At 41.9% G+C, this 144179-nt stretch overlaps 1 protein-coding gene across 2 annotated transcripts; it reads right to left on the minus strand.

Annotated features, from left to right (window-relative positions):
- Positions 1-28461: 28461 nt before the first annotated feature.
- Positions 28462-104787, minus strand: LOC147896484 (flowering locus K homology domain-like). Of its 2 annotated transcripts, none has more exons than XM_087381366.1 (7): positions 104445-104584; positions 103933-104235; positions 94898-95144; positions 58626-58774; positions 58236-58505; positions 31037-31231; positions 28462-29141 (listed from the first exon to the last, which is right to left on the minus strand). In XM_087381366.1, the coding sequence occupies exons 2-7, from the start codon at positions 104218-104220 to the stop codon at positions 28977-28979; spliced, it is 1314 nt and encodes a 437-aa protein (XP_087237492.1). In that variant the 5' UTR covers positions 104221-104235; positions 104445-104584; the 3' UTR covers positions 28462-28976. The 2 variants fall into 2 exon arrangements, with proteins under 2 accessions (XP_087237492.1, XP_087237491.1); XM_087381365.1 differs by having other exon boundaries at positions 28463-29141; positions 104580-104787.
- Between the last annotated feature and the right edge of the window lie 39392 nt (positions 104788-144179).

Below are 144179 nucleotides of genomic sequence, written 5' to 3' on the forward strand. Positions count from 1 at the left end.
TAAATATGGGGATTCGGCCATTGTTATGGCATTCATTCGGGTAGTTCATTAGAGCCTCTCCTCAGCCACTTGGGTAATTCATTGGCTGCAGACATGAGGTAGCTCCTATGGTTTTGTTTGTATTTGATATTGTCCAATCTTGTGGAGCTTTATATACATCTCTGTTTGTTGCCCACATGCTGTGTCTCTGTCTCCATATCTGAGTGCTTATGCTTGAGTTATTCTTGTGCACACGGCTTCAAAAGTGAATGCTGAGTGGAAATCTAGTCTGGGAAGAGTCATTTCCGCTACAAGAGTCAGGCTCTTAGAAATCTATACCTGTTTCTCTAACAGGCTGCTGCTCCAGAATGGACGAGTGGAGTAGCCAAAGGCGCCTTGAAAGGGCTATAGGGGAAGGCAGACCTAAACATTCACATACAAGGCTTGCCAAAACATTTGATTGACAAGTTTTGAAGATGAACATTCATAATTGCATTTGCATATGCATCGATCTGGGGGGAGGGAGGAGGGGGAGAGAGAGAGAGAAGCCTCCCTATTATTCTCTCTCTTGGACCAAAAGAATGCACCTTTTAAATGTTAAAAGCAGCCCAATGGATGTTTAACTAGCTAAGCAAGGACAATTGGAAAGGAGTGGCTGCCATGCCTGCGGTGTTCCAACAAGTGGAACCATGACCTCTGGAAGAACGGTAATATTCCGGTTGGCCATGTTAACAGCCGCCTCAAAGATAGCCCGTGCTTGCATGTGAGTGAGTTCTGGGTATGAAATTCCAAGCCTTCATCACCCAATAATAAACGTCAAATGATTATTGTCAGTCCTCAAATTGCTAAGCAAACCGCCATAAGCAAAAAAGAACAGAACATCAAATTTAAAATAAAATTGCCATTTCAAAGGTAAGCTTCAACCTGCACCCTCGAAATCCCAACATAGGATTCACTTCTGATAGCTTCTCTATGCGAGTGAAGACATCCTCCTCCTCTGCCCCCGTATCTTTGGCTAGCTCTGTGACTATTTCCTCTATATCACCTTCTGGTAAAAATTCATGGAGAGGTGGGTCACAGGAAGCCCCACCAAGCGTTCTTATATTTTATTGAGAGCTGACGTGTGTGTGGTTCTTCTTTCGATGCACATGTTTTGCATGGAGAATGTTGGTACTTTATTCCTCTATAGTTGCGTGTAACATAGTGAATGGACAAAAGATCCCATGCTATCTAGGTTATCGGATAGTAAACCATGTTCATGTGAAAACAATATAATTTTCAGTGATAATCTCCTTAGCTTAGACTTGAAAGTCAAGCGGTCGCAAACAACAGGCACGTGCAAGCCAGGTGTGTCATTGATTGATCAAACATACTTGGCTTGAGCTGCAGTTATTGCAAATCTTTTGCAGTTTGAAGGGCGTTTGTGCATGGGCATAGCTCCAGAACATGATGGGAGCTGTGAACAGGGTGGGGTGCCTATGCAATCAAATTGATGCCTTTTGGATTAAGAAATGCCCTAGCAACCTTCCAAAAGTTTATGGTTGATACTTTTCAAGATTACCTCACTGAGTTTATTGCTACTTACTTAGATGATTTCTATGTATATTTCTTAGATATTGATCATCTGGAATACTTGGAGAAGGTTTTTTTGAGATGCAGACAAGCATGTATCTCTTCAAATCTAGATAAGAGTGTATTTTGTGTCAGAGTTGGTATTCTACTCGGCCATGTCATTTCCAAGGATGGTATCAGAACCAAGATAAGTAAAATTGAAGCCATACAACAGATGCCCGCGCCTCAAAACTTAATTTAGTTATGTTCTTTTGTGGGGTTTATTAGTTTCTACCATATATTCGTCAAAGAGTTTGCTAGGATTATGGCGCCTTTGTATGAATCAATAAAATAGGATGCTAAGTTTGGATGGAATTCCGAGTTGACTATCATTTTCAATGATTAAAAAAATCGAGAAATAGCTACTCCAATTCTTAGACAACCAAAGTGGAATGTTATTTTTCATGTACATGTGGATGCTTTTGGTTATCCTTTGGGTATTATTCTGGCTCAACTGTATGGTCGATTGGACTATCTAGTATATTATGCTAGCCGATTGATGACACCTACCAAGTCCAATTATAGCACCATCGAGCAAGAAGATTTGGGAATAGTATTTAGTGTGCAAAAACTAAGGCACTATTTACTTGATAACCACTGTGTTTTATGTGGATCATCAAGCCTTGCTTTATCTTAACCATCATTCAAGGACGACTTAATGCTTCTGCTATTGCAAGAATTCAGCTTCAAATTTATTCATAAGCTAGGTACAAGCCATGTGGGAGCTAATTGTTTGTCCAATTTACCACCAGCACCTGAGGAAACACATGGAGTTGATATGGAATTGCCAGATGCTGGATTGTTTGCAATTGATTATCGTGAGAATGAATATGCCAAGTTGGTGGATTACTTGTCTAAAGGCACACTTCTTGAAACCATGCCTCGAGACAAATGTAGACAAGTAGCCTTAAAGGCATGGAAATACACTTTGATTGGTGGACAGCTCTATCATCAATGTGTAGATGGGATTCTATGTCGTTGGCCACATGAATGAGGTATTGTGTTGCAAGAGGCTCACTCGAGTCCATCAAGAGGACATTTCCAAGGGGAGTTAGCTACTAAAAAAGTGTTGCAAGCGGGATTCTGGTGGGAAACCTTATTCAAGGATGCTCACACTAGGTGTTTGTAAAGTGATGTTTGCGAATGAGCAATGCACTAGACAGTTATTGGCTAATCAATCTATGCCTTGCAACTAACCAGGCCATGGGAAGCCTTTCAACACTAGGGTTTGGATTTTGTTGGTCTTTTTAAACTAGCAAGGTTCACTCAAAATAAGTATATCATCATCCACTGATTATGCGACTAAGTGGACAGAAGCTAAGGCACTCGGAGACAACTCAGTTGGAGTACATCTAAGTTCGTCTATGAAAATATCATATGCAAGTATGGATGCCCTTTATAACTTGCTAGGGATCACCTCACTCAGTTAACTCAGGAGTGCTTGGTGGGCTATGATCCAAATCAGTGCTGTGTTTAGTGAAGATGCTCGCTCTTGTAGTCCTAAGGAGAGTGTGGTTGAGCACAAAACATGTGCCAACATATAAAACACTAAGAGGTCAAGGTTAGCTATCGAAGGAGAACCGTGTGATGATGGGAGAACATTGAGTTATTAACACACAGATAATGGATTTAACACAACAGTATAGAACAGAATAGAGAACCAATTGCTCGTTTACCTATATTGAGTTAAAATCTCTTTATACAACCAAGCCACCTTGGCTTGCAGTGAACACTCCCTATCTTAGCAACTCAGGTCAGAGGAAGAGGAATCGATAGACTGATCTCTTGTTCTCTTCTCTACCTGTTACAATAAAATAACTACCTAAAGAACTACCTTCTAAAAGAGTGTGTGCGCCAACCTCCACTCTCCAATTGGATGTGTTGCCATGATGAACTACACGTCTACTACAAAACAAGTGCTCGATCAACTTCACTACTTTTAATCAAGACCAATGCTTGGTGACCATGCACCTATTAGCCAAACTTGAGGCTTACATGTCCAGAGAAGTTTCCAAATTTTGTTTTCAAGGATGCATACCTTTCTTAAGGGGAAGGGAATGTTATGTTAGCCATAATCGTAGAAGCCAGAGGTGTTTTTATGGCAAGGTAGGAAGTCACAGAGCTATCACTTGCATTTAAATAGGGTTTTGAAGGTTTTCATCTAGGTTTATTCTTAGGCCTAGGCATCAAGAGATAAGTGCAAAGGGGAACCCATGAGAGGGATTTTATGGTAAGGGTCCTTATGGGACACATGACACCAAAAGGGAAAGATACTTGGCAAGTGATGGGTTCAAAGAGGCTTATATATATATATATATATATATTCATTCAAGAGTAGGAGCAAAAGAACTCTCTAGAGGTCATGGCTAGGTAGAGAATCATACGAGAGCCCTCCTTGTTTGTAAGGATGTAATAAAGCAGCACACACTAGACTCAAAACTACATCATGGAGAGGAAAATCAAGAGTGGAGAGTAGATCGATCACTACCATCCCAACGTCAATGCCAAATCCCACCTGCAATGAGAAAGAGGCCTATCATGATGACTCTTTGAGAGAGAAAAAAGTACTCAAGATTTAATGACCTACTCATTTTGAAGGCCATCTTTGCAATGGGGGTACACTAAGTGATGCAATATCTAAACAACAACAAGATGTCTAGGTGGTGTAGGCAAGGGGTTATGGAGGCCCATGGGAGTGAACATTGTTCTCTTTGTAGCAAGCAACAGAGTCATACTTGGTAGACCTTATGGATGACACCTAGCTAGCTACCATCTAGGTGAAAGCATGGTAAGGTGTCTAGCTCTTTTAACTACATATGTAAAAAATAGCACACAATATCTATCATAATAAATCAAATTCTTTGAGTTTTTGATGCATGTTATGAAATAAAGATTCTATAGAGTCTAAAAAAGCACTTTTTAGTAATGAAACATTGTATAAGGCTCTAAAGATGAGTGCTTTACTACTCAAATAGTACATGTCTGGGACACTACTATTTTGGACACCTTATCATGCTTTCACCCATCCATAGAAGTAGGGTCACTGCGGCTACCAATGACATATAGTTTGTCCTTTTCCTTAGGAAATAAAGGGAGAGTTAGGGTTGTTCACTATAATGTGACTTCGATCATGTGGGATTCCTTCTTGTATGAGGTTTTTAAGAATATAAGAACGTTACTTTTGTTGTAACATTTGACCTCTATGTATTTATCTTTCTCTGTGCTTGCGATCTCCATTTTATTCTCAAGAAACTTAAAAAAGGAAATATTATTCAAGAGAAAAGAACTTCTATTAAATCTTGAAATTAACCATACAAATCAACAATCTATAGGGTGTTGATCATGGGAAAAAAGGATAAGACATACAACTTGCTATTAGGAAAAACAAGCATATTTCTACAAAACCAAGCTCACTACCTAGGGAGTCTCTAGAACAAGGTATAACTGCCCTGGAGAAGGTTTATACAACCAATGAATACCTCTGGCGGTGATAACATAGAAGATAGTTATAGGTCAATCCTTGCAATGTCCCACTTTTTGATTATTGTTCTAGAACCTAGAGTCCGACCAAAAGCAAGAAATGACCTCCAAGGAAACCTAGTACTCCAACTAATGGCACTCTCATGAGGGAGACTAGGCTAGTGTCTCAGCTACCTACAATCTCCAACCAATACTAGTGGTGTAAGAAAAAGGCAACCAAAACCACTCCTTGGGGTCCTAATATCTCTTTGAGAGGCTGGCCCTCCCATAACCATAGGTTCCAACTCCCCCTCTCTCAGCTCGTTTAGCCTAAAGCTAGGTTGATGGCCTAGTCCTTACCTAAGAAACCTCTCTCTACTACTTAAGCAAATCTAAAATCTCATCTACCATGAGGTCCCTTGTAGTCTCTGGCTAAAGAAGTTATCCCCAAGCCCTACTCTATAGTATATGAACCATAGAAGTCAAGGACATGCCACAAAATCCAAATCCAAAGAGGCAACCTGATCCTCAAGAATTTTTTTACCACATGTTGGGGGATGAGGACCTACATGATCCCTCCCACCCAGCATCTAGGATGGCAACATTAATATTTATCGTTTGGGTGCTTGCCCCCCTCATATGATAAATTGCTTGCCCTTAAGCCTCCATCCCCTTGGGAAGGCATATCCAAGTCCCAAATGACCTAGCTATGACATTGTCCCACTATGCCTAGCCAATGTGGATGCATTGCTCTAGTATAGGTCCATCTCCTACCAAAATCCTCCATGAATGAGGGGATCGCTTGCCTAAGATTACCAGCTAGACAAATACCATCAAAACCTAAAAAGGATATGCATCATGATGGGATATCCCATCCCTAGTGGATAAAGCCTTTAAGATGATCCCATCCCTGTGAGGGAAGCCTTTGAGAATATCCATCTATGAGGCTGTTGCCATTGCCCTCTTGTGTGAAGGGTGTTCTTGAAAATCCCTCACTGAAGCAAGAGATCCAAGGGATTTAAGTCTAATGGGCTCCCAAATAGCACATAAGGTGGATGATATCCTACCAAATGGTGACCAAAGTGGCTACTAGGGGAACCTGATGTTGACCTTGAATGGTCTAGGAAAGGATTATGCACAGTTCCGGACATCCATTGCCGTCCGTGAAAAATTTCTTGATTTTGAGGAGTTGATTGCTCTTCTAATTTCTGAAGAGCAGAGAAATGGTGGTGCATCTTCTTCAGTAGGAACTTCAAAAGAAGTTGTCTTCTACTCAAATGCTGGCAGAGGTAGAGGCAAAGGTAGAGGAGGCCGATCTGCAACAAGGAAATTAATATTCACCGTCGTCTGTGCCGACTCCAAGTAATAAACCCACCACTGAAGCATGTCCTCCTTGTAGCTATTTTCCTCCTTCTTCAGGTCTATTTCTGTGAGGATTTCATCCAACATCATTTTTAAGATAGAACAAAAGCATTCCAAATTCTTTTGTGTATGCCGTAGATTTGATGTAGGTGGATCAATGTACAAAGTTTGGATCGGTGTACAGAGTTTTGGCACTAGATTCTGTAATGGGCTCTTAGTTGTGTCTACATTGCACTTAATAAGGGAGAGAGTTCATTGAGTCTGACCTTCTCATTCTTCAATCTCATGTTAGTTGTCTAATCTAAATCTTTCATCTCACATTAGTCATTCAATCAAAATCTTTCATGGTACAATAGTTCACTAATCAAAATCTTTCAGTCTCACATTATTGATCTAATCGAAATCCGCGCTCCTGCAGAGAGTGCCGCTGGTGGGGCAATGGGGACTGAACTCATTGTTGTTCCTCTGAATCGTGTTTGCCACCCATGTAGCCGACCTGCCTTGGGGAGGACTCTCTGGCCATTGCTAGATTTGAAGCATTGCCTGCTGCATCTTCTCTTCCTGGAGTAAAGCATTGGGAATACGAACCCCCTGGGAGTGCACGAAGAGGCTTCTCTACAAAGATATAGTGAGCAACCCAGATGTTCCAAGAGGTGATGCTAGACACCGTCTTCTAGCACTTACTTGTAGCAAAGGAGAGAAACTACATCATATGCCTCTATCATTATGAGAATAAGTTATCCCCAAATCTTGTAGGCTAGGGAGACTCAATCAATGGAGGAGGCATGCCCTCCCTCCATCAACCACACAAACATCCCCCAAGTGAATTAACACTGCATCCTGTCACCATAATCTAAAGGGCTACCAACCATATCCTTTGCATAGTCAAAGCAACCTAGAAGAAAATGAGGATTGTCTATAGGCCTCTGACTATGTAGCAAAGGCATATATCATCCACCTGCATCTACTCCAACCATGGGCCAAAATGGGCAATCCTCCATGTGCTGCCATCTAAAAGATGTAGGAGATCTTTTAGGGCCTGAGCGTCCACAAAAATGACCAAAATCAAGAAATCACCTCCAAAGAAACTTGCTACTCCAACTAATGGTACTCTCTAAGGGAGACTAGGCTAATATTTCCAATGAATTCTCCACCCGATCCAAGTGGTGTAAGAGAAAAAAGGCACTTCCTCAACTTTTTTTGAGCACCCTATGCAAATAGGCAAAAAGAACTCCCTAGGATCATAGTGTATCTCTTTGAGAGGCCAACCCTCCCATAACCATAGGTGCCAACTCGCCTTCTCTTGCTACTAAGCCTAAAACTATGTTGATGGTCTAGTCCTTACCTAAGCAACCTCTTTGGCCCTACTTTGTAGAATATGAACTAATAGGATCCAAGGAACTACCACAAAATCTAAACCTAGAGACACATCCCTGCCTTAAGAATTATTTGCACCACATTGTGATCTAGGTTGAGGTCCTATGCATTCCCTTCCACCATGCCTCTAGGATCATGACATCAACATCTATTATTTGGGTACCTGCCCCCCTTAGATGAGAAATTGCTTGCCCTCATGCCTTTATCCCTTCAATAAGGCATCTCCAAGTCCAAAATGACCTAGCTAGGCCATTATCCCACTGTGTCCAACCAATGTGCATCTGTTGCCCTAGCATAAGTCCCTCAAGTTCTCGAACCCTCTAGTGACCAATGAATGACACCTATTGAAATCCTCCAATCATGAGGGGCTAGACTATCCAATTTTTATTAGGAAAACACTACCAAACCTGAAGAAGGCTCTGCATCAAGGGAGATCCCACCCTTATGAGGGAAACCTCTAAGAAGACCCATCTATGAGGATGCTTCCACAATCCTCCTATGCAAGGGGTGTTCCTAAAATCCCTCATGAAGTAAGGTCTTCAAGGGCTTGGAGCTTGATATGCTCTTAGATATCGCACAGGGTGTAGATGATATCCTACCAAATGGCAACTAGAGTAGCTACCAAGAGAACGTGAGATGCTCCCAGAGCATATGGAATGCATAAAGAGCCTTAAGCTATGACAAGTGGATAAGGCAAATGAATTTTGTAGGGACTGATATTGTGGCAAGGTCACATGCACACTAATTTTCCCCTGCCCTTCTAAATAAAACATAGAAATCATCAATAAATAGTTTAATTTTTTTGTTAAATGTTGGAATAAGAGTCACTATAAATGTCAAAATTTGAAATTATTGACACTTATTTCAAGTTTATTTGGATTTTGAAGGAGTTTTTAAAAATTTTGCATCATTTTCTTATTTTTGTTTCCTTCCTTATTTTTGTTTCCATTTTCCAAGTTTCATGCCTTCCAATCTTGAGACTTGCCATCCGTCTCCCATATCACCCCAATTCCCTCTTCTCTCTCTCAATGTTCCCCTTCCATAGCACCCCCAAATCTCTCAAGAACTCTCCCACATCCTTCTTCTCCTTTTTGCACCCCCTCTCTAGCTCTTGCAAGCATTTGGAAGAGGTCCTCTCACTTTCCAAGCTTAAATGAGTATTACCATGTCACTCTCCCTCTCCCTCTCCCTCTCTCGCTCCTTTTCACTTCCCCTAGCCCCCCATCCTACTCTCCCTCCCCATGTCGCTCCCTCTCTTCCTCTCCCTCCCACTCTCCGTCTTTCCCACCCCCATCCTACACTCTCTCCACCTTTCTTCCCCCTCCTTCTTGCACTCTTCTTATTTCCCATTTGGATCTATTCTCTTCTCCCTTTCCCTCTCCCTCTCCCTCTTTCCCTCTCCCTCTTTCCCTCTCCCTTCCCTTGCTCTTTAGGAAATGTGCATTGGTATTTGGAAAATGCAGCCGTCCACCCCCCCACACACTCTCTCTCTCTCTCTCTCTTTCTCTCTCTCTCTCTCCCCCTCCCTGACCCACCTAAGTTAAGCTCCATGGCTTAGCCATGGGCAAGTAATGCCAGAGAGTAGCTCTCCAAAAATTCCCTAGTTTATCTCAAAGGTTGCCACCTAAAAACCATAGTCATTTATCTCAAAGGAAGATGTTCAAGTTGTTATTCATTTTCCACTTAACTCTATCATTTGCGACTTTGATATTGTAACAGTGGGGCAGCCTAGTAATAAGACATTATCTTTCTTTGTAGTTTCCAATCCTATGATGATACGATTGCCACAGCTAAATGTCACTTGACATTATGAAAGAGCTATCGTTAATGGCTTCAATTATGAGATTTTCAATATCCTTTTCCTACTCATCCAAGGAATATGGTATACATTGTTACTGAGAGCTTCTCAATACTTCAAATATGGGATTGATCTTTAAGCTAAGGAAAACCCTTTTAAATCAATTGAATTACCATAGTCCTTAAAAGAGAGTATGGTAGGGAGGGATTTATAGGAGTTTCTAAAGTGTTCACTATTTGTTCATATTTAGTTGATGCTGTCTAAAATGAGGGTTATAATGATAAATAAGTAAGTATATTGTATATTCCTTTGAGAAATATACTAGCATGGTTGGCGTCAAACATTATCGCTCACACTTTTCTGCTCGTATGTTTTTGCTCGAAAAATGTGCACGTCCGAATTATTGAGAACTAAAAGAATAGATGAATGGGGTACTCAAGCCCCTAGCCACATTGGGGACCCAACTAGAGAGGCAATCTAGCCAAGATTGCTTTTAAAAAGTCATACATTAGTGTGCGAGTGATCTTGTTTTGCATGTTATTACCAAGCTTGATAATTTCTATATGAGGTCAAACCAAAAATCCTAAGTCTAGGTGAGTCTGTATGGTAGGCATAGCACCCACATGCACTAGAAGCTCACAAGTCCTTGGTAACCAGTTGCATTGCAAAAATGTAAGGCTTCTGTGAGCCTTGCCCATGGAGAGGAAGAGGAGCTAGTTACAAAGGAGTGCATCGGGAATCCTGCGTGATCATTTGTTTACCCTGGACCCCACATCATTCGACCATGATTTTGAAGCCTGATTCTACCTTGTCCAACTGGTCCGATTTTGCCCAATTCTGCCTTGTCCAACTGGTCCATCATGGTCTAATGACTCCAACCAATATGCTCTTGCTTTTAGCATGTAGTTTCATTCTATGTTTCTATAGCAAAGGAGCCTCAAGTCTCTAATAATGAGGTATATGTTTAATGTCCTATAACTATTGGTTTGTGAGGAGGAGAAAAGCTAGGGAGAAACTTGCACTTAATATGTGTATTAGGGGTACCATTATCTAAGCATTAGTAAAGTGAGGATTTAAAAGTTCCCTTTCTATTAAGCAATGCCTTGATAATATATCAAATTATATGCCCATGATCACTTGCGATACTAGAATGGTAAAGTCATTCCGACACACACCACAAAGTCATGCCATCATCACATTCAAGACATGGGAGAATAGGTTAGCAACAATCATTTGCCAAACCAAAGACTTGAAAGGCACCAAGGTATGGATAGCAAAATATATCACCCGTAACAGCTTAAGATGAAGGCTAATGAACTAAGTATGGAAACTCGAAAGAATGGAAAATGGGCAGTATATTGTGAAGGCATTGTTCTCTTTAAATATTCCAAATTGGTTAAGACATCAACTTAGATATGGAGACACTTGATGTATAAATGATGTAACACATAAGTGTTATAAGACATTAGGATACTATATGTTCTTAACTGACATTTTGGTATTTAAGGCTCATTCTTATTTCTTTAGTCTCGTAGACCTATTAGCCTTTCATAGATTATATAATATAATTTCTTTCTCTCTACCACCCTTTGCCATTTCTTTTCTCATCCCCTCTCATTTCCCCTGTCATCCTCTCCTTCTTTCTCTCTCTAGCCCTTATCATCCTTGCCCTTTCCCCTCACCCATCCCTCTCACACCTCATTGTCCATCCAATCCCTCATCTCCTCTCTCTCTATCTCCTTTCCTCCCATTAAAAAAATATAGCTCTATTACTCAAGAAAGGGGAATAAAGGGAGGAAACCTTGAGTACAAGATATAAGGCCACAATGGGAAGCACTAGTTGAAGGGAGGAGAGTGTATACCCAAAAATGACTCATCTACTATAGTAGGAGCTTGACTTCTCTTTTGAAGCCCTCTTTCAAAGTAGTGGACCAATGATACACATCCATAGGTTGCTAGCTTAATATCTAGCCATCAAGATTTGGTGAACCTATATACTATTCTATTGATTGTGATGGGGGGCTCATTATGGATGCAAATAGGAATGCTCTTAAAAATGTGACGTGTGCACTCCAACTATAACACTCACTCATATATGCTCTCAAGAACTCAAAACAATTAATGCAATGCAAGAATATGGTGTCTTTAGTAGCTTTACCTTCCCAAAACTTGTATTGGCCACATGCTCCTATTTATTCCAATGACCCTCAAGGTAGAGTCAATATTACTTTATAATAATTACAAAAAGAACTCAAATTAAAGAGCTTAAAACCATCACCTTTCAAGATTCTATGGTAGATTGAAGGTTGGTGGTGCCAAAGGTTATGTCAATAGATGTATGCATCAAGAGAAATGAGGCTTACTCCATTTATAATGATTCCACCTATTTGAAGGTGTTTGCAAAGTATTGTGCCCATCGGATATGCTTTGCATTGTCGATTAAGCATAAAACATCAAAGTCACCACGGGCATATGCCTCAATTAGAATTTTATTCTAAAGTGGTCTAGCTAGGGCATCCTTCTTGTTAAACTATTCTATTGTCTGGTAAATTAGGGCCCTCATGTTAAGGTTTCATTCACATAGCTTCCAATTTTCCAAGATGTCCATAAATTTCTCCAAATTACGTAATTAAATTTCCCAAAGGTAGTAGTTCATTTGCAGGGGGATGATCCAGCTGCACCCCCAAAAATGGGTCATTTGCACACTTCAGATAAGCATTTTAAAATGATTTTAGTAGAAGTGTTCAAATGACCTACTTTTGGATGGTCTAGCCACTCCTAAAAAAGTATTCTATTCCTTGAGTAGATCAAGGCACTTAATTTAGGGTTTCATCACGTGGCTTACAATTTTCCAAATTGTCCATAAATTGATCCAATTATCTCACAAAAATTTCTAAATGTAGTGCTTCCTTTGTAGAAGAAATGCCTTGGCTAGACCCCCCAAAAATAGGTCATTTGCACACTTTTACTAAGTGTTTAAAATGCTTAGTAGAAGTTTGCAAATGAGTCATTTTTTAGGGGTCCAGCTAGGACATCCCCCTGCAAATGAACCGCCACTTTTGGAAAATCTAGTTAGGTAATGTGGACCAATTTAGATACTTTGGAAAATTTTTGGCCATGTCAATGAAACCTGGACATTAGGTCCCCAATCTACTAAATAATGGAACACTTTTGCAGGAAGGATGCCCTGGTTAGGCCCCCCAAAAATGAGCATCATTTGCACTATCCTACTAAGCATTTTATAATTCTTAGTAAAAGTTTGCAAATAACCCATTTTTGGGGGGTCCACAGCCCCCCTACAATGAAGCACCACCTTTGAAAATTCCAGGTCATGTGAATTGCCAACAGGGGTAGGCTATAATTCAGCAAACATTGGCTTGATGATGGGCTTCTTTCTAGAATATGCTTCACGGTTTGTCCTCTCTTAAAGTGTCTTCATGATAGTTTGATTCTCTAGTTCAAGGTATGTACAACTTTGTTCACTAGATCTACCCAAAAAAACCATTGCAAATTATTTCCTTTCATTTGGGACTAGCATTGCACTAATCCTATAGAGGTCTTTCTCTGCTACCCCTCTAGCAATCACCACTCCTCTTGTGGCTTTGGATTGGATGATTACATCATCATCATTCAAGACCACACTCATCCCATTTCTTGCAAAATGGCTGACAAAAAAAAGGTTCTTACATAGAACCAAGACATAAAGTATAGCTTTTAGTCCTTCTCTTCCACATTGGTGGTCCTAGTAAGGTTTTGATTCCCTTGAAGGGATATCTCTAGTTGTCACCCTAGTTGTCACCCACATTGAGGAACCCACTTTGATGAGGGTCTAGAACCATTACTAGGTCTCCATGATATTTCTTTACACATTGCTATCCACATACCAGTCACATCACGAGCCAGGGTTTTGCAAGCATGGAGCACTTTTCCAACAATCTCAACAAACTAATCCTCTTTCTGATAACATCTATTTGGATTAGTTTTGCTTTAATGGGGGTGCTCCATTGTTGATCCACTCTCTTACTCTAGTAGTATTTGGCATAGTATCTTAGTTTTCCATAGTTGAACACTATTTGTGCTTCTTGTTCAGCCCATCCTTCCCACTAGTAATTCATCATCACACTTGCTCTTTCTAGATTTGTCTTTGTTGTATTTGTTCATGAGAAAATTTTGGTCTCTAGATGCACCAAGTGCCTTCTTGTTATAGTAGCTCCATGAACCATGGTTGTTACAAGCACTTGTAGCTTTATGAGATCGCACCCACTCGTCTGGAAATTTAAAACAATTCTCTCTTTTGACAAACTGCTACTATTTGATGTTTGACATCTTCACCTTCATGATGTCATCTTGCACCACATCTCCCTCATCCATCTTCATATTGTAGAACTTGAATTTGAGGTGGAGGGTCTAGGCTTCATTATATATTAGCCTTGAGCATCCACTTGAGTACCTACTAATGTTCTAGATAATTGAGGGTGTAATAGAACAATGTCACTAGTTGATGATGATTGCTAGGGCCTTTGCAACCTACAATATGATATCCAAACCTATTTCAAAGCTCACCACACCATTTTCATTTTTGTCTATAGGTCTCAACTCTGTTTTGATTGTAAAATGGTAGACTCCTTTAATAGCAAGTTGACTTCAAAATTTTATCTTCACAAATGATATTTTGATCCATCAAACTTTTTTGTTTTCCCAAAGTTACTAAGGGAAAATTGGCTAGCCCTCTTGAAATGAACTTTGACTAAGTTAGGCAAATTAATACATACAAACTTTCCCTCAATCCAAGAGGAACTCCTTCCATTCTGCATTGACATAGACTACAAGAGCTTTCAATAACTAGGCTCTGATACCATGTCAAAAACCAATGGATATCCTCCGCTTATGCAGCAACGATTCCTTTTATTCAGGATCCTACATTTGGAGCTTCTCTCAATCCTACATCAATTGGTACCGTCAAAAAAACACAAAAACACAATGCTTGCCCATAATATACTTATGCCAGATTATTATATAGGTGATCATACCAACCATCCTTGATTATGCACATCTCATTAAAGAGCCTCAATCCTCTTGACCATTGCTTGAATATACACCAACACTATAGCTTACTACAACAATGACTTCTCTTGGGATGTGTGGACCTTATGTGCCTCCAATTGAGGGCTTCAGTGGGATCCATGCATTGGCTTCCTTCAACTATGACTTCAGCTTGTGATCTGCCCTTACTGAGCGACAATGTGGTATTGCTTTAGTGTCAAGACTCTTCCTCAACTGGCAGTACTATGCTATTACTAACTCATGTTGCTCTATTGTCTCTCTACTGCAACCTGGCCACACATAGCATGGGTGATCTTTGTGCCTTGCTATGCAACTAATTTTTTGTTGCTCTAGTGTCTCGTTTATTATCTACACTCAACCGCTCTCATCTCAAGCCCTTAACTTGGCAATCAACTTTTTTAATGCCCTTATCAAGAAATCTCCTTATATTTCACCATCTAATAAGTTTAAGAGTGATTTCATTTTGTGACTCTTGGAGCTATAATTCAACTTTGACAAATGGTGAGTAGCCCTTGATTTCCAAATAAAGAATCGTACTAGATTCCTATTTTAAATTTGTTCGAGATGCTTGTGATATTGTGTTATCATGGTTAAGACTCCTACCTTTTCGAATGAAGTTTGATTTTTTATCTCAGGTCCTAGTCTAAGTTGCTTATCCAAAATCAAGTCTGAGTTTCCAATCAAATCCTAGTTGCCTATGTAGATCCCAATGCTTATATAGCATCTAGCTTCATTGAAATTCCTTGGGATCCAACCGAGTTTCTATCACCTACCTCATTGTCCTCCTAATATGGCACTCGCATATGAGACAATGATTTCTAACATTTATCGCATCTTGTACCACATCCTCTTAATAATTTTGAGTTTTGGAGACCTATATGTATAATATACGAATAGCTATCTCACATTAACATTAATCTTTAGTCCTCAAAAGATGGAAAAAAGGGTACTCATTTTAACCATTTTGTTTCCTTAATTTAATTGAATACTTTAATTGCATCAAATTGATGGAATACATTCAATATTTAATTTAGAAGGCCCTATCTAGCTAATGAACAATTTTGAAAGAAGTACGTTAATGATCAATGGTGGAATCCGTTGAGAGCATACCAACATTTCAAGTGTGCTGAGGGGAGGCCTGGGCCTTATCACAAATGTTACCATGCAATAGACCATTTTACACCATATGAGATAAGAAAAAGACCATTTCAGGTGCTGAGGGGAAGTGTATGCCTATCATAAATGTTACCATGCAATACATCATTTTATACTTTATAAGATAAGAAAGAGAACCTTTCCAAAAATGTGAACTTGTTTATGCAATATGCTAAATCATTTTTTATGATGAGTTACTCTAGTAATAAAAAATACTTTGTAATGTTTTTTTTCCAAAAAATCCTTTTTACTCCTCCTAGAAGGACATGTAGATGGAAACTAAGACATTTTCCATCTAGGTAGTGAACACTTTTGGAATAAGTACACTAAGGATTACTTATGAGAGCACTTAAAGGTAGCACATGTCCACACATTTATGATGAATTGTGGCATCCCTTGAGAGCATGGAAACATTTCAAGTGCCAAGTGGAGGTGGAGGTGTAGGCCTTATCATATATGTTGCCATGCAATAGACCATTTACATCATATAAGATAAGAAAAAGAACCTATGGACTTGTTTTATGCAATATGCCAAATCACAAAACCATTGAAGTCAAGAGCTCAATGGTTTTGTGGGGAAAAAAAGGGAAAAAAAGATAGGGGATCCCACAAAATTGTGACAATGTCATTAGCCCTTTCCTAGACATCACATGCTTTAAATCGGCTAGAATCGATGTATTTAATGTTTCCACATATCTTAAATCATTGAGTTCATGCTCTTCTCTTCTAGTAACAAGATTCTGTTGCTCTCCATGAAATACATATCATCAAAAAATGTGTATTCAATCTTAATAATATTGTGTGAGTGCTCATTGAGAGTACTTAGCTTTTTAAAGTAACTTTATTATTGTACTTGTATAATTGAATTGATACTTCTTTGCATATCAATCTTCAACTAAGAAATCAATAGAAATCATTTTAGACATTGTTAACTTCATTCTCAGCACTTAATAAAAAGAATAGTTTGCATTACTAAAGAATATTTAGTTTGTCCTTTTTTTTCATGTATGTTAATATATTAATGCATGTTAAAATTTGATTATTCATTTATGTTAATATCTTAATGCACATTCATCTAACTATTATCTTTTAATAAGATTTTGAAAACACAGTTTTCATCTACATATCCATCTAGGATGAGTGAAAAGGTACTTCTAGAGAAAATGTTCTTTCATAGTATTTTTCATTACTAGAGCAATGCTTCAGAAAATATGAAAGACTTTGAAAAGCATTTAGGGCTGAAAATAACCTGAATTTTACAGTTTCACCAAGCATTATGAGACTTAAATTAGGGAATTGTTTTTTCCATTTTCTATTTTCCATTGGAGCTTAAATAGTATACAAACAATGGTGGGTGGATTTGGACAAATTGCAATCCGCTTTTGAATAATTTGTATTTCTACCTAAGTTGCATTAATTCATTTGAAAAAAAAAATTAATTCGTAAAAATGGGTCAAATATGTGTTTTTTTCAATTAAAAATGGAGAAACCGAATTATCCAATTTTATTTATATGAATACCTTTATTCGTACGAGTAAATTGATTCGTACAAATACAAGCAGTATAAGCAAACTAAGCCTTCATTTGCAGCCTGTATTCGGATGAATACTCCATCATTTGCTTCCTATATACCTACCTCCTAATGCCCCCACCTACCTACTAGTGCACCAGTTTTGCTCTCGGATAGGTAAACTTATCTCCCATGTTCGCGAGTGGCACTCATCTCTCTTATGAGAGTTGTATGTTGCAGTCTCGCTTTCAATATTCATGTTTGCATTTGGGGCTAGCACTCTCTTATGAGAGTTGTGTGTTGCAGTCTCGCTTTTAATATTCATGTTTGCATTCGGGGCTAGCACTCATCTCTTTTACGAGAGTTGTGTGTTGTAGTCTTTGCTTTGATTTTAATGTTTGTTTTTTGCCTAAGGCTGGCACTCATCTCTCTTGTGAGATTTGTGTGTTCAAACTCGGTTTCAGTATTCATGTTTGCATGTTTGCATTTGGGGCTAGCACTCATCTCTTTTACGAGAGTTGTGTGTTGTAGTCTCTACTTTGATTTTAATGTTTGTTGTTTATCTAAGGCTGGCACTTATCTCTCTTGTAATAGTTATGTGTTGCAGTCTCATTTTTATGATGCTTAGTCTAGCACTCATCTCTCTTATCAATCTTGAGAGTTGTGTGTTGCAGTCTAAGTTTAAAGATGTTTTCATAGACACTTTGTCTGTCTCTCATGTCTCTCTTTAGAGTTGTGTGCTACAGTCTAAGCTTGATATGATGTGATGTGTTCATAAACACTATAGGTCTAGCACTCAACTATCCCTTGATTGTTGTGGGTTAGAGTTAAAGCCTAGTATTAGATGTACGTGAATGGTTAGTCAACACATTCACAAGGTCTCATAATAAATTTGTTGTGATTTGATTGTGTTTTTAGATGAGTCAAAATGTAGCTTGAGCATCTGTGAATTTGTATGCTTTGTTATTTGTCATTGCTGGCACATTCAATTTTGAATTATGTGTTGTAGCTTCATTGTTGGAATTTGTGGCTCACTTGGGAGAGATGATAAGGCATGATCTCACTCTTAATGAATGTCGATCGGAACATCATTTGAGATCACTTTTAACGATGGCTAAGGGTGGAGTGAGGGCATTGCGTGAACAATTTCTAGATGTTTTCAAGACAGTCTTCAGTTCTTTTCATGCATCACTTTGCATTGGAGAGTCGGCAATGTCTTGGTCAAATAAATCAAGACATCCTTGCCTACAACATAAAGTGGGAGCATCCCGCCATAGAAGCTAGAGTCACGTACATAAAAAATGTGTGGTGAGCCTTCAAGGGCAAGGGAGCTACCTCATCCTTCCTTCATTCCAGCTGTGCACCCACGTCCTCAGCACCCACCACCTCAAGTACCATTGCATCCCTAAGTATCATTGCATCCCTCCCTCCATAGCCACAACTGCTACATCCCCTACATCCATTGCATCCCCCCCTCCATAGCCACAACCGCTGCATCCCCTACATCCACTGCATCTCCTGCATCCACAACCACAACCATTGCATCCCCCACAACCACCGCTTTCCTTTTTTGCACATGGTTCCTCACCCCCTATATCACCATATCCACACCCGACTTATGTTCCAGAACCCTCGAACTGGCGACATCATGATTTCACACATTTTGCACATCCCCACAAACATCTAGATAGGTTTCCCTCTCCTTTGCACTCATCCATATTTGCACCCACATCCCCCTCGCCTTCACCAGTAGGACCCATTGAAGCGAAAAACAAGATGCTCAACCCATTGAAGCGAGAATGTCGCAGCGATTAGCACACTTCTCCAATGATGGGATGTTCAATTCACATCAGTAGTAGCTATGGACACCGATGCCTCTTGCAATGTTAGCATGTGCCACATTTCCATTAGCTCGTTTGATCCCTATAAATTTATGCCTGCAAAGTGTTGAAGCACTCTAGGGGACAGCAGAGGATTTGCAGACGAAAGCATTGGCGAAAGCCATGATGTCACATGCCCTGGCATCATCTGAGCTATAGGTCTAGTATCTGATACTAATCTATTAATAATCATCCTGTTTTGGAATGGAAATAATTTGTATAGACGGATGACCTATCTTGGACATGATGGAAAGAGGCCCTCTTGAGCGGGACAAAGAGATGATGTAGAAATGCCTGTGTCCATCAGCATGTTTTTATATTCTAAGTGCACTTGTATGCACTGTTCATTACATGCACCAACATAATGTCCTACATAATGATTTGCATGCACAAAACATTATGCTTCATTTCTTAGAGTCATTTGAAGAAGTGTATCTTGGCATTTGTGATTAGGGAATGATGACATCGACGAGAACCAACAAGCACAGTCTAACATTGAAGAGTAATAGCCCACGACTATTACGACTTTTGCTCAGAGATTTTGCCATGTAGCTCTGGAGTGCCTTTCCACTAATCCCCCACCTTTAGTACTACACAAGATGTGTACGCAATGTCCCACCATATAAGATGATAGATGTTTGTGTACCACTGACTTATACTGGTCCTGCACAAGCTTTGATCACGTGGCTGCGACGACTTGCAGTCCAAGGAAGGCACATAGACCTAGACAACCATCTGCCAACAGCAAAGTTTTGTAGTGTTTTTCATATTGCAGCAAGCTGTGGTTTGCAACTCAGTCCCAACTAAGGATTTAGACTACCAAATGTGTGATACAACCTTGTACATTTTGTGACATGATGGCTCATAACATGATCATTTTTTGTATATTATTGAGTCCTCATTCCATGAAAATTACTTTCATATTGTTTGTATATAATTTGAAATTAAGTAACTGTACGATTTTAAAAAATAAGTAAATTGAAATTAACATTGCTACAATTTAAAAAGTGTCATGTTGCTATGATTTTAAAAAAATAAGCAATTTGAAATTAAGTAATTTGTTTGAATAAGTGTCATGCTACTATGATAAGTGTTATGTTGCTATTATTTGATATGGTTTAATGCAATTATCATTATTTTATACATTGCTGCACATTCTTGATGCATTAATTGTGTCATTTTTTAGTGTTCATTTTAGGATTGAAATGAGCACAGAGGGAGAGAATGTACTCGATCAGAAGCATCCCAAGGTATTTATGGACACACCTCAAGATGATGTAGGGTCTCAAGAGGCCATATGTGGATGAGCAACTGAATTGTGCTAAAGCTTAAGCAATTTTGAATGAGTAGTGAGAGATGCTTGAAAGGGAAGGATTAGGTTTGTTCGCCACAAGTCCTATGGGCCATGCAAGGTGAGCCACTATCTCTCCAACAAGTGGCCAAGCTTTGTTCAAGTGAGTTCGTAAGAAACACATCGTTTCTTCAAATTGGGTGTGCTAAAAATAAGTACTCATAGCCCAAGTTATCTGATCTATGACACAAGGCTCTTATGCACATTCTACTCTAGCGATTCATAGAAGTTGAAGGGAACATGCCAAACAATCAACAAATTCCCGTGCACTTCATCTAGCAAGTGTACATACATGATTTCTTGCATCAATGTGTAGACTAGACCGATAGACACCACTTGTCAGGCACATGAAAGGGACATCCTACTTAGCGCAAGCAAGCAAGGGTTGAGAAAGAGCCAACATCTCAGAGGCCTCCCGTACTGACTCCACAGGCACACAATGACCTTATCAACATAGCTATGTCGGCCATACCTCTTAGTCAATAGGGTGTTACCATGAAGGACTTGCAAGCTGAGATTGCAAGACAAGCCAAAGAGATTGAGGACTACGAGCACGTGTCCACACCCTAGAGGCGTAGCTCCAGCAATACATAACCAATTTTGGGACTTAGATGCAGAAGATGATGTTGATACATTTGATATTGCAGACTTGACCAATATGGATAGCCAGGATGCAGGACCTGGCACTCATGGTACTTCTGATGTGGACCCTAGCACATTTGTCCATTGAGATTTTTTTCACACAAACCTATTTTATGAGACATTCTATTGTGAACATGTGTATCTCGATTGTGGAACACAATTTTGTAAAGATGATCTTGAAATATATTTACTCTATTTAAATGCAATTTTCTGAAGATGTTACGATCCATTAACTCCAATGCACAATTCTTTCCAAGGTGACATGTTCAGAAAAAAGAAGGCAATATGGACACTCGAGCATTATAAGAATACAACAAAGCATACATGCACCTAAATTAAATGACAATAATTTCCCACAAATGCTTACGTACAAGTCAGGAAGACATCATTGAGATGGATACAGTCGTATGTGATCTTTCATCACTTGACATATTCTCATATCCATCCCCTAACATTTGTGCACAACACCCTAGATTGTAGCCAACACCGGTACGATATCATCGATCTCTTCGACTTCACTGCTGTCGCTAACTGCTGTCGCTAAGAAGCTCAAGTTCATCCTTTTCTTCACTAAATGCACCCTCAGCAACAACTTCTATAGTCAAGCATTGTTCGGCAATTCTCATTGCATTAGATCCCCTTGCTACCCTTGCCGCAACATTAACCCTTTAACAGCCATAGATTTCTAAAGCAATAAACCAAATTTGCAGCACTTGATGGCTTTAACCAATTGCATCTTTTTGAATGAATAAAATCATACACTTCAATTTTGCTCACATGCTCCTGATGATGTAGCAATAAAGAGCACAGGTGTTGCAACATGCTACAATTCCAATGTTTCTCTGCCATATTCCTTCCACCAAGTATTTGCAATGGTCATCTTAATAGCATCAAGATTCCAAGGATCACCAAAAGAACCTTCACGATTTGTATACTTCACTCGTTGTTGATAGGCCAATTTGCCTTGCTCGCCTAGAAGCAAGTTTTGACAAACCTCTCGAAAGTTACCTATGACTTCTAGATTTTGTGATTGAGCATGCATTTGGTATTGTGGATGTACCGCAAACACATCTCCGTGCAAAGGGGTGTGCATTTGCTTCCATCTCTTATCAGCTAAAAGCAAGACCTGTTGCTTTTCCTTAGCTACAAAGCGCACAGATTCTCTAACTTGGCGTATGGCTTCGGACATCTTCCAATATACGTTACCCATAACAAAGGCATCTACGTCAACTACTCTCAATACAGGCACAAATGGCTTAACACCTTCTTTGTTTTTTTTCTACATTTCTCCAAAATGCAGATGACTGTACAAGATGTGCACCTCTATTACTCGGTATTGTGTACTCACGCTTCTTCTCAAGCTAGTTCATCCATCGTCTATAGTAACAGTCTTGATTAAAGCATGGCGCACTTCCAACAATCAACAAGCACAAGAAAAGATGTGGCAAATCTAGTTTGATAAAATTGTCTTAGTGTCTTCGCTGAGTGCTCTCTGAATACTGCATGCAAGTATTGATGGCTCTTTATAAAACTAACAATCACATTAGCATCTTGTAGCATTGCAATTGTCCAATATCTTTCAACAACAAGTTTAGAGTATGAGCACCACAAGGCACCCATGTAATTGTGGGATACTTTGCTGTTACCATCTCACCCCGGTCTTGTAGTTTGATGCATTATCTGTTACTAATGCAGAAACATTCTCAATGCCACCAATTTTGGGAATTGTTCTTTTATATATTTTGAAAATATATGCTGCAACTTTTTCTTTTAGGCTTGCTTACTAGTCCATCCATCAAAAGCAAGAGTGCACCCGTATGGAGGAATAAATTCCAAGATATTTTTTTTAAAGGCAATCTTCCACAGTCTTTTTAACTCTATCAAGATGATCCGTTCTTATTTTGTTATAATATGGCATAACAATTCCTAGTCTAGCGCATGACTTCAAGGCATGATGGAACATCTCGTCTCATTGAATGGTATTCCTTTTTTTTCAAATGCTTCCGCCCATCTTAACTGCTCTTCATGCACTTGTTGTCAAAGAAAACCATCCTCCATAGATGATTGATCTCCTCTTTCTTTTGCTTACTTGGCTGGCATGTATTGCATCAAAAGTGACATGCAACCCATTTGTTTGTAAATCTACACTCCCATTACATGCTGATGTGGGGGTTAAAGGACCCTGTGCCTTAACCCCAGTTATGCACAATACTCAAACACACACATATATATGGATGACATAGAAGATTAGAGTGTTTTGCACCCACCAAAAACTTGTGGCTCTCTTCTCTCTCTCTCTCTCTCTCTCTCTCTCTCTCTCTCTCTCTCTCTTCCGTTCCGCTTCTGTTGAGAGCACTCTCAACTGGTATTAGAGCTCAAGTGGTCTATCTGATGCTTGTGGGTGGTCTAGCTGAGCCCGTATGTGTTCCTAGAGCCCAGTGCCTATGTGTGTGAGCATGGAGCTCAAAATCTGCTGTTGTAGCTCTGTGGGAGGAAGAATAAATTCTGTGGGAAGCTCTGTGGGTGACTTTACCTACTTGGTGTATAGAGACATAGAAGGAACCTTTGGAAAAGTTGCTTTGGTTATTCTGAGTGGTTTTTGCAAGCCTGCACATGGTTTTAGAGCAAAAAAGATATTTTTTTACGATTCCCCTGTTCCTCTCGACGACGATTGAGAGTTCGAAATGACTTGCTGCGCCAACCATTGCCTATTTTTGGTGTCCATTACACTTTGGGAGTTTGAAAACCCCTTCATTCTTGAATTTGGGATCATTTCATTGGATTTGTGACTCAATGTCTCTGATTCAACGTTTTTCTACTAGTGTGTTGGAACTCAAGTTTGAAGCAACCATTTGCTAATCTGTTAGTATCATGTCATTGATGCTGTGTATGCAAAGATTGTAGTGGTTTTGAGGCATCTCGGGTTTTACTTTCAGCAGCGATCATTGCCTTAAGGTCATGATTTTGAACATACCTTATGCATATCACTCTGGTTGCAGTGTCTGAGGCGTGTGCGCTTATTTGTGGTTTGCATTGGGTTGTAATGGATGCTTTATAAGCCATTGGGATGCCCTGTGATCCTTGTTCGATGCATTGATAGGCCCAAATTTCCTTGTGGGATGCTTTATTGATGAACGTTTAGCACTTAGATGCTATTTTATGCTGAGGGACAGCTTTGACACATTGCAGTTGATGCACTGACAGTGCTATGCTCTCTTGGATGAGCCATTATTGATGCTTATGCCCATAAATTTGCTCATATGAATGCATAGTATATGCACATGATTTAGTTCCATTTTTTAATGCTTTGAGCCTTTGAGTTTTCGGTGATATTACCCTCCATTGTGGCAGACATTTTTGGGTGCACCTAGTATTTGGTGTAATTCTTCCTTGCAAGCACTAGCATTTGGGCTTTTGCTTTATTTTGCATCATGGCATCCTCTTCCATGTCTAAAAAGGAGCTTTTCATCAGCATTAAAAAGTTTGATGGGACAAACTTTTCTCTATGGAAAGAACAGATAAGGGATGTGCTTATTCAAAAGAAGTAGATTAAACCTTTGGAAAGGATTGTAGCTAAGGTTGCAGCTATGTCTGAGGATGATTGGAATGAGTTGGATGCATTAGCAAAGTCTACTGTTAGACTTCATCTTGCAGAGTCAATTTATTTCACAGTAGTAAATGAGAAAACTACGAAAGATTTGTGGAAGAAATTATGTGCCACTTATGAGAAGGAAACTGCCTCTAATAAAGTTTATCTCATGAAGAGGTTGTTTGAGCTGCATGTAGGATGAAGGGGTTTCCATTTCTTCTCATGTGAATGAATTCAATATTGTTTTCAGCCAACTTTAGCCTCAGAAACTGAATTTTAATACAGAGACTAAGGCAATATTTCTCTTGCATTCATTGCCATCCTCATAGGATACCTTCCGTACAGTTGTCAGTAACTCTGCACCTGGTGGAATACTTTAAGTTTGATGATGTTGTGGATAGCTTGTTGGCCGAGATTAGACGGAAGTCTATGGATGGCAACAAGCAGGATGCAGCCTCAGAATGCAAAGGGCAAATCATAGTTCACGGGGAAGTCCCAAGAAAGAGGGAAGTCTCGTACCAAATCCAAGGCATGGAACATTGAGTGTTCTGAGGAACTCACCTATGATCTGTTTGTTTATAGATCTGCATTCCCATTATGTGCTCAAGTATCTCTAACATTTCACGTCTTCTCCATCTCTTCTCCTTCAATTGTCTCATTGACCTCAATGCTAATATGAGCACTTCCAGCATTCCTTATTAGAGTTGGATTAACCACTCTTTTCACTTTTTCTAAATATGATTTGCACAAAGGAATAACGTCAAACGGAGTGCATGTACGAGCTTTTGCAGCATTGCCAATCCCTAAAAAATGTTGCTTGATGTGAGTAGCACTTCTCGTAAACTTGTGTCCACAATGTTTACACTGCAAGAAAGAGACCGAGGCATGCACTTTTCGTATTTCCGTCACATATAACCAAATCTTGCCATGTACCATGCTTTTGAAGTTGCATGCAAAAACAAAAACGATAAATAAAATAAAACTTAAAAACAAAAAAGACAAAAAATCATTACTTGAGTATGCTAAAGGAACACAATACAATAAATATTTCATTGAAAGCAATAAATACTCACAAGTTACATCCCATTTTTGCCCTCTTCTTTTGCCTTTGGCTCTGGGTCTATGAATTGTCACCCCTTGGAGATTGACCAAGACACGAGGGCGCCTCTCCAACCCCATATTGTTCAAATCTTTTTCCAGTGTATATGGGTCACCCTGTTACTACAGTTTGTTGAACTCTTCCATTCTAAAGTTTAGAAAGCTTGGATCCTCATTTTGTGAACCGCTTGATCACTAGATTGAAATTAAGCATGCTAAATTCTAAAACCTTCGTGTCTATAGCTTCTACAATAATTAGGGGATTGTCATGGGGGAAAATGGGGGGGAATAAGTATGGCTATTTATGTTTTTTCAAAGGGGGAAAAGGGGGGAATAACTAAGGCTATTTTGGATTTTTTCCCCGTTGGAAGAGCATATTTTGAACGTGTCTCTCTTGGTGCATGACATAACAATCAAGATACAACTATAAAGAAATATCAAATCAATAGAGAAATGATATCAAATCTACGCTTGTCAAGGGTACACAAAATAGCTATTCGCCCTCTTTTTCTCCATGACATAGGGACCTAATTATATGGTGCTTAAATTCCCTGTAGTTATAGAAATATGCACAATTAACAGGGGGTAATGAGTACATGCCCCACTCCCTTTTCTTGCTTAATGAAGCACAAGAGGCAAGCAAGGTGGACACACAATAGTTAGACACAATGCAAAGGCATGCATGACAATCCAATCAACCAAAAATTCACCTAAAGCTTCAATGAATCACTAGAAAACGCTCAAGTCTTTAATGATGAAACAAATTGTTAACCAAAATGTTTGCATTACCACGGCCCTTAATGCTAGAAAAGTGTCCTATTATATTTAAAAAATGAAGAATTAAAGGTAGCATTATCAAAAGTACAATATGTACAAACTCTACAATTGAAAGATTTATGGAGATCCAATTAAGGACTCGCAATTTATTATAGGTCACATGAGGCTATCCGAGTGGCCATCACCATTATAATTCATAGCTAAAAGATCAAGAAGAAGTTTTACGAGTAGGGGAAGACTATGCCACGATCATAATACTATGTGGAGGTGCCTTTGGCAACAATTGTCCTAGATTTCAACTAAATATGGGAATATAGTATGTATCTTTGTTTCATGGATCAAATACAATCAAGTAAAACAAAACTTTTAAGTAGATAAACAAATGATTTAGGCAAGAACTTAGTTCTTTGTGCACGCTTGAAAGTTTGAAATTGGTAAGGGGCTTCAAAAGTAAAAATGGTCTAAGTAGATAAACAAACGGTTCAGGCAAGAACTCACTTCCATGTGCACCCTTGAAAGTTCAAATGGGTATATGTCCTCAAAAGTGAAAAACTTAATGTGGTCATAAAAAATTTGCTCTTATCCAATTATTTTTTGACTTTTGTTTATGAGATATATAACCAAGCACAACTAAGAATTATCTAAAACGGCTACTCACAAGTAGCAACAATATACACTAGTAGCAAGCAATCAATCATAGAAGCAAAAGTCGAATTATGATTGGATGACTATAAGCCAAGAAAGCTAATCAAAAGCGACACAAAGGTACACCATTACATGTACCAACCACCCTACCTCTCAAATATCTAAACTGTAAATCATTTCAAGAATCTTATGTAAGTTGGTTAACCTATTTGATACTTAACTTTCCAATTCAATCTTGTTTCGTTGCTATTTAAATTATATTACTTTGATGAGTCTCTTACACCTATATATATTAATCATTTTAAGAATCCTATTTCAAATGGGAAACTTACATCAAGCTTTTAGGTTTTCCATTAAATGTTGGATAATTGCTTTTTAAATCATATTATTATGGCAAGCCTTTGAACTTCCTCTTCAATTTATATTAAAATCTATCCAATAAAGTTTAAAGATTTACTCAAGAGCATCAACATTTTACTTGAGACTTTTAACTTATTTCTTATTCATAGTCAAGAATATTCAAATAAAATGTACTTGAATTACTTGGAAGCTACAAATGACTCCATCTTTTAACTATTACCACCTTCCACACCATTCCCTAATCCTAGGTTGCTTACTTAAGAGTATACCCTTGCAATCTTCTCCTTAGAACTCAATACTCAAGATTTACTCAAGAGCATCAACATTTTACTTGAGACTTTTAACTTATTTCTTATTCATAGTCAAGAATATTCAAATAAAATGTACTTGAATTACTTGGAAGCTACAAATGACTCCATCTTTTAACTATTACCACCTTCCACACCATTCCCTAATCCTAGGTTGCTTACTTAAGAGTATACCCTTGCAATCTTCTCCTTAGAACTCAATACTCAACCATATTCAATAAAATGTACTTAATTCATCAAGAAAGCTCAAAGAATATCAATTCTACTACTAACAGCATTTGGCAGCTGGCTCTAGACTTCTAGTTACCACTAATTTTCAACTTAACATTGTAAGAGAGTTCTATACAGTCCTTGATACACAATACAAAATAGTAGAAGACCTCCACTTGGGCCTTGAAAAAAAACCCCAAACATCAAAGACAATACCAATAGAGCAATGTAAGGAAATGGCATGCATAGGACATCTACTTATCCACAGCGGTGTCAACCCATTTACTCAGTTCCAACAACTATAACAATTCAGGTAAATTCATAAAACACAGGATTGTTACTTGGTGTTCACCAAAGACAATGTTTGCCATATATGACAGACTAAAAAGCCTAAATCATCCTTGGTACTTACAATGAAAAGACTTCTGGATGATACCGATTGTGTTAAGGGAACATAAGCATAAGAGAAGGGCATGCATAGGCCATCCCATAATATCCAAAATGCTGTAGACCCATACATAGTTCAGAATACTACAATCATTTGGTTAGATAAATTTAAGCACAGAAAAGAACTTGGTGTTCACAAAAGAACCCTGACAAGGACAATGCTTGCTGTACAGGAGAAAAAACTGGAAAGAGGAACGTAAAATTCATCATTTAATTCGTTCATTTCAAAATCGCTTGTGATGACACAATGATGCCAAAAAGCCCAAAATTTCCTTGGTCCTCACAATGAAGATAATTAGGGGACAGGCTTTGTGCCTCTTTACTTTCACCTCCTTTGAACTGGATTCTGAAGCACTAGTAGGCATAGCTACTACTATATGGAGATCCATAAGCACTTGCAGAGTGACCTGTCGTAGTACCTGTTGCTGAATATAAGCTCTGCGGATTGTAAGAAGTATATGATGTAGGATCCACTGAACTGTAAGAAGAGACAGGGGCAGAAGCTCCAGCCATGAAATTCTGCATTCAGGAGCCAGAAGTTAGTTGAGTGTCAGCACTGTATGCCAAGAACAACTCTTGTTAGGAAAGTAAGAAGAATTCTTGTTATGAAAGTAAATCAGCACTAATGGGTAGCTCATTGACTTGCATGATGTTTTCAGCCTAAAACGCATGTTGAAACTGGGGTTTCCAAAGATGGCATAAAAAACACAAGCAAAGCTTAATCCATAAACACTATAAAATAAAAGGGCATCTCACAACTCAAAATCACCATGTCTAGCTTGTAATAAACATGCAAGCAGGATTTGCAAAAAAAACTGGCACAAAACCCTGCAAGGAGCTGCTGTTCCTATATTCATAATGAGCTTCAAAAACGTCTGGATACTTTTCATCTCCACCACTCCACCCTAAATTATACAGCATTGCTCCAGCAAAAAGACCAGCCCTTATAGAGTATCCACATTAAAACTCTCGATTAGGGAAAAGTCATATTTGAAACCCATTAATTAAGGACAATCATGAATGTAAACGTAGGGGGTCTGCGTCTCATTGGGAACATGGAAAATTCTGTGATTCCTCAATCCTGGTTTGATGTTCCTGTTTTCAGCATAAAAGACATGTTCAAACATCAACAATAGTGTAATACAGCAATGAAAAACTGGGGTTTCCAAAAATGGCATAAAAAACACAAGCAAAAGTTCAATCTAAACCCTAAAAATAAAAGGGCATCCCACCACTCAAAATGACCATGTCTAACTTGTAATAAACAAGCAAGCAGGATTTGCAAAAAAAACTGGCACGAAACCCTGCAACAAGCTGCTGTTCCTATATTCATAATAAGCTCCGAAAACGTCTGGATAGTTTTCACTCATCTCCACCACTCCACCCTTGGTTATACAGCATTACTCCAGCGAAAAGACCAGCCCTTCCAAAGCATTAAAACTCTCGATTAGTGAAAAGTGATACTTGAAACCCATTAGTTAAGGACAATCATGAATGTTTGTATGTCCCTTAGGGGGTCTGAATCTCATTGAGAACATGGAAAATTCTGTGATTCCTCAATGCCTTGGTTTGATGTTCCTGTTCTTGATCCCAGTTTCTTAGATATTCAGAAAAGAGTCCAATTTGTGTCTCAATTTACGAAAGCAAGAGCATACTGAATGTGCACACAGATGGCCCATTTTCATTACACTGGTTCTGCACTTGGATGGCCCATCTTCATCATTCTCTACAGCAGTAATTCAGAGCTTCTTTGGGTTCAGTTAGCTTGGATGCTATGAGTAAATGAAACCAGTTGCATGAAAACTAGCAGTTTGAATCTTATTTGGGTCCAGTTAGTTTCAGTGCTATCAAGTAAACGAAACCAGTAGCACAAAAACTACATTCATAATTTTCAAGCAATTCGAATCTTCTTTGGGACCAGTAAATTTCAGTGCTATTGGTAAACGAAACCAGTAGCACAAAACTACATTCATAAGGAGGTCAGTGCAATTTACATCATCTTTGGATTCAGTTAGCTCCAGAGTAACCATATCGGTAAATAAAACCAGTATAAAACCATATTAATCAGAAATCTGATATGTTCTAACTGTCTAGGATGTTACTTGAAAAGACCGTTAATGTGACATATGAAGTAGCAAGGCAATTGTACAAAATGCAAGCATATCAACTTTTCCGTATGAACAAATAAGAATGTCCTAATATTTACTTCTTTTAACATTGAGCATTCATGATTCTTATCCGTGCATAAAGAAGCCTTGGATGTCACAGATCAACAGTGATATCCCATTTTGTGAACAGCCAAAGCAGAAAGAAATGGAAACCCGGAAAGAGCTGCTCACGTAGCACCTAGTCAAAAGTTTATACAATACAATGTCAAAGCAGCATTCAAATATATTTTAGAATTCAGAAGCCACCTGGACCAGCTGTTGTGCTGTTTGCACTTGTGTGGCACTTCCATGAATTTCTACAGTCATTTCACCATGGACACCTCTAGTTTCCTGTATTGTGATGGTGGCCCCACTGGTCCGGCGCATATAGCTTATGTTTGCACCTGCTGTACCAATAATTGCATCTGCATAGGATAACGGTATTTGCATTTGTTGTGTCACCTGTAATCAACCAATATTGGATTCAGAATGAGAACAAAATCAAATATGCAACCTCCCTCCCAAACATGCGAGTGTGCATCTCTCTCTCTCTCTCTCTCTCTCTCTCTCTTTTTGTGCCCGCGTGCGTGCGTGAGAGAGAGAGAGAGAGAGAGAGAGAGAGTTGCACCTCCGCTGTCCCAAAACTCTCTTCTATTTTATTGCGTCAGGTTTTGGGCATTGTGCACACTTTGAACACAGCGGAATCGTGCCTTCTTGGGTCATCAGCCTTTTCAGCCCTATGCTTTTTTCAATGCCTCACTCTGACAGTCTATATTTGACAGCTGTCATGAGGGTGGCATGGATCGATGTGTTTTCCCACTGTTTTTTATTTCTTTGAGATAGGCTCCGCACTAGAGCCTATCCTCCATGTACATTAATGTTTTCTTAATCTAATAGACAGAGGTTTCACCCCAAAAAAATGTGTGTGTGTGTGTGTGTGGGGGGGGGGGGGGGGGGGGGGTCGCCAGATTCATAAATCATATGAATCTTTCCGAGCCTCATTGCGGCAATCCTTATATGATGCCTGCCATGAGGGTGACATCCATGCTTCTTGCATACAGCTTTTCTTTTTATGTTTCTCATCTTTGGGATACTCTCTATTTTGGAGACTTCCCATCTTGTAAATTTATGAGAATATAAATACACGGATTTTACTAAAAAAAAAAGTGTGTGTGTGTGTGTGTGTGTGAGTGTGTGTCATGTACATTGATTTCATGTTAATTTTATAGTTACTGGTTTCACAAAAAAAAAAAAAGTGTGTGTGTGTGAGTATATGAGAGAGAGAGAGAGAGAGAGAGAGAGAGAGAGAGTTCTCAAGCACTATCTTTTTCCCATGGCGGGTAGCAATTGATAGTAGGCATGTATTGAATAAAATAAGAGGAGAGGCTTTGGGTGGGTGTGTGGGTGTTTTTTTTTTTGGGGGGGGGGGGGGGGGGGCGCGGGGCGAGAGAGAGAGAGAGAGAGAGAGAGAATCAGAACAGAATCAGGTTCCCGACTTTTATCTTGTTCTCATGGCAGGTAGCAATTGACAGTAGGCATGTATTGAATAAGTCAATAGGAGAGGCTTTGTGTGTTCCCCTATGGTCTACGATATATTGTTTTTTTGGGTCTCATAGTTCATAGCATGCACGACACGTGGATATGGGTCCAAAACTACTGGATGCATGACCGATCTTCATTGTGGTGTGCTCACAGAGTTCTCCCAGCAGGGAGACATCCTCCTGCTCGGTGATTTCATGCACGCACAGGAGATAGGCAGGTGGGCTTGCTGGATACTCTCTCATAGTACCAGAGCTAGACCCAGCAGAGCTTAGGATAGTGAGACTTTCAGCAAGCGCACCACACGTGACAGGGTATGGGCAGCATCTACTTGCTATAGGAATTGTCCACGACTTGATTATATACAATGGTCTCCAGAGATGGCCGTTATCTGGCAGTACGGTGGATTATCTGATGGGCACCTTGACCTTTGTACTACAGATACATGATTTCACTATGCATCTCCCCCCCCCCCCCCTTACTCTCGGCACTGATCACTCCTACCTGGCCTTTAGCATCTCAGCTACCATGCCAACCACAGGGGGAGCCCCACCATTGTCACCAGAAAACGTGTTTTGGGCATCCGAAACGTGTAGAAACGTTTCTTAGAGACGTGCGAAACGTGGCATTTAGGGCGAAATGCCCTAGGTACAAAATGAAGCACTCTGCTGTTTTTCTGTACCAATTCAATTCGCCCCTCCCTTGCTTTCCTTGCTGCTTGCAAAAGACTACTCTCTACCCAGCCTAAGCCCTCTTACTCTAATCCCTTGCCAAGCCCTCTTTACCCAGCCTAATCCCTTGTCACGCACATACTCAGCCGGTGGCATGCTGGCCTGCCACGTAAGCTGCCCAGTCAGCACACATGCAGCCACGTGGACTGCCACGCAGGCAGCAGGCAGCTCAGCAGCCCATACAGCATGCCACATCAGCAAGGAACCACGTCAGCATGGCACCATGTCAGCAATGACGTCAGGAAGTCGGCTGCCACATCAGCATCAGCAGCAGGTCGGTGAACAAGCAGCAGACTGGTCGGTGGGCAGCAAGCTGCCTGTTCAGTCAGTTTGAGGCCCAAGGGGGCCTATAAAAGCAGGCCCCTTGGTCCTTCACTTACGATCCCTTCTTCAAGCCTTCAAGCCTTCAGAGCAGCAGTAGCCAGGCTTCCCTGCAGCAGACCAGCAGGGTGCCTCAGCCTCTCCAGGGATCTAATGAGAATTCACCTCCTCTAGTTAGCTGAGTCTTTCCAGTTTGCATTTGAGGGTTTCAGCCCCTCCATACAATTGTATTCAGGCCTCTGGGAATTCATACCCTTCAATTATATATTCTTCTTCAAAGGTCCAGTAAATTTCTCTCCCTCCGATTCCTTTACTCACATCCACAGCCTCACTTTGTGTACTGAGTGCCTCATCTTGCGGTTTCCGTTAGTATTGAGCAGGAGAGAGAGTGAGGATAGTCCATCTCCTGCTACAGCCCTCTACTCAGGCCTGCTACCTAAGCCCTCTACCCCCTTGCTAAGCCCTCTACTCTATAATGCTAAACCCTCTACTCTACCCTACCTTGCTAAAGCCTAGCTGCAGTATTATTTCTGAAGTATATATAATATACATAAAATACACTATTTTTACGCGTTTGTAGGCAAAATGCCTACCAAAACCTAGAATCGTGTTTCTATAAATGTTTCTTGTGACACTGAGCCCCACCCACACCTAGCCATGTCTAGGTCCACTTTGACCATGTCCTTGACCCAGTCTACGTGAGTCATCTAGCATGTGAGCTTCCGGATCTACTTGGAAGATGATGTAGACCTTGCAGACCCCACAAATGCCTCACATATACTTGTCTCAGTGGTACAAGATGTCACGGCTAGATCCTTTCCCACGACACAATCCACAACACATGCCACAGTTGGAATGATGCCTCACAATTCTTGGTATGATGACAAGTGCAAACAAATGAGATCTTACCTTACACATGACCACGCCTTGGGACATCTTACGACACATGAAGCCCAGCAGACTGCATGACGACTAACACGTCATAAGAGGCGGCCTTTCCTCACGCACAGGATGGAAAAAGTGATATGATCCTTTCGAGGGGAGACCCTACCATTGAATGGGGGGCTCTTATCCAAGGGGAAGCCACCTATCCCTATCATAGGTTGAAGTTGAGCAGGGAATTACAGGGTGGGCTGGAGGGGGAGTCTGCGGGCGTTGGTTTGCATGTGATGCAGCTTCCCAGAGACCTTTGTAATCAGCTGCTTGTCTTCAAATGAATGTTAAATAAATGCCGCAAGAGGCACCAACGTTTGGGGCCAATCAGTGTCCTTGTTTCTGAGTAGGAGCGCTCTAGCTCATTGTGATCTATTTTGTGGTGCATATTTACTTGTCAATTTACTGTATATGCTGTATTAAGTGGATCCTACCACCCTTTACGTTGTTGAGGCTAGTTTTAGTGGTTCCATGCCGGGATCCACCTAACTTCTTCAAGAGGGGAACTTGTGGTTGGCTTGGTGCAAGTCCAGCAGACTAGGTGAAGAAGACAGTATACTATTCCATAAATATGTCACACACAGAGAGATCTGTGAGCCTTACTGGAGAGAGAGAGGAGGAAGAGCAGACGTCTCAAAGGTGATGACCACGGTGCAAGAGAGGAGACCCAGAATGTTGCATCAGGATGATCGGACCGATGAGGAGAATGTGGAGCTATTCAAGGCACAGATGCAGAGTTTTATGGCTTCTAGAAGATGATGAATTCTGATGTGCAGCCCAAGAAAAGGAAGCCTAATGATGGGGATAGGAATGTTGAAGCTAGCAAGCGACCACATGTCAGCTTTCAAGATCAGCCCTCTCAAATCCCCTACGGTCAGCAGCAACCTAATGCTATTCCGAGGCCGACTGAAGGTAATAATTTTCAGTCCATGGTTTCCGGACAGCAAGGAATTATGGCAAACCCGATGCAACCAGGTTCTTTTGGTGGTGGTTCGGTGTTTGAGGCCATGGTCAGCCCACAAGCCCAATTTTCGAGTATGCCTCTCAGTCAAACAGTTGGATTTCAGCCTAGTTTACAGCCCATGGGACAGAATATGATGTACTCAAATGTTGGAGCAGCCCCAGGGATGCAAACAGGTATGCCTAATGCAGCAACAGGTAACCTTGCTTTGGGAAATATGCAACATATGGGTGCTGGTTTAAATAATGCAGCTTTTCCCAATGCTGGTAGTGTGGGAGATAGAGTAAGTGCTGCTGTCCCTTTTGCCCAGGCACCTGTTTATGACAATTTAGCACCTCAAGGAAAGTTGAAGGACTTTAAAGAGGCCGGTGCAGCCGTGAAATTTGAGACATTTAGTGGGGTGCACGATAAACTTAAGGCCTTGACCTTTTTGCAGCAGTTTCATGCAACCTACACAGGAGGGAATTTCACAAAGTCAACTAAAATACGCCAAGCTGCAAGTTTCCTAAAGGGGAATGCACTTTAGTGGTGGACCACTATGCTTATGCAAAACACCGCACCAAACACGTGGGTAGGTTTCAAACAGGTGTTTTCAGCCACATGGCTTACCACGACTTTTGAGGTGGATATCATGACTGCTTGGCATGAGCTGAATTTCAAAAAATGCCGTAATTTAGAAGAGTATAACAGCAAGTTTTGGGTGGCTTTGTTACTCGTTAGCTCCTACCGGCTTGTTCTTTCACTAAGCAGGTTGAGAAATATTGTTACAGGTTGCCTAAGGAGTTGAGAGACTAATGCATGAAGACTAAAGTCTCCAATATGTCAACTTATCAAGAACGCTAGCACGGCATATGCTTTGATGCAAGGGAGGACTTATGGGATCAAAGGTGGACACAAGCAGGAATCTAAGAGAGATGACACCGATAAGAGATTTGGGTTCCAATTTTCCAAAATAGAGAAAAAGGCTAAACGTAGTCGTTTGTCTCCAGAGGAACGACGCACTTTATGTGAAGCTAGCAAATGTTTTATTTGCAAAGAGAAGGGACATCGGTCTAGAGATTGTCCCGACCGTAAGAGGACGGAGCCGACTAGTGACACGGATCAGCCACGAAATGTTCCGAAGGGCAAGAGTTCCTAATTCCACAACAGGTTGTTTACGGCTGGTTTTGTATAATGCCGTATACAAGTACTTGTAAAAAGAATTTTGTGTGGCAGAGTCTGTCACTCTTTTTGGCATCTGATTATGGATGATGTACGTTATACAGTTTGCAGGATGGTGTTTTCCCTACTACTTTTGGATGCTCTTTTGTCATGAGGTTTCGACAAAATGAGATTGCTATTTTTGTCATGAGGTTTCAACAAAAATAAGAATGCTATTTTTGCCATGAGGTTTCGGTAAAATATGCATGTTATTCTTGTCATGAGGATTCGACAAGATGGGAATGCTCTTTTTTGTCATGTTTTTTTGACAAAAAGAGAATGGATTCCCCTAGACCTTGGTTCCGGATGCACAATTCCTGAAAGTGGTCTATGTCGTGCATCGTTGGCCGCGATGTACGTGGTGTACTAGTCACATTAAGTGTACTAGTAGCTTGGTTTGCAATGCTATACGTATTTGTTAATTGCAGCTCTACAAATCGTATATACACTGCTGGTGATCTGTTGGTGGCATGGTTGGCTGTCCACTCAGATTTGGATTTGATTTCTCAGATACTTTGGATGTTCATGATGTACCCCTAGTGTGAGTCTCAATAGATGGCCATAGGTGGGTAAAGCATGCATGAACTATTCCTCGGCAGTACAGTCTGAGTATCTATGTGCGTGAACTATCCCTGGGAAGTACTGTCTGAGTATCTATGCTCATGAAGTACCACTGGCAGTGGGTCCTTAGGGATGGCCATATGTGAGGTGGATCGGACATCGTGGGGAGCATATTGTTTGTCAATGCATGTATGCTTGTATGCATGTATGTGGAATGTTTGCTTGTCTTTTGCCTAACAAACATTGTAGTGTTTCCACTTGGTTTTCTTTTGCAGGTAATTTTTGGCAATCGAGAACGTTTGCCTTCTTTCAAGAGGGGTCTGTCACGAGGACGTGAAATTATGGGACTTTTGATTTGCGACTCCCGTAATTTGTGTGCGCTTGCCTTGAGCCTCTAGGACGTGAGGGTCCGGCAATGGGGTGGGACTTGGGGAATTAAAATTCCCTAGTGGGCCCTTGGAAATAGTGAATGTGCGCCCAGTTACTAGGCAATTAATTCCTAGGGCCAAAGTGTGCAACAGAGGGGGGCCAAAAGAGTGGTGCAATTAAAAATTCCTAATTTTAGCAGAGGGTTCTAAAAAAGAGGGGGAGAGCCTTCTTTTGGACACAGAAGGCCAAATCAGTTCCGATCATCAGTTCTGAGCTACCAGAGCCTGCCAGGTGCTGCTAGAGCCAAATCAACATTTACCAGGAGCTTCCAGAGCCTGCCAGGGAAAATCGTCATCAACCAAGGCTAGTACCGGTGCATCCAGGGCCTGCCAGAGGAAATCGCACCTGAAAGTAAAAGAAGCTCATTCGATACGTACGAAAGGCAATTTGGTTAATTTACATGGTCCATGCTCTTCTAGGAGCCTCTTGCAGATTGCGATTTCAGCCAAGGTGTCCTTTGCAGATTGCAATTTCAGCCAAGGTGTCCTTTGCAGATTGTGATTTCACTTCTAGGTCCTTCGGGCTGTGCCAAGTGATTGCGCCCTATTCTAGAGCTATTTTCAGGTGTTTTCAGGCTGCTACAGGAAACTGCGATTTGTTTCAGGTGTTTCCAAGCTGCTACAGGAAACCGCGATTTGTTTCTAGGCTGCTACAAGAAACTGCCATTTGTTTCCAAGAGTTTCCAGGCTGTCCACGCTGTCCCAGGAAAATTGAGATTTGCTACCCCGCAGGAGAGATTGCGATCTGTTTTCTGGAGACTTTCGGGTGTTGCTGCTGATTTTGGTAACTTTCCAAGCATGGGCATTCGCTTCTAAGCTGCTCTTGGGACTGCCAGAGCAGAATCAGCTTTTCTCTGCAGGATCTAGGGTTTTCCAGCCCCCGTGACCTTTCTTCTATGGATACTAGGTAGAAGAAGGCTTGTCTTTGCCTGCTTTTGCCGTTCCCTGATTGGTTGCTGGCTAGTTATTGCATTTGGGTTTCTTTCCTCGCGAAGAAAGGTTGATTGCAGGTGTGGCTCCGACATTGGATGCTATTGGGGTCTCTGTTGCATGCTTTGGCTGGCTGAGGATACAGGATTGTCTAGTGATTGGATGCCATTCACCGTTTGAAGTTGAGAAGGGAATTACAAGGTGGCCTAGACGGGGAGTCTGCGGGCGTTGGTTTGCCTGTGGTGCAGCTTCCCAGAGACCTTTGTAATCAGCCGCTTCGCTTCAAATGAATATTAAATAAATACCGCAAGGAGCGCCAACGTCTGGGGCTAATCGGTGTCGTTGTTTGTGAGTAGGAGTGCTCTAGCTCCCCTGTGATTTGTTATGTGGTGCATAATTACTCGTCAATTTACTGTGTATGCTGTAATTAAGTGGATCCTACCACCCTTTACGTTGTTGAGGCTGGTTTCAGATCCTCTAACTGACTTCACGAATGTGCACTATTCCATCTGCATACTCACACAAAGAAAATCATCAACTAGCAACACTTTCATTGCTTTTTGAATCCTCCCTTTCATTTTACATTTGCCCATTTCCCTTAATGTGCACGCAAGAAATGGGCCCACTTCGCGATACATCTCAAAATTGGATTTATCGAATTCAAGGAGTATATGGTGGATGCTAAAGCTGCCATCGACTGCCCTAGCCGTCCTATTACAAAGATTCATGATAGTTTGATACGGGACCATTGGAATATCCCATAACCAGGTCTAGTAGCTAATTGACCTTGGAATATTCAACTTTGAGCGGAGTCCAAAGCACCATGGGACAGACCCACAAACAATCCATAAGGGTTTGAAGCTAGCAGCTCACGTCCTAGCCGTAGGCTCAGTATGTCGAGCCACCCCCACCCTAAGGTCTAGACAACCGCGAGAGCCATCCAATCCCATACCAAATGCCCCTTCCTCTAGCTAGTGCTCCCTGGCCATCACGTCTATGCCCAGAGCAGATTCCACTCCTAGGACCCCTGATATCAAGCCCATGACCCATGCTTATAGGCCAATCACTGGCTATATTTAAAAGCGAGTCCTAAACGCCCAAAGTAGATTTATTTTATTAAGGGTCCACGCTTTGCCTTATTTAGCTCTGCTATTCCAAGATTAGCCACGTCAGACTAGCTCTACTTAGCCAAGCCTATCATACACTAGCTCAATCCACGGCATCTAAAAATCATCCATGCTAGCTCTAAACTCAACCCTAGGTTATTCCAAATCCCAAGTTAGACCACGCTCTAACCCTACATCCCATCCAAGATCCCAGAGTGGCTTGGCCTTGACTCCAAGACAGTTGAGTCATGCCTACACCCTAGTTAGTCCAATTATGGACATAACATTCTCCCACCCTTAAATATCAAAGTGGGTCAATGATTCTCAGACTATACTTCTCAATCTAGAGTCAAATTCGAATGGCAATACCTATAAGATAGCATCCTCAAAGGAACTTGGAATCTAGGCACTTATAAGGTGGTCAGTAGAGCAAGAAGGAAAAGCAAGCGAGAATTTGTTGAAGCAGTACAAAAATCAAGCAAGAAATGAAAGAATCTAATTGTCCCATAAAATAATTGCTTGAAGTAGAAAGTATTCAAAAGGGGATTATGTGTCACATTTCTTGAAATTGAGTGATCCAACGTTAAGGACTATTTTAACGTGACCCCATTTGGGTTGCTAGCTCACACTTGCTTTATGGGTTTATGAAGAGTGACCCCCCAAGCACAATTAACTGGTAGAAGATGTTTAAATTTGGCTCCTTTTTGTGCAAAAATAGACTGTCTTCTTGCTTTCTAGTATGGGAACCTTGCGTTAAATTTGGTGCAACAAATTGGCCAAAATTCATAAAATTCATATTCTAATGCACACAATTTTTTTAGATAGTGCAAAAGGCATGATATTCATTTAAATCATACCTTGATGTTTGATTTGATATGTAACATTATGACATTTGGATTTAACAATCAAAAGATGTAGGGATGTCAAAACTCATCTTTTGGGCCAAAACAACCAAATTTTGATAACTTGCAAAGTTACAGGGATGTGAAAATGTCATCTTTTGGGCCAAAACAGGGAGCGCGTTTTTACGTCCCTATAGCTTTTGATTTACAAGTCCAAATAGGGTCATGTTACACATCAAATCAAATGGCAAGACATGAATTAGATTATTATCATGCCTTTTTGCACCATCTAGTAAAATTTCATGCACCAACACATGAATTTGTGGTCAATTTGTTGCACTGGTTGGACTAGTGGGATGTAAGAGTGAATCATTGGGGAGGAATGTTTTGCAGTAACAAAGAAACATGGGTTTTGTTCCAAGTGTAAATAGAGTTAAAAAGAACTAAACAACTACATATGCATGGAATGTAGAATAACCCATTCAAGGACTCCTTGGAAACGCCCCAACTGTGTGGAAGGTTGCATTGATGATGTTGACTAATATGGTGGAAAGCGAGAACTTGATTACAATAGGACTTTTATTTGATACTAATGATGACTTGGCAATGAAACATACCAACTTCTTATGGAGGATGTAAAATTAGTGTTAGTGGCTTTAAATTTATATGCATATTTAACCTTCTAGCATTGAGAAAACATATGGACTTTTAAATAAACCATGTTTTTTTTCTACTCAAATAAAGGATTTATAAATCTTTTATTATTTTGTATCGCTTGCTGTCGTTGGTTGTCCTTTAGCTATGGTCTAACTAATCTGGGAAGACGTTAAGCATATACCAATTACTAAAAATAAGGCCCATTGGTATTGCTTTTAGATTTGTGCCACTTGGGATAGTGTCCCATACCGCTACAAACCATCCTTCCATCATAAGTATAGACCTTAAAATCATCCAAGTTTAAAACAGAGCTTTGTGAATCCATTACTAGATTCTAGAAAATCATTCCCGCCTTCTCTTCTCCTCTTCTCTAAAATAATCATAGGGGATCCCAGACCTATATCAATATACCTTGTGTAGGCCATCTTCTGGTGGTTCTAGAGATGCCCTATAGGCCATGGTATGTGCCTTCTAGGCATAAGGGTAGGCACTTATAATGCTAGTGCCTTTTAGGCCACATAGGACACTTAGTCCTATGTGACACCTTGGACACTTAGTCCTAGGTCTAGGTACAAGTACTTTGTACTTGTGTGTTATCTTTTATCTAAGTTTTGACATGACTGCTCTATCGACTCGTCTTGTACCTGCACTCTCTCTCTTCGTTTCATACCTTCAGTGGTATCAGAGCAGAGCAGAGCTTCCTGTGCCTCTAGTTCGTACTGCCCGTACAACAGTACGGACGTCCGTACAACCAACGGATATTGTACCTTCAGTGACTGCGCGTCGTCGTACACTGCATCGCCATACTAAAATCGTGCATCGTTCGTACATCTGCATCGAGGGTCGCCGTACATCCGTCGTCACTTGTACATGCGCCGTACTCTGCGCCGTACTTTACTCCGTACTCTACGCTATTCCGTACGTGTACCGTACACTGCGCCGTACTCCATCCGTACATCGCGCTATTATGTGCGTCGTACCGTACACAAGGTCGTACTTACAGTGGTATCACCGTACAGATCAACCGTACAGCCACCGTACTTTCGTACCTTCAATCTAAAATTTCGGGCTTTTGCTGATCTGCAGGACATTGGAAAATTTTATGGGATTTGTTCTGCAATTTCTTGTTTAGATTGCAGTACATTGGGTCAAATTGCAGGACATTAAGTTACATTTGCAAGACATTGAGTCAGATTTGCATACATTGGGTCACATTTGCAAAAATTTCAGCAAATTTTGGGGCTTTTCTGAATTTGCCCTCTTTTTGGCCTATTTGCCCTCAATAAATTTAGGGCTTTAGCCAAATTTGCTGTTTTTGCAGTGAACATTGCCTATCACAGTCACATTTGGGTCAAATCTGCATTTGCCCTTTGATTTGGGTCAGAAATTTGCAGATATTTGCTGTCATTTTTGGGACAGCCAGCTTTTTGCAGTGATAACCTTGAGGCTTTTGGGTTTTCAGGTCTTTTTCAGGGTATCACAGTTGCTATAGCTGGGAACAATCAAGATTTATTTGGAGTTCTTCGTGAAGATGATAAGTTGGATGGCACCAACTATCCGATGTGGTCTTATCTCATGAAACATATTCTTGTTGCAAAGAATTTGTGGAATATTGTTTCTGGGGCTGATCTGAAGCCAGCCAATGCTACAGTGGTTGTTTCTACTACTGGTTCTTCTGCAGGGGGTGCTCCTCCTGATGCCTCTTCCTCTAGCACTCCTGCTACTGCTCTTCCAACTCAAGAACAGTCAAGATGGAATGCAAGAGATGCAAATGCACATTCATGCATTGCTTTATCATGCAAGAGAATCATTATTCCACACATCCGGTCTTGCAGGACAGCAAAGGATGCTTGGGATAAATTGGCTTCTCTCTATCAGATACGCAATGAAGCTCGTGTTGCATATTTGAGAAGGCAATTACAGGAAGTGAATATGAATGAAGGTGAGTCAATGGATGCATATTTGACAAAGGTCAAGGACCTCATGGAACAGCTTGCCAACATTGATGAGGTGGTGCCAAATTCACAGCTTGTCAGTACCACATTGAATGGACTGCCAGATACATATCACGGGTTTGCTACAACCCTTCGATTAGTGGCCATGGGTAATCCAGACCACTATTCTTTTGACCAACTAGTTACTTTACTTTTGCAGGAAGAGCAAAGTAGAGCTAACAGACAAGCCATTATTCCTGATCATGCATTTGCTTCACAGTAGACAAGAAGAGGCAAGGCTTCCAAGCCTATGGGCAAGCCAAAATCTGCGCACAGCAGCTGCAATTCCTCTACGCATAGCAGCTGCAATTCCTCCCATGCATCTAAAAATACAGCAGATAAGGGAAAGAAGAAAAGATGCAACTATTGTCGCAAGCCTGGACATGACATTTCAGAATGCAGGAAGCGCATTGCTTCGGAGAAAAAGAAAGCAGGATTGACAGTTAATGCCTCACATGCTGTTGAATCCCATGAGCCAGCAGATGCTTCACATGCACATGCTCTTCAGGATTATTGGGCATGGGCTGTCCATTGCTCATTTGATCCCTCCAAAGCTGATGCACTCTTTACTGCTAATGATGTTCAGTCCTAGTACTTTGATAGTGGTGCTTCCAAGCATGTCACATCCTGTAGACAGTTGTTTCATTCTCTAGCTGATGCACCTCGAGGGGGGACTGTTACATGTGCCAAAAATGCTTCATATGCTGTAAAAGGAGTTGGAGATGTGCAGCTCACATCCATTTCCAGCCATCCTGTCACTCTGACAAATGTTCTTTTTGTGCCTGGCATTGAAGTCAACTTGATTTCAATTTCAGCAATTACTACTTCAGGTTTCAGAGTAATTTTTTATGGCTACAGATGCCTAGTATATGATCTTCGTGATGACAATGCCATAGTTCTCACTGGCACTTTGCAAAAAGGGCTTTATCACCTTGATCATCATTCAGCTTCACTTTCTATCGAAGCATTGGCTATTTCAGATTCACAGCTTGCTGAAACTCATCTTTGGCATGAGAGAATGGGCCATCTCAATTATAGAGCTCTTGCAAAGCTACATTCACAGCAGATGACAAATGATGTACCTCAGACTCACACAGTTTCCAAACATGTGTGTGAGGGTTGTCTTTTGGGTAAGATGCATCGATTTCCTTTTCAAAAGAATTGTCCAAAACTCTCACAAAGGAAATTGCAGCTAGTACACAGTGATGTCTGTGGCCCAATGAGGACAAATGCCATTGGAGGATACAAGTATTTCATGACTCTCATTGATGATTTCACAAGGTATTGCTGGGTATATCCTTTAAAGGCCAAATCTGAAGTTTTCTTATGCTTTCAGAGATGGCTGAATATGGTTGAGAATGAATCAGGATGCAAGCTTGTCACCCTCACACAGATAGGGGGGGTGAGTATATGTCAAAGGAGTTTGATGCATTTCTATCCTCACGGGGCATTATTCACTCATGCACTACTTACACTCCTCAGCAGAATCCTGTTTCTGAAAGGAAAAACAGGTCCACAATGGAGATGGCCAGATGCATGCTTAAGGCCAAGTCTTTGCCCAATAAATTTTGGCTTGATGCAGTAATGTGTGCCAACTATGTGCTGAATAGATCACCTACACGGGCATTAAAGACTATTACACCTTATGAAGCATGGAAAGGCAGGAAGCCTTCACTTTCACACATGAAAGTTTTTGGGTCTCTTGCATATGTTCATGTACCATCTCAGCTGAGACATAAGCTTGATGACAAGGCAATCAAATGCATATTCATTGGTTACAGCCAGGAGAGCAGAGGGTATCGGTTATATCAACCAAATACTGGGAAGATTATTGTCAGTAGAGATGTGATCTTTGCTGAACATTCAGCTTCTCCTCTTGTGGACTGCAAAGCAAAGCCAGATGTTGACATGTTTGATGCCTTTGAATCTTGGTTACCTCTGCCATCATTAGAGGAGGATTTTGAGCAGCAACATGAGCCTCCTGCAGGCCCTCCACTAAGCAATAATCAGCCCCAACCTCATACTGATTTGCAGGTTTCTCTTCCGGCACAAAATGATCCCATTACTCATGATGCAGTCATTGAAGAAAGAGTTGTCAATAGACAGCAAAGACAAGTTCCCAGATGGCTTCTTGATACATTGAGGGACAGCAAACAAGATCAGCCTTTTGCTGCCCGGACAAGATCAGGGAATAGACAGCATGGTCACTTTCTTGAGTTTGCACTCCTTGCTACAGCTTGCAATGAAGAGCCTTTGTGCCATAAAGATGCTTTTGACAGCAAAGAGTGGATGGATGCTATGAAAGCCGAGTTACAATCTATTGCCAAAAATGACACATGGGAATTAGTAGATCTCCCACCTGGCAAGCATGCCATTGGAACGCCGTGGGTCTACAAATTAAAAAGAAAATCTGATGGCAGCATAGATCGATACAAAGCCCGTCTTGTTGCAAAAGGGTATGCCCAACAACAAGGCATTGACTTTGAGGAGACATTTGCTCCCACATCCAGAATTACTACCATTCGATGTGTCATTGCCCTTGCAGCCCATCATCATTGGCAAGTGCACCAACTTGACATCAAGACCGCTTTTCTTCATGGGGATCTGCAGGAAGAAGTCTATGTCACACAACCTCCTGGCTTTGAGGTTGTTAATTCTGAAAATAAGGTATGCCGGCTTAGAAAAGCCCTTTATGGTTTGAAGCAGGCACCTAGGGCATGGTATGCCAAAATTCATGCACACTTACTATCCCTTGGTTTTCACAATAGCCCCACAGAACCCACTCTTTATGTCCGTGGGAGTGGATCTGATTTTTTAGTGCTGATTTTATATGTGGATGATATGCTTATCACAGGCCCAGATACTCAGCAAATTGCAGCTTTCAAGGCTGATCTGCAGCAAATTTTTGACAGGTCAGACATGGGACGGCTCCATTATTATTTGGGCATTCAGTTTGCTCATGTTGAGGGGGGTATCATGATGTCTCAGCCCAAGTATATTGGACAGCTCCTTGATCGTTTTCAGTTTGAGGATTGCAAGCCAATCTCTACTCCAGTGGACCCTGGCTTCAAATTCTCAGCTCATGGTGGGAGCCCACCATGTGATATCACTCTTTATCAGCAGGCTGTTGGATGCCTTATTTATTTATGTCACACCAGACCTGACTTGCAGTATGCAGTATCTCAGCTCAGCAGATTCATGCACATGCCCAGTTCACAGCATTGGCAGGCAGTGAAGAGAGTCTTCAGATATCTTGGAGGCACTCATGATTTAGCCCTCTTCTATGGTGATCAGGGTTCACTTACCATGCATGCTTACACGGATAGTGATTGGGCAGGATGTTCCGACACCAGAGTGTCACATACTGGCAATTGTTTTTTCATGTATCTCTTGGCTCAGCAAGAAGCAACCAACAGTTGCCACGTCTAGTTGTGAGGCTGAGTACAAAGCAGCTTTCACCGCTACAGTAGAGTGTGTTTGGCTTCGACAGTTACTTACAGATCTTGGTATTTGCCAAACATCCTCCACTATTGTCTACACTGACAGCCAGAGTGCTTTGGCCATTGCGCATAACCCAGTGTTTCATGCGCGTACCAAGCATATTGAAGTTCACTATCATTATGTTCGAGAGCGGTTGTCAGCAGGAGACATAGAGTTGTCCTATCTTCCCACAGAGGACAACATCGCAGATATGTTTACAAAGGCACTTCCTCTTCCTCGTCCCAAGTTCGCAAGTCTTCTGACATGCTTTACACTTGGTTCCCTTTGTTACATGATCTGACATTCCTTGTACATTCATAGGTGGCTATATCCTTTTGGATGAACATGTGCCACCATGACCAGAAACTACCAAGTATTCTGAGACGTTTCCAGAGTACTTCAGTCCATCCCATGGAGGGGGGTTTGTAGGCCATCTTCAAGTGGTTCTAGTGATGCCCTATAGGCCATGGTATGTGCCTTGTAGGCATAAGTGTAGGCACTTATAGTGCTAGTGCCTTTTAGGTCACATAGGACACTTAGTCCTATGTGACACCTAGGACACTTAGTCCTAGGTCTAGGTACAAGTACTTTGTACTTGTGTGTTATCTTTTATCTAAGTTTTGACGTGACTGCTGTATCGACTCGTCTTGTACCTGCACTCTCTCTCTCTCTCTTCGTTTCGTACCTTCACCTTAGCCTTGAAAGAAAGGTACAGTGGAAGCTCACTCAAGTACACAACTTCTCCATATCCATCTTGACATGAGATCTACTCAAATCTTGTTTCTAACACGAGTGCCTTCATCCACAACGTTTACTCACCCCAATGTAACCTTTTTGCCATACTGAAGCGATCCTTTTCCAAGACTCCACTTCGTTTCACGCAATGTAACCACAAAACGCGTTACGTGTGGAAACGTTTCGCTGAAACGGGCGAAACGCCAGTGCATTGGGCGAAACGCTCTGGTGCCAACGTGTTACTATTTTTGACTCTTTTGAGTGTGCTCAATGTGTATGTGTGTATCTGAGAGCTCTTTTCACACAGAGAGAGAGAAAGAGAGAGAGAGAGAGAGAATCTGGAGATAATTATTTATGTTTGATATATAATTAATATAAAATACACTTTTTAAACCCGTTTCTAGACAAAACGCCTGGCAAAACCCAGAAACGTTTCGCGAAACACGTTTCTAGAAACGTTTCTTGTGACACTGGTTTCATGTTTATGTAAACAGCAGGACTGTAATACCCATAAGGATGTCTAACAAGACAAAAGCATACCGGCAGTGGATGTAGCAAGAACTCCATTTATAGCACCTGCCAAATCCAAGCAATGGATGTCTCTTCTAGCAAGTCCAGACCATGATAGTAAGAATTCAATACTTCAACCATGAACAAACTCCATGTTCCTTTATCTTGTGCTTAATCCAAAACACTCAGAGACTGTGTCTAAGAAGTTTCCCTCTCAATTCAATAATCGTTTAATTGAATCCTCACTCCAGAACAGCGTGTCTAATTGAGAGTGTCACCCAAGTGACATGGTCATGTCACCTTAGTGATCATCAAATTCTATGTTTTCAACTAGGGGTAACCTGAAGAATTTCTCGAGCAGTGGGTAATCCATCCTCACATTGTTCTAGTTGTCATAACCTAAGCGATACAGTTGGTGAAATCAATGGAAGATTACCCAAATACATGGCTAACCCATACTTGGCTACATTTCCCACATCCCATACCATGGGAATCCATCCATCCACGTGTTCAGCCAAAATGTGATTACTAGGGGTTATCCAAGTACTTGAATGAACTAGACTTTGATTAACAAATAAAGAAACAAACAATCACTTCTTAAACTCAGCACAAAATACAAAGTACCTTTAAAATTTTCCAAGCAAATAAATACGTTCTAATTAAAAAAAGTTAAAACTTTTACTTAGAAAACTAACAACATATTTGAAAATGAATTCATAAGGAGACATAATATGTAGCAAGCAATTTAATGGACAGCAAAAGTAATCATAATTTATATTAGTTGCCAAAATTAGATGCTTTTCTTTTTTCTCCATCCAATTAACAACGTACTGGGACAATATGTATACAGACTTACTGAAAATTACTGACATTTTGGTTTGGGTTTCCCTCCATGTTCAACCATCAGGTTAATTCAGCCATCCAGGAATAGAAGGTAAAAATATTAGAACTTCTCTTCTATTCAAATCGGAGAGTTTATGGAGCAATTTGGGTTTTGAATTCCCAAAAAACTACTGCTGGTACTTCAAATGAGCTTCCCTTCATCACCTTCTTCAATCCATGCAGGACTAAAGCTCCTATCAAAAGAATCCCGAACTTGCTAGATTGTTTCACGTTCTAGATATTCCAGGACGTGGACTCATATACCCATGAATTTTATTAAAGGCTTCCTACTCTTGTTAAAGGCTGCAATACCATTTATGTGATAGTTGGTAGTACAAAGCTAGAACACTTTATCGCTTACCAAAACTTAATACTAAGGTTCAATCAACTTATACCTAGATGAATCCAGGAACATTCCCAAACTCATCCTCTAAAAACACAACATAGTGCAGTTTCAATCTCACGAGAGTCACTCATAAGATTGAAAACCATAAACTCCATCACGCATAGCAGGGACTAGCTACTATGACATCCCCACTGACATCATCAGCGCCCAACAGTGGGTGTAGACCATAGTATAAAAGTATGCTCTCACACATACAAATCCACACACCCACACATACTTGAGCATCCATTTATACAAAGTCTTCGTACTGAGTTTCTGTCGGCACTCCGGAGGTGAAGGGCAAACTCAGCCATGACGAAGGCTAGCACTAAGGTTCAATCAACTTGTCTCAATTTATGCAAAGAGCATGTGCTCAAACTTCATAGGTTACCTCACCAAATTCTTACTAACCAGAGTTAGATAATTAAGATATTTTCGGCAATCAAGGAAGTAGTTCTACAAGAACCTACTTTCCTCAACAAAGGAAAAGCTCCCCTCCATGCTGAAGATGTATAAACCACCACATGCCTTAAGGGCAGAGCAATGCCACAAGAATCTGCTTTGCCATTACAAGGAAACCCAACTCTGATGCCTTCCCATCTCTGGTAGTGCCACAGAATCCACTTGGAACGCGACCCTTGGAACGCGACAGATGCTAGCCTTCAATAGGTATGCCTTAAGTTAACGTCACTACTCAAGGCAACTCCCATCACTATCACATCACCAATAGAACCACAAGAAGCCTAAAAAACAGGTTAATACCACAAGGACCTACAGAGTGTCAAAACCTCATGATATAGTTGAGGAAAAGCTAAATCTAGGAGAATTATAGAGTAGCCATTGTGATGGCTCTTGTTTCTTCCTACATTGAGCATTGTAATGCATATGTCTATGAGAGATAGTAGCGACCTATCAAAGCAGCCCAACCCCTCAAGAGCAACCCCAGCCACAAGACAAGGGAAAAACTATGTCTGAACCTGCACAACCCAAGTACGAGTCGAGAGCAGGCCCTGAATCCAAAGGACAACCCAAGCCAACAGAGAGAATCCTCCCTCAAAAGAAGGGGATCTTGGCCAGTATTGTGCTACCTTCGCACTCGCTATTCGGCAATCCCTGAACTTGATGTGTCACATCACAAAAGACTTCACTCCCCTCAAAGTAGCTGAATACAAAGTAAGGCGAATGGTAGAAGAGAATGAGTGGCTGTCTATGGGCCCATTTCTTACCCCTAGCACAGCTGTTGAGAGGATAGATATGTGGCTGGAATAGTACTTGAGACATTACCACCACGACACTCAGTTGCAGGGGATACAATGTTGGGGTAAAGGCACTATGGCCACCCAAGTACAGTTAGTACTTTTATTTGTTAAGTACACTAAGTACGGTGTACTTAGTGTTGTAACCTTATCCTTTCATATAAAAGGTTGACTGTGTGCTAGGGGAGGTACACACATACTTCTTATCCCCACACTCTTGAGTCCATCCTGCTTGTGTGTCGGTGTGCTCTCTCTCTCTCTCTTTTCTCACTCTCTCTCCCACACCACAAGTGGTATAAGAGCCTGCCTACCTTTCTCTCCCATCCGTCCAGCAACAGCGCCAGCAGCAGCATCGATCTGCTGCTTTCAGCAGGGCCGGCAGCATTCAGCGCTGCCAGCGCCATCAGCCATTGAGGCCAGCCGTCGCCAACAGCAACGCTACCAGCGACGCCATAAGTGGCGACGCCAACAGAGGCGACGCCAGCAGCGACGCCACCAGCAACGCCAACAGCAGCGTCGCCACCAACAGCGCCACATAGGCGACGCCTTCAGGGCCCAGCGTCGCCCATACAGGCGACGCCTTCAACGGGTCACCAATTCGTGGCATAGGTGACGCCACCAGCGGTCCGACAAGTCGCCACACAGGCGACTCCTCCAATGCACATCCAAGACAGCCCGCCAGGCCTACGAGCTCTCGTCAGAATTTCTTCAACTGCTCCGGCAGTGTTATAGGTACAGGTGCATCCTTCGAGCTCATCGTGAGCATTACTGGTATTGGGGGAAACAGATAACTGTCTATGCCTACTGTGTGAGGAAATCCTCAACATTGAATTGCAGAATCAAGGGGCTTTTGTAGCCAGTGCCAAGTATTGGCTTGTATACGCACGCATTGCATTTATCCTCCTATTTGGAGTTGATTCTTGCAAGATTCGTATGCATTTGTTGATCCACGGGACAGTAGAAGCTACATTGAGTACTACATTGTAGACTTGAGCACTGAATGTGCCAGTCAAATTGGGGGTTTTGCAATTGGATGCATATCAGTGCTGGGGGAAGCAATTTAAATGCCTTACAGTGGTCAGTGAAGCAGTAAATGCACTCAAAATTCTGAGAATTTTGCCTCCAGTCAAGGGGCTTTTGCCTAAATCCTACTCTAAACTGTGTTATACAGTTTTAATGGTATCTTGAAGCTTGAAGTTGACAGGTTTGAACAGTCAAACAGCCATTTACTGATTCTGTACTTTCTGGTACAGTCAGGTACTGTTCTATGTCAACTGTGGGGCTGATTACAGTCATTGTACAGAAGTACAGAGTGCAAAATACACTGCTGTTTTTCACTGTAATTGCAGGGCAGATGCTGCTTTAATATCAGAGTATTGCTGATTGTACAACAGTGCATTTAATGATGCAAACACAGTTGCTGTTCGGATACTGCAGCAAGCAGTAAACAGTTATAATTTTCTGTTTAATTGGGAGAAATATTTGCAGGTGCAGTTCCTGTTGTTCCGCTGCAGGAATTAAATTTTTTGAGCACAGTTCAAGTGCCTGTGTGCACTTGGTTTGCAGGGAGTCAGGCACCCAAGTGTGGGTTATATTTCTTGCTGATTGTAATGGCTTCATCCTCGGAATCTTCTCTTCTCAATATTAAAAAGTTGCAGGGTGCTGCTAACTACCCGATGTGGAAAAAGATGGTCCTGAATGTGCTAATTCTCAGGCAGTTTCATGCTCCTATTATACACAAAGGTGTGAAGCCCACTGGCACACCTGATGATGCTTGGGCACTAGCTGATCTGTCAGCAAAGTCCATAATTGAATTGTCACTCCATGAGAGTGTTGTTTGGAATGTGGATGGTGAAAAAACAGCCTGGGGTGTGTGGAAAAAGCTACAGGACACATATGAGCAGCAAAGTGTAGCCACAAAGATATATTGGTTGCGCAAGTTCTTCAATCTGAAGATGAAGGAAGGGACCTCCATGGATGCACATCTCAATGAGTTTAATTCAATTGTCACTCAACTTGCAAATCAAAAGTATGTGGTGGATGAGGAAATCAAGGGTATGGCGCTCTTGATCTCTCTTCCTGAAAGTTGGGATACATTCACCACAGCTGTAACAAATGCAAACACTTTCATAAGTTTTTCAGATATCACAGGGCTGATTTTGCAAGAAGAGCAGAAGCTGAAAGCTCAAGATGCAGTAAAGCCTAACAATGCCTTAAATGCAAGGGGGAGAAGTCAGCAAAGAGGCAAATCCCAAGAAAGGGGAAAACGGAGGAGCAAGTCCCGCTCCAACAAAGATGTTGAGTGCTACTACTGTGGCAAAAAGGGACATACCAAAAAGCAGTGCTTTAAACTGAAAAATGATAAGAGAGACAAAGCCAAAAACACTGATGCGTCAGATGCAAAGGCAATTGTACCAGTAAGCAATGGCAAGAGCAGTGTGAAGATTGAAGAGCTTCATTCTACACACGGTTATGACAGTGAGGGAGAGGTTCTATTTCTCTCTACTTTGGATGCTCATTCTCTCCATGCAGGAGATTTTGCAGACATGCACTCTTGGATCATTGACTCAGGTGCCTCATTCCATGTTACACCTTACAGAGAATTGCTTGTAAGGTATGCAGCAGGCAGTAATGGAGTCGTTTTTCTAGGGGATAATCATGCATGCAGTATTGTCGGTGTTGGAGATGTCAGGCTTGTATTTGTTGATGGTACTCAGCTTATGCTTCACAATGTCAGGCATGTACCCGAAGTCAAGAAAAATCTGATTTCTATTGGCATGTTGGATGACGAAGGTTTTGTGACCAGCTTTGGTCATGGTTTCTGGAAGGTCACCAAAGGTGCCCTGGTTGTTGCCAGAGGCTCTAAGGTTGACACAATGTATACTCTTTATGCTAAAGTATGTAATCATGCTGATATTCATGCCACCGAGCTGCCGAATATTTCTATGTGGCAGAGCCGGATGGGACATATGAGCATAAGTGGAATGGAGCAATTGGCTCGCCTTGGCTACTTACCGTCTCTTAAATTTTCTGATTTAAAGTTTTGTGAGCACTGCATATATGGTAGACAGTTACAGTGTCCTCATAAAAGGAGATTAGGACATAAAGATGCTCAACTTGAGCTTGTGCATACAGACGTGTGTGAGATGCCTAGTCCTTCACTTGGAGGTGCACGGTACTTTCACATTTATAGATGATTCCACAAGGAAGGTGTGGGTGTATCCTCTTCGATTGAAGAGTGATGTCTTTCCAGTGTTCCAGAAATGGCTTGCTATGGTTGAGAACCAAACAGGCAGAACACTGAAGGCTTTGCGGTCAGATAACGGTGGGGAGTATATGTCTAATGCATTCAATGCCTTTTGTGATGCTAGAGGTATTAAAAGAGAACTCACTGCTCCTTACAGTCCAGCGCAAAACGGCACTGCAGAGCGTATGAATAGAACCATACAGGAAAAGTCCCGCTCTATGATGTCACATGCTGCTTTACCTCATGGATTTTGGGCTGAGGCTGTAAAAACAGCAGTACACCTCATCAATAGGTCACCAAATAAAAGACTAGATGGCAGAGTACCAGAGGAGCTTTGGACAGGAAAACCTCCTTCCTATAAGCACTTGAGGGTCTTTGGCTGCACTGCGTATGTGCATATACGCAGTGCACCAAAGGAGCTTTGGACAGGAAAACCTCCTTCCTATAAGCACTTGAGGGTCTTTGGCTGCACTGCGTATGTGCATATACGCAGAGAAGATCGCAGCAAGCTTGATCCTAAGTCTCTTAAATGCATTTTTCTTGGATATGGTCACAGTGGTGAGATGGGTTACCGCCTATGGGATCCTGTGAATAAAAAGCTAATTCGCAGCAATGATGTCTTATTTGATGAGTCATGTATGTTTAAGGCAGTAGATAAGCCTTCTGATGCTACAGAGGTTGACGTTGATGACTCGAGAGAGGGAAGGAGTCTCACTTGCGGCTTTCTCACATGCACAATGGGGGAATACACACAAAGCCCTGTACAACTCAGGCAGGCTGCAAATCAGCCACAACAGCAGCGTAATCAGCCAATACATGATGCTGCAGCAGGTCCAAATGGACAGCCCGCAGTGGCAGAAGATGTACTACGGGACATGCCACCTTTGGAAGACCTCCCAGGCATAATTCTGCAGCCTGATTTACTGGAACAGCCACCTGTTTTAGGTGAGCAACAAGTTGGACAGCAAGACCAATGGGTCCGAAGGTCCACTCGACAAATGAAACCGCCAGACAGATTTGTTCCAGGAGCAGATTTTATTATGCTTACAAACTGTGGAGAACCTTTCTGTTACAAGGAAGCCGTGCAAATGCATGATAAAAGGCTATGGGAACTAGCCATGAAGTCTGAAATGGACAGTCTCCATAAAAATGGTACTTGGGAATTGGTGCAGTTGCCTAAGGGCATGAAAGTACTGCCATGCAAGTGGGTGTATAGATTGAAAGTCACACTTGGAGCTAAGCCAAGGTATAAAGCCAGGTTGGTTGCCAAGGGCTTTAAGCAGGAGTATGGCGTCGATTTTGATGAGATCTTTTCTCCAGTGGTTAAGATGACCACACTCAGGATTGTACTTGCTTTGGTTGCATGTGAGAATTTGGAATTATGCCAAATGGATGTGAAGACCGCCTTTCTTCACGGAGATCTTCATGAGGAGATCTACATGCAGCAGCCAGAAGGATTTGCAGTCAAGGGGAAGGAGTCACTTGTATGCAAGCTTAAGAAGAGCCTTTACGGGCTGAAACACGCACCAAGGGAATGGTATAAGAAATTTGATACCTTCATGAAATCCCAAGGTTTCAGGAGAAGTGATGACGATCACTGCTTATATACCAAAAGGGCTGCAAATGGCAGCTTAATCATTCTCATTTTGTATGTGGATGACATGCTTATTGCTGGTAAAGCTCGTGAGGAGCTTGATGACCTTAAGAAAAGATTGCATGAGGCCTTTGATATGAAGGACCTTGGTGATGCAAATCACATACTGGGAATGCGGATACGGAGAGACCGGGGACAGCGTTTGTTGTATTTGTCTCAGACCGAATATATTGGCAAAGTATTGCACAGGTTTCATATGGAGGGGGGGAAGACCCTTAGTTCTCCATTGCCTCCATATGTGAAACTCAGTGCAATGGACAGCCCACACTTAGATGATGATAGGGCTGAAATGGCCAAGATTCCGTATGCTTCAGCTTGTGGCAGTCTCATGTATGCCATGGTTGCTACCAGACCTGATATTGCGTTTGCAGTGGGAGTGGTTAGCAGATATATGGCAAATCCAGGCAAGAAGCATTGGAATGCAGTGAAAGGTATCATGAGATACCTGAAGGGCACACAGGAGTTGTGCATATGCTTTGGCAAGCGAGATGCAAAGGTGCATGGTTATGTGGATTCAGATTTTGCTGGTCATCCAGATAACCGGAAGTCTACTACCGGTTATGTTTATACATTCACTGGAGGTGCCGTGTCATGGATGTCAAGGATGCAGTAGTGCATAGCCTTGTCTACCACGGAAGCTGAATATATTGCAGCCACAGAGGCATGCAAGGAGGCCTTATGGTTATCTCGGCTAGTGGGAGACTTGGGCATTACAGGAGATATTCCATTGTTGCATTGTGACAGTCAGAGTGCTATTCAGTTGGCACACAATCCTGTCTTTCATGCAAAGACTAAGCTGATTGATGTGAAGTATCACTTCATCAGGGAGGTAATAGATGATAAGCTGATTCAGCTTGTCAAGATTCACACAGATGATAATCCAGCAGATTTGTTGACAAAAGGCTTGCCTGCAGAGCGGTTTGCACATTGCCGACAGTTGATGGGTATAGGTTGAGCCTCATTTATTTTTACTTGAGGGCATATTGCCTTTAAGTGGGAGGTTGTTGGGGTAAAGGCACTATGGCCACCCAAGTACAGTTAGTACACTTAAGTACAGTTAGTACTTTTATTTGTTAAGTACACTAAGTACGGTGTACTTAGTGTTGTAACCTTATCCTTTCATATAAAAGGTTGACTGTGTGCTAGGGGAGGTACACACATACTTCTTATCCCCACACTCTTGTGTCCATCCTGCTTGTGTGTCGGTGTGCTCTCTCTCTCTCTCTTTTCTCACTCTCTCCCACACCACATACAAAGCTGCATTTGGCTACTTCTTTTGCAATTATACTAGGCACACGGGTATTAGCAGGAGCCACTTGAAGCTATGTATGGCTGCTAAGTTTAAATCACTTCTACAGTACACCCTCTACAACTACCGATGAGGCACTCGAGCAGGGCACAATTTCAGAACAGTGAATGTCCAACAACAAAACGAGTGTGGTTAAATCCCAATACCGTATGCAGGAGAACTTAAGTCTTACACAAGCACAGCAGATACAAGAAAGTGCATTTCTTGAAGGGAAAGTATGTCTTTGTAAGTCCCATTGTGCTTCGTTGAAGAGAATACCTATACCAAGACAGCACACAAGTATCATGGACCATATATGCAAAGGTTCCATGTTTCAGTCTCGAAAAGGGATATTTCTGCTTTGACGGATTTATCTCCTACGGATGGAAGTGGACATACCTCAGAAGAAATTGGTCTAGACCAAGCGCTAATATGATACTACATTCAAATAAAGGGTTCTGCCTTAGCATTCTACTCGGTCAATTAACCTAATCTAAAGTATACCTATTAATTAATCAACCTAATCAAAGCCCCTCTAAGCCTCTACTCTCTGCCTGGCCGCCTCCCTCAGTCTCATCTCCCTTTGCCGCCTCTTGCCTCTCCTCTCCCTTCTCCCTCCCCTCAGAGCCCTTAGCCTCTCCCCTCCACTCAGCACTGGCGGCAACAGCAGAAAGTTCCAGAATTTGGACGTCTTGATTTCCCGCAAACCTTCTTGATTTTCCACGAACCATTGATTTTTGCACCTGGCCATCATCGCAACTCACTTAGATTAATCGCTCCTTTGATTAATTATTTCATTAACCTTATGTTAATTGGTTCATCGTGCTGCCTTTCACTAATTGAAATGCCCATTTTCCAATATCGTGGGCACCTACTGGCAGCCACCTTGCATGGCAGAGCTGTACCCCTATTTCCTGGACTGATGCAGAGCTGTGAGGATTTGCAGGCAGTAGCAGTTCCAGTTTTTTAGAGCTTTCACTTCGGCCCAGAATTGTATCTCAAGATTTGAGGATAGTTTATGAAGTAGGAAGGGTAGTAACGAATGTTTTATTGTAAGAACTTTCTTTGGGTTGGGCTTGATAGTAGGTAGGTCCAGATTGACTACTCACTTGTACAAATTGGATAAACTTGTTTAGTCAAGGCTGCACTAGAGTTGCCATGTGGCACTCTAGTCGATTTATGATTGCAACATAAACAGCATGCTGTGACGTGTCACTTTAAAGTTGGGATAATCAATATACACTGATGGTGTTTCTAACAGAGCCTAAAGACGATAACTGCATTGCATTGTAGACAACATTGATTTTGACTGAAACAAACAAGTCAATGACGCATGTTCTAACAAAACAAACAGTCGTCTCCTACCAGTGCATGTGCAGAACCAGCTACATGGAACACTTGTGCACTGTCTGCATTGTTTGGAACTGAAATCCTACTATTTAGGTTAGACTGCTCTTGTTTCAGTCTTCGGAATACCTGCAGTCAGGGCTGCCTTTGTTTCAAGTTAAAATTCTTTGTCCAGCATAATGTATGTATATGATCTACAGGAGTGCTGCAACTTAATACTATCAAAAATCATTTGCATGCCTGCTGTAAAGGTGTTTTATGCACATGTTTATAAGGATTCAAACATAATGATTCGAAAATGGGAAATATGATGATAGCAAAAAAGATTATTTTGAGCACTACAACACATGTTCCTTATGAAGCCATCTGACATTGGAATTCAGTATTGAGAAAGGCAAATAGCAATGGACAAATGGGGGCGCAAGGCCAGACGTACATCCAGAGCTAGAAAATGGCTTTCATAATATGAGAAAACTAACCTGAGTGATAACAGGAGCTGGTGGTGGAGCTGCAACTGGTGTGCTTATGCCACCCATACCCGGGTCTCTGCCATACATCGAAACTCCATGGTGTTTTTGTGAGTCAAATGCATCCGAAGGTTGATAGTAACTCTCGTGCTGAAAAGAGGGAGCACTGTATTGGGATGCACCACCTAGACCTGGTCCTGCAGAGCTGGGTAGAGAAGTACCAGAGCTTGGACCCCATGAAGTATGGGAGACTGATTGTTGACCTTGTGTTTGAACAGCCCGCTGCATGCAGTGTAGACAAACAAATCAGTCTGTTGAAGCCTGTCATCACACCCATGCCCAACTACATAATCGTTTACCACATTTCCATAAACTCCTTCCGAAAGAGAGAAAACAACTTACATTCAACTCAAATAAAGGCAAGATTGAGCGGTCTACTAAAAATTTCCGTAGATGGGACAGGACCAACTCCATCGCTTTCTGCACCTTCACTCCCTCACCCTGAATTTCCACAACTCTATCATCTTGAAGAGCACAAAGAGGCAATTCCTCTGCAATAACAAAACGTTTGCCATCTTGAGAATGTGTAACATTGCCTCAATTTTTAAAACATTGGCTCTCTAATTGTGCAATGTGCGACGATTTCCCCAAAATTCATAGATTTGCAACAAGCAATACATTAAAATCATTTTATCACACACAAGACTAAAACAAGGGTGTAGCCACTTTCAAGTGTCACGACATCACTATACCTGACGACCTTTACATATACCTAGATGAATTCACGAAAATTCCCAAACTCATCCTCTAAAACACAACATAGTGCAGTTTCAATCTCACGATAGTCACTCATAAGATTGAAAACCATAAACTCCATCATGCATAGCCAGGACTAGCTACTATGACATCCCACTGACGTCATCAGCGCCCAACAGTGGGTGTAGACCGTAGTATAAAAGTATGCTCTCACACATACAAATCCACACCCCCACACGTACTTGAGCATCCTTTTATACAAAGTCTTCGTACTGAGTTTCTGTCGGCACTTCGGAGGTGAAGGGCAAACTCAGCCATGACGAAGGCTAGCACTAAAGGAGAAGGCTAATCAAAAAGTAGTCCAAATCTCTTCATTCAAGCTACAACTGCTTGTGAAGTCTAAACGATTTCATTTTAGTCTCTCCCAAATGAGCATCTAAATCTAAATCTAGCTGATAAGGCAACGCACGATTTAAGATAGAAAGAATTATCGCAATACCAGCAGGCCGCAACTTGCTGCAACTTGGACGAAAACTTCACAAGGTGAAATTTCCATGTCCGCTAATACGGCAGAAGCATATACCTAGATGAATTCAGGAACATTCCCAAACTCATCCTCTAAAAACACAACATAGTGCAGTTTCAATCTCATGATAGTCACTCATAAGATTGAAAACCATAAACTCCATCACGCATAGCAAGGACCAGCTACTATGACATCCCACTGACGCCATCAGCGCCCAACAGTGGGTGTAGACCGTAGTATAAAAGTATGCTCTCACACATACAAAAACACACACCCACACATACTCACGACCTTTACATAGACTATACCTACAAATGCTAACAAGGTTATTACAAGCAAGCTGCACAGATGGGAGTTTCAGCCTCAGCATTTATGGCATTGGCACTTTGAGCATAAGCTTACGCAATTAGTATGCATTCTTCAAATGGCTAGCTGAATCAAGACAGCACAAGAAAAGGTATGATAGCCACCATCAATAGTGTTACGGTTTGGATAAAATAGCGCAAACAAGAAAACAGTAGACAAATGTGCCTGTCAAAACATCGCACATTTAGCAAGACTGTAAGCTAGGGACATAAGAAAGAACAATGCAAAATCCCTAGAGGACTAGTAAATGATGCAAACTTGCCAAGTAGTAGTAATCCTAAAACACATATCTAGGGCAATTGGCAATTCCAACTTTTATTATAAGAAAAAGCAGAACATGTACCACTTAAGATACCCTCCATCAAGGCACCCAAAAACCAAACAATTCTATTGATCACACTGTCTACCAAACACCCATGATATTGACCAAAGAAGGCGGTCATGTTTCCAACAAGAGATTATATATAAAATTATTTGGCTTTCCAGCACATGATTATACTTTGGTGCTCATGGACATCCTTGACACCCCTAACGTACAGGTAGACATATACAAACTGTTAGCCCAAGTCTTCTATGCTTGGTCACCAGCTTAACAATACCACTGGCTTAATCCACAGTGATGTTTGTGATATCATTGAAGCATGTTCTAGGCTCATATCGAGGGCAAACACCTCATCTTCTTTAGGATGCTTCCTGTCACGGGGGCGTGAAATTTTAAGTACTTTAATGTACTACAAGACCGTGACAACTTTGGTTTTAAAAGTCCAAGCATGGGCTTAATAATGTGTAATTAAATGCGGCATGGTGCCTAGCAGCAGTGTGATTGCATCTGGACAGCCAATGGAATTGCACTCGGAAAAGAGAATGCCTTTGGATTGAGCCTATGAGTTAAGTGCACTTATGTGATGGTGTTCTATGCTTGAAAGCCTTGCGAAGGCTCAGTGAATTGGGGCTGCGTGCTCAGTTGCAGGGAAGGTCTCCTAGATGCAACTTGTAATCATTTCACTGTGAAATATAAAGAAATACCGAAAGGGGCGCCACGCTGTTTGGGGCCAATCGGGTGCACTTGTCTATGTCTGTTGAGCAGGGGCATTCTAGCCTCCATCCCTTTTTTAGTGGTTTTGTTTGTGGACAAATGGGTAAATGCCAAATGGAGATCATGCAAGGGTTAATGGTTATGATATATGCTTTGTGAGCTGTAAATAAGTGCTGAAGTGATTAAAGGTTTAGTTCCACTGCCCTCTGAGTGATTAGAGGCCGTTTTCATTGGTTCCATTGCCGGGATACCACACACTCTTTCTCAAGAGGTGGGCCTCGGTAGTTTGGTGGAAGGATATCTTTGCTGCACTTTTTGACAGCTGAATATTACAACCATAAACATGGTGAGTACCTATGAGCAAGAGAGCTCCACAACTCCTCAAAGGAGAAGGCACGAAAGCCTTAATGATCCAGCTAGTGTACAGCTGCAGGGAGCACAACAAATGCCTTTTGAGCAGGCCACACATGAAGCTACAACTGAGCTCAACGGTGATACTAGTTCTAGCAGTGAGTCAAATGATGCTACTATGTTGAATGCACAGCTTACAAGTGCAGTGACTGCTTTGACTCAGCTGGCTCAAAATTTGGCTCAGATTGTGCAAACAAATGCCAAGAAGAAGAAGAAATCAAGAAAGCACAAGCACCGAAAGAGTGAGTACACACATACATCAGCTTCTCATGGCGGACCGCACACTCATGCATCAGTTTCCCATGAGGGAAAGCCACCAAAAATGACTCAAAAAGTGACTTCCAAGAGAGAGGAATCACCCAAAAGAGCACTTGAGAAAGAGGTACAAAAAGTACAGCCAGTGCAACAGTATGAGCAGCCAGCACAAGGCCTTGGTTTGGGTACTTCTACTCCTCAAAATAATAATGTGCAGTCCATAAATGTGGCTCAACTACCTCAGCCATATTTGAGGCAGCAACCTGAATATTTTGGTACAGATTCTATCTTTGATGCTATGTTGATTTCACCGCCAATTGGGCATAGAAAGCAAGCCATGTATGACAATGTGGGAATGCAGCCAGGCATGCAAGCCACAGCATATGCACCCATGCCTAATGTTCAGCCAAGCATGGCTCTCCCTAGTGAAGGGAATGCTGCAAGTATACAGGCATCTTTGGGACAGCCAATATCAAATGTATATAAAGAATTTAAGGATGGTGGTTCTCATGTCAAGTTTGATACATATAATGGAGTACAGGACAGGTACAAAGCCCTCACATTCCTTCAACAGTTTGACGCTGCATTTCTTGGGGGTTTGTTTACAGAAGCATCGAAGATGAGGAAGGTTGCCACATTTTTGAAAGGCAATGCACTTAAGTGGTACACCAACCTTATGCTTCATGGAGATGGACCTACTACTTGGCTGGAATTTAAGCAAGTGTTCTATTTACTTGGCTCACTCCAACTTTTGAAGTTGAAGTACTTTCACACTGGCATGACTTGTCATACAAACTTTGCAAGAATCTTGATGATTACACCAAGAGGTTTTGGGATGTTTTGCTGCCATTGAGCTCTTACAGGCATGTTTCTTTGAAAGAGCAAATAGAGAGGTACTGTTGTGGATTGCCTAGTGAGCTACCTGATTATTGCATCAAAACCAAGGTGGGTTCTATGACTCAATTAATTGAGATTGCAAGGACAGCATATGCATGGATGCAGGAGAAGAATTTGGGCTTTATGGACAGAATGAAAGAAGACAACAAACGGGCTGCCAAACACCAGGGTAAGGACATCAAATCTGAAAATAAAAATTATGGCAAACGACCGTTTCAAAAGGGAGGAAAAGCCCAATTCAAAGCTGGTCAAAGGCGTGGACAGCCTAATAAACAGCCCCATACCAAGTTATCTGATGAAGAGAAAAAGTCACTCATGGAGCAAAACAAATGTTTTATATGCAAAGGAGAGGGACACCACTCTTATGATTGCCCATTCAAGAAAAGAGACAGGTCAGATGATGATAAGAATGGTGATAAACAGGCTGATCGGAAGGGCAAAAAGCCTAAACCTTCCGCAGGACTTCTTCCAGATGTGATTGGGAGTTTGCCACATGCACATGATGAAAAGGAAATGAAAAAGACTGAGATGTGCAGAGCATGGGGAAAAATCAGAAATCAAAATTGTTTGTTTTTCTTTGATTCTGGGGCAAAGGCAAATTTCATAACTCCTGATATGGCAGGAAGGCTTGGCATCAAGCCTGAGGAAATGGGGCCATCCGGCATGTGTGATATGGCCAACCCTGAACTCAACACACCTGTCACTCCTATCATTGGCAAGTTGAGGATGCATATCCAAGGATATCAGGATGCAGAGGACTTCTACATTATGCCTTTGCCAGAGTGTGATGCTTTGCTTGGGATGCCTTGGATGTAGAGGGTGGGGGCTGATGTGCAGATGAGAAACAAGAAGATTTCTTTAACTCATAGAGGCAAAAATCATGTACTTGATGTAAAGTTGAAAGGGGAGTCCATCCCTATAGTTTCAGCTTCTTGTATTTCCAATGTAATAAAGCGTCATATTTCAGCGTACTTGATTTTTGTCAAAGAGGACAGCCAACCAGTTCAGGAAGGCTCTACTCTTTCTACTTTAGATAGAGAAAGGGCTGCTTTTATTTCAGATTTTCAGGATTGTTTCTCAGATGCACTTCATCAAGAATTACCTCCCAAGAGGCCCGAGGATCATCAAATTGATATAATTCCAGGAAGCTCACCACCTAATATACCTCCCTATCGTGTCAGTAAGGCACAACAGGAAGAAATAATGTCACAAGTGAAGGAACTCTTGGAAAAGGAACTAATACAGCCAAGTAATTCTCCTTACTGTTCCCCTGTGTTGCTTGTGCAAAAGAAGGATGGCAGTTGGAGAATGTGTATTGATTATAGGGCTTTGAATAAAGTCACAATTAAGAACCGTTTTCCAATTCCATGCATTGATGATATATTGGATCGGTTGGAAGGTTCCTCAATGTTCAGTCGTATTGACCTTAAAAGTGGATACCATCAGATAAGGATACGGCTTGAAGATGTCTACAAGACTGCCTTCCGCACTTCATTTGGCTTATATGAGTTTCTTGTGATGCCTTTTGGTTTGACTAATGCACCTGCCACTTTCAATAGAATGATGGACAGAATTTTTAGAGCACACAGAAAGTTTGTGGGCACTTTCTTCGATGACATCGTTGTGTTCTCTAAAAATGAGCAGGAGCACAGGGAAACACCTCACTATTGTGTTTCAAGAGTTGAAAAGACACAAGCTATTAATCAACACCAAATAAAGTGAGTTCTTTATGCATGAGATTCATTTTCTCCGTCATATAGTGTCAAAGGATGGAGTCAAGATGGATCCTGCAAAAGTTGAGACCATAAGGAGTTGGCCAATTTTGAAAAATCTGCATGAAGTCAAAAGCTTCCTTGGGTTGTGTTCATACTATCGGAGGTTTATAAAGTACTTGGCAGAAATTGCTTCTCCCTTGCATGCTTTACAAAAGAAAGCTGTACCGTTTCATTGGGGACCAAAGGAAAATGCAGCTTTTGAAGAGCTGAAGCAAAAGTTGTGTTCTGAACCCGTTATTATCTTGCTAGATCTTGCAAAACCCTTTGCTGTAACTTGTGATGCATGTGGAAATAGCATAGGAGGCACTTTGATGCAGGATGGCAGAGTGGTTGCATATGAGAGTAGAGTTCTCAAAGATGCTGAATTGTACTTGCAGACATACGAGAAGGAAATGTTAGCAGTGATACATGATTTGACCACATGGAAACATTACCTTCTTGGAGCTGATTTTTATGTGCAGACAGATCATCAGTCACTTAGATATTTTCTCACGCAGAGAAAATTATCTGAAAAGCACATGAGATGAGCTAACTTCCTCTCAATGTTTCATTTTCAAATTGTACATGTGCCGGGTAACAAAAATGGCGTGGCTGATGCACTTTCCAGGAAACCACAGCCTGAAGCAGTCTCCAAGAAACCTAGTGTTTCAGCAGTGAGCATTGCTTACAACAATGTGTTAGATATGATGAAAGACCAGTATGTTAATGATGCTGATTTTTCAACTATTTATGATCAGCTTTCTGATGGTCAAAGGCATGATCACTATATGTTGAAAGAGGGTTTCATTTTGATGCATGGACGACTCTGTGTCACTGATCAGATGCGACAGAAAGTCATAATGGAAAGTCATGCTCCTCCATATGCAGGACATAGGGGAATTACAGCAACAATTACAGCAGTGGAGCAATACTTTTATTGGCCATCTTTAAGGAAAGATGTCGAAGAATATGTGAGAACATGCATGGTTTGTCAGAAAGTAAAGTTTGACAGGCAGAAGGCACCTGGGTTGTTACACCCTTTGCCAATTCTGGATAGACCATGGCAAAGCATAGCTATGGATTTTGTGTTTGATCTTCCACGTACTCCTACTGGACATGATGGATTGTGGACAATAATTTGCACGTTTAGCAAACAAGCCCACTTTGTGCCAGTAAGAGAGAAAATTACAGCAGATCAAATGGCCAAATTGTTTTTGCAGCATGTCTTCAAGTATCATGGGATGCCTGAATCCATAATCAGTGATAGAGATCCGAGGATGACCAGCCTCTTTTGGAGAGGACTGTTTGAAAATATGGGCACTACGCTGAATTTTTCGTCATCTTTTCACCCTCAGTCTGATGGACAATCGGAGCAGGAAAACTCTACCATCTTGGATATGTTTAAATGCTATGTCTCAGAAAACAAAAGCAAATGGGAGCATTATTTGCCTTTGCTGGAATATGCTTACAATAATACGGTGCACACATCCACAGGTAAAGCACCTTTTGAAATAGTGGAAGGTGCCAAGAAGATACCTCCCATTTTGCATACAAAAGAGAAAATCTTCGAAGCTAATCGTTTTGTGGAAAGCCTTGAACAGCAGGCTTACAAGAAGATCAAATATGCCTTGCAAAGAAGTCAGGACAAGCAAAAAAGAGCAACAGATAAGCACCGCGGGGAATTGGTATTCACAGAAGGTGATTGGGTTTTGCTGCGTTTTCAGAAGGCAAGGCTGAAAAATAAGAAAGGCAAGGAAAGGTTGTACACAAAGCTGAACATGCGTTACTATGGTCCTTTCCAGGTTTATGAAAAGATAAACGAGGTAGCTTACAGGCTGAAGTTGCCTCCGCATTGAAAGATACATAATGCCTTTCATGTGAGCTTATTAAAGCAATATCATGGAGATATTCCCGAGGATTTACCTGATGAGGTGCAACCTGAAGTGGAAGAATAGGATGAACTTCTGGTCCCAGAGCAGATTCTGGCACACAGGGATAGAAAGCTCAAGGGTAAAGTTATCCGTCGCTACTTGGTAAAATTTCAATATTACCCATCACTTGATGCGAAATGGATGGAGGAAGGTGAACTGGCAGATTCACCTGGGATATTGCAGCTTTACCTTGATGCTTTCCAATTAGAGCCGACTGCGGTCCAGGCTTCGACAAGTAGTTCAGCAGAGCGAGTGTCTGGAGCATTACCTGGTGTTCAAGAGGGGGGTAGCACCTCCACGCCCTCGGTATAGACGGTCTCACTGTGATTTCATGAGGTCGCTTGATGACACTGTACGTTTCATCCGAGATACTGAGCTGACAGTATTTCTGCTATGAGACTTCATGATATTGATGCATCTTGACTATGGATAACCGAGGATGACATAGATTTTGAGCAGTGTATATGGATGGATGCATGCCTCTCCTAGCCATATTTTCACTGTCTCTGTATACTATAGCTGCGGCTTTCTTGTATACTCTCTTATGCTATATTTCATGCTCACTCCTGTGTTTTGGGGCAGCAAATTGTGGTTTGCTGTTTCAAGAGAGGGATATGTCACGGGGACGTGAAATTTTAAGTACTTTAATGTACTACAAGACCGTGACAACTTTGGTTTTAAAAGTCCAAGCGTGGGCTTAATAATGCGTAATTAAATGCGGCATGGTGCCTAGCACATAAGCGTAATTAATCCCTAGGCCCAAAGGCATTCCAAGGAATTAAAAGAGTGGTTGTTGGGAAATGATGATGTGGCATTTTTAATGGGCCCCCTAGAGGGCCATGTACCTTCAGTGGCCCCCCTAGAGTTCCAGGTGGCTCTTGTGCCTTCTACATGCTCCTTTGCCATTCCTGGACCTTCCTGGGCCTTCTAAACTTCACAGGTGTGGTTTTCTCTCTCATCTTCTCCCTTTAATGAGATTTTGGATTCGTTTTTCAGCCTCCTTCAGCTGAATTCCGTTTTTCTTCATAACTCCTCACCCGTTTAGATTCCTCGACTTCCGTTTGGCCCGATGGCTTCCCCTCTGCCTCCCCTTCGTAGTGATATGCTTTTCCCTCCGTGCGTTTAGTAGAACGGGCAGGAGCTGAGCACTTCTTTTGCTGGTCGAATTTGCAAAAGTGGCTTTTTCTGGACCTTTTTGCTTCTACCGCCTCCTGGGCCTCTCCTCTTGCAAAGCTACAGCTTTCTGTTGAATTTCGAGTGGTCCCACGCGCTGGTTGACTGGTTTTTCTCAGTTTTGGAGGACTTTCCGGCGATGAAACTTCTCCAAAACCTTCTCAATGCATTCCTCTCTGAAGCACGCTTCTTTTGAGCCCAAGAACTCCCACTTCTTCGCGACAAAAGTGCTTCTTTTCGCATTTTTCAGTGGAATTCTTGCTGGTCGGCTCTTGTAAATGCTCTTTCTTCATGCCTTTGCACTCCTCTTTGGCTGAGAATGCAATTGGGCATTGGCTACTATGTCCTCTTGAGGACTTGGTTCGAGTTTTCAGTACTTGGTGAGTTGTGATTTTGCTACTGCAATTTCTTTTTGCCATAAGCTATTGGTTGGCCTCGTGTGCCGCCCCTTTCTTGGCTCACACTTGCCCAGGCAGTGCTACATGAGTCATTCTTTGGTTGGGTACTTTGCTGATTTTATTTTGGAGCTTTGAAAAGCTTTGTGAATGCCATCTGGAAACCACTCAAAGAGAGTGCAGCTGAGGTGCAGTGTGATTGCATCTGGACAGCCAATGGAATTGCACTCGGAAAAGCGAATGCCTTTGGATTGAGCCTATGAGTTAAGTGCACTTATGTGATGGTGTTCTATGCTTGAAAGCCTTGCGAAGGCTCAGTGAATTGGGGCTGCGTGCTCAGTTGCAGGGAAGGTCTCCTAGATGCAAGTTGTAATCATTTCACTGTGAAATATAAAGAAATACCGAAAGGGGCGCCACGCTGTTTGGGGCCAATCGGGTGCACTTGTCTATGTCTGTTGAGCAGGGGCATTCTAGCCTCCATCCCTTTTTCAGTGGTTTTGTTTGTGAACAAATGGATAAATGCCAAATGGTGATCATGCAATGGTTAATGGTTGTGATATATGCTTTGTGAGCTGTACTGTCCCAAACAGTGATGTTATGAAACCAAGACCAATTGGACACTTGAAAGCACAAGCTGATGACAGTTTCTCTCAGGACCATAGCTTGCTAAAATAATCGAGGTTAGCTAAACGACAGAAACGGAATGTTCCCTAAGATCACGCAACACTCAAGATCTCACCTATAAGCTTGCGCACACAAATATACAAAAGAAGCACTCCACATGCAGCAAAACTGATAAATGTGTACAGTACCAACATTGTACAAAGGTGACCGAATGGGTACACCACACCTACAACTAGATAAACCTCGCACCAAAGGGGACCAGAAGCCCCCACTCAAGCTGTTGTTCCCCCTCCCTCTGTCGCATACCTTGCTAAGGGGATTCAGTGTCTCCTGGTTCCTCCTGCAGGTGACCCCCCTGCATCTCACTGCCATGTGGCAATCCCCCAACCTTATACATCTTGTGATGTCATGCCACTCGGTCCTCTCATTGGCGGCTCACTAGTGGGCATTGACCCTTGTATCCCAAAACTTGTCTCAATGACCCCTTGTGTGCCTGTATCCACTCATCCAAAGAGCGAGCCATCAGCTCTAGCATGAGGTCCCTCAAGAAAAAGTCCAAGGCATCCTCAAGCATGGGTCTAAGCACCCATACCTCTTTGCTTCCCAACATATTGCTCCACAACACGAACATGCGCAGCACGTGTATAAAAATCCACACTCACTTTTTTGGTGGGGACGTCTAGTAAGCTTTTGGTAACGAAGGGAGAAAATGAAATTCACAACTTCAACACAACAGTTGTTGGCATGATGCCACAAGAGGTAGCTTGCGAACTTCCACCGAGAAGTGAAAGGTGATAAAGACAGAAGACGACTGCCAAGGAATTGGTAACAGGCTAATGAAAAAGACATGATGCAATTGGAATGACCATGAGGCTGCTTTGCTTGCGTCTCAATTGTAATGAAGAAATTTGTGGAGATAGGGATAGCGTGTAGGCTGAAAAACGGTGCACGTAGAGGAAGGTCACTAATGCCTCGAATAAAAGGTGACATTGTGAAAGGCTATGAGGAAGAGGATAACAAGATGTAGGAGAGGTGTTGTAAATTGATGCAAATTGAGAGAAAGGTGAGGTGAGATCAATGAAGAAGAGGACCGATAGAACAAAGCTGACACAGGCAATTGAGGGAACAATGTTGTTAGGATGGTACCCGGCATATAGATGGCGGCTTTGATAACTGGAGGTGGTTGACAAGAAATCTTCAAGATCCATGTAGGAAGGTTGAGGGAAATAGAATCCCCTGAGAGAATCATGGGAAACAAAAAGAATATGCCTCGTGGACAATTGATGGGAGCATTACAGGTTGAAACAGAAAATACAGATAGGCTATTTTGTGTGTGTTGAGGCTTGATTTTGGAGGGTACTTCTAGGGGTTTTTGTGCACTGTGAGGCCTGATCATATGCCATGGTATGGCAACTGAACAGTCAAAGATATTAGTGGAAGTCAATATTCCGGTCAAAACTTAAGGCACAGTCAACACTTTAACGATGCACAGCATGCTGAATAAGCCAGTTTGGCCATCAAATTGAATGATTTAGAAGGGGCTTTTGGTGTAAAAGAGTGCCCCAACGTGTGCACAGTGCAATCAGCTCTTGATACATGGTGTTGGTGCGCAGCTACAATCTATTACTCAGTCAAAAACTGTCATTACACAGTCAACAGTTGACTCCGGGCAGCATTTCAAAACAGTCAATTTGACCACCAAATTGGGAGATCCAGAAGGGGCTTATGCAAGAGTGTGGTTAGTGTTGTAAGTCATAAATTGGATAGTTGTTTTATGTGAAGATGGAAGCAATACAAGTAAATTACAAGTTTTTCTTTGCAATGGGGCCCGACTATGCCGTGTACCATATGAACCCATCCACACCCTATCCGGCTTATTTAGCTTTTCAGGTGTGCTCTTTTAGGGAGTTTGAATTTGACCTTCCAGTAGCAATTGTGGTTGGGCATATGAGTACTGATGCCAGAGACAGTCAGAGCAGTGAGTAAAAGTCAATTTGCAGGTCAAAATCAGCATACAGTTGACTGTTGACAGGGTCCAGCTTGCTGGTAACAAGCAGTTTGACTGAGAAATTAGAGGGTCTGGGACATTTTTTTCATGCCAACTGCATTTTAGGGCTGTTGACTATTCATCTGGGTGTCGCCTTGTGTGGAGAGATCACTGCTGTAACGTCTTTCTTTTGATTGGGTGGCCTCTGTAAAAAGGGCGGTGTGGGTAGTTTGGGACTGCTCTTTTCTTTGTTTGCAGGTGTGATTTGACAGAGTGGTGAAGATGGTGGAGATACCAATTTTCCAAGGCAGAGAGAGGGAGGATGTTGAGGCTTATCTCAGAAATTCTGTGAGAGCCAGCCGCATGTGTTGCAGGTCAGAGGCTATATGGGCCCAATTCCTATCCCACTTCTTGGAAGGGGTAGCATTAGCCTGGCATAGGACACTTGCAGAGGCAGTAAATTGGTGGGCTGTTTAAAGAAACGTCTCACGGATGATATCTAGAAGGTGGGGCCTTAACCTCGAACGCAAGAAATTGGCTAAGATCTCGTATGCGATTTCTAGTAGTGTAATCGGCCTCCACTGTCGAATGTACAAACTGTCCCCCCTTTCCAGAGCAAGCAGATCCGCCGGCCGCGACTCAGGGACTGGGAGAGAGCCTGTGTCAAAAATTTCTGTCCAGGCCTGTAGGAGCAGAGCACGCATATGCTCCCAGAAGAAACGAAAGTCCCAGTCAAACCATCCTGCCCTGGGCACTTCTGATGGGGAAGCGCCTTGAGGGCCTCCCAGAGCTCCTCCTCCGTGAAAGGGGCCTCTAAGTGTGTGCTCAGGCTCGGAGAGACCACTACCGCAACCTGCTCCCACATTGCCTCTCTGCCCACAAGGGAAGCTAGAGTCTCCTCCTCTATCTAAAACAACTGCCTATAGAAGTCCGTGGTCATTGCTAGAATCTCTTAGGGGTCCGTACGCATTTGTCCATGTGCATCTCTCAGTCCCAGCAACTGCATACCAGCTGAGCCTGGCCCGGTGACCTGGAAGAACTGCCGAGTCATCCTATCTACCTATTGCACCCATCTGGCACAGGAAGAGTGGATACGAGAACTCGGCCCTCCCCACCTCCATATCATGCAAGTTCAATCGCGAAGCCTAATCTCTCTCGTTGAGCCACTGCGAGCCAAGCTCTGCCCACTGAGGCGCCCTATGGAGGCCAGATCCCTTCTCAGCGCTCTCTCCCTCATATACCTAGATGAATCCAGGAACATTCCCAAACTCATCCCCTAAAAACACAGCATAGTGCAGTATCAATCTCATGATAGTCACTCATAAGGTTGAAAACCATAAACTCCATCACGCATAACAGTGACTAGCTACTATGACATCCCCACTGACGTCATCATCACCCAACAGTGGGTGCAGACCGTAGTATAAAAATATGCTCTCACACATACAAATCCACACACCCACACATACTTGAGCATCCGTTTATACAAAGTCTTTGTATACTGAGTTTCTATCACCACTCGGGAGGTAAAGGACAGATTTAGTCATGACGAAGGCTAGCACTAAAGGAGAAGGCTAATCAATAAGTAGTCCAAAATCTCTTCATTCAAGCTACAACTGCTTGGAAGTCTAGAGGATTTGATTTTAGTCTCTCCCAAACGAGCATTTAAATCTAGCTGATAGGGCAACGCACCAATTAAGATAGAAAGAATTAACGCAATACCAGCACGCTGCAACATGGACAAAAACTTCACAAGGTGAAATTTGCATGTCCGCTAATATGGCAGAAGCATATATCTAGATGAATCCAGGAACATACTTGAGCATCCATTTATACAAAGTCTTTGTACTGAGTTTCTGTCGGCACTCTGGAGGTGAAGGGCAGACTCAATCATGACAAAGCACTAAAGAAGAAGGCTAATCAAAAAGTAGTCCAAAATCTCTTCATTCAAGCTACAACTTCTTGTGGAGTCTAGACAATTTCATTTTAGTCTGTCCCAAACGAGCATCTAAATCTAAATCTAGCTGCTAGGGCAATGCACCAATTAAGATAGAAAGAATTAACGCAATACCAGCAGGCCGCAACATGGATAAAATTGCACAAGGTGAAATTTGCATGTCCGCTAATGCGGCAGAAGCATACACCTAGATGAATCCAGGAAAATTCCTAAACTCATCCTCTAAAAACACAACATAGTGCGGTTTCAATCTCATGATAGTCACTCATAAGGTTGAAATCCATAAACTCCACGCATAGCAAGGACTAGCTACTATGACATCCCCATTGACGTCATCAGCACCCAACAGTGGGTGTAGACCATAGTATAAAAATATGCTCTCACACATACAAATCCACACAACCACACTCCATCACGCATGATAATCACTCATAAGGTTGAAAACCATCAACTCCATCACGCATAGCAAGGACTAGCTACTATGACATCCCAACTGACATCATCACCACCCTCTTGAATGTCTAGGAGTGAAGCTATGCGCTACTCCTCTACACCGCCTCTACTACCCAAGCTGCCCAGTCCGCCAGGGGCCCTCCCTCTCGCTGCTGCCAGATCGCAGCTATGGAGTTCCTGAAGGGAGCTGTCTAGGATATAGATCCCCTTCAGGGGGAGATCCGGAAGGGGTTGCTCTAGGTGAAGTATGGTCGAAGATTGAACGAACATCGTGGTACTTGCTACGATGAAAGTAGATACCCCCTGCATAGAGCCCAGTCCCCAACATATCTAGGCACTCCAACAACCTATCATGTCTCCTCTACCCAAAAGAGAAGTGTCGGCTGCTTGGAGTCCTAGTAAACTCTGCCTCTTGCCAAGGGTCACTTCCGCTAATCGCAAAAACAAACTGCTCCCAGGTGCCCCTCTCTACTACTAGCATCTAGGAGAAAGCGGTCCTCCCCTACTTATCGTCCACAAACTCTAGATTGCTGAAATCGCCTCCTACAATCCACGAGTCGACATCTGGGAGGCACTTTATCAAGCATCTCCAAAAGGTCAGCCGATGCTATCTACATGCTGGTGCATAGACGTTCAAAATCCCTATCCTGGCCTCCCACGTGAAGGCCCATCCACACTGCCATGTATACTATCAGCTCGTCCTAATCAAAAACCTCAGAAGCCACTACCTACGAGGCTGAGATACACATCCTTCCACTCCTACCAACTGCTAGGGAACAGACCTCGAGCCCCCTACTGAGGAGGAGGTGATTGGGAACTTGCGATATCCGCTGCTATGAACATATGTTCTTGGATCAAGAGGAGGTCATCTGACCTTGCTACCACTGCCCTCTGCAACTCCTGGAAGTGAATCGAGTACTCAAGCTGACTACGTGCACGATCATGGAGTCCATGCACGTTCAAACTCACCACTGTCCAGCTCAAGAGGAAGATGTCAAAGAGAACAAAGCTCGCCTATGGGTGGGAGCTTGTTCCAATAAGAGGGAGAGTAGTGTGTGTCCGTGCGCCTACGGACCAAAGTAGCCACCGGCTCTACTCCCACCTTTCGAGCCCACGGCATCATGAAGGAAAAGTTTGCCCGGAACGCCTCTGCCCACTTTTGTAACATCCAGTGTTGCTCTGTCGAATGAATCTTTGCTTCGGTGGCAACCGGATCACTCCTACTGCCAGTCTTGAGCCCGATCTCTCTGGCGTGAAATCAAGCTGGAAGAAAGCTGACGAGCCATAGGCAAGACACAGGTCCAACCCATATGGCCACATCCACTCGTCCATTATGCGGGACAGTTACTCCTCTATCATGTCATGAAACATCTTCGGCGTCCACTTCTTCTCTTTTGTGGAGGCAAACTTCATACCCCAGAAAGGATAGGTGTGGGATCCGATCACATTGAATGATCCCCCCTTTCAGGCCTGCAGAATCAGAGCTGTCATTTCAAGAGGAACATGATAGGAATATGGAATAGCTACGTAGTTCCATGGCCCCAAATGCCAAAACTCTCTTGGCAAGGGAAGTCTAGGTCGCAACTTCGGTTCCGAGACCTGAGAGGGGGCCCTGCTACCCTCTGACTCATGTCGTGAGGCCGAGGTCCTCTAAGGGGGAGCTCCTGCCATCAGCTCTGGGGGAGGGGCTGAGTTGAAGGCCGATCCCTTGCCCTTGCTAGGGGCCTGAAGGGCAAGAGGGGACCGGAGGAGGGGGGGGCGGACAGCTCTGCTATAGAGGGTGGAGCAGGGGGTTTAGCGAGGGGATCCAGAGGACAACGGGGAGAGGGAGGAGGAGGAGAAGGGGGAAGGGGAAGGGGAAGGGGAAGGGAAAAGGGATCCGAAGGAAGGGAAGGCTACGCCGAAGAGGAGGGTGCCTACTGCTGTGACAGGGCTTGATGGTGCTGATGCGCCTCCTCCATGTCCAAAGAGGGTCCCTTTGGGGGAGCATCTGACATCTACACATCCGGTCCATGCTCCTACGCTGGAGACTGCATGTCTGAATGCTCAGCGCTCGAAGGATCCACTGCAAAAGCGAGAACCCCCTCTCCGTTGTCTGCTCCACCTAAGGGGAGGCTGACTCTCGCCCCAACCGCCCCTTTGCCTTGCGTCTTAATATCCATCTCCGATTATTCCAAGTCCATTTACTCGGCGGCTTCTTCCCTTTTACCGGGATCCACTCGCCCTCGAAGGGCGAGGTCATGTCTACCCTCTAGGACAGTCTCAGGCTAGGTGCCCCAACTATCTGCAACGTAGGCACTGTCCAGCTAGCCTAGAGATCTCAAACCTCTATCGAAGCGTTCCCCCATCTAGGGTCTCAAGAAGAATCATCTCTGGGAGGGAGTCCGGGTTCTCCACAACTATTGGGGACCCCATCATGTGCTACTAGTGAAGCTGCTGTAACCGGAGGAGACTCCAGCACTGTGCCAAAAGCCGCCTCTATAAAAGGAAGAATGGACGGGTACTCTCTCGAAAGCCCCGAAAAGCTGAGCATCCCCTGAAAGCGAGGGGCATGATGTGTCATATCCATATCCTCCACCGTGAAACCATGGTACCATGGGAAAAGATGAACCAAGTGTGGACCCGGGAAGATCCGACTCCGCTCCACGAGGGCCTGTGTAGTCGCTGGGAAGCTCAGCAGGAGAAGAAAAAACCCACCTCCCATAGATAGTAACCTCCTAAATGTGGTCACCTTGCAGGGCTAAACTCGCCTAAAGCCACTCCCAAATCTGCCTCCTCGAGGATGTCAAACCGACAATCCGTCTTACCACTACATGCTGAACCTGTTGCTTGTCTGAGGGGGAGAGGCAAATCTTAACAGCTCTGGGAGTCGAGGATGCTGCCATGAGAGCTCTCTGGCCAAAGCAAGAGGTCATCGTCAAGACTTTGCTCCTCAAAAAACCACTAGTAACGCTCTGCTGCCGCAAGGAGGGAAGGAAGAAAAACCAAAGTAATCAGCCTGCAAGAGAGATGCAAACTAAGTGGGCTGCAAGTGCAGTCCAAATTGAAAGTCCCAAAGCATGGCTTCACAGTGAACCACTTCCCCGGTTCTTGAAATGTCCATCACCCAACATTTCTCCACTTGATATTAAAGCGCCTAAAGTGTGATTTCTCCATACAAACTCGATGTGTTGGGTCTAACCGCAGGTCAGGAGCCTCTCTCGAGGCTGCCACAATGTTGAATGACCTCAAGGGGGAGCCTCGCCTTGATCTTGCAACAGTACGAGCAGCGAAAAGGGGGCTGTGAGCCACCCTATCCTACCCACACTCTCGAAAGGCCTCAAAGGAGGGCCTCACCTTTTTCTTGCAGCAGTTCAAACAGAGGGGGGGCTGAGGGCCTCCCTCTCCTAGCTCCTCCACAACTATACGTAGTGCAAGCTAGACGGCTAGCAACCAAGGCTTCCCTCGTGCGGGACTGTATGGGCAGGACGGGCAACGCAAGTATCAATGGCGGGGGCGAGACAGCTGACGCGGGTTGCTACAACAAGCCGTCAATAGGCTAAGCGCTGAGCGAGGAAAGGGGGGAGCACCAAGGGGAAGAAGCGGAGGGGCGAAGAAGAGGAACGATGGGCGATGGCGAGGGGAAGCGAGGCGAGGATGAGGGGCAAAAGTATGATGGGGTGGGAGGGGGCAAGGCAACATGCAAGCAGGAGATCAGTCCATTATATATATTTGTCCCTGGAGAAGAATATGGAAAAGATGATGGCAGCGTTCAATGAGCTCAAGTTGCATGTGGTGCGGCCTCCGCATGTTAATGTGCCGAGGATGGAACCGAGGGTTGCGCATGATCGCAGCCAGATCATCTACAGGGGTGCGAGATTATGATTAATTACAGATCACGGGAGGTGAAGGCAAATATCACTATTCCTCATATACTTGCAGTTAGCCTTGCCCTAAGACAGCAATTTGTGAAGGGCGTAAGTCGAGGAAAAAGAGGGAGACAGTAGATGCTAAGGATGTAAGCATAGCTCTGAGTGACCAGATTCCTGTAGTGACCTCATCATTAAATGGAATGCCTAGAAAGAATGTATACATTATATTGATGGTGGGGCTGCTATCAATGGCATCAGAGAACAGACCATGCATGAAGTGGGTTTAAAGAGCAATTCTCCCTCTTTGAATAAAATAAACTTGGCAGACAACTCCAGGGCTAAAGCTTCCAATGCCATAATGGCTCCAAAGACATTAGGCATTAATATACATTGTACACATTTAATGAAAGAGAGTTACATACTTTCAACTTCAAACTTGTATTAATTTTAAAGTCATGAAACTGATTTTAAAAACGTTTCATAAAGATCTGGGAATCCCGTTTTCCCCCCCAAAAAAGGCAAGTATGATTGTACGTACCATACGCATACGGAAAATTTATTTCATACACGTATGGTTCAGCCAACCATAGGCGTAGGGACCCAACTATGATAGGAGACGTTTTCCACGAGGTGTGATGAACATGATACCAATACTGAGGAAACCAACAACTGGAGGCTTTAATTGAAGAGTTCTTTGAAGTAACTCTAGATGCGTTGAGGACACCACAGGAGAAGGAAGATGCAGCGGACTGTGCTACAAGAAGGGCAGCAAATGCAAAGATGTTAAATCCACAATTGGACAGCTCAGAGAGGGAAAAGTATCTGAATATGCTTGATAGTTCTCCTCATCTCTTTGTTACAGACTACTGGCAGATGCGCAGAGTAACCATGGTACATCATGAAATCAAGTTAAAGCCTGATGCTAAGCTGGTAGTTCAGAAATTTAGGAGGCTGCATGTAATTCAGGCAGATGCCTTGATACTGTAGATTCATAGATTGTCAGCTGTTGTGTTGCACCAAAGAAAGGGGGGAAATGGTGGATTTGTGTGGATATGTGCCCTCTAAATGCTTGCACTAAAAGAGATTATTATCCCCTCCAATCTAGGATGAGATCTTAGATCAAGTGGCAGGTCGTGAGAGAGATACAGTGTGATGGGATATTCTAGGTAAAGGACATGCTATCATCACTCTCAAGTCACGTAAACTACAAACCCTGCGCCCGTGACCCGACAGCTCAGACAGAGAGTCGACACACAGATCACACACTTGGAGACATCCCCTCCTTGTTTAGAGTTGGAGCCCGACCGACGGGGGTCACAGTAGCCCTGGTTAGACATGAAACCTGCCAAACACCACTGGTCTGGGTAGGAGAGGAAATGGGCTAAAAGCCCATAACTATCTCTGAAGAGGCAGTTGAAACGTCCTCGAATCTCATAGTACACAGGACACTTGAAGATGAAATGCTCCTCTGTCTCAACCTCATGTATGTCACATAGTGTGCATATGCGTCGCTCCTTGGGTAGTCGCTCTGCTCTGCCGCTCTCGATGCGAAGTCTGTGTGAAGAGACCCGGAACTGCCCAAGAGAGATCCTCATCGAGTCGGGTGGGTGAATCTGTGTGTATCCTAGTGGGTCAATGAAACCCTCCGCTGTGATATGTAAGAAGTGATCTCTGTAGAAGCTAAGCTTCACTGGGAGTTCACTCGGTTCCAACCAGGTCCGAAAAGTGTGTAGCTGTAGTAGATCCTCACGGATAACCTGGTTAACCTCGTGTGATAAGAGGGGAGAGAACGGAGCATCCATGCTATACTGGAAGGGAGGTAGTCTATCCATGTGGAGCCCCAGTGGCTCAAACCATCTCTCTCTACGTGCATACCAGCACCTCTGATCTCCTCCTGCTGCAAGTGCCATAGAAGAGGATAAAGCTATCCATGGTAGCCTGCTACGCCCCGAGATATAATCCCCATATTCCCTAACTCGGTACAGATATGTGATGACCTGAAATGCAGCATCTAGCTGTAAAGGGGGTGACCCAAACTCAGCCTGAATGTACTGAAGATCATGACCTTGGTTTTACCCAAGTCGACCTTCAAATCATGAGACTCACAAAAGGACTGTAGTGCGTCTAGGTGTCTCTGAAGCCCCTCTGCTGAGGAAGACAAGAGAGCCACGTCATCTGCATAGAGCAAAATCTGGATCAACGTGCTCGCAAGAGAGCAACCTACACCCCCTTGTGTCGGCATCACTGTCTCAAGCTAGTCAATGTAGAGGCCAAAAAAGGTAGGCGACAAAGGACACCCATGTTTGACCCCGATGGTACTCATGATCTCGTCTGTCCACCCGGATCCTACCCGAATTCTGCCACAAACTCTCTCGTAAAGTGCCATGACAGCCCAGCTGATCTCCCTGGTCATAACCCAAGTCCTATAGGCGCCAGATGAGGCGGGCTCTCGGGATTGTGTCAAATGCCTTGCGAAAATCCACAAAGCAACAAGATCACGCCGGAATCCGGCCTCCTGATGCTCTGAGTCCTCGACACTCTGCAAGTCTGCTAACCTCGGAGTCAAGTACTGATGCATAAATCTTGGACATGACATGTCCAATCATAATGGTCCTGTAGTTCTCCGGGCTCATGGGATCCCCTGCCTTGTGGATGGGTGAGATAGTGTCAATGGTCCAAGTGTGTGAAAGTCCCAAACAAACCGCTTCATTAAAAGCTTTGGTAAGATCGGGGCTAGGAGGTTAATCCCTTATGCAATGAACTCAGTGCATAGTCCCTCATGATCCTTCGCTGGGCCATTATGAAGTTTCATTACAGCATCCTTTACCCCTCCTCTAGTGAAGAGGGTGCAGAATGTGGGACGAGGCATGTGTGAGAGGCTAGGGACTGGCTGATTTGGGATGTCATAAAGTGTGCGTGCATAATCAAACCAGATCTAGGTCTCAGTGAGTGGCAGAGGGGACCGTCCTAGAAGAAATCTCCGCCAGAAGTCCTTAGAGTTGTTACTAAACAAAATGTTCAGTAGCTCCTCCTCGTTTTGACGAACGAAGTCTAGTTTCTTCCTCCGCACCAGTCTACGGTATTCACGTAGCGTATCTGGTGCGCTCGTAAGACTGTTTTTGGTTTCGAATGTGAGTTGACGGCGTAAGCCCTTACACTCATCATCGTACCAACTATTACACGGTACAGTTCCAGTGGGTGGTGGGCGGGTGGAGCGGGTGGTGTGGAAAAAAGCGTGAATGGCAGCCTCGTGTAGTGAGCGGGTGACAAGGGCAGCACGATCCTCTAAAAGGGGTATGAAGTCAATATAAGCGAGAAGTATGTACAGACGGCCAGAGTAAGAAGATGAGTGATCCCGATCAAAGCGTATATCGTGGTAGGTGGAGTAAGCACTGAGTGGGGTGGAAGGATCTGTGCTAAGGGAGGTGGAGATGCGAAAGAAAAGGTATGTATGATCAGACCCTGGGGGGAGGTGCTACAGTGAAGTCAGTAATGCGAGATGTGAAGACAGGGGATCCCATGATGTAATCAACAACACTGGAACCCCCCCTTTTGGAAAGCATGTGAAACCACCTGAAGCGGGCCATCTGTCAAGAGCATTATAGATAATGAGATCATGTATTCTACCTAGGTCTAATAGGGCCTACCCATAGGATGATAGTGGACCTCGCCTGTCAGCCGAAACCCGTAGCATACCTGCCTCCTCAAGATCAACATCTGCCAGTAGAGTGGAATCATCTTTGAAATCAAGAAGTGGTACCTGACGGGCCCTTGTCCTCGCTTGAAGTCCGCCACTAGAAGGACTTCTCAGCTACACCCAGGGTAGCGGTCACGAATGCAGTCGCATCTACCATCGGTGTAGCCTTAGTGCGTGGGATCCCTTGGGTGGGGGCGACCGATCATCAAGGAAGAAGCATTACTTGAGGGTTGCAAGAATCAACCTATGGGATCTCTGCAAGCTTTGGAGAGACTGCTTCAAGCCACAAATTAACAAGGAGGAGACGATGAAAGACATCATGGTTTGTGTAGACATCTTCTTGGACCATGGGTACATTGTCCAATAAGAGATTTAGTATCTATTAGAAGACGTGCAAGATGAGGTCCAAAGTGTCCCATCTAGCCATGAGGAGGAGGAAAGTATGAGTGATAGTAATGCAAAGAAATAGACCTCCTCTTTCTTTATCATATGAATGAGAATGTCTCTTTTGGAGACAAATTTTGTTTATGAATACTATTTTGGAGAAATTTTTTGTATATGAACACTCTTTTATATGGATACTCTTTTGGATACATATGGTGATGTATTTTATGAAGATATATGATAATATAAAAGTATTAAGTAAATTATATTTTCATAATTTTAGTAATTTGTCTTTTAAGTAAATTGTAAGTATTTATTGCTTCTCTTGCTTCTTACCCGCTCTTGTGTTTGTGTTTGTTTTCTTGTTTGTGTCTGTGTTTGTCCAATCCTCCCAAGCTAGACATGTCATCACATTGCACGTCCAAAGAGAACTTACCTCATGATCATGGGATCTCTCATAGGAGGAGATGTCATGGGCTCTACTCTCTAGAGGACTTTCATTCCACTCAGCCAACTCGTCCTCAGGGAACTACCCCTTGGGTAACTCCTCAGGGGACTACCCCTTGGGGAACTCCTTTGCTAGTAGCCCATGGCTTTGTCAGGGGTCCCGATGAGTTTGTTGTAGCCATGAGCAACGCGGAGGTAGCAAGATTCTTCTCTCTCTTGTCCTAGAGGACCTCTACTATTCCCTCTCCTACACCCCTCGGGGGGGTAGATCAAGTACATTGATGGATTTACCTACTCAACAGCCATCCCTTGTATCCCCTTTCAAGAGATCATCACCTGGGTGTACCCATTGTAGGTCCAAAAAGAGTAGTAAGGGTCGAGGCTGTTGTGGTGGCACAGGGGATGTAGACGAGTCTGCACAATATCACTGCTCCAGGTCTCCCCTATATCATGAGATGTAGTACTAGTCTAGTCCCTTTCCCTCTTCACTCACAGGCCGCAGCACCCCAGAGGCCACTTTCTCCCCTACCCCTCACTCCTTAAGCGCTTGCTCCACCCCTCACTCTAGCTCCGCTACTCCATACACTACGCATCCTTTAGACTTTGTTTTTCCCGAGGACCTATCCTACAGAGAGTGAACAGCGTTGGGGAGTTTATACAAGATGATGATGGGAAGGTGGTCACAAGATGTATGAGGAGGTTTCTGAGCACCCACTTCCCCAAGGATATATTCAAACCTTAGAACCAACAGGACAATAGAGCCAAGGATGCCGTCATAGATGCCCTCAAGAGACAATTTCCGAATCCTGAAGGGTAACAATCTTGTTAGATATCAATGCTCCACTCTCGTGTAACTACGCGGGAACCAACTAACTCTACTTGTAAGCCCCCCATATGAGGAGAAGGCATTTGAGTATCTCAGTAATCCGGTAGGTCCTGGTTTGGACACCAGATGGGGGCCATGTGTGGCCTAATGGCTGGACGGCTTCAGATAGAGTTGGCACACCGCCAACTAGGCTACGTGCAAGTGTGGGAAGGCATCCCTTGACTGACTGCACTGAGGGTAGACGGAGCATTTCTCGGGGCAGCCCACTCTCGGGTTGCGGGGCCCATTTGGAGCCTCAGATGATCTCGGATGGCTCTAGGCCGAACGGCGATCGTAGGTCAGTTGCTCTGTTTTACGCACCGGTTCTATCGTATGGTCGGTGGCCTATTTCGGGACCAACCCCCAGTCGACCGTTTTGGGCAGACTGGGTCGGTCACCCAATTGAGCCTAACCGACTACGACTGGTGGCTATATAAGAGCAAGCCCGTGAAGCCCATTTCATCACTGGCTATAGCAACCCTGATTCCTTAGCATCCAGCCTCCGTCTTCTACTGTTTCCAGCATGCCATCGAAGCTTCTTTCACAGGAGCGCACGGTTGGGAGGCAATGCCATCTATTGTATCAGTTCTACAGTAATCAAATTTTTGATTCTTCATACTATCTTGTTTTCTCTCTTGCGTACGAGATCCTGTTATCTGTTGAGCACAGACATTGTATTATTTTCTTACGTGGTATCAGAGCCTGGACTCTAACAAGAAGATTTGGTAGTGATTTTTCTGTTTGCGAGCAGATTGTGAGAGATGGCCCAGCCCGCAAGACTGCGAATCCCACCGTTCGGCGATAGCGGAAAGTTAGACGGCTCTAACTATCCACTATGGAAGTTCAAGATGAAGACCATCCTAAGCGCATACGAGCTTTGGGACACTGCTACTGGGGTGGACGTGAGGCTGGTTGCGAGACCGGATCCAGCCAATGTAGGACAACAAATAGTACCAATTGCCGATGAGATTCTCGCCTGGACAAGAAGAAATGCAGATGCGTTGTGTTCTATTGTCTGCAGTGTTAGTGATTCTGTTATGGTGTTAATTCAACATGTCACCACAGCCGAGGAGGCATGGACGGTCTTGAAAAATCAGTACGAGACCACGTATCAGACGCGGATTCAAAATCTTAAGAGTCAACTCGTGAACGAGAAGTTGTCTGAGTCTGAAGCAGCAGAGAAGTTCATCACCAGGGTGAAGAATCTGCACGATCAGATGATTGCGATTGGCATCACCATCACCAGTGAGAATCTAGCACGAAGGTGCAAACGGATTCTCCCACCAAAGTACGACGGTCTTGTTACGACGATGAATACGCAGAACAGAAATACGCCCCTCAACTTTGAGGATTTCAGCGCGATGCTTCTGGAGGAGGAGATGCGTCAAAAGACAAGGACTAGAGAAGATTCGGCTTTCTAGATCGGATAAAATAGTTGGATGGGTGTGTGACTTTCTCTCTTCTATGAGACTGACTTTCCCTCTTCTGTCTGCCAGGGGGGGGGGCATGTCATGTATGAAAATTTGGAATCTCGACGCCTTAGTCAGCAACGAAAGGAAATGGGATGGAATGATTTTGACTATCAATTTGTCGGTAAGAAATCCTCTCCCACTTTCAAATTACCTGAAAAACTTTAGATTCCACAAAAATATGTGCAAGTGCTTTAGCCATGTAAGCCCTCTTCGCTATATGGAGTCCAAAGGAAGATGGGGAAGTCCCGCAAGCTCCGCGATGACTCCGAAATCATGGGAATCGGAGCTAAGAGGAGAGAGAGAGAGACACACACACACACACAGAATTTATTTCCTTTGTGTTAGCATATTGTTTGGGGGGGGGGGGTTGTGTTAAATGTTTGGGACTTGGTGTGAATAGGAGTATGGGAGTGTCTAGAGTTGGAGATAGAGGGGATTTCTCAAGAGAGAAAGAGGAGGCTCTTGAGGAACATATGTAGAGAGTAGGACGCACACATTTTTGGGGGGCTAAATAGAATGGGGCGTTTGGCGTTGGTTCCTTTTTGCATGTCCCTCTATCTCTTCCCTTCTTCACCCCTGATTGCACCATGCGCACAGAACATGCGCAGCACGTATATAAAAATCCACGCTCACACTAGAAGTTGACGAGGATAGAATGTGATAACCTTTCAAACATATAGAGAAGTAAACTTCATTGCAGAGGCATTTGGAGCGTGCTACAATTTGGCTGTGGCAATTGGTGTCATAGGTTTCATGGAGTCATGGATGTTGGTAGAAGGGCTAAACGAGAAGCTATCCCATGGAGGCCCTCGTCTAGCTGCTCAAGTTTGGACATGGTGGATTCATGATCAATGTTGCTAGCATCACAACAAGCTATGTACCTCCCTGGAGTATTCTGTAACATTGAAAGCCATCCACCTCTAAAAATTTGGTTGCGTAACTCAAAACTTGAGCTCCAGACAATGGGGTGCATCGAGTGTCCGACTTCATCTTCATTAGTGATGACAGCCATATTCTCAACAACGCCTATTTCCCTTTACCTCCACAAAAGAACTTGGATCCTACGATCACCACTCAATGCTAGACATAAGATGGTCACACCACTATCAACATATCTAGCCTCAAAGCTGCAAGGAGCAACCACAAAGAAAGCATATCTCATTTGACTTTGACAATCCTCCTAAGACTAGTCATAGTCCTCCTATTGATCAGCCCCCTTCTTGTTGCAATTCCGCACAACTTGTCTAAGCATACCACAATAGTAGTACTTCTTTTTGTTGTCTCCACCAACAAAGAGTCCCCCAACAATCCTAGTTTCCACTTGGGGGTCCCTATTCACGGGATTTGTTGCAATAGCTTCATAATATTCTGCTTTAATTCATTCGGCATTCAAATATTGCATTGGATCAACTCCGCATGTAATCACGGAACGAATTTTTAAACGCTAATGAAATCGGATGCCAACAGTTTTGATATTTGCAGAGGCTAGCCACTATTCATGATGCCCATTTGCAAAGCCCTTGAACGGTAGCCTCCCTGAAATCCTTTGATAGAATTCACCATAGCCTAGCACGTGCAATCAGTGGACTAGGTGGAATCAGCCCTCCCTGCCCCTCCACTTCGCAGCCCTCCGCTCAGCCCACCCTGCGCCTCCCCCTTTTCGCCTCGCCTCCCCACAGCTACTGCCTCCCCTCCGACTCGGTGACACCCCCCCTAGCCTCTCATTCCCTCCGCTCTGATCGTATGCATCCAAAACAAGTGACAGAGCGAGTCCAAAGGCGAAGTTTATGCGCAGCAGAAGCTCGACCTTCTCTTTAGATGCATTTGAGCAAGGCGGTGCAGAACAATATGGAGCGGGGACACGTGCTAGCTTATCCCTCCCTCGATTTATCCCTTATCCTTCCCCATCTTTCATCACTAATACCATTTTTCACCAACAGGGGGTCCCTATTTAGCACCTTTCTTGGCTTGCCCTTGCGAGCTCCATCACTAGTACCTTCAAAACTCCTCTTGAAGAAGCAATATGACCAAGCTCCTCAAGACTAAATGCCTTCAATTGTTTTCTAGCTATAATGGTTGTCACTAAGCCCCAAAAGCTCCTTGGAAGCTTACAAACCACAAGTATGGCTAATTGGCTGTTTTTGCCTTGTTACAAACTGCTGCCAATTGATCCATGAGAACATTCACCTTGATAATATGGCCTTGTACAAACTCTCTTTCCTCCATCACCAGGGTGAGCAACTTATGTTGGAGTGTTATGATTCTCAAAGCATACAATTGTCCAGATAATCATAGATACAATTGTCCATATAATCAACTCCATTGACAACTTGAACGGATGCACATATGCCACCTTATGCATATCCACAAAACCTATTGAAGGTCACACACTAGCTTCCAATGGATTGATATAGCTGAAAATGACGTGCATGTGCATGTGAATGTGAACCCGGGGGAGATGCACGAGTGCATGTGCAACATGGAGTTGATTATATGATACCATTTGATACCTATGCAATTGCTTCATCAAATTTCAACAAAAGAAGCTCTTGAGATCAACAAAGAAGCCATCGCTTGAGACAAAGGAGCTCTTACCATTGACCAAGATGCCAACCCTTCCAACATAAAAGTGTCCTTGAGACTAGGCTTGAGGAGGTTATCAAGGACACTAGGGAGCAACCCATTGAGGACCAAGGATGGACCACAATCAAAAGCACCCTTTTATATGCTTTAGGAGCGACATTGAGCAAGGCAGCCACCCCCAAGGCTATCCTAAAAGGACACTCATAAAATGATCGTAATTTTACTAATTTGATATTTAAGCCCACACAAAAGATCTTAAAAAAAGCTCAAGGTTGATGAGGTTTCAATCCTTTTATCTAGTAAAGTAGCCACAAGTTGTATAAAAGACACACTCTTAAGAGAAGCGTGCTAGCAACTTGGGACATCACGTATGCAAGATTGCCAATTCCCCAAAACAATTACAGTCATCCAATCTTCCACATTGATTAAAAGAAATGCTTCGTGTGCACAACAACTTGGCCTCTCAAGAGGGGCTAGCATGGCTCAAATATTAGAACAACTATAGGACCCGGTTGGGTTATAGATCAAAGCAAAAAACTTCTTTCTTCATGTGCACGACAACTTGGTCTCTCAAGAGGGGCTAGCATGGCTCAAATATTTGAATAACTACTTTCCATTAGCACCCGTTGGGTTTAGATCAGAGCAAAAAACTCCTTTGAAACCGTAACCATCATGGATACATAATCCAATCGAAATGTAAGGTCCAAGAATAATGATCGTTGGGAGAGAGTAAGTAGCCTTAGGAGGCTCTAATACCAACCTTAAGTCCTTGTCCACGCAACCACATCTAGCAAAGCACCCAACTAAAGGAGAGAGAGAGAGAGAGAGAGAGAGAGAGAGAGAGAACCAAACAAGAAAGGACCGATTGTAACTAGGCGTCATCGTCACCTCCCAGCATTAGAACCAAAATATACACCGGAACACCCCTGAGTTGAAGGTCTAGGATTCCACTCTCAAGTCTTGGCTAGCAGCAAGAGACATGGTGTCCCAACTAGGCTCCATCGGTCTTCTGTAGACTCTACTAAACCCCCTCTCTTGTGTGCAATTCACTATTGAGCTACAAGCAATTCAATCGGAATGTGTCTCTCAACTAATGCTGACAAACCCTAGGGTTGACAATTGAAAAGGTGAAGGAAACTTGCAAAAGATTGCAAGCAAAGGCAAGTCTTAAAAAATTTACAGAAGGGGTTGATGCATACATGACTGATTTGGGAGATGCCTCAAAAAGTGGTGCTACAAGTGCAAGTGTATCTACGCATGAGCCAAAGCAAAAGAAACAAAAGGTGTCAAACGGAGCCTTGGCCAACGCATGGGAGTCACAAGCACAAGAGGATGCATACATTGCTCTCCATCGCTTTTTCTTTGCGAAGGACATTTCTCGTTGGAAGGTGACCAAGTTGGCCTAGCTTTAAGACTATACCTTACAAAGTTTTGCACACGAAGGAGCTAGATAATGAGATGGTATGCGTAGATCAAAAGTTGCTACAGCTTTCGGAGAAATGAAAATAGCTGCAGCATAGTATGTGATGGTTGATCTGATACTCGGCTTAGGCCTAACATTAATATCATGGTCTCATGTATTTTTAGCTCAGCCATCTTGAAGTCAGTGGATACAACTGGGCAATAGAAGTTAGGGGAGTACATTTTTGGAATATTGAAAGATGCAATGCATTCTTGATGTTAATGCTGATAATGTGGTGCAGGAGTGCATGGACAATGCATCTAACTCTCTACGAGTAGGAAAATTGGTAGAAACTACACTATGTGTTATAATTTTAGGGGATGAGTTTGGGCATGTTCATGGATTCATCTAGATGTATAAGTGTCTCTATCTTGCGTTTATCCTTAATTCTAAGTGGTGACAATCTCAAAGTAAGGCTTGCGGCCAAAAAGCAATTAACTACAGTGAAGCATTTAGCCTTCTCCTTTAGTGCTAGCCTTCGTCATGGCTGCCCTTCACCTCCGAAGTGCCAACAAAAACTCAGTACAAACACTTTGTATAAATAGATGCTCAAGTATGTGTGGGTGTGTGGATTTGTATGTAATACTATGGTCTACACCCACTGTTGGGCATTGATGACATCAGTGGGGATGTCATAGTAGCTAGTCCCTACTATGTGTGATGGAGTTTATGGTTTTCAATCTTATGAGTGACTATCGTGAGATTGAAACTGCACTATGTTAAGTTTTTAGAGGATGAGTTTGGCAATCTTCTTGGATTCGTCTAGGTATATAAATGAGGCATTTACACTAGGTGCAAAGTACAACACAACAAGGATGATCACGCATTTTAATTTAGTATGGGTGAATGTTTCATTGTATAGATGCTTTCTGTGGTGAGTTTGAGGAGGAGGGCTATAGGGAGTAGGAAATTGGTTTTTTGATCACTGGTAGACTGGCAGGTTTTGAATTATAGCTGAACATGCATTTTTTTGGGGAAAAACACATGTTGTAAGAAGCTTTTCTCGGACCTCGGTATGAGTTGTGCTTTATGAGAATGCCTTCATTTTGTAGATTAATCCTAATCTCAAGAAGACCAAAGGAGTATCACATTAAACCTCCTGGCCAAGAGGCCATATCAAATCTATCTCACCTTGTCTCTCCTCCTCTTCGTCCATGTTGGTGAAGGACTTTAGCTTATAAGGTGAAAAGCTTTCTCAATAAGCATTCGTGAATTACTTGGTTGAATGTTTCACGCTTTTTGGTTGAAATAAAAAGATATGGATCCATCTTAGTTAGTATATCCATGATTATTCATATGGTTTTTGGTCGTTGCATATCTTAGCATCAGAAAACAAAGGTACGAATGACTCAAACCTCTCGTAGCGGAGTGATCAGAAACACTTTCCAATCAATTGAGATGCACTCACATAGCGATAGCCTCACTGCAGAAAATAGACAGCAGATAGAAGAGAAAAGACGTTATTCATCCACTGATGTGGGAAAACAGCTCACACCACAAAGGGGCTGGGCACAAAACAGCAATCCAAGTGATTGCACTGCTGAGAACTCTCCAAAAGATGACTCCATACACTCTACAGTCCACGAAGGCTTCCGTGAATGTTCTACTGAATGTGGAGAAGTGAGGGGGTTTATATAGGCTTGGAAATCACCAACTGAACTAGCCGACTGGACCTGCTGCAGCACCGACTGGGTCTGTCAGATCCCCCATGGCCTGCCTTCTGTTCCAGCAGTAGGTGCCTACTGCCAGTGCTATTAATAGGCCCTGGCAGTGCTTTTTCCTGGCTGTCCTTCAGCTCTACTGCCACAGTTCTTCCCTGTGCTTCGCAGATGTTCCAGGGTGTTCCTTCATGCAGCCACTGCTCCAAACAGGTTCGCGCACCTCTGGTACAGGTAACCCTAACCCCCTACTGTCAACTGACCCTTTCTCCTCCCCCAGGGATTAGTGACTTCTAGCTCTCACGTATCCCAAAGATCCAAGATCTTCAGTGGTTGTAATAAACCACCTACCTAAAGTTGTGGTTTGGCCTAAATTATGAATATCTCGCAACTGCCAATTCAAAAAATGCAAGGTGGTGTGAGTATATGGCATGGACTATCATGAAATTCAAGCACTTGTTTTGATGTTTCACGTTTCCGGCTGTAATAAAAAGATCTAGAGCCATCTTGGTTAGTGTATCTAGATTATTCAAATGGAGTTTTGTCCCTTGCATGTCTTAGGTATCCCAAAGATAAATGAGTACCTTATGCTGTGAGTATATGGCATGAACTATCATGACATTCATAAAGACTTTAGTGCTCATTTCCATATCACATGGGACATTCTATCCTCCATGGTGTGAGTTTTTCATTTCAATTCTTCATCAATGCTAGATACCTCAACAAGTGGTCGTGGACTTGCTTGGAAGGTGTCACTATGGCCATTTCCATGGGGTGATATCCTACCAATATTGACCTTTGGTTTTTAAAATTTAAGGGCCAGGCGTTTTTGGTGTGAATCTTGTACGAAAGTTAGACATCACAATCATGGGCCCCTTTTCTCTTTCAGGGTTCCAAATTCTAGAGTACGTTTTAGTGCTAAAGAATGAACCGCCACATTAGATGCTTTAATGTAAGGTTTGACAAACCAATACCAATATTAGATGTTTTTGTTGTGGGTCCTTTTCAAAGATTAGGTAGCACATCTAGGGTGCTCCCTTGTACTCTTAATCAAAAGTGAGTTTTTTGCTAAACTCGATCAATTTCTCTTTCATGGCTTCAAATGTTTTCAATTTGGGCATAGTACAAGTAATACCTCTATTTCTTTATAAGCCATGGGCTAGGAAGAAGTGGTTCTTTTTATACATTGCATACTCTTGCTGAGTTAAGGCTTTGATCTGTTTTTATAATTAGTAGGTATATATTCGTATTTGCTGCTTTTAATATTAAGTCTGTGGCCATTTCCTGTAATAGCCTTGACTTGAAACTTTGCTTTCAACACAATTGCTCACTCTGTTGCTCTTAAGCTAGCCCATCATGAGAACATATGTTTAGCACTAATAATCTTTTACAAATCGTCCATTGTATTCAAGAAATCCAATGCTCAATTGAATATCTTCAAGGTGTCTTGGATGTCATTCTAAAAGATATATAATTGCATCTTCTTAGTTTCCAATTGCTGCTTGGTATTCTTGTGATATTTTTTGATCAATGTAAGTGCCATTATGGTGGTTCTTTTGTGGTATCTCCATGTAATGTGATAGCAGCTTTGCAAATCTTTCCTTAAGTTTAGTTTCTTAATTTAAAGGTTATTAGTATAAGAGACTTTCTTATTAATGTTCTAATGATGTCGAGTGGTCTTACAATTGTGCTTTGGGAAGTGTGATTTACACTAAACTCTTAATTAATCAAATTGCTATTAGCGAAAATTTGAAATTTAGAACGACGCTTGAGCATGCAAATTTGCAAACTGCAGCTACAAATCACACGTGGGTTTGCTCTAGAGAAAAATCGGAACCTTAACCACACCTCCAACTTAGGTTCAACAATCAAATTGCAACTTTCTTTGCTAAATCGCACTTCGGAAAATGTGCCCATAGATGGCGAAAATCCAAATCGCAGCAATAGAATCCAATCCCCCCCCAGGTGGCTCACGAGGGAGCAGAGTGGGTTTTCAATTCTCAATACAAGTGGGAGCCTAGAGGCCCTTAATTTATAGACTAGGCCAGCCAACTAGAAAGCACGTCCTTTCCAAAATTTGGGCCTTATTTTCTTGCCTACAATAGGCAATTTTCTCTAGAAAGCTAGGCTTTCTCTAAAGCAAATGCTTTCTCCATAAAGCAGATGTGCTTTTATCACAAGTGGGTCCTTCATTCCATGAGGTACCATGTGTCTTGTGCTTTCCTCCTTAAAAAGTGGGGGAACTAAGCACTCTCCAAAGTCCTACACCTTGCACAAATAATATCCAACACTTCAACCATTAGAGGTTAGCCAAATGCATGCATTCTAGTTCTTGGACTAATCGTAGTGTCTTGTGGGCATCCTCACAACTCTCTTTGACCAATGGAAACCCCAAGAGACACCGTGGGTCTTTAGAAACCCAGTATAGCTGCTTATGCTTGGGCACTGATGACGGCATAAGCATTGCTTTGCTTGCTAGATATGTCTACCTTTTGTTTTGTTTGTTTGTTTTTTTGGGTTAGGTCATTTTTCTTCTCTTTCATTTTCTCTTGTAGAATTTTAGACCTAATACAACAAAAACAAAAATCTGAGTCTTACAAAGATATATACAACTCTTATGCTAGTTAACCAAAGTAAACTTTCTTTGACCAAAGTCAATCTAATAAAGATTTGTCTTTATTTCTCAGGAGAAGCACCGATTTCTTTCTTGGGAGAAGCACCAATTGGTGACATCTCGTCGTCTTCTAATCATTTGTCCTCAACTGAAAAGCTTCTTGACACGATTGTAATACTTGAGGATACTCATAAAAGATCTCCTGATCTATCCACTTGGCATTGAGTGCCGAATAGTTCTTGAACTTGACAAGGTAGCTGAGGGTAACCTTGTCTCTGGGTCTTTTCTCCTTTGTGTGATACACATTTTGTTATGGTTAGATTATCTCCTCCATCTCCTCCAACTCTAGTAGCTCTTCTTGAAGTGGTTATGTGGGCCTTGGTCCTTGGTCCTTGGTACTTCTTGGGAGACTCACAGGAAAAGCATTGTGCAGCTTCCAAGTCTCTCGTGACTCTAGTCGATATGCAACATCATTTATGGACTTACTAAATTGGAATGGCCCATAGTATCTAGGAGACAACTTTGGGTATACATTTTCTTTTTTTTAATTTTTAAGTCTAGCTCTTTGGAGTTGCGTACCCAACCTTATTGGAGGTTCATCTCCCTCCTATGCTTATCTGCTTTTGCTTTTGCTTTTGCTATGACCAGTCGATTGCTGTCCGAACCTAAAAGAAGGCCGTATTGAGGTCTTGAACATACTGGTCAGTTGCAAATATCTCATCCTTGGTTCGCAGAATAGGTGGTAGAACCACCTTTCCATGAAAAGGGCCTTTTCCTGTAGAGTTGTGAGTGGTATTATTGTATGCAAATTCCACTTGTGGGAGGTACTTTTCCCACTCAGATTTCTGTTTGGACACGTAACACGTTAAAACGTTCAACACCGTGGAATCAGCATTCTCTCCTTGACCGTTTGTCTAGGATGAGAACTCCAATTTTGTATGCATATTATCAAAAGGTACTCTCAACCAGAATAAACTGGTCATTCTTGGATATTTGTCATTTACTATTGACTTAGGCATCCCATGGTGCATGAATAGTTTTTTCCATATGCTACCGTACGCATACGGCATACGGGTACAGAAGTATGATTGGAGTATGGTTCAGCCCCTTGGGCTGAATCATATGTGACCCTAATTTTACCAAAAAGAAAAAGAAAAATATATATTGCACACATTTAATGAACAGCTTCAAAACTTTCAACTTCAAACTTCAGACTTCAGAATTAATTTTAAACTCATGATTCATGAAAGAGTCAGGGACCAGAATCATCTAGATTCTAATACATAATGATAGATCAATACTACACCAAACATTATGATAAAAGCTAGCAGATAGTAGATACTAGAAAATTTGAAGTAGGCACTACACCAAAACATCAATGGCAAAACATCATATAAGACAAGGCTGCCAAGCTGTGAGCCTACAAGCTGCCGTAGTTGGGAAATAATGCTGAAATGCATCGCAACTCAAGCCTCAAGCTGCATTCTCATCCTCATCCTCATCCTGATCATCATCAACAGCAGCATCGGTGCCATCATCCTCCACCTCCTCTTCCTCATCCTCATCACTATCATTCTCATCTACCTCGCCATGGGACTCCAAAAGACTATTGGGAAGTAAGAAGCCTCTCATCATCCTTCTCCTTGTTGATAATTCCCAAGGTCACTTCTACCTTCTCAAATCCCCTTTCCTTGATTTTGGAGATGAGACGCAAATTAGCATGGATGTATACTAATTTCTCTGTATTCTTTGGAAGCAGTGTATTCCTTCTTTTAGTATGGATAAGAGAGAATGTGCTCTAATTCCTCTCACAAGGAGAAGCACATTTGCCTTGCGAGAGCACTCGAATCGCCAATTGCTGCAAATTTGGAGTGTGACCCTCAAATGTCTCCCACCTTTTCACTCCTTGGTGCATCCTCTTATCATCCTTCACAATTGCTCAAGAAAATGTGCCTGACATGGACTTGTAAATATCTAACTCATCAAATAAGATGGCCTGCCTCTAAACATCATACTTCGCTCTATAACATCCATCCACCCCTCATGCATCTCCTTGTCACCATGTGGAATTTTCTCTCTTTAAATAGGATGGAGAACAAAAACTGCTGCATGCAATGGTCCGAACACTCCCCCCTCTATCCCGGTTCCCTGTTGTTCCCCGAGCCGCCGGTGTCATGGCAGTGCGGTATGACAGTCCCCACCGAAGTCATCAACACCCAATGATGGGTGTAGAGCATAGTGCAAATCATATGCTCTCACACACAAAAATCTACACACCCACATGCTTCAGCATCCATTTATACAAAGGTCCTCGTACTCAGCCTTTGTTAGCACTTCGGAACTGAAGGGTAGACTCAACTGTGACAAAGGGTAGCACTAAAGGATAAGGCAAAGTTAGTCCACATTTTCTTCATTCAAGGCCACAATTTCTTGTAAATCCCATTGAGAACACAAAAACTTCCAACTTTCGAAGTCCTTCATCCAACATTCAAGTCCAAATGAAGAAACTTCAACAATGGCAAGTCTCAAAAATGCTGGTCACAAAAAGCATCTTAATGTATAATTAAAAAGGGGAAAACGAAGCAACAAACGAGATATAGGCAAGTTGGTTACGGAGAAGACCAAGAAAAAGCATGTATACCTTTAATCAACAATGAGAGAAGAGACAAAGGGGCTGTTCAACTTATTCCCCTAGGAAGTTACCGAATAATGCGATGAGAACTAAAACCAACCGCCAAGAAATCCAAGTACACCCTCTATACTTTGAAAAATATAGTTCATGGAAGTATTAATCCTTGTTCAATAAATTGGATGTCTTTTATGTGGTTAACATAGAATGTCAGCCAAACAGATCACATCCAAGTAGTGATAATTACTCTACCCAAAGTATGATCTCAAAAAGGCAAGTTCAAGAAAAACAAAACAAGTGCTCAAAGGATTTTCTTTTGACTTAAGCAAGTGCCTTAATCACCTAGAAACCGAAAATTCACCAATGTAACAACAGAGATACATTTTTTCACCCATGCAATCAGCCCTATTGTGCAATACTTACCTGAGCCAAGTGGAATACAAAAGCACATATGAGCTCACAAATTTAACTGCTCAACTTACAAGCCTTACCAACAGGCATCACCCGGACAATTGCACCGGATGCATCCTGAATGGACTTGATGGTTGCCCCTTGCCTTCCAATGAGACTACCAGCTTGTGTTGCTGCCACTAAAAGTCTCGATGAAACTACAGCAGCTGGAATGCCCATGACATTTTCACCTTCCACACTGTCTATGATACGCCTGTGTACCTTTAGCAAGCCATCCATAGCTGGTGAAACAACTGCCTCTGGTTCTTCTCTTGCAGACACCATAACCTGTAAAATAAAGTATGTGTGTCAGGCATATTGACGCATGCAAGATGAACATTCAATCAAACCCTCATCAAAGATCTCTCTCTTTTGAAAAAACCACAAGCTTGACAGCCCTGTGAGCACCAATCCAAAACCCGTCAAATAAAAGCAATTTTGACAAATAAGCTAGGAAACCTACACAAGTATAGCAAAAACATTAAATTCAGCCAACACTTTGAAATGAACAATAGACATTTAATCCATGAACAGAGGATGTACTCTATATATTCTGATGGTGCACACATATCTACGTCAGACGTTTTAGTCTATCTTCTTCAGGATACCTTAGGTCCCTTATCATAGGTCGTACTTATTTCAGCACAGACTTAATATGGTGAATGTGTTCCCAATACCTCCATTGCCATGAATGAAGACACAAATGCTGCTGAGTTTGTGCTAGATGTATAAGGATTTGTATGCTTATTTAACATTGGCATCGGTGGCCAGGAGGGCCTCAGCCCCATCAAGAGATGCTTTGGTTCACTCATCTAAGGTTAGTGACGATTCGAAGCCGATGCAACTGGGAAAAGTTATTTCTTGAGAGACCAAGGTCTTACACACAGCCTCTCAAGGAAAAGAAAGTACAAAAAAGCCTAAAATACGTAGCTTTATTTAAGAGCAACACATACCGAATCCCGTTAGAATTAGGAACTGTTTGGACAGCAACCCTAACACAGCGGAATAAACTCAATCACTCACTGATCCCCCTCAAGAATGAGCCAGATACATCCAGCCAGAGATGGTGGGTAAAATAGCAATCAAGGATGAGTGCTCCTACTGAGATCTACAGAAAAAAAGTTCTGTCACACTCCAGTCGGTCTGCGGGCCCTTCAAAGGATTCAGTAGCTGCATAAAATGTTCACAAAATAGTCGCCTATTTATAGCTAGTGAAGGGGGCCTGGACCCTACCAAAATAGCCGACCGAGTTTGCTGGAAAACACCCAACTCCTCTCCGCAGTCACAGACCAGGTCTGCTGCTATGTACCCGATCAGAAAACTGACCTAACTGCTCCTGAACAGGCTGGAACCTGTTGATGCTGACGTCACCTACTACCAGGCCTATAAATTGGCCCTGGAGGTGCATTCCACATGCTGTTTCTCCAGCCCTCTGCCAAGCATACCTGCTGTTAACCATCGCAGCAGTTCCTGCTGAATCTTTCAGGTACAACCAGCCCTCCAAAACTTGTACAGCCAGGTGCACAATATCCAGTCCAAGGTAATCCTACCTTTCCTCAGTGCCCGGACCCCTTGTACTCCTTGCCCCCCTCCTATGGGGGCTCACAGGTGGGTCAATGACAATTCCAACAAAATCCAGCAAGTTAAGAGTAATCGTTGAAAAAGGAAAAGAAGAGAGAGAGAGAGAGAGAGAGAGAGAGAGAGAGAGTGAAAAGCCTTGTATAACGATAGATAACTTGTCAAAGACAAGAAACTATCAAAAGTATGAGCTTCATCCATTATTTCATCCGACTATAGAACAAATCAAAAAAGGCACAGAGAGATGAAGGGATAGCGGGCAAAGGGAAGATCTAGGAAAGGAAAGGAGGGAAGTGGCAGGAGGGGAGGAAGGGGGGGGGGGGGGGGGGGGGGGGGGTGCGGGGGGGAGAGATAATGTGTAAAATAATGTTCATGGGAGATCTAATAGCATCAACTAAAAGCTACATTTTACAAACATCACCACAGTGGCTCTAGAAATTTACCGCAAGTAACTATAGGAATGGTACACAAGAAAATTTATGAGCTTCTCCCCATGCATGTATCAAAAATGCATCAAAATAGCAAATTTTCAAGAGGTTTCCATCAAGAACCATTAAGATTCCCTTAGAATATAATGACTAGGGTGTCTTGAGTCTAAGAGAAACTAGACACTCTAGTTTGATTCTTATTTGCCAAACCACATCAAAACTAAACAAGCATGCATTCAGAATGTAGTGATTAGAGTGTCTAGTTTGATTATTATTTGGGAAACCACATGAGTTCTACATCAAAATTAAACGAGCATGCATTAAGAATAACAAGTCAAGCATGATTTTGTTAAATGCTACCATTAATACTAATCACCATGTGTTATACTATGTGAATGCAAAAGCATGCTCCAAAGAAGAACAATTGATCCATGGACGTTAATGAAGATTCACCATCCGTATATGCACAAAAGAAAAACCAATAAACACAAGACTTGTTTACACACAGGAAGAGGATAAAGAGGAACAAAAAAAGAACTCATGTACATGCTGCCTCAAATTAAGCTTAAGAAATTACAGCAAACTCTCCAAGTACCCACGCTCTCTTTTTGGTTGTCAATAGCCTCCTAAATGTTCCTTTAAGTGTTGGATGAAGCAGGAAACACCAAGTGAGGAATTGATAAAGGAGGATAAAGGGTAGACTACATGACACGAACACAATCACTCCTAGGAGTCCGAACCTGCACACAAGCACCAAAAACCGATCAAAGAGAGGCGCAGGCATGCTCACCACCCAACCATGATGCTCACCGATCTAGGACCCATAGGATCCGAGCTTCCCCCAGAGCCACAAGCTGGGCTACTGGCAAGAACATCTACATCCATCCAGCTTCTATTAAGTATGAACAAAACCGGCCAGAGTTAGGGTTCTTGGAATTTTTAGCAGCACTAGGCTCGATCTATATAAGGAACCCCCAAGGGTTCAATGGTGAACATAATTCCTCCATTTTCTTTGGAATGCTTGTCTCCCTCTACATTGCTTGTTTGAAGCTCCATTGTCCTCACAATTTCAACTTTGCTTTGCCCTTCTGTTTTCGCACACTCTCCCGTAACTGTTCAACTCACAATACCTCTGGTGCTAATGGCTTCCTTCTTTGTGATCAAACATGGGGTCTAGGAGTTAAAGATCATATATTACTCTACTATTTGCAAGGTTTCACTGTTGCATGTTAGAGACTTCTTTGGTCTACAAGTTGGCAACACTGTTCTCCAAGAGGAAACGGAACTGGAGGATGTTGGGATCATTTATCAACCAATGGTGCTTGAGGGTGAGGATTTTGGATTCAAGATGGACCCAAAGTCTAGCAGTTTTCTCTATAGTCACACTTCAAGAACTTGTCACCAAAGTGTGCTTAGATTTCTCAAGATTCTCCCACTTCATAATGCTTTCCATGTTGCTTTCTTAAGTGCTAAAAGTATAGAATAGGTGTTTGAGTTGCCAACAAAGTACAATGGTTATGTTGTATTTGAGCTTCCACCTCCTCCTCATGGATCTGCAATGTTTGGCATGGATCAAAAGTATGATGGCCATGTTTGGACACTTTACTCCACAATCTCGCAAGACTCTTTCAATGGAATAGTCAGATTAAGTAGATGAAGTCTTGCATTAATTCTGCCCACCTAGCCTTCGTTCCCCTCAAATCATCCCCTTCACATACATATGGAATTGACTAATGATCAATCAACAGAACAAATCTAGAACCATGCAGATAATGTCTCAAAACCTTGAGACCATATACTAGTACACAAAGTTCATTTTCCGTGCATGGTAGTCCAACGGTATTGAGTATCATAAAGCTTTTTACTCTCAAAAGCTATAGGTCGGCCCTCTTGGAATAGTGCTCCCTCAATGGCACAATCACTCGCATCGGCCTCTAACACAACGCTTGATAGGATGAGGTGGCGCTAGAACAGGGGCACTCTTGATACAATTTTTCAAAGTATCGCAAGCCTTGTTCAAATCTTGATTCCAAGTAATAGGTTGAGTGGACCTACATCCACGACCCTTCAACACGTAGGTCAAGGGAACCGTAATTTAAAGAATAATCAACAGACTGATTTTTGTAAAAAGACAGTAAATCCTAGGAAAGAGCGAAGTTGCTTCACTGTCAAAGATATAGGCCAAGTCAAAACCTTTCAAATACGAGCTTCCTCAATGCTAACACCTCTTGTGGCCTCGGTAAAGGATCTGTTTCATAAAGAAATCGCATTTACTAAGCTTAGCATACATCTTATTCTGTCTTAATAGAATTAAGACGATCCTAAAGTGACCAATATGGTCCTCTAAAGTCTTCTTGTAAACTAAGATGCTCTGGTTCCTCCTCACTTTTTGTCTCTGCCTCTTCAAAATTTGTAGTAGGGGCTAAGGCCTGGTTGGGAGTGGCTATGGATTATGTATCCATATATTTTTTATCCTTGAGAGTCACATGCTTTGCAGAAAATTGTATGGAGTGGCCTTGCTCTGTTTCATCTAGCTTTCCAGGCTCTGTTGTCAACTCAAAAGTTTCTATCTCAGCATCCAGTGGCATCTGATTCTATTTGGCACTCTGTGTTGTAGCTTTGAGGGTTTCCAATTCCTGTGCCATGATCTCATAGGTGTAAGCAGTAGATGCAAATGCCTCATAAGGTTACAGTGCACACTAACAAACAAGTGTTTCTTAAGATTGGACCACAGGTCCTGAGATGTCTTGGCTAGCTGTGTCTTCATATCTATGAGATTAGAGGCGCTTAAGAAAATACCATCAACTTCCTAAGTTTTTGTAACGAATATATGGAACATAAATTTGATCCAAATATATAAACAAGGGTAAATTTTATTACAAAGAATATCACATATGCAAAGAACATTAGAGAGGCACATATGCAAGTGTTGTATCCATGACTACTAAAAGTTATTGATACAGATAAATAGCTCCTTTCTTAAAAATCTAATTTTGGAATGGTGGTACTTTCCTATATATGGTAAAGAGATGATCTGCTTGAAAATAATAAAGTTATAACACTAACATATAATATACATGGGAGTGATGAAGTTAGTTTTAGAGCTACATGCAAATGAATTCTTGCATTTTAGGAAATATTCCAAGTCATTTGTGGTAGAAGAAAGTTCACCCTACATATGTTGCATGATGAATGGCCAAATCTTAGCTTTGGATGGAAATATTTCAATGTATCTATGCACATGATCCATGGCTACCTACTTTGCTAGAAATGAATGAAGAGAGATTTATGGTATTTATGAAAGATGAGGTTGCATTTCACAAATAGTCTCCAAGGTAGAACAATTTAGTGAATTTCATCTCATGCATCAATGTATGCTGCTAGTTTCATTGTGAAGTAAACTTAGGTACTTAGGTACTTACACAACAACAAACTTGCCCAAGTACTCTCGGAGCATGTTGGAAGGTTGCTGGACCATTGTTCAGTCCAGACAGAAATAAGAGAAACTCGTAATGACCATACCTAGTCCGAAAGGCTGTCCTTTCAATATGTTTGACATAAATTCGAATCTGGTGGTAGGCACTGCGTAAATCAATCTTAGTGAAATACTTCCCTCCTACCAATCTATCACTTAAGTCATCAGCACGAGAGAGAAGATTCTTACTCTAAACCATGACTTTATTCAATCTTTTATAATCCACACACATTCTACATCAGCCATATTTCTTTTTTCTCAAAAGAACGTGAGGAACCCTAGGGTTGGGGACAGGGGGGCAAACTTGAAAAGCCTCCCAAGTCCCTTTGAGAAGTGAAAACTGGGGGGCGTATATACCCAACTTCAAATATTCTTGAAGTTGCTAAGCCAACTCATCCTTCTCTAACTGGCTCATCCTGTAAAGTGATATACTTATAGGCTGAGCACCGAGGGACAAAATCTATGCAATGATCCACTACCCCTTCTGGAGGTAACCCTTCCAGCAGTTTTTCGAGAAATACATCATTAAGATCGTTTAACGACGACTTTAGTTCAATATGTTCAAACACACTTAAATCATTGGTATCAGACTGAAATGAAGAGAATGGAATCAAAACACATTGAAATACATCATAAGAAGTTGTTTAATTATATTCCGAACTTGAATCGCATTTACAAGAGGTCCCGCAAGGGATGTATATATCATCACACTGTATAGTAAGACAAGTGTCCCCGTGCAAAAGAGAGAGAGTGTGATTTCCAACCAAATTGGATAAAAAGTCTACATGATCCAATTACATAACATAGCACTCCAAAATATCCTCATAGGCTTGAATCCTGATTGGAAGTTGATCCACCTTGTGATCCCAAAACTGCTCTCCAGCTAGAAGTTGCTCCTCGTAGGTGCAATCACTAGGTGTCGTAGTCAGTTGTAGTTTCTGCACAAGTTTGTGATTAGCAAAATCGTGAGAACTACCCTCGTCAAAGAGAGTATGAATCCGTGTCCCTTTGATTTCTCCATAAGCTCGGTAGAGACCATGAGCACCAAGCAGCGAATTATTAGATCACAAGAACGAGGGCATGTGAGGACATTGACAAAAATACCTGTCAAAATAGTCTGAGTAGCTGTCTTGGACTTTGGAGGTTGTCCCGGTTTGAGCTTTCGTAGCGGTCCTTGTGAGGTTCCGGGCCTCTTTGGCCAGTCAACCTGAGTGTGGCCACGCTCCTCACAAATAAAACAGTGTCCTTCCTTCCGAAGCCGACGCGATCGACGAAAGCACTCCTTGCTGCCTTTTTCGATTTATGCTTTTTTTGAGAAGGGACATCCTAAGATTTCAGTTCTCCCGTGCTAGAAGCTGAATTAAACATATGTCTTCTGTGGAGGCCATGGTAACATTCTATATGTGCGCAAAGTGAATAACCTCCTTCAGGGTAGAGCTTTTATTATTCTTCACCTGCAACCGTATGAATCAGGTAATCCAGCTACAGAAAAACCCAAGAGGGTAGCAGGATCCATCTTTGTAGTTCTAGTCTGTAGATCCCTGAATTTCAGTAGGTATGTCTCGAAAGTCAGATTCTACTTGGTCATATCGAGAGCTTTGAATTTTGCCACTATATCATAATCATCTTCCTTCTTGAGAAATTCAGCTCTGAAAGCTTCCCCAAGTGGTTGGCTAAGGCCCCAATTCCTTTTCTCGCTAGCTATCCAACTGATAATTGAATTCTTTTGTCCCGAGAATAGGGATGAAAGTTGAAGTGTACTTGCCATTTATGAAGCCAAGTATCAACCACTTCCTTCTTGCGATCTTTATGTTCCCCAGAGAACTGAGCTGGAGTTATGTTCAGTCCTAGAACCGAAGCCATCACATCCATGTGAGTCAAAGCTTGAAGTTGAGTCTGCATGGCAGTGATCTGCTGGAACATCTGCTCATGATTCGAAGTCAATACCTCAAATTTTGTGTCCAAATCTGTTAGGGATTGGTTGAAAGCATCCTTGGTAACTAGATCTTCATGAAGATCATAGTTATCCCATATCGACTTCTCTTTCAGACAGGGGTGAACTGTGAAGCCAAATAGCTGCCAGAAAGTCTGACAGTCCAAACAGCCCGTGCACTGTCCCAAAACAGAGGAAAAAGAACGCAACCACGTGGTGTCTGAGTGACAGGAGGCAGGGAGGGCAAGAAGAGCATCAAGCTGAATGTTCAACCCACTTGCGCTAGCAAATCCTGGGGTGTAGTACGGGCTGTTTAGTCTTACCTAGGAATGTATTGGTCTAGGTTGCTTATTTCTTGACCTCAAGCTTGAGGCTGATCCTTGCAAGAATTCAAAATTGGGTGGTGACACACTAGCCAACACCATGCGAGTCCCTACGTTTGTTAGTTTTGAAAGAAGCTCGCTAATAGAGATCAGCGTTGTACCCCAAAGTTAGCTGAGGCTATCCTAGTCCGGGTGTGTGAAAAATACCCCTCTCTAGATCTCCGTTCGGGAAAGCTGACTGCATATCCATTTGCAATATTAGCCAATTGTAATGTGCAACAAGCACAAGAACCATCCTAATGATTGTAATTCCTCCAGTCAGAGCACACGTCCTAATGGTTGAATCCTTCCAACTACCTTTTACTTGTCCAATGAGCCATGGGACTACACTTTGGAAAACCATTTGGTTTTTGCCATGCAGTCTTCTCTATATACATACCTTCATAAGACTAGAATATATTATCCAATCTTTGAAAAAAAAAAAGAATATATTATCCAATCTTACAAAATAAAAAAATTTATAGAACAAGCGAAAGAACAAAGGAAAGGGAGTTTGTAAGCGACTTTAGACAAATTTCTGAGTAAATGAGAAAAATGAAAAATCCTAATAACTCAGTCTTCGCCAATTGATATTGTTGCGGACTGTGGAATCCATCAAGGTCCTCATGACCTAAACACATGCCCAGTAAATTTGGGCACACGGCCCCAACAATTATGACTTCTGCTGCTTTATGTATGCAAAGCATTGTCTCTAATGAACATTGCCCTCATTAATATAGTTGCAAAAATGAGCCTCTTCTAAGTTTCTGTATGTATGCGTCATCAAAACCGGCTTTTAGTCCTCTTGTATGTTTGGAAAGAACCGTCGCTTTGCGATTACCTACTAATTGTTGAGGTTTCAACATATATACTTGCAAGTTACAAAAGATGCTTTGTCGACAACTTCAAGTTACGCAATGAGATGCTGTCAGCCAATTCAAAGCCATCTATATTCTCAAAAGCTTAATAGTTGAAGAGGAGAGATGAAGATGATTTTAATGCTTAATTCAGGTCGATATAATTCACTATACAGATCGTCGCCTGACGTTTTGGTAGCTGACTGAGAGCACATACCAGGTCCCACGAACCCAAGGACGAAACTTTCAGGCGACGTCTTCCAGTATTTACTTAAGCTTGCGAACCGAGTCAAGAAGATCGCTGGCTAATACTTAACATATAGTTATTCCAACACGTAGCACTCTCAGGTTTCCAAGCCAGTTCCCCGTGCAACGACTGACGTAGAAACATGACCAGGAGGCGCTGTGGTCGTAATTGAAGGCCTTGAAGGTTCAGAACATACCACTCTTTCAACCGTCCCTGGAATGCCGTCCAAAATTTTAATCCGGGATCTTGTCTCCTCACACATCTTTTTCACAAACTCGCCTCTCCTGCCAATAATGCTGCCCACCTTTTGGGCAGGAACTAGTAATCTGAAAACATTGTCACCCGGCCACCCAGGCCATTTCTTATCCGCGCCAGGTGCTGTTTCATCCTCGCGGTCTCTCTTCTGAACTTGGATAGTAATCGCAGATGGCTCTTGTCCTTCCGGCAGCTTTGCCGGTGCTGCAACCGCCGCCACAGTCGCCATCCAGTTTTCGTGGACCTTAAATCACGCACTCAATGCGTGAGACCTCTCTCTCTCTCTCTCTCTCTCTCTCTCTCTCTCTCTCTCTCTCTCGCTCGTATACAGACAATGCTCAAGAAAATTCAAAAGAAAATCAAATAACCGCTAAGGACGCAACAGACACGCATTACAAAGAAAGAACAGACATGCAAAATAAAAGACACACCCGAGAGAGCAAAACAACAAACCAGAATTATAGAACGATAGACTTGAAATCGCCGATTATTCCAACGTAAAAGTAGAAATGCAAGCAAGGCGCATTTTGCAAGGAATTACAAACAGCGAGGGCGAGGCAAGATGAGAATATGAGAAAGGAACACAACCTCAGCAAAATCCACAATGCGAGAAGCAAGAGGACAGCAGATAGTGATCAAGATTAGGGAGAAAGATGCAGAGGGCGAATCAGGAGCAACTCGATGAAGAGGGAAACCAGAAAAGGACTCGAACGTCTCAGTCACCTCAATAGTCGTTGAAGTAGTAGCTCGACGCAAACCCTAACCCGCCTCTAAACTCGCTATAATGACCTGGACCGCTCAACTCGTCAAGAGATTCTGCTTAAGGATGGGTTGTGTAAAAATCCACCTATTTGTGAAAGAATATAGTTGATTTTGGCCTCTCTAAAGGAAGGGCAAAAAAATCGCCATTTTCAATTTTCCAAAAATCTCCAATGATTTTAAGGTCCCATGCTATTTTATCCTCTAGAAATCCTCCACATTTGTAGGACTCTCTCTCTCTCTCTCTCTCTCTCTCTCTCTCTCGCTTTCAATTCATCATCTCCGCCCTCTTTTCCGCACTGCACATCGTCCTTGCTATTTTGAATCTAGGGCAAGTCTTATGAATGATTTATAATCATTCACCTTGTTTTGCATGGTTCTGTTATTGGTGCTTTACTAATGTGCACGTTGTCTATTCTTGATGCTTATTAGTGCTTCTATGTTGCTTTTGCTTGGTGGTTGCATGGGTCTTGTTTATGGCTGATCTGGTCATGCGTTGCTAGTTTAAAAATCAAATGAATCTGTTAAGGGTGGCCTTAGTTACTTTTTCCTGACAAGTACTCTGTTGATAAGTTTATTTGCTCTGTAAACAATGAAAGAGCCTCGCGTTCAGTTGCCATCACACTGCCATAGCAACAAGGCCTAAGGATACAGCGTATGTTGTATGCACAATGTGACCTTGGAGCCCAAATGATGGACAAACCACAACTTTGTCCAATCGGACGAGGAAGAAAAGATAGAGATAGAGACAAAGACAGAGAGAGAGGAGGGTGGGAGTCAAAAAGAGCACAGTCCGAATCGTCACACAAAAGAAAGGTCATTCATGTGAACCGTGATGATCCTACAAAATCCTACACGCTACCCTATGTATGGGCATACAAACAATCAATGTAGACGATTGTCATAGAAGCATATCCACTCAAAGCAACAAGCTCCATATAAACATGGCTAGCGAAAGAATACTCACAATACATACATCAATTTTATATGAATGCCAAATTCGCCCCAATTTGCAATCTCACCATAGTAGAAAGGGAGTGCTCCCATATATAGGGATGGTTTAAGAATCTAGATACCACTTGGGCACCATGAAAAGCCACCATTTTTGCTCAATCGGCACAGGAACCCAAGTTGCTAAAATCCTCCTCAAAATGGCTAAAATGAGTTTTGGGGTTCATACAATCTCTAAAAGGTATGTCCTATTTCAATTAGAGATCGTAGATATTGCTTTAGTATAGCAAATTCCTCCTCTCAGTATCAGTTCTATTTTGCTTTAGTATAGCAGAGTCCTATTCTTGAGTGCACTATTTTAGCTCGGTGTAATAAATTTTAACCATCTTTCATCCCCTTCAGGTGAAGCATACAATGATCTCCTTTCTCCTACTACCGATTTCTAGAAAAGCATAATGACATTATGAATGGAAAATTGTAGCAAGGCAATTATGCATCCTCTAGTAGGATGTACATGATTTTGGGACTTTACATAGCATCTCGTATGTCTTTTATCCTCTTCTTTCTCTCTTGTGAGTGGAAGGTAGGGAGAGGGAGAGTTTTGCCAAGTAAGTAGCTTTTCTTGGTGAAGGATCTTGTGTGAATGCTGAATTGTCAAGTATGGAATTAATTTCCACGTGGTCTTCGTGGCACCATCCAAATGGCAAGTAAGAGCATGAATTTTCAATTTTTGGGGATTAGTTGTCCTTACTCACCTTAACATCTTTACATCGGGAAGATCATTGTTCATGCTTACCCTCCTTACAGTGATATTGTCGTCTTTGTCAAAGAGTAGTGGATCATTACTGAATTCTTTATTAATAAATGCATTGATATCTCATTTGTTTCTTTGGTCATGTATGGGTGCGTTGAACATTAAAAGGAAAGCAATGATTGTCAGGGATGTCTTATAGCATTATGAATTGGGTTTGGTAGGCATGGATATGATGGGCTTGGTCATTGTGACAGGATGGGAAGTGACTGAGGCAAAAGTAAGAGCTAGTGGTGATGAGAGAAGTCGTGGAAGACATCATGGGTCTTGTTCAGGTACCCTCTTGTGTTGTTGTAATCAGCTTGGCCATTTCATTTTCTACACTTGCTAAGTTTCAATGTAATAGGACCATTCAAGTTAGTGAATTGTAGAACTCCATTTATCTGAGCATAAAAGAGGACAATAAGTTAAGTTAGCAAGCTACTTATGTGCGCTTATGATCTTATTAAAAACTATAACCCCAAAAAGTAGCATCTTCTAGTCATAACAAAGGTTAGATACTTGAAGTGCAAATGCATCATGTAGAGTGCTATGAAGACTTCCATCCAGAATAGCTGTGAGAATAGTAAATTCGAATATGGCAAATGTATGTCGAGCATGCATGCAAGAAGTGTTTTTTGCCATGTACATTACGGTCCCCACATTAATGAATTCTTGTACTATATGTGTGAGGGTTTGCCTTTGATCTTTCCTAGATGACAAATACACATGAAAAAGTGTGGTGAGTTTCGATAGAAGTTTTTCCAAAGAGTAGATGCAAAATAGGATGAAGACTTACTGTCCCACCATCTTTGGGGTTTGGCCCATCTGCTATGATGATTTGTTCAAACAAAAGGCCATCAAGGTTCACCTTTATGACCACAATTATTTCCATGAAAGAAGTGAAAGACACTCTTCATGTTTGCATTTGTTGTGAGACCCATGGCAAGAAACACTTAGATGTGGTGGTAATTATCATGATGACCTTTGTTTCAAAGCCTACTATATTGCACGTCATGTTGTTTAAGTCATACCTTCCTTTCATGGTAATTGTAGATTTCAATTAGAGTTAAGGACCATAGAGTAAATTATTGTCTTCTTTAAAAAAATAGGTGCAAGCATGTGGGTCCTTGTGCTTTGTAATTCTTTCTATATCCAAAGAGGATCTTTCCTACTTCTAGGTCAATAAAAAGGATCACAGAATAATCCAAGTCATGAATGGATTATCAATTATCGGGGATCGATGGTATAATGAATTGGCACAACTTATACTTAACACGGAAGGAAGATACACAAACTCTTTTATAGGTGCCTTAGGTGTGACCTTATGTGGCACTTCAAGCGTTAGATCGACATGCGGGTCCTTGTCACCACAGGAGACTAGAAAGAATAGAGCATGCACAACAAAAAATGTGAATACAGAACCACCCTAAGTGCACCTCAATTCCACAGCGAGAAGAACCACTACAATTACTAAAGTGCAAACAAATACTAACTGAGATCGCAAAGTCTGCAAGGCAAAGCCTTAGAATCAGAATGGAAAAGCTAGATGTTAACCCACATTAGAGTTGATTGCTTGGAAGTGAGACATTTGGCTCACAGACAAGCGTAATTGACGACTGACTATTTGGGTGGCATGCTAATTTGGATTGTGGAGCATGTCTTCTCAACATCATGGCCATTGTTCTCCCCTTCTTGTCATGCATAGATGTTTATTGTGCATTTCATGCTACCTTTTGGGACTCCGTTAGCTAGGATGTTCCACGCTAGATATTGAAGAAGCAATACTCGTGCCGCGTTAAATAATGTTGCAATGATATGCAAAATAGAAGAGCTCCCAATAATCACAGGAGTAGCCAAAATGAAATGGAACTGTAGGAACCCTTACCCTCTGCGTAAGCCTGAGCTACCACAAGCTAGAACCCTTTCTTCAGGGATCTCTTGCAACTCTTCTAAATTATAGAGTTCTTCGTTAAAGTGCCATCCTTCTGGGATCCCTTTGTTTCAACAAGCTCCATGGGAACCGCAATGGTTGACATGGGAGGGAGGAATTGATAAAGCAAGTGGTTGAGCATGACACCATGTCGCCTATACAATCCTTACAATGTCAATACTAAACAACCATGAAGCAGCTAGAGGAAATTGTGCACAACATCAATTCACCAGGAATCACTTGCTTTGATAATTGGTTCACTAAAACCCTAGCCTTTCTAGGCATCCAATGAGTCCACATTGTTAGCACAAGGGTCGCATCCCATCTCATCGATCTTCTTCAACTCTACACCGAAACCATCAAACTACAGGAGGTGATGACCTCCAAATCTATGAATCCTAGATTGTTAGTGCACAACAAATCTATGAAGTCTACAGGAGCGCTTGGACTCTATGAATCTTAGGAAAAAATGAATAGAGCATGACATACATACGGCAATGGGATAGAAGGCTAGATGCCCATGATTATGTTTTCTACAAAACCATGCACAAACCATGATTTTGTTGGGTGGAGGGATGAAAGACCATGCTCGAAGGAGAGAATAGTGAACGTAAAGGAGAACTAAATATGGAATTCAATGCCAAACAAGCAGTATCAAACCTTTCCCAAATGAACCACTCCCTGTATCCATTGATTGTGCAACACCCTAGGATCCAACCACCATCGATTATTCTATTACTGTGTAGTCTGGCGGTGACTCACATGTTGTGCGGATCTTGGAAGAATGCCGTCGAAGCGTCTATTCCTAAGCAGCTCCTTGTGGGAGCTTTTTATATGCAAGACTTACGCTTGTGTCACCCAAGCATCTACTAGATTGTGTGCAAGTGATTCCATGAGGGAGAAAGAAGAGAGGGGAGAGGTGTTACATCAACCATAATCTCGGAACCATGTATTATGATTGTGGTTAGGTGGGAAACCAGAGGGCTTAACGATGCTTGCATACTATGAGGCCTAGAGGGTTTGGGTCTAGGGTCATGCCTAGGCCTAGACATTAATTAAGAGGTGCAAAGGAGAGCTCATGAGGGGGCTAGAAGGATAAGGTCCCTTGTGGGACACATGGCACCAAAAGAGGAGGCCACTTTGCAAGCATTGGGCTTGGGGGAGGTTTCCAGAGCGTGATCTTTAGCATGATGAAAAAAGAAAGGGGATCGCTATGAAATCGTGGCTAGGAGGAAAGGAACAGGGGCCCTCAAATTCAAGGGATGTATCATTGGTATCAGAGCCTGTAGATCATAGAAGTGTGTGGATGACAGGAGATGTTTTGGAGGGTCGATCCATTTCGTGCACAGATAAGTAACAACACTATGCTTCAGCCATGTGACAGCACTGAGCTTGCAACATTGTTACCGTTTCATCTTCGTGGATGCTTGCTATTGCATTTCAGATGAATTGCAATGGCACAGCACAGCAGCTTGGAGAACCGTACGAACCTAGTACTAGTAGACTACTATTGCAACGGGAGCGGCTAAGCTCTATAGTGTTCACCTGCTGTAATTCAGATTGCGTCGCAAGTTGAAGGGCCCGCAACCAAACTATGAGACAACCTTTGGCAATACAGTTCTGAGTGATGGCACAGAGATCAAGAACGGGGTCCAGAAGGATTTTAGAGGCATTAGAGCAGTGCCTTGGCTAAGGTTTGTCAATTGCGTAGTTCGTTGGAAGATCGTGCAATGCGTGCTCTCTCTCATAGAGCCTCTTGCAAAGTATAGTGGAATAACAACTCCTATGCAACGGCTTGATAGAGGTCTCCAACCCTCAGTGCACATCGTTTCGTTCAATGTCTTCATTTCGTTATCTCTGCCATAGTTTTGAAAAGGCCACGTCATTCAAAGGTTCCACAACCTTTGGGGAAAAAAAAAGAGAGAGACAAAAAAAAGCCACCTCACTTTCCTTCTTTCATACCCCTCTCTAAAGTCTAAAATCCCTCCTCTCTTTTCAAAGTCTTTTCACCCCATTCTTCTTTCCAAACTCCTTAGCCTCACCAAATTGAAAGAAGAAGAAGGTGTCGAGGAGTTCAAAGTTCTACATTGAGGGAAATGGAAGAAGTGGGATCGAAGGATTGTGAATTGAAAAAAAGTGAGAAGGCACGAATCAAAGAAAGCGAGATGACTTTCAAGATGAATCCAACACCTCAAACAAATACCAGGGAAGTGGGCATCACCTTTTTCTCTCTGGCATAAAGTGCTTTGCTTTATAATTTTTGGAAAATATATGTCTTTATAATGACCACTCCAGAAAGAGATGGTATGATTAGGGAGGCCGAGGAAAGGGCTAGAAAGGGAAAAGCAATAGTTGGAGAGGAAACACATGAGGAGGTGCAAATTGAAAATCAAGAGGATAATGTGGAAATGGAGGATATTGATTACGGTGATTATGGAATTCTGTATACGGAATTCACTAAACTTGAAAACTCGAATGCAAAATATAGAAACACAGTTAGGGGTTAACAGTGAAACACTAAAAACCCTAGCTGAAGCTATAACTAAGATAGCTGATTCTCAATCCTTATCTATTACTGAAAAATCACTGATTCCTCCTAATCAACTTGAGAGGTCTACCTCTTGACTTAGAGAAACCTCGAACATCCTTAAGGACTTAAAACTACCAATTTTCAATGGGGAAGAAAAGGAGCGTAATAAAGATGCGATTAATATGTTCTTGCAAAAGTGGCAAGACTTCCACCGACTCAGGAATACACCTCCTAAAAATCAAGTCGTGGAAGCAAGTCTTTCCCTGGGAAATAAAGCCTATAAATGGTGGATGAGCCTCAGGGAGAGTGATAGAATTCCTAGGTATTGGACTGAGTTTGAACAAGCCTTTCTAAAAGGGTTTTTATCGGAAAATGAATTAGAAAGAGCATGGGAGGCTTGGGACAATTGCACTTTGGGCAAAGACCATGCTGCTTGGAACTGCCCTAAAAATAAACAAGCAGGAGCTAAAGCCCCAAATAGACCTCCACAAAGACAAGTGCATGGGGTGCAAGTGTTGCCGCTTAATGGTACTGAAAAGTACACTGAGGTAGAGGTCTATCATGAGGATAGCACCCACATGTGCTGTCTATCATTGGGAATGTGGCAGCCCACCTTTGGTCCTCATGATTTAATGAGGATGCATGGAAAAATTAAGGGGCAAAGAGTAAGAGTGATGGTCGATGATAGTGCAACACATAATTTCTTAAACTACTTGTTAGTTAAGAAATTAAAATTGCTTGAGAGTCCTAGTGCCCATAAATATGTGGTCTCTTTGGCAAAGGGCAGTGATAAAAAAGTTTTGGACACCATGATATATAGTGTAGAGGTGGATATTCAAGGCTATCAGGATGCCTTGGATTTTCAAATCATGCATCTCGACCGAACAGATGTAGTGCTTGGTCGAGAATGGCTGTATAGTCTTGGGCATAGCTTACAAAGGAGTTATCTTAATAACTCCATTATGTTTGAAAAAGAGGGTAGAGTCTTCCAGATTCAAGGAGACATGATGTGCCTAACTCTCCTCTTATTTGTTTGATGGAATTGCAACGACTACTACACCAAGAAGAATGCGAGGTATATCTTTGTGAACTTACTTTTATTGGTGATTCCATGTCTTCTGCATCGGAAAGAAGTAATGTTGTTTTGTATAATGTTAAAAAGTATAAATCTTCTTTCAATGATTTAATGTTTGAATTTAAAGATGTTTTTTCATCTGATTTACCTGATGGTTTACTTCCTGAGAGAGAAGTAGATCATAAAATAGATTTAATTCCTGGATCTACCCCTATTTGTAAACCCCCGTATAGGCTGAGTCAAACAAAGGAATGTGAGGTCGAAAGATAGTTAACGAAATATCTTAGGAAGGGCCAAATCCAAACAAGTAGCTCACCTTGGTCTACACCAGTTTTACTAGTAAAGAAAAAGGATGGTACTATGCATTTATGCATAGATTACCGAGCACTAAATAAATCACCATAAAAAATAAGTATCCAATGCCTCGCATTGATGAGCTCTTTGATCAATTGCAAGGGGCAAAATATTTTACTAAATTTGATTTAAGATGAGGATATCACCAAGTACAAATTAGGAAAGAGGATGTCCCTAAGACATCATTTCGTACTAGGAATGGGCATTATCAATTTAAAGTAATGCCATTTGGATTAACAAATGCTCGAGCAACTTTCATGACACTTATGAATAGTGTCTTAAGGCCATATTTAGGGAAAATTGTTGTAGTATTTCTAGACGATATCCTTATTTATAGTAAAACAAAAAAAAAACATTTGGAACATTTGCGAAAAGTGTTCCAGTTGCATAGAGATAATTCACTCTTTGCTAAAGAATCCAAATGTGAATTCTTTGCAAAAGACGTGAAATACTTGGAACATATATTATCCCAAGAAGGGGTTTGTATGGACCCTGACAAAGTAAAGGCCATATTGGAATGGCCACATCCTACAAATTTAGAAGAATTACAAATATTCTTAGGTTTGTTAGGATTCTATAGGAGATTCATCCAAGATTACACTAGGATTGCTGTTCCGATGATGGACCAGCTTAAGGGGAAGGGAAGTACCTTCATATGGGATGAACCTCATAAGAGAAGTTTTGAAAAATTAAAGGTAGCTATAGCGGCAACTCTTGTCTTAAAAGTAGTGGATCCCAATGAACCATTCGTGGTTGAGACAGATGCCAATGACTTTGCTGTTGGGGCAATATTTATACAAAAAGGTCGACCAGTGGCTTTTGAAAGCAAAAAGTTAGATCGTGCCCAACGGAATTACTCGGCATATGAGAAGGAACTACATGCTATAGTCTATGCTTTAAAAAAATGGAGAATTGAGTTTTACTCAATTTCAGAATGATTTCCTAGAGTCCTTAAAGGAGAAATGTGAGTTTGGTCCTCACTTCTGTGAAATATGGAAAGCAATTAAAAATAGGGATCCAACTAATCAAGAGGCTTTCACTGAGGAGTCGCATGGAAATGGCGACACACCACAGGTTGGTGATAAAGGACTCAAGTGGAAAAAATATCCTATTGAAGATGGCTATCTGCTCTATAAGGGTAGAGTATGTGTCTCGGATGATAATGACATTAGGCACCAAATCCTTTTTGAATGTCATGATAGTCTGAGTGCTAGACACCCGGGAATTCAGAAGACATGTCTGCTTCTAAAAAGACAATTCTTTTGGCTTGGAATAGGTAAGGACATCCAAGATTATGTATTGAAGTGCCAAAAATTCTAGGTCAATAAGGTTGAACGCCTTAAGGTAGGAGGTCTCCTACACCCATTGGAGATTCCATCTAGCAAATGGGAAAGCATCTCCATGGATTTCATATTAGGATTACCTAGGACACAAAGGGGGCACAACTCTGTGTGGGTAATTATGGATCGGTTGACCAAGATGGCTCATTTTGTTCCTATCAGTAGTGAAGATGTTAAGACTCCAGAATTAGCCAGGCTATTTGTGGAGCATATCTATAGACTATATGGGCTACCAGCCAGTATTGTTAGCGATCGGGATAGCAAATTTAATAGCCATTTTTGAAGGGCTGTGTTTAAGAGGTTGAAATATGAGCACCACAAATCATCCACAGATTGATGGTCAAACTGAAAGGGTCAATCAGATCATTGAGGAGATGCTTTGAGCATATGTAAGTAAACGGCAAACTAATTGGGAAGAGTATCTCCCCATATTAGAATTTGCATATAATAGTGCCAAACATTCAGCTACAGGTTTTAGTCCATTCATGATGATGTATGGATTTCAACCAAGAGCCCCAATGACAGTGGGACTCAAAAAAGAGAAGGTTCAAGCGGCCAAAGACTTTCTTGAAGATATGAATCAAATGCTTAAGTTAGCTGAAGATAGCATAAGAAAAGCTCAAGATAGAGCACGAAGTTATGCAAACCCCCACCGTAGAAAGTTGGAGTTTGAAGTAAATGAGAAAGTCTACCTTAAGGTACCCGACTCTTCAAAATCTCTAAAGACAGGTAAATGTCTGAAGTTGTCTCCTAGGTATTGTGGACCATTCACAATACTTAAGAGGATTGGAGAACTTGCTTACAAATTAGCCTTACCTGAAGGATGTAGAGTACATCCAGTTTTTCATGTTAGTATGCTAAAAAGAAAATTAGGAGATGATGATAATCTCATTGGAAATAAAGTCCTAGTTGAACTCATTGAGCCCGCATCTTTACCACATGAACCAGAAAGAATTTTAAATAGACGAAAAAAAAGAACGCAGTCTCTAGAGGAGGTTTCCCAATTTTGTTTTTGGGGACGTAAACCATTCTTAAGGGAAAGGGAATGCTACGTCAGCCATAATCTCATAACCATGTATTGTGATTGTGGTTAGGCAGGAAACCAGAGGGCTTGACAATGCTTGCATACTGTGAGGCCTAGAGGGTTTGGGTCTAGGGTCACGCCTAGGCCTAGACATTAATTATAAGAGGTGCAAAGGAGAGCCCATGAGGGGGCTAGAAGGGTAAGGTCCCTTGTGGGACACGTGGCACCAAAAGAGGAGGCCACTTTGCAAGCATTGGGCTTGGGAGAGGTTTCCAGAGAGTGATCTTCAGCATGATGAAAAAAGAAAGGGGACCACTATGAAACTGTGGCTGGGAGGAAAGGAGCAGGGGCCCTCAGATTCAGGGGATGTATCAAGAGGGGAAGGGAGACGAAAGAAGGGAGTAAGAGCAAGAGGAAATAGAGGATGGGGGAGGGCTGATAGTCGCAATCACAAGACAACTTTGCAAGACAAAACAGGAAGACTCAGTGTAGAGAATGTAGAGAAAGAAAGAGCTTCTATTCCCAAAACTTGCAAGTACACAATGAAGGCCAAAGTCAAACTTTTGGACTTATATACATTCGACCTTTTGAAGGAAGGGCTAACCCTTGTGCTCTCATGTACCTCTCTTATTCTCATATCACAACAACTTGGGCCCATATGACTCCAAGGCAAATGTCATATGCTAATCCTCATGCTCTCTCCTACATCTCTGCTTGCCATTATAGTACATGAATGGTTAACCATTGCGGTGGTTAACAATGCCCCCCTTCCTATTCACAATCCATTGCTGGATTGTGTCCGATGCATGACGTTGGACTTGAGGGCATTGTGAGCCAACTTCTAAAAAATAAAACCTTGGGAAGTTGTAGGCTATGTTGGGATCTGTGGCCCGCATCCATTCAAAATGTGGCTAGCTCCATCTACGGTGTAGAGGCATATACGTGGGGCCTATGCATCATTCCAGTCCTGCATAGTAATACATTTGCCAAAATGCTACCTGCTTCAAAAATGGGATCCTCCACTATGGTCGGAGGCCAGCATTGATGTCTGTGCAAGGGATTTGATTGTAACTAGGCCTGTTGTATACTCCCCTTGTTTGCCATTGATTTTCTCGTGTTGCGTATGTCAAAAATGGGATCCTCCACTATGGCCAGAGGCTTGCATCAATGTCTATGCATGGGATTTGATTGTAATCAGGCTTGCTATATCCTCCCCTTGTTTGCCATTGATTCTCTCGCCACTGGCAATTTTAGAAGCTACGTTGAATCAGTTGTGTGAAAACTCATACCTCTATGATATCCTTTCATGTGAGGTAGAAGCTTTGCAGCTTGCCCTTCCATCCATTTACATCAACAACATCCTCGATCGTGTAGAAGGAAATTATGGCATTGCACCATGTGTCATAGTTGAGAGTTGTGTCCTACGGCTACTGGTCTTCTTCCTCACGGGGGTGCTGGTTGACCTCCTCTTAGCTTCTTCTTCATAGGGCCCCTCAACATCGGAGAATAGAATGGGCTTTAGGATTTTGTACCAATGGGTAGTGCCCATGTCATTAGGTCCCTCCTGCTCGAGAGGCTACTACTATGTATATGTGGTGCTGTGTTATGAAGTGGAGGGCTATGCGGTGGGGCCTGTGCCTATGTGTGTGCTTGTGATAGTGGAGCTAGGGTTGATGCCATGTACTTTGTCAAGTTTTGATGGCGGCAGTGGTTGTGGGGTAGAGTTGAATAGATTCAAAGCTACATCCATATCCTCTGGCTATCATCAAACTAACTTATGCTTGTTTAAATCATATTCTAAAGGGCTTGGACGATATTGTTGTACAAAACTATGATGCTCATAGGGGGATATGATTCGCTACTACCAGCTCGGAATAGGTGGTGGAAAATGTATTTGAAATCACCCTAACCAAACCCTTCCATCCATTTGAGACTTCTACATAGGGTATCTAGATTGCAAGGGTGGTTTTTCTAAGAGATGGCTTAATAAGTTCTAGAAGGGGGGTAGCCATTGCGAAAACTAAGGAAACTTGTAACACTCTAGTCCACACCATAAATTTGTATACAATGGGGTGGTAAAGGAAGGTTAGGATATCCATATCATCATCTAGGACAATATCTTCATGGAAATAAGCCATGGCTATTAATGGATAGACTTGGGTTGTGGTGTGGCAAAAACCCTCTTCTAGGTTGTGCAAAGTAAAAAAGAATGTTGTGTGGGAGGACGGTGGCAAGGATTGTGTGCCAAAAGTAATGAAAATTGTCATGGACTGTGCATGAAGTGAAGTAAAGCGTGGATGCACGGTATGATGCCTCAAGCATACTTTTGTGGAGGTGACCAGGTTCTTGTTGTGGAGGGTCTGATGCACAGGCTACATGCATATTTGTTTGGAGGGAGATGATTTGCATTGGCCTTGTTGGATCATTGCATGCAGCTGTTCAATGAGCACGACCTACTGCTGCACTCGGAGTTCCACTCAACTGACCTTTAGCTTGCTCTAGGAGTATCTTGTGGTCCTATACCATGTAAGCCTTGAAGTGCTTTGGGACTTGTTGTAGATCAATTTCTTCTTCCTCCTTGTCCTCTACAGCTTCTAAGGCAAGTTGCTTTTCTTAGGAAGAAGCGTTAGTAGCCTTGTTTCTCAATGCCTTATTTTTTTGGGGTGATTTCTCTTCTATAGGAGGCTTAACTGCAGCAAGAGGAGCTTCCTCTAACTTAAGAGATCCAAGGGGGCCCTTGAGTCTATCCAACCTAGCTATAACAGCACCCACACACCTCAGCTAGTAAAGATCTATTTCACCTTCTACACTCCTTGATCATCGGTTGGAGACCTAAAGATATTTATCATATTTAGGGGATCTACCATTATTGGCACCTTGGGATCATAAGTCACCTTTTGGGTTCCTGTCTTCTTGAGCGCATCTATGGTCACTAGGACATGCATCCAATTTTGAGAGAATGTGGGTTCTAGCAGTAGAACATACCAGTGCTCGTCTTGATCCTCTCATGTGTCCTTATTGGGCTTGGAACACATGGATGGGCATGGTTCTTTGAGTACTTTCTGACTCGGCTACAAATAAATTTTTGGTCATGGGGTGTGCTTTCCAAGTTTGTAGGTTGACCCTCACAATCTACTCATCCTTGCACAGAGATAAATTCTATTTGAGGCCCAATCATGGACCACACCTACAGAATGCATAAAGGGTCTCCCTAGGATGACATCAAAGCCATTTGGCTACCCATGGAAGTCCATCACCACAAACCAAACCTGGTAGGTGAGACCGAAGGTCTTGATCTTTATGTCCTTCAAGACTCCCACTGGTTGAGTTGTAGTATGATCAGCTAGTTTTACAATTAGGTTGGTGCTCTCCATTTCAGGATTTCTCCATTTTGTCTAGCACTACTTCCTACAATGGTGACACCCACTCCACCATAGAATATTACTGTAGCCTTCTTATTTTGGCAAAAGATCGAAATCACAACATTCATATCATCACTCTCGAAGTATTGACCCAGCTTGTTGAACTAGTATCTTTAGCAAATTTGGCTTTTCAACAGGGGCTTTGACTACCTTGGGATCCAGTTCTTCTAGAATGACCATTTGTGCAATCACCCAATCAGAGAGGTCTCTCCAAAGGATGGGGTTCTCTCTTAACAGGGCGACTATGGGCATTTTCACCTCTATGGACAAGACTGCGACAAGTCGGCCACATGCCAAGGTTCGCCAATTAGTAATTGACCTTCAAACTATGGTTCTTAAAACTCGTAAAAGGATGTGGAGTCCTCATCTATAGCATGATGCCAAGTAGGGTCTTCATTAAACATCTTATGATGTAGGAGAGACTTTCCCGACAATGTGCTATTCATGACTATCTCATCCACCTTATCTAGGGTAAGCATGGGCTTTAAAGCTCTTTTTGGGGTCTGATGGTTGGGATGGATGGTGTCCATGCTTTTGATAGTTCCAAGCCTCTGCTTGAGTCTTCTTGACATTCTTCGACTAACTATTGTGCCTTTGCAAGGCATTATTTTTCAGTGACCAAATTGGGGTATTCATTTTGGCCCATTGGGCTTACATCTTGTCTATGTGGTTGTACTTCACTTGCCCTACCCTTCTTGTTAGACCATGCTGCAATAGGATCTATGGTTGAATGGGTAGGTCTTGATGATATCGAAGTGGAGACAATTGCGGTCTCTTCATTCAAGCTATTCTAGGTGATGACTCGATCTGATCCCTCCTTAACTACACTTGTGCAACCGTTACCCTTAGACTCAGAGATGGTTACTCTTTCCCTATTAGACTATTTACAAAGCTCCTTACTCATGGCCTTATCTTGGGCCCTTGTGATCATGTTCAATGATACTTAGGACACCTACCCTCTCTCAATATTGAGCAGGTTAATGTTGGCTTTAGGGTCAGAAGCCGATTTGGGAGTCCTCCTCATTGGACGATCCTTATAAAGATGGTCCACCACACAACTAGATCATAAGGGGGTGTTTGAATTGGTCACAGTTAAGGGTTGGTCATCCTTGTATGGATAGTCTTTAAGAAAGTGAGGTCCTTGGCATTTATAACAGGCTATGGCCTGATTAGCAATTGCCTTATTCGGACACTTACTTGCGCAATGCGGACCTTGGCAAGTGTAGCATTGGATAGATGATCTTTGCGATTCATGATGTTCATGTCCCTAGCTTGTTGCATTGTGGGAGCCATCTAATACATCGAAATATATTGTTCATCCTGCATGACAGAATGACTTATCTGACTTGTTGGATACAAAAGACTTTCATAAAAAGAAGGATCGGGTGCCTGTAGGGCATAGTGAGGGTCCTCCCACTCACTCAATGGATCTTCAATGATAACTTGGTGTATGGGAGTAATCCATGGCCATGGTGGGGATTGTGCTGGTGGTGGAAATGGCAGGTTTTGAGCTTGATTATGGATCCCTATATGGCTAGCTGACCTTGATTATATGGATTTGGTGGTGCTGATAGAGACAACGATTGCCTTTGTTGGTACATGGGCAAGGACAGTGTCTTGGGATATCTACATTGTGAAGCCTCATGGTTTCCCCATCTAGCACAATGGGAACAGTAAAGTGTTGGCCTTGCCATAGGTGAGGGGACACCACATTTTGTCTCATCTTGGAAACACGTTGTCTCATCTCAAAAACACGGACAGATTGCTAGGGCCTTCTCTGCCCACCCCACCCTTGAGCTACTGAGCTACTCGATTTAGCATATCTATGGCTACCTCATCTATGTTCATGCCCTTAGCCACATGAGTGGCATCCTTGGGCTTGATAGTACTAATTATCTTGCAAGAATGAGACAGTATAGAAGGAGTAACAATTGACTTTTTTGGTTGTGCTTTATCCTTCATATTTCATCCAAGAGCATGATGGTCTTGCTGCATGGTCCGAAGGATGTGAGATTCAGGGTAAACAAGTGATCATGCAACTTGGCATCCATTAATCTAACGACAAGGAGTCGAGCTAGAAGCCATTCATCGCTCATCCTCTCATGAGGTTCACAACAGGAATTCAGGTGTTTAATCTAGAGATGTGTTCCCCTAGGATTTCATGCTCTTTTTTCTTTCCTCATAACCTCATCCGTGAGCACTGTCTATGGTGTAGGTGGAGGTGCTGGCACGGTACCATAGTTGGGTGGTGGATTATAGAAGTTCATCAATGGCCAAATAGGAATTATGTTTGCTAGTCCTAGCCTCGTGGGACCTGGAGCCGGCATGCATGGTGGACTCGGGTCTAGACTCGAGTCTATTGGCCTCATTGGTACATTTACATTAAGCATAGGCTTATAAGATGGAGCCATGGGGAACTGAGTACCGTCTGGAGCTCCTCCCCAAGTTTTGTACAAATTAGGACAAGGGGTTGTTGGATGTGATAAGGTGTTCTCCCCAAATTCCATTTGATCATCTACCCATCGGATTTGGTGGTCAGAACCTAGGTACCCAGGGCTCAAACATCGTCATGAAAGATGTTTCACCTTCATAGAACTGAACAAGTGGCCCTGTAGGTTCCTCAGCTACTGAGACGGTCATGGGATTATTTTGAGCATGACCTAATACAAAAATTGGTGGGGTCTCTTGCTGCTCTTCAACCACTCTAGTTTTCTTGGCAAAGGGATTGACTAGACAAGCTAAATCGTCCCATGAAATTGGAGAATGACTCCCTCAAATGTGAGGATGAAGGGGTGGGGGGTCGAGGCCTCTGGGGTCGAGGCCTTACAGAACTAGAACTAGGAGCCATGGAGGCTCCAAGATTCAAGTTCAAGTTTCCCTCCATTTCAACATCGAAGCTCATGGTGACTTCTGAACTCGAGGACTCCGTGTGCACGGGACCGTGTACCAAATATGAACTTAAGGTCAAGATCCTAGATGGAATTGACAGTGTAGTATTAGATGGACTGGTTAGGATGTTGTTTGAAGCGCTATCCTCTAGGTCGTAGGTTCAATACCTATCACCCTCCTAGACCTCAGGTGCATGTGTTGCCCACTCAACCTGGCTACCCAGTTAGAATTAGTCTCTATGTCCTTCTAGCCCTTAAAGTAGCAGTCGCTACATTAGCCTTAAAGTAGTGACTCAGTGAGTTGCTACATTGTCAGTGTGCGTTAGCATAATAGCAGTTGTCTCACTACATTAGCAATATAGTAGCAAATGATGCTTAACATGCCTTAAAGCAGGCAGACTGATTAACACAGTAGGTGATTTGAAAATAGTTGATATAGCAATGAACTAGTAAGTAGCGACTACTGAACGTAGCAAGTAGTGAGTCAAATATAGCAGTGACTAATAACACATCGGACTGCGAGTTGCTACATTAACTTTAAAGTGGGGGTTGATCTCTGAAGTGATAGTTTTGAGTTCATTAAATTCCACATGGTGCTAGGTGAGGTGGGTAGGGGTAGATTGCCAACTGGTAGTCCACGTGTCAATCGCATCGTTGCGTTATAAAGCAACAATGGCAGATTTTGTTGTTGTGTTATCCTTGAATAGTGACTCACAATCTAGCTATGTCACTAAATGGTTTTTGGTGCTCTTTGAGGATTTTTGAGTTTTTGTACAGGGTTTTTTAGCACAAATGGATGCTATACTACCTATTCTACCTACTCAATAATAAAAAAAGCACAAAAAACAACTTAAAAACATTAAACGAGTGATTTTTAAAGGGGGTGGCTGAGAACTCATTCCTACTTCAACTCAATCTAATCCAAACTCATTTTCTAGTGATTTTGAGTGAGATTTGACACCTGAAACACTTCAGTAATCACCCAAACTACCTATTCCTACAATGTGATAGCAAAAAATACTAAAAAACAAGCTCAAATGCATGAAGAACACTCTATGGCTAGAAATGATAGTTTCTACTTTTCCTACTCCAAACTCACACTTTCCTCCTCCAATCCCATCGTATACTCCACCACAACCAACAACACTTCTAGTTAAGCTAGAAGCATTGTGAAATGGGTGGGTATAGAGAGATTGTGTAAAATCAAAGCATACCTCAAACTCCCCAAGAGCACGCCAAAAATGTGTAGTCTGGTGGTGACTCACGTGTCATGGGGATCTTGGAAGAATGCTATATGCACAAGCCTTACGCTTGTGTCACCCAAGCATCTACCAAATTGTGTGCAATGATTCCATGAGGGAGAAAGAAGAGAGGGGAGAGGGGAAGGGGGACAGAAGAAGGGATTGAGAGCAAGAGGAAATATTGATAGAGAGCTTCTATTCCCAAAACTTGCAAGTACACAATGAAGACCAAAGGCTAGCCTTTTGAAGGGAGGGCTAACCCTTGTACTCTCATGTACCTCTCTCATTCTCATGTTACAACCACTTGGGTCCATATGGCTCCAAGGCAAATGTCATATGCTAATCCTCATGCTCTCTCTTAAATCTCTACTTGCCATCATAGTACATGAATTGTTGTTAACCATTGTTGCGGTGGTTTACAACATCCAACACTGTGCATAACATGATCCAAGTGAACCACCACTCCAAATTTGATGTTACCAACTCATAAATCTTTTATTAATTTTGCAAATCCTTTTCATTGATGGCATCCTTGACAAACTAGATAGTACTAATAAATCACAAATTTGGATTTTTACATGGATCCTTCATGTTCAATACTGACATTATTTATTGTGTTTTATAGTTATATTATTTTGATGTCTTACTTGCATAACCAATACTACCTATTTCTTTGGCAATCTAGCAATCTCTTTTTAAAAGTAATCCCTACACATTAGAGGGTGTCAATGATGTGGGACACAATATAGTTAATGCCTAGGCTTTTTGGAAAAACACATGCAAGAAACTTAACACATATGTTTTTGGGAACAACACATACAACAAGCCTTTATTGGGGATGTTCAATGTGTAATTTGGCTAACTTTTTGGCATTGGAGACTTCCCTCTTTCTAAGAGCTACCTCCTTTATTATAGGAGGTCACTATCTACATCCAAATTACACCATCAAATCTGGCTCTACTGTCTTCAAATGAATAAATCTTGTATGGCATTCTACACCTCATTAGAGCGATTTGGTAGATGGCATGGGGACCTTCTAGAATCCACCAAATTTACATTGCTACAATCTAGAGGTTAGTCAGACAGGTGGTCGTTGACTATGGAGGAGGTTCCTACTCATCTGGAGGAGTCCATATCAATGCACTCTCACCTCAATTAAAAGGTTATGAGAGATTCTCAACTTCCCATTATAGTGTATAACTTATTTTATTATACACACTCTTCTCCTTCCTCAATTATTTGTTGCCATTGTGTCCTCCTTACTTGTATTAATTGTCCCTCCTTTTCTCTTTCTACAGTAATACACTAGTCTTTTCTGGTCCACTGAGGTTGTATGCTATTGTTTTGAGTGAGAGATCTTCCTTGATTGAGTTTTGTGTCAAGGTGCACATCAAAATCTATGAATCAAATTTGCTGATGGATCTGACAAGGGTTTCGCTTCACACCACCGAGGGAGGTATTTGTTTCCATTTATAGATTGAGGGAATGGGATGATGAGTTCCCATGTGACCAGTTGGAAGGGTCTATTGATAACAATACTTTCTAGCTTTTAGGGCTTGCAAACGTGATCTTTACACTGTTGGCATCAAGAGACACTTGTGTAGATGGGCTAAAATTGTGTTTTTCATGTTGGTAGAAACTTTGTTATAAGGAAGTCTAGGACTCTATGTAAACCTAAATGGATAGAGAGTGGGTGGTTGTGATAGTAGTCAATATAGTGATTGGCTAAGGTTTGAGATATATAGAGTCAAGGTTGTGACTAAGAGGAGAAAAAAATACAAGATGTCTTTAAGCACGAAATTTGAATGCTGTGGATGGATGGTTGATTGTTTGATGGCCAAGATGATGGACTATGTTTTGGATCTTGGTTTTGAATGGACGGGAGTACTATGTGGTTGATGGGTTGGGGGTGTACTATGTCGATGGTGGCTGATTGTACATTCTGAATTTGAGGTTCGTAAGAGAGAGTGTTGGCAATTACATTATCTTTTAGGGGTAATGTCTAAGTGAGAAACGTCTTGCTTCTCCTCCCCTCTCTTCTCCCTCTCCTCTCTCCTCTCTCCTCTTAGCTTCCTAGCTCCCCCCCTTCCCTCTCTCTCTCTCTCTCTCTCTCTCTCTCTCTCTCTCTCTCTCTCTCTCTCTCTCTCTCCTCTTGCATGCAGTTTGTGGTGGGACCCAACTGGGATCGCAGTTCGGCAATGGGGATTCCACCCCACCCACTCAATCTATTACACATGCAATAGGTTGGGTGGGGGGACTTCTCTTACCCCCTCTGTCCAGTGGTGTTTGTTGTCATCCCCCCCACCCTGAAGTAGCTTCTAGCACCCCCCTCCCCATGACTTCTTAGCCCTCTTGGGTGGCTTCTTACCCCCCCCCCGCCTGCCCCCCCTTAGCGAAGCCCCCTCAAATTGTGTTTTAATATTTTAATATTTTAAAGTTAAATATGTAGTTTTAAATTTTAATTCGGTTTAAATGTCAAAAAATAAATGTGGTTTATTTTAAAATTTGAAACAAAATTAAATTCAAATTTTAACTACTTAAAGAATATTATAGATTTAGTTTGGTTTATATTCTTTAACAGTTAAAGTTCTACAAATAGAATTTAATATATGAAAAAATTTATTTAAAATTTTATCTTTACTTTTAAATAATTTTATAAATCTAAATTTAATTATTTATAAGATTTCATAGCATAGCTTTAAAAAAAATTATATTTCTTTTTTCTGTAGCACTACTCACCTCGACTTCACATCATCTAACCCCCTCTCAACATCTGATCCCCTTTCCACTTTGTAGTATGGCCTTGATTACTACTGCCACCCTACTCTCATCAATGCTCCCTCCTCCCTTGCCTTAATGAAATATGAAATATAAATTTGCTTAATTTAAAAGTTAATTTTATTAAAATGTAAAGATGAAACTAAAGTTAAATATTCAATTCTTTTCTTCTATGGTATGACTTGTACAATATCTAAATATTTAATTTATTTAAAAAATATGAATTTGAATTAATTTAAATATTTTAAATTTTATAACATGGAATTTTTTAAAAATAATGTCCTTTTGGTTCGACCATCCCCTTAGTTTCACCTCCATGTCTCATTATCCCCTTGAGTTGTCTTTATAACAACTTATATTTAGTGCCATAGTAGTTTCGCTTAGGTTAGTCATTCGCTAAGGTGGGATTATCAAGTGCAAGAAACTTAGGTAGTTTGACACCTATTTTTTACATAGTTAGGTAGGTGCTTGTGTATGGTCTCAAAGAAGTGAATTAAATGTAAATTTGCAGGAAATCATGACCAGTCTCAAGCTTGCAAGGTAATTGAGAAATATATTGATCATGCATGGTTGGTACTGTTTGGAGCAAAATTCAAAGTGTTTTTTGGTGATCATTGTCAGAAATGTCTGAAGCTCTAAATATATGTTGAGACAGTAAGAAATGTTGGATCAGTCACAGGGATAAATGTTCAAGACAATGGTTTCATGGAAGTTGCATGAAAAAGTAAGATTGATGAAGATTTAGTGTATAAGCTATGTATTAGTGACAAGAAGTATTTCTTGAAGGCTATATTAGATTCAACAATAAAAGGATCTCCTGAAGTACTTGATGCCTTGGGATCTTTTAAGAAAATATGGGATGCATTACCAAGCATTATTACACGTGTAGCATCTTAGGTTATACCTATTCAAACTCCAACAAATGTGCCACCCAGATCATCTAGCTTTGAGTTTGTACCTCCTGTAACATATTTTGCTATAACTATGAGAACATGGAGTCATCTTGAAATAGGTTTGACTGGCATAGCTATTCCAAGAGAAACATCCAAAAGAACTCCAACTCCATGTGCAGATTGTTTGAGTGCAACCTATTTGGAAATAGGTGAGAACTTGGATAGTGATGATGATGAAGATGAAGAAGGTGCACTTGTAGATTTCCTACAATCTGAGATTTCTATAAGTGTGGTAGACTTACATCCTGTTCAAGATGAGGGGTACATTTGGGGAACTTATCAATTTAGCATGGCCCTATTGTAGATTCCTTGTTCACCAATCAACAGAAGCTAGATGAACATTTTTCACTCAAACTTTATGAAGATCCAAATATAACCAAAAAGCCATTTAGGCAATATCACTCTATGTGCCACGATGTTTAAGAGAGCTCAAGAAGATGATCCTCTAATATGTGATTTCCCATTTTAAAAGTGCAAAAACTTTCCCCAATCCTTTGAAGTCTTCCAAAAGACTGACATAGTTTTCAACTCATTTGTACTAGAGCAGATATGTTGGCAAAGAACAAGTTCTTGGATCGATGTAGCTCAAGCCCATTAATGGGAAGCATTTTTGTGAAGCTTGTAGGATTGCCTATGATGAGCATAAAAAGGAAACTTGGCACCTGATAATTACATGGGAAAGTCTACACAAGTCATCACTTACATATGTCTTTTTAAAGATGACTCTAAGTGCATCCTTGAATACCAAATGTTGAATTTGCTTCCATATAGATTGAAGAAAATCTCAACTCCTTTTGAAATCCCCATAAAGGCAAGGGACTTATGGATTGGGTGTGGCAAGTCACAAGCACTAAAGGGCTTGCAAGAGACCTATAGCTGAATTTATGGAAAAGAAGGGACACTTATGTTGATGCTTGAAGGGATCATAAATGATGTGTAGTCCCTATGATCTAAAGACTACCCATTGTAAGACATAGAGATTAAATTTTCATTGTGTTTCAAAAGGAATTAACCTTACATTGCATCATGGATGTTTGTATAGCATATGAAACAAGGAAGATATCCTACAAGGAACTAGAACATATGGTATGTTAGAAGGAAGTAATAATAAAACAGTTGTTTGTCATTTGGCAGAGACCATTGAGGTTCATTTCAAATAAAGCAATAAGGAACATATGCTAAAAGATCCTTAACAGTGACTGCTTCTTTGGAAAGAAGAACAAGTATAACCACTTAGATGTAATGGTCACCCAAAAGGTCAAAGATGAAGGTGCTCTCTTGGCATTATTGTTTTTACTAAGTTCAACAAGGAGACAACCGCCCGGATAAAACAAAAAATGTGGATAAGAAAAAAGCACGTGACCTTGGGTAAAATCATCAGGATGTTGATGCCACACAAAAGAAGGATCTAAGAAAAAAAATGCCAAAGATTATAAAGGTGAGTATGTATAGAGTTGGTTCTACGTTAGCTTCTCTATGATTTGTTATTGTCAAAGGATGATACAAAATTGGCACACATCAATGACATTGATACAAAGGGATTTATGAAAATGACTGCCACTGATGATTTGGAGAAGCCATGTGTATTTTTTTCATGGATGAGTTATAGTACCTTGAAGTGTTAGGGATAGTTAATCTTGTATGATTTATCATAGATGGTACTTTGGTAGACAAAAAAAGATCAACATTGGTCCTTTTCATCATAGAAGCACAAAGGGATCCCTTGTATGCCAACCTCACATTTGCATTTGGGCATCCACTTTCAAAAGCATATCATGGTCTAGTTTCATGCCTTGACACCATCCTCTTAGAAGACGTGGGCATTCAGGTCTTGTTGCATTTCTTGGTTTATTTCTTATCAAGGGGTGGTGATTCTCTAAGCTAAATTCCTAAGAATTTACTGGAGCTCTCGTTTAAAGAGGAAAGAAATTCTAAACTAGGTTTTACAATGGTAAGCATTTACTGGAGCTCTCGTTTAAAGAGGAAAGAAATTCTAAACTAGGTTTTACAATGGTGGACTATCGAAATCCAAAGAATCCCTTCCTAATAGAGGATATGCTAGAACTCTTATTGAATAATGGATGGATGGTAGCACTATACTAAATGCGGTTCCCTATTCAAAAATGCTACAAAATGGTATTGATGTGAATATCATTGATACGAAACATCAGAAGGAGTACTTTGAGACATGTTACAACTACATTGTGTTGTTTCAAGATGAAAGTGTTGAAGAAGATAAAGAAGATAGTGATTCAAAGAATGCTACGACTTTAGCACAAGTGATGAGGATGACATCTCTACATCCGGTGAGGAGCAAAGAAAAGAAATGTGCTTGAAGAAACAAGGAGATCAAATATCATAAAGAGTTAAGGAGGTTCCACTCGTCATATAAAAATGCTAGAAACAAGAAGTAATCCATCGCATCAAAGGAAAAGGGAAGGCTATGGAATTGAAAAATAGAGATAAATTAAGCTATTTTGATGTAGAGGGAAGTGAAGAAGGTTGGGCAAGTAAGGAAGCTTATCTATAGGAAGCAATGATGACCTAGAACCTTAAAGCTTGAAGATTAATCTAAAGGATCCTAGCGAGGAAAAGTTACGTAGAGGCATTATTGATCTTGCACCTCAAGCCTCACAAATTGATTTAGAGAGGCCTGTTATTCACATCAGGACTCTAGAGTTGAGAGTTACCAAGAGATAGGGTCAAGGGTGGTCTACTAGTCAGAAACTTGTAGTTAAGGACCTGGTATTGAAGAACTTGGTACTCAAGAGCATGTTATTTAAGAGCTTGGTAGATAAGTGAGAGTGCTCTCAATGGAAGCAAGAACAGAAAAAGGAGAGAGAGAGACAGAGAACCACACAAGTTTTGGTGGGTGCAGAACCACCCTAATCTTCTTTTTCATTCATTTATACATGTGTTTGAGTATTGTACATAACTGGGGTTAAGGCACCGTGACCTTTAACCCCACAACCTCCCACTTAAAGGACAATGTGCCTTTAAGGGAGAATAACTAGTGAGCATACTATCCAATGCCCATCAATACATGACAATACTCAAACCGCTGACTAGGTAGACTCTTCGTCAGCATATCTGCAGGGTTATCATCTGTATGAACCTTGACAAGCTCTATGCGCTTGTCCTCAAGTACCTCCCTGATGAAATGGTACCTGACCTCAATGTGTTTGGTCTTTGCATGAAAGACCGGATTCCGTGCTAGCTGAATAGCACTCATGGAATCACTATGCAATGTCGGTACACCTGTATGAATCCCCAAATCTCCCACTAGCCGATCAAGCCATATAGCCTCCTTGCAACCCTCTGTGGCTGCAACATACTTAGCCTCTGTGGTAGACAAAGCAACGCACTTCTGTGTGCGAGACATCCACGACATTGCACCACCTGCAAAGGTGAACACATAACCAGAAGTGGATCTCCTACTATCCACATGCCCTGCATAGTCTGAATCTATGTACCCAAGTACACGCATGTCTCCTTTACCAAAGCAAATGCACATCTCCTTGGTACCCTTCATGTACCTCATGATGTACTTAACTGCCTCCCAATGCCTCTTTCCTGGATTAGCCATATAGCGGCTAACAACCCCCACTGCAAATGCAATGTCTGGTCTAGTAGCTATCATAGCATACATAAGACTCCCAACTGCTGATGCATAAGGAACCTTGGCCATCATGGCCTTTTCCTCATCTGATTTGGGACTATCTGTATGACTCAGTTTCACATATGGAGGCAATGGAGTACTCACTGCCTTCCCCCCCTCCATATTGAAGCGCTGCAATACTTTTGTAACATACTCTTTTTGTGAAAGCCAAAGGAGTTTCCTACTCCGATCACGCGTGATGCGCATACCAAGAATATGACCTGCAAGTCCCAAATCCTTCATATAAAAGGCCTCATGCAACTTGGCCTTTAATGCATCTAGCTCATAAGTATTCTTGCTAGCCAATAGCATATCATCCACATATAGTGCCAGGATTATTAGGCTATTATCCTTAGCCCTTTTAGTGTAGAGGCAGTGATCAATTTCACTCTTTCTAAAACCCTGGGACCGAATGAAAGCATCAAACTTCTGATACCATTCTCTAGGTGCTTGCTTAAGACCATAGAGACTCTTTTTTAGCTTGCAAACTAAATGCTCTTTGCCCTTTTCTTCAAAGCCTTCCGGCTGAACCATGTAAATTTCCTCATGCAAATCCCCATGCAAGAAAACTGTCTTGACATCCATCTGCATAAGCTCCATATCCTCTATTGCCACTAGTCCAAGCATGCATCTAAGTGTGGTCATCTTCACAACCGGAGAGAATATCTCATCAAAGTCCACACCCTTCTCTTGCTTGAACCCTTTAGCAACCAAACGGGCCTTGTACCTAGGCACATCATCACCTGTGACCTCATTTTGTAGACCCATTTACATGGCAATGCTTTCTTTCCATGTGGCAAAGAAACCAAGTCCCAAGTCTTATTCTTCATAAGTGAACTCATCTCTGATTGCATAGCATACTCCCACTTGCGTTGATCCTCACGCATCATAGCCGAGCAAGAAGGCTCCCCGCAATCAGTAAGCATCACATAGTCTACCCCTGGAACAAACCTATCAGGTGGTCTAGACACTCTAGATGATCTTCTCAAGGGCATTTCAGCTTGCTGTCCCACTTGCATATCAGCCACATTTGGCTCATCATTTCCACCAATAGATGATCCATCATCTACCCTTGATTGTATACCTGTGGGAGTACTTGGTGGCACCATTTCTTGCACATTTGGTGCATGGACAGCTTGCTGTCTATCAACATATGCAGGTGGATTCACATCCTGGAAAGTGATTCTCCTCATTTCCACATCCCTCATGGGTGCCTTATGCATCTTCTTCTCATTGAAGACCACATCATGGCTGCGTATGATCTTCTTTGCTTCTGGATCCCAGAGACGATAGCCCATCTCTCCACTTTCACCATAACCTAGAAAGATGCATTTCCTAGACTTAGGATCTAGCTTCTTTCGAAGCTCTTTTGTCACATGTGCATATGCCTCACACCCAAATATACGCAAATGAGAGTAAGAGGGCTTCTTGCCACTCCATGCCTCTTCAGGAATACCACCATCCAAACTCTTACTAGGTGATCTATTGATCACATGCACTGCAGTCTTCATTGCCTCAGCCCAAAAACCACAAGAAAGACTTGCATTGGAAAGCATGCATTGCAACCTTTCTTGAATGGTACGGTTCATCTTTTTTGCAACTGGATTTTGCTCTGGAGTACGAGGGGATGTGAGCTCCCTCTTAATCCCACGTGTATCACAGAAATGCTGAAAGTCATGAGAGAGATACTCTCCACCATTGTCAGTCCGTAGGCATTTAAGCATTCTACCTGACTGATTCTCAACCAAGGCCAGCCATTTCTGAAATACCTGGAACACATCACTCTTCCGAGCTATAGCATAAGCCCACACTTTCCTAGTTGCATCATCAATGAATGTCACATAGTATTCAGCCCCGCCTAATGACCGTGTAGGCATGGGACCACATACATCTGAATGCACCAAATCAAGCATTTCAAACTCTTTCTTTCCCCTTCTCTTATGGGCTGATTTAGTCTGCTTCCCATAGAGACAGTGCTCACAAAATTGAAAATCAGAGAAACTCAAATGCGATACATAACCCAAACGGCATAAGAGTTTCATTCCATTCTGGCTCATGTGTTGGGGTAAAGTGCAGTGTGCCCACCCACTTGTACAATGCCCATGTATACTCATATATATATGAAAGAGGAATAAGCTGGAGTAGCTTTTGCTCATGGTTCCCGATCGAGGAGATGTATCTTCCTTGGATACAGTGAGTCCAGTAGGGACTACAGTTTATGGGATTCTTCAACTAGAGAGTTGATACGCAGCCATAATGTCTATTTTAGAGAAGATGCTATGTTTGGACAACCCAGGACTATGGATAGTAGGAGAGTGGTGTTCCAGGAGGGTGTAAGTGCACTGATACCTCCGAATTCTATTCAAGGACAGCCCATATCCCTTGGAGTGGGAAGTTTTTCCCACGGTGAGCAGGTTATAAAGTTGGGACAGCCACGATTACTTCCTGATTTTGGTCAGAGACGATCAGATGTCTCAAGTATTCCACAGGTTTATACTCCTATGGAGATTGTTGATGCATCTTCTATCGACAGTTACAGTTTACTCCCAAGATGCGGAGTGCCTCTTGCAGATGAGGATGAGGCTATGCATGGTGAGGAGGATACCTTGGCTAATGATGCCCGGTATGATCCATTGGCTGGTTATGCCAGGACAGATGTGGTTTCTGCAGTTATTGACTCGGGTCATATTGCGCATGGGCAGGAATCATTGATATGTTTACTTCGTAAGTGCCTCCATGGCCAGAAGCAATCCCCTCGAGCTTGGCTTCATAGGTTTGATACCATTATGAGAGCTCAGGATGTGATGCGCAGTGAGACAGGTTATGGTCTCAGTATTCAGGAGGTTGCTATCCTTCTGAGGTTACTTGCCATATGGTTCCTTATGGACAGGGATGCTTTGCAGTGGGAGCTGCATGGTCTTGATGATGTTTGTCAGATACTTGGTTGTTTCAGTATGGAGAGGGGGAAGTTACTGAGTACTCCATTGCCTGTATTGGCTCCATACTTGAAACACTGCAGGTTTGACGATCACAGATCAGTTGAGCAGCAAGTTATGGTTGATATGGCAGCCATAGTACTCCATGCATCCATGACTGTGTTGAGACTTGGTTCTCACATGTTTGCCATTGGGGCTACACTTCCGGTTCTTGCTTCCGTTGCAGTGGGAGTTGGTAGCATGATTATGGCAGATTTTGACAGTAGGGAAGCGGTTGTGGACATCAGGTCCTTATGCTTCCAGGAGCAGCATGCAGGTGATGCAGGTTGGGTAGACCAGCAGAGGTCTATTGTAGGGCATGTGCTTATGGTCACAGGTGGTACAGAGACATTTTCTTTACACAGTGATAGTTCAGGTGCTATGGACTTAGCACAGGAGCATGTGGTGGTGAGAGTTCACTCTCCCAGTGAGATCTGGCATGAGATCTTGGTTGACAGGCATCTACAGCTTGTCATTTTCTATCCTGCAAACCTAATGTCTGCTAGCAGTGTCTGCTAGCAGCTTATCCTCTATGCACTTTGCACATTGTAAAGTGCCGATGGGCATAGGATGACGGTGTGGTCATCTTGTTTTTCAGCCTATGGCTGATTGTATTATATGTGTACTATACTCCCTTAAAGGCACACTGCCTTTAAGTGGGAGGTTGTTGGGGTAAAGTGCAGTGTGCCCACCCACTTGTACAATGCCCATGTATACTCATATATATATGAAAGAGGAATAAGCTGCCTTCGTGTGAGTGCTCTCCTCTCCCACATCATGTGCCCCAACCTACAATGCCACAAAGAAGTGCTTGGCTGCTCGGTTATTGCAACAACATGATCAAATACCCCTGATACATGTAAGGGATACAAAGTCCCACACTTGGCACCCCTGGCCAAAAGCATAGAGCCCTTTTGAATTTTCCAACTCTGAAAGCCAAAAGTGGTGTGAAAACCAGCATCATCTAGCTGACCCACTGAAATAAGACTCTTGGTCAGCTTAGGCACATGTCTCACATGTTTCAAAACAAATGCGGACCCATTTGCAAAAGAAAACTTTATGTCACCTGCTCCCACTATGTCACATGCATAGTCATTTCCAAGATGCACACAACCTGTCTTTCCACTATCATAAGTGGAGAACCATTCCCTATGGGGAGTAACATGGAATGAAGCACCAGAATCCAAAATCCAATCCTGGGAGTATGCATCATCTGAAGTGGTAAGCAACTCTGCAGATAAACTAGACATGAAGAGAACGTCATTGTCACTATCATGTGTGACTCCATTGATCTCCTCGATCTTCACTTTTCCTTTGTCCTCCCTTGGACTCTCTTCCTTTTGATTTGCACCCCAATTTGCATTCTTTTTCATATGGCCCTTCTTGCCACAGTGGTAACACTCAATGTTCCGTGCCCTGGATTTGCTACAAGACTTCCCTCTTTCTTGGGACTTCCCCCTGAACTGTGATCTGCCCCTTTGCACATTTAAGGCTGCATCCTGCTTGTTGCCATCCATAGACTTCCGTCTAATCTCCTCGGCCAACAAGCTACCCACAACATCATCAAATTTCAGTACTCCACCAGGTGCAGAGTTACTAACAGCTGTACGGAAGGTATCCCATGAGGATGGCAATGAACATAAGAGAAATATTGCCTTAGTCTCCGCATCAAAATTCATTTTCTGAGCCTGAAGTTGGTTGAAAATAATATTGAATTCATTCAAATGAGAAGCAATGGAGACCCCTTCCTTCATCTGCAGCTCAAACAATCTCTTCATGAGGTAAACTTTATTAGAGGCAGTTTCCTTTTCATAAGTGGCACACAGTTTCTTCCACAAATCTTCCGTAGTCTGCTCATTTACTATTGTGAAATAAACTGACTCTGCAAGATGAAGTCTAATAGTAGACTTTGCTAATGCATCCAACTCATTCCAATCATCCTCAGACATATCCGCAGGATTAGCTTTAATACCTGCCAAGGGTTTCATTTGCTTCTTTTGAATAAGCACATCCCTTATTTGTTCTTTCCACAAAGAAAAGTTTGTCCCATCAAACTTTTTAATGTTGAAAAACTCCTTTTCAGACATGGAAGAGGATGCCATGATGCAAATAAAGCAAAATCCCAAATGCTAGTGCCTCAAGAGAGAATCACACCAAATACCAGGTGCACCCAAACGTGTATGCCACAATAGAGTGAAATATCACCAAAACTCAAAGCTCAAAGCATCTGACTCATGTGCATATACTATGCATCCATATGAGCAAATCTGGCCCAAAAGAAAATGCCAATAAGTGCCAAATGACTCAAGCATAAACACTGTCCACTGGCATATGCATCAATAATATCTCATCCAAGAGAGCATAACACTATCAGTGCATCACCTGCAATGTGTCAAAGCTGTCCCTCAGCATAAAATAGCATCCATGTGCAAAGCGTCCATAAAAAATGGCATCCCACAAGGCAATTTGGGCCTATCAGCGCATCCAACAAGGACCGCAATGCATCCAAATGGCCTATAAATCATCCATTGCAACCCAATGCATACCACGAATGAGCGCACACTACTCAAACTGCAACCAGAGTGATCTGCATAAGGTATGCTCAAGAAATCATAGTCCCACGGTAATGAGCGCTACTGAAAATAGAACCTAAGATGCCTCAAAACATGGGCGCCATCGCATAATCCGACTCAGCAAGAAAATCTGCAAATATCTCTCTTCTGCCAGATCTCCAAAATCCCAACCGATGAGTGAGAAATGGGAGTCAACACTTATCCACTGCCATGTGGCATAAATCTAAGGTTTCAAAACCTTAGAATGAAAAATGCATAACAGAGAGACGAAATCGAATACACAAGATTTATAACTCTGAAAATCCTCCACCGAATCACGCAAGAACTGATAGGTAGGGGTTTTTGGGCGTCCGGAACGCAATGGGACAGACGGTTTTGGAAATCGTTCAATCACTGGGTCCAATACACGGATTGAAAAACGTTTTTGGAAACAGAGCTATCTGTAAACTCCACCGGAGTGCGAATGATGAGCAACATAGAAGTTTTAGGACCTCCTGAGTCCACCGGAACTGACAGATCTGCAAATGGTTGCTCCAAACTTGAGTTCCAACACCCGGGCAAAAAACGCAGGAATTGACACAGTGAGTCAGAAATCCAATGAAATGATCCCAGATTCAAGAATGAAGGTGTTTCCAAGCTCCTGAAGTAATGTGGACACCAAAAGCAAGCAATAGTTACCTCTATAAGTCAATATGGAGTCTCTGTCGTCGCCGCACAGAACAAAGAAAAGCTCAAAAAATGACTTTTTCTTTGAAAGCTCTTAATAGGCTCTCAAAACCACTTCGCAAAGCCAAAGTGACTTTTCCAAAGGTTCCTCCAAGGTCTCTGCACACTCGAATGCAAGTAAAGTCACCCACAAAGCTTCCCACAGAGCTTCTCCTTCCTCCCATAGAGCTGCTGAGCTTCCAAGCATTCATGCACGCTCAGTCAGATCACCCGGGCTCTGATACCAGTTGAGAGTGCTCTCAACGGAAGCAAGAACAGAAGAAGGAGAGAGAGAGACAAAGAGCCACACAAGTTTTGGTGGGTGCAGAACCACCCTAATCTTCTTTTTCATTCATTTATATATGTGTTTGAGTATTGTACATAACTGGGGTTAAGGCACAGTGACCTTTAACCCCACAACAAGAACGTAAAAATTCAGTATAGACTTATATTGTAATATATAAATCTATCTTTTGGTTCTCATCAATGTGTACACACATTGTTTATGAGTTTGATTTTATACTTAATGGGTATATATGAATGTTTCTACCATGTTTTTAAATAATGTCTCTTGATGAGAATTTAATGATTATAGATTCAATCCTTTCTCCAAGAACTTTATTTCCAATGTTTCACTTTATTTTGAAAGAGAGAAAAAGAGCCATTGACATAGGATGAGAAAGATGAGTTTTTTATGCAAAAGCAATAAGTGAAGGTACAAAATTGAATTCAACTAGAGAATATCTAGTAAATTTATTTATTGAGATGTCTTATAGAAGAGGTTGTTATGGGAGATATCTAGTAGGCCAAGCTCAAGTGATTAGGAATAGACACTTCACATTCTAAGAGATAATTTCTAGTTCTTTGGTCCTCTTCTATTATAATAATTGTATTGATAGAGAAACAGAGCAAAAAAAGATTCTTAGAGATAATTATATGCATGTATTCTTGTAGCTATTAAAAGGTGTTTGTTAACATCATAATTGCTTTGAGATATTAGTAGCTACTTTTAAGCCTTTTATACACTTTGATTTAGAAAGTTATATTTAAAAACTACATTAGCACTTTTTTATCATTAGCATAGTATTTATCGTAGGAAGTAGTTTAGTTGGTATTGTAAATGATCACTAGAGAAGACTTCTATTTGTGGGGTGATTCAAGTTTTGAATTTATTTGCATCTACTAATTTTGAGCTAATTGATGAGAATGAACTACATGAAATTGAGAAGTGCTAGAGTTAGGTTACATGAAATTTTCGTAACTAAAGTGTGATGAATTTATTGTCAGATTTGATGGAGGATTGATTTCCATGTTCACAACATCTTGTGTTAACCCACATATTCATTTTCCTAGATGGAGGCCAATGATGCCGAGGAAGAGTTGGTCACTAAGATCTGGATCTTCTACACAAAAGTAGGCTTTTGTTGGTCACTAAGATCTGCATGTTCTACACAGACATCGGGTTTTGGAGGGGAGGTTTCCTACAATACGACATGGCCGTATATGTCACGATTGAAGCATCTGTGATGGACTTAGTTGTCAAGTACTAGTCGTGTTTTTTTAAACTGTGTGTTCTCAAAATCAATGTCCATCAGGATGGCAAGCTCCACTTGGGATCTTGTTTTCGGTGTGAAAACTTTTATTGTACGGTTTGTTCTTAGAAGATTCTATTCGTTGTGCTATCTATATAGCCTCATGAAAAGTTCTAAGTCCTTGATCCATGGTGCGTCTAACAATATCATGTCAGAGTCTTGGCTAGGGAAAAAACAATTCCATCTCCTCTATCGTGTTTGGCTCTACGCACAATAATAGTTGTTTTATCTTCACAGTAAACTGCATGATAGATTCATTGATCTGTTGGCCCAAGTTTTGTTGTTGTTGTAATGCTGATTGAGCGAGGTTTGTTTGTTGTGCAAAGTCGTGGATTGATTGGTCACTCACAAAATAGGGTCCAATTGTAGCGTACTGCCTCAAGTACCAAGTTGCAACAATACCTTTGAGAACATTATATTCATGAGCTTCGCATGGGTCGTCCCATGAACATATTCACTGACATTTGTGAAATGGTCTAACCATGAAATTACTTGGAATGTTTTGGGAGATACTCCATGATTTGAGTTCTCTTGTGGCCATGTTTGGTATTGAAAAGACAGCAATGACATCAATGCTTGAGAGGAGAGCCATTAGGGGAATTTTGGACTCAAAAAGGCCCTCATAAGGAGTCGATTAAGAAAATGGATTAAGGATTAACAAGTCCTAATAAGGGTCCCATCCACCCCATGTGAGTCCAAAAAGTACATCATCTTAGGCTTTAGTGGTCCCCAACAACACCTTAAAAAGTCCACCTCCCTCTCCCACTTTCCCCCCTTTACTCACCATGTGGTCCTCATTCCCCAAAAAAACCTCACACACACCTTTCCCCCCAAAATTTTGAAAAGTTCTCAAACTACTCTAAAACCCTTCCAAACCTTCCCCCAAACCATTCCTATGCACCCAAATCACTTTCCAACCCCTCGCACGCCCACCTTTTCCCCCAAAAACTTGTTAAGTGCCAAAAATGGCCTATAAGCCTTTCAAACCTTCCCCCAAACCATTCCCATGTATCCAAATCACTTTCCAACTGCTAAATCCTTCTTGTTCTCCTACTTGAGGCTTGTTTCCATCTTCTTCTCCTAGTTGAGCTCCTATTGCCGATGCAGTTTCTTATGCTTGTTGGGCAAGCTTGTTCGAGGATAATACATTTGTAAGCTTATGTCACTAGCTTCTTGCTCCCTTGATTGGTGTAGGTTGGAGGACTGAATGGCTCCCTAAGGGTTTTCAAGATCGTGTTGGAGAAAGCATCATCATCACTAGAGCATTTGGCGAATGGCAAGTAGCAACACCTTTTAGGAATTGTTAGTTTTTCTAGTCTTTAGGTTTTTGTTGTGAGGGCGGGGATAGAGTTACTCTGCCACCTCAATGTTTATCTATAGTATCGACATAGAGATTGGGAGATACTATTTATCTTGAGAGATTTGGGAGTGAGCTATATTTCCCCTCCCTATGTTGCATTTTGGTTGTATGAGGAGGTTTGGGATTGAACCTACTCTCCCCCTCTACCGTAAGATCAGATTTTATGTAAAAGGATTAAGTTATGTTTCAATGTTAATCCTTATTCTTCGCACCATATTGTCAATATCTTGCCAATAAGAAGTGAAAAAAGTACCTTACACATTGAAGTTTGCATTGTATGTGTATGTGTATGTGTGCATTGTATGGATGCGTGTGTGTGCGTGCGTGCATGTGTGCGTGTGCGCGTGCACGTGTGTGTGTGTGTGTGTGTTCTTTAGTACACAGGTAGGGGTTGTCATAATAACAAATGAATATGCCATTGTTGGTAGCAATTGTCATAATAATGAATATGCCATTGTCAAGAAAGGTAACTACCAAGCAAGGTAGTAATTATGAAAAGACAAGAAAAACAAACTTTTAACCAAGTCCCACTATTGACGTGAAAGAAAAGTTTCACTTATGGCAGCTTAAGCATGGGCAAAATCTTCCTTATCCCCTAAACAAAACAAGATGGAATAGAATCAAGTTTTGTGTTTTGGATGTTTTTTATCACATTGAACTATAGATTTAGCTAGCATAAAGTTTGATTCTATCTTAGTGTGTGCTTTTGTATGAAGAATGTGCAAGATATTCATCATAGTATCCTTTATAAATTTGTAACTTTAGGGTATCTAATTTGTATTGATATCAAGTAAATAAATTTGTATTGATATCCTTTATAAATTTGTAACTTTAGGGTATCTAATTAAATCCTCTCTAAGTTGACAACGATAGGGTATCTAATTCCAGTTGAAATTAAGTCGATAAAGATGAGGTAGAAAGTTTCCAACCAATGCTATAACATAACTAACTTTGAGCTAGATACACCGAACTCATACAAGAATTTCAAAGGAAATTTCAACATTAAAGCGGGAATGAATATAAAGTTGTAGATGCATTATCACTATTAGAATCATGCCTTATATGTAAGCCCACAAATGAGAGACCACCACATTAGATGCGAGATCATTGCCTTGGATGTGAACTCTAAAATGTCATTATTAAAGATCATTGACTTAGATGTGTGCTCCCCAAATGTCATGGTCTTTTTTTTTAAAATGGTTGGTTATGGCATGTAGTTAGCATGCACTCAGCATGCAAAGATTAAAACATAATAAAAAAGTGCTCCAAGAGCACTTGCCCGAGCCGACGCGCCATCGCCATCTTGGCTCCTAGCTTGCCGACTCGAGCAAGGGCTCTTGGAGTCCCTTTTTCTAATTTTTTTAAATGGTTGGTTATAGCATGCACTTGGTATGTAGAGAATTTAAAAAAAAAAAAAATAGGGCTCCGAGAGCCCATGCTTGATTCAGCATGCCAGGAGCCAAGACGATGATGCCGTCTTGACTCCTGGTGCACTGGATCAAGCATGGACTACTCTTTTTTTTTTAAATTTAAAAAATGGTTGGTTTTGGCATGCATTGATGGAACAGACAGTGGAGGTGATGAAACGGGGAGTGGTGGGACACATGTCAGAGGAGATGGTTAGAAGTCATCTGAAGCAACAATCATAACATATAAGAAAATCAAGCCAGTTGTTGACTTTAAGGCACTTGGCATACAAATTCATATTTCTCAACTTATTGTATATCCCCCCACATGCATCCTTTTCTTATTATTTACTTATGATATATCCCAAATGTCACACAGGAAGTCCCTTTTTTCAAAAAAGGCCGTTTTTTTTTTTAATGGCATGCAATTAGCATGCACTCATAATGCAAAGATTTAAAAATAATAAAAATAAAGGCCTCCAAGAGCCCTTGCTCGAACCGGCGCTGGCTTCTAGTGTGCCAGCTCGAGCAAGGGCTCTTGGAGCCCTTTTTTTAATATATTTTTTTGATAATCGGTTATGGCATGCACTTGGCATGCAAAGGATTATTATTATTTTTAGGAAAGGGCTTCAACAGCCCATTCTTGATCCGATGTGCCAGGAGCAAAGACGACATCTTGGCTCCAAGCATGATCAAGCATAGGCTCTTTGGTTGGTTATGGCATGCAATTGGCATACAAATTCATATTTCTCTATTCATAGTTTATGTATATCCCATGTGCATCCCTTTTCTTGTTACATACTTATGATGCATGCGATGGACATTGGATGCTAATCATGATAATATGATATGGATATCATCAATCAAGCCTTGATGGATATGTTGGATTTAAGCTGTAAAAACCTTACATTCCAAACTTATATACCATACTTTCCACTTCTTTTAATAAAGGTGTTTAATTGCTTTTCCACCATTTTCCTATCTTCTTACTAAGCTTTGCAGCTTTGCATGATGATTGCCACAAAATTTAAATTTATATAGTGATGCATTCTGTTTATTGAATCCAAACATTTGATCTACATACATTATTTCATTTACAATATTCATCCACAAAAGTCATGCACACAATACCTAATACCTAATAAGTTCTCTCACCCATGCATGAATTTATACATTCATGGATGATTGGCACCATTGGGATTCATTAAACAAATAAATTTCAAAATATCGAACACATACACCACCCCTATTTTCTTCCCTCTCTCTCTCTCTCTCTCTCACACACACACACACACCACCCGTACTCTTTCTCTCTCACATCCCCCCCCTCTCTCTCTCTCTCTCTCCCCCCTCCCTCCCTCCCTCTCTCTCTGTAGCCCGATGTTTAAAATCAATGCCTAATACCTAGTTAATAAGAAAACTCCAAGTTTGGTCTATGTCCCATTGTCTCAAATGGTGCCTTTGACTTTGCATCTATATCCTTTGGAGGGGCTAACTTGCCTTTCGAGAAGGTGTTAAAGCAACTATAGAGGCCTTGTCCTTCTGTCTTGTTTTTTTTTTTTGCAATTCATGTTCTCTGCAATGTCTCTTCATCACTTGGGATTTTTCACCTAAACTTCCATGAGCCATGCTAAGTTCGTAGCATACTCAGCCCAATGATTTCATCCTTTTTTTTTGGCTCATTTGACTTTTTCATGTTAACAAACTAGGTCTCATCATTATCAAATATCTCTTCTGGCTTTTCCTCTATATTTGTAGTTATTGGGCTTTTCTTTCGATCAATGTCAAATGTATTATGCCATGTAGACCTGCACAAAAAGATTGGTAGCAGTGTTTAAAATATATACTTTAGATAAGTAAGTTTTTTAAGGTTATTACTTCTGAGCTCGAATTAATGCATCTATCATCACTGCATAAACAAGCCCTATGCAATTGTATTGAGAGGGCCATAAGCAAAAATAGAGTATTATGGTTTGCCATCTTCCTCCTATAAAATGTTTGATGTTTTCTCATACATATATCATGTTTTCCTTTTCGGCAATAAGATACTTATTTTTTTGGCAGACATATATATATTTTTCCCTTACTACTCGCTATTTAAATACAAGCATTAAGCAATCTTCAAAGAACATGTTACATATCAACCTATGATTAAGAAAAAATAGGTCTTCAGACTTATGTTACCGATCCTCGAATCTTACATTCAAATCTTAAAATTGTAGAAATACTAAACATGAGACAACTAACAATTTAGGTGTCTAAGGCTACAACTTTGTATTTTACTACAAAAACCCATAGAATCAAAATTCCCAAATCTAAAGTATGGCCAAAAATAAAATAGAAGCCAAAATACCATAATCATGGTAGAACATTAAAAGATACAAATTGCAATGCAAAAATACCACCTCAAACATAAAGTCCCATTTTTGCAATAGCGTTTTCTCGAGGGGTGCAGTAAGAAACATTATGCATCACGTGCATTTAAGGGGTATCAACAAAACCCCTGAACTAGAAAATTTCCCCCCATAAGCCATCCCTCTTTACTTATGAACATGTTTTTTTATAAATTTGAAATTAGAAACCCTTCCTATTATTGTAGTCTTATTAAAATATTATCTAAAGTTGAATCAAACAACCCCTCCTTCTAAATGGACATGGTACACTAAAATTCTATGAGGTGAAATGCTCAAGCATGTTTAAATTTGAAATTTTTTTGCTAAAACATGCAAACTTAGTATTGATCATAACTGTTAATTAGTACTCTATGGAGGATTACCAAAAAGCGAGCGAGGAAAAGTAAGCGAACCAAAAAAAGCGAGCGAGCCGAAAAAAAACAAATTTTAATGTGGAGAATTTTTCCTCAAAAAAATTGTATTTCATAATGAGGAGAGAAGGTTACATGAAAACAGAGAGGCTGGCAAGACAAGGCATGTAGCTACTCTTGGGAGGGGGCTGAGAAAAGGAGGACAAACTTCAAACATGGAGATTCTTTTAAAAAAAGTTTTTGTATTTCATAGAAGAATAGGGAGGCTAGCAAGACAAGGGATGTAGCTATCCTGGGCGGAGGCTGCAGGAGCCGGGGGTGGAATCAAGTCTATGGGGGTCTTGAAATCGAAGTGTGCTCTTTCTCTTTAATCATTTCCTCCACATCTTCAATTGCCTCCATCGGAACCTCTTTGTCAGTCATTCCCTGATAGTCCCGCGGGATCCATGTCCACACCATCCAAGATTGGAACAAGGTGTGCTCCCAGTAGGAATGCCCAACCCACCTCATTGTTCAAGATCTCACCATATTGCAAGAATGGTGCCTCCAAGCACCTTGCACATCTCTCTTTTGTGGTGGCCATGTAGCGAGGAGAGAGGTGGAGGGAGATGGTGAGCAAGCAAAGAATAATAAGAGGTTGAGAGGAGGAAGAGCTTCATGGTGATGGCTTGAGAGGAGGAAAAAGTTTATGGGGGTAGCCTGAGAAGAGGAAGGGCTGAGAAGAGGAGGGGTTTATGGGGAGAAGGAAGAGATTGAGAGGAGTAACAGATTTGAGGGGATAGGTGAGGAGAAGGAAGAGGTTGAGTGGGGGAAGAGATTGTTGGGGATTCATTTGCAAAGGGCTTGGGTGAATTTTGATAATTAGGGAGGACTTTTGGGAGGTGTTTGGGCATGTGGGAGGTCTTTTCGAAAATTTTGATTTCCACAAATCTACACGTCCACCAAGGAAGGGGGAGGGGGAGAGTAGGGGAAGCCCCCCAAAGTCAAATGGGTGAGTAATCCCCCAAGTGGTGGTGAGGACAAGAGGGGGACTAGTGAGAGAGAATGGGGACCTTGCAAGGACAGTCTCTACCTATGAGAGGCCAATATGGAATCCTTGATTCTTTTAATGCCTAAG

This window comes from Dipteris shenzhenensis, chromosome 11 (genome assembly GCF_047967505.1).
Source record: "Dipteris shenzhenensis isolate YYH24624 ecotype China chromosome 11, Dip_SZ_1.0, whole genome shotgun sequence".
Taxonomy (NCBI): Eukaryota; Viridiplantae; Streptophyta; class Polypodiopsida; order Gleicheniales; family Dipteridaceae; genus Dipteris; species Dipteris shenzhenensis.

What these genes read in the sequence shown, in the direction of transcription:
- LOC147896484 (XM_087381366.1), bottom strand. Translation starts at nt 104,220, where the DNA reads ATGGCGACTGTGGCGGCGGTTGCAGCACCGGCAAAGCTGCCGGAAGGA. An exon ending in TGTCCGGGTGATGCCTGTTG is followed by an intron (nt 58,775 to 94,897) that starts GTAAGGCTTGTA and finishes TTGTTATTGCAG; the next exon opens with AGGAATTGCCTCTTTGTGCT. An exon ending in CAGCACAACAGCTGGTCCAG is followed by an intron (nt 29,142 to 31,036) that starts GTGGCTTCTGAA and finishes TCCTGAATGCAG; the next exon opens with AATTTCATGGCTGGAGCTTC.